General features: G+C 39.3%; 10 protein-coding genes and 1 long non-coding RNA gene across 21 annotated transcripts; 5 read left to right on the forward strand and 6 right to left on the reverse strand.

Annotated features, from left to right (window-relative positions):
* Positions 1-4,661: 4,661 nt before the first annotated feature.
* LOC132126301 (myomesin-2-like) lies at positions 4,662-25,257 on the forward strand. 3 transcript variants are annotated; one of them, XM_059537480.1, is made up of 37 exons: positions 4,662-4,725; positions 5,586-5,688; positions 7,239-7,334; positions 7,512-7,647; positions 7,863-8,008; positions 8,294-8,386; positions 9,975-10,063; positions 10,146-10,187; positions 11,286-11,447; positions 11,524-11,685; positions 11,769-11,910; positions 12,686-12,879; positions 13,340-13,396; positions 14,501-14,628; positions 14,950-15,133; positions 15,571-15,745; positions 15,870-15,991; positions 16,847-17,034; positions 17,158-17,284; positions 17,778-17,956; positions 18,051-18,165; positions 19,389-19,548; positions 19,871-19,977; positions 20,060-20,104; positions 20,202-20,338; positions 21,212-21,356; positions 21,469-21,528; positions 21,639-21,706; positions 21,783-21,896; positions 22,030-22,117; positions 22,529-22,567; positions 22,669-22,774; positions 22,958-23,121; positions 23,336-23,372; positions 23,885-23,907; positions 24,215-24,270; positions 24,401-25,257. In XM_059537480.1, exons 2-37 carry the CDS (start codon positions 5,609-5,611, stop codon positions 24,872-24,874), a joined length of 4,440 nt encoding a protein of 1,479 aa, XP_059393463.1. In that variant the 5' UTR covers positions 4,662-4,725; positions 5,586-5,608; the 3' UTR covers positions 24,875-25,257. The 3 variants fall into 3 exon arrangements, with proteins under 3 accessions (XP_059393463.1, XP_059393464.1, XP_059393465.1); XM_059537481.1 differs by having other exon boundaries at positions 7,242-7,334; XM_059537482.1 differs by lacking the exons at positions 13,340-13,396; positions 14,501-14,628; positions 14,950-15,133.
* Positions 25,258-26,166: 909 nt separating this feature from the next.
* Positions 26,167-29,496, reverse strand: lgsn (lengsin, lens protein with glutamine synthetase domain). Its single transcript, XM_059538221.1, has 4 exons — positions 29,319-29,496; positions 28,513-29,143; positions 28,258-28,424; positions 26,167-27,510 (listed from the first exon to the last, which is right to left on the reverse strand). The coding sequence occupies exons 1-4, from the start codon at positions 29,346-29,348 to the stop codon at positions 26,323-26,325; spliced, it is 2,016 nt and encodes a 671-aa protein (XP_059394204.1). The 5' UTR covers positions 29,349-29,496; the 3' UTR covers positions 26,167-26,322.
* A 3,362-nt stretch (positions 29,497-32,858) lies between these two features.
* On the forward strand, positions 32,859-34,882 carry ptp4a1 (protein tyrosine phosphatase 4A1). Of its 2 annotated transcripts, XM_059537077.1 has the most exons (6): positions 32,859-32,987; positions 33,224-33,311; positions 33,395-33,487; positions 33,569-33,699; positions 33,798-33,872; positions 33,950-34,882. In XM_059537077.1, the coding sequence occupies exons 1-6, from the start codon at positions 32,983-32,985 to the stop codon at positions 34,065-34,067; spliced, it is 510 nt and encodes a 169-aa protein (XP_059393060.1). In that variant the 5' UTR covers positions 32,859-32,982; the 3' UTR covers positions 34,068-34,882. The 2 variants fall into 2 exon arrangements, with proteins under 2 accessions (XP_059393060.1, XP_059393059.1); XM_059537076.1 differs by lacking the exon at positions 32,859-32,987 and having other exon boundaries at positions 33,171-33,311.
* A 319-nt stretch (positions 34,883-35,201) lies between these two features.
* LOC132126066 (collagen alpha-1(IX) chain-like) lies at positions 35,202-47,917 on the reverse strand. Its single transcript, XM_059537075.1, has 32 exons — positions 47,729-47,917; positions 47,182-47,256; positions 46,526-46,564; positions 46,375-46,437; positions 45,138-45,191; positions 44,614-44,649; positions 44,302-44,325; positions 44,139-44,192; positions 43,986-44,039; positions 43,855-43,887; positions 43,467-43,523; positions 43,330-43,383; positions 43,128-43,181; positions 42,976-43,029; positions 42,046-42,099; positions 41,779-41,832; positions 41,605-41,658; positions 41,464-41,517; positions 41,310-41,363; positions 41,169-41,213; positions 40,479-40,532; positions 40,343-40,396; positions 40,209-40,262; positions 38,656-38,727; positions 38,182-38,217; positions 37,926-37,970; positions 37,778-37,810; positions 37,272-37,418; positions 37,016-37,070; positions 36,717-36,905; positions 35,941-36,018; positions 35,202-35,834 (listed from the first exon to the last, which is right to left on the reverse strand). Exons 1-32 carry the CDS (start codon positions 47,789-47,791, stop codon positions 35,629-35,631), a joined length of 2,052 nt encoding a protein of 683 aa, XP_059393058.1. The 5' UTR covers positions 47,792-47,917; the 3' UTR covers positions 35,202-35,628.
* A 427-nt stretch (positions 47,918-48,344) lies between these two features.
* Positions 48,345-56,996, forward strand: hyls1 (HYLS1 centriolar and ciliogenesis associated). The gene is made up of 12 exons (XM_059537801.1): positions 48,345-48,494; positions 48,686-48,785; positions 48,910-49,026; positions 49,103-49,158; positions 49,233-49,462; positions 49,570-49,625; positions 53,085-53,245; positions 53,320-53,365; positions 53,452-53,515; positions 53,614-53,695; positions 56,594-56,620; positions 56,719-56,996. The coding sequence occupies exons 1-12, from the start codon at positions 48,393-48,395 to the stop codon at positions 56,848-56,850; spliced, it is 1,173 nt and encodes a 390-aa protein (XP_059393784.1). The 5' UTR covers positions 48,345-48,392; the 3' UTR covers positions 56,851-56,996.
* Positions 56,997-58,248: 1,252 nt separating this feature from the next.
* LOC132126132 (UPF0669 protein C6orf120 homolog) lies at positions 58,249-60,897 on the reverse strand. The gene is made up of 2 exons (XM_059537203.1): positions 60,754-60,897; positions 58,249-59,353 (listed from the first exon to the last, which is right to left on the reverse strand). The coding sequence occupies exons 1-2, from the start codon at positions 60,883-60,885 to the stop codon at positions 58,757-58,759; spliced, it is 729 nt and encodes a 242-aa protein (XP_059393186.1). The 5' UTR covers positions 60,886-60,897; the 3' UTR covers positions 58,249-58,756.
* A 1,584-nt stretch (positions 60,898-62,481) lies between these two features.
* Positions 62,482-81,983, reverse strand: LOC132126513 (keratin, type I cytoskeletal 15-like). Of its 6 annotated transcripts, none has more exons than XR_009427405.1 (8): positions 81,337-81,882; positions 81,054-81,136; positions 80,813-80,969; positions 80,568-80,729; positions 80,290-80,415; positions 79,646-79,901; positions 79,446-79,584; positions 79,105-79,313 (listed from the first exon to the last, which is right to left on the reverse strand). XR_009427405.1 is itself a non-coding variant. In XM_059537789.1 (8 exons), exons 1-6 carry the CDS (start codon positions 81,790-81,792, stop codon positions 79,689-79,691), a joined length of 1,197 nt encoding a protein of 398 aa, XP_059393772.1. In that variant the 5' UTR covers positions 81,793-81,882; the 3' UTR covers positions 79,105-79,313; positions 79,446-79,459; positions 79,687-79,688. The 6 variants fall into 6 exon arrangements, 3 of the variants coding, with proteins under 3 accessions (XP_059393770.1, XP_059393772.1, XP_059393771.1); XR_009427403.1 differs by having other exon boundaries at positions 79,105-79,332; XR_009427404.1 differs by having other exon boundaries at positions 79,105-79,397; positions 79,437-79,584.
* LOC132126511 (keratin, type I cytoskeletal 15-like) lies at positions 79,105-88,187 on the reverse strand. Of its 3 annotated transcripts, XM_059537783.1 has the most exons (8): positions 87,555-88,181; positions 87,272-87,354; positions 87,031-87,187; positions 86,779-86,940; positions 86,501-86,626; positions 85,885-86,105; positions 85,748-85,761; positions 85,407-85,634 (listed from the first exon to the last, which is right to left on the reverse strand). In XM_059537783.1, exons 1-8 carry the CDS (start codon positions 88,101-88,103, stop codon positions 85,564-85,566), a joined length of 1,383 nt encoding a protein of 460 aa, XP_059393766.1. In that variant the 5' UTR covers positions 88,104-88,181; the 3' UTR covers positions 85,407-85,563. The 3 variants fall into 3 exon arrangements, with proteins under 3 accessions (XP_059393768.1, XP_059393766.1, XP_059393767.1); XM_059537785.1 differs by lacking the exons at positions 85,407-85,634; positions 85,748-85,761 and adding an exon at positions 79,105-79,313 and having other exon boundaries at positions 85,877-86,105; positions 87,555-88,187; XM_059537784.1 differs by lacking the exon at positions 85,748-85,761 and having other exon boundaries at positions 85,407-85,615; positions 85,877-86,105; positions 87,555-88,186.
* Positions 88,188-96,926: 8,739 nt separating this feature from the next.
* LOC132126858 (keratin, type I cytoskeletal 13-like) lies at positions 96,927-103,034 on the forward strand. Its single transcript, XM_059538416.1, has 8 exons — positions 96,927-97,248; positions 97,977-98,059; positions 98,141-98,297; positions 100,793-100,954; positions 101,604-101,729; positions 102,182-102,399; positions 102,561-102,571; positions 102,667-103,034. The coding sequence occupies exons 1-8, from the start codon at positions 96,940-96,942 to the stop codon at positions 102,762-102,764; spliced, it is 1,164 nt and encodes a 387-aa protein (XP_059394399.1). The 5' UTR covers positions 96,927-96,939; the 3' UTR covers positions 102,765-103,034.
* A 29-nt stretch (positions 103,035-103,063) lies between these two features.
* On the reverse strand, positions 103,064-105,584 carry LOC132126857 (keratin, type I cytoskeletal 50 kDa). Its single transcript, XM_059538415.1, has 7 exons — positions 104,998-105,584; positions 104,670-104,752; positions 104,432-104,588; positions 104,063-104,224; positions 103,859-103,984; positions 103,360-103,580; positions 103,064-103,267 (listed from the first exon to the last, which is right to left on the reverse strand). Exons 1-7 carry the CDS (start codon positions 105,523-105,525, stop codon positions 103,144-103,146), a joined length of 1,401 nt encoding a protein of 466 aa, XP_059394398.1. The 5' UTR covers positions 105,526-105,584; the 3' UTR covers positions 103,064-103,143.
* Positions 103,134-103,728, forward strand: LOC132126859 (uncharacterized). Its single transcript, XR_009427462.1, has 2 exons — positions 103,134-103,255; positions 103,342-103,728. It is a non-coding gene; the product is annotated as an uncharacterized LOC132126859 (long non-coding RNA).
* Positions 105,585-122,579: the final 16,995 nt, after the last annotated feature.

Raw genomic sequence — 122,579 nt, forward strand, 5'->3', positions numbered from 1 at the left:
AATCGTTGTCTAACTAACCCATTAGTTCTACTTATCCCTGGGTGACAAGCCATATTAGAACAATGACCCCACTGAACAACTTCGGACCTTAACTCCTCCGGCACAAATAAATGGTTCGGTGGGCAACCGGACGGAGGCGTTACCCCTTCTAAGGCCGTCTTGACCTTCGAATCGACCTCCCATACGAGTGCTGAGACTACTAATCTCTCAGGCAAAATACACTCGGGAGTAACGGGACGGGCGGAGGGATCAAAAAGAAGTGACAAAGAATCGGGTTTGACATTTTTGGAACCCGGGCGGTACGATAGGGTAAATTCAAAACGACCGGAAAAAAAGTGCCCACCGAGCCTGCCTGGAATTGAGTCTTTTGGCAGTTCTAATGTATTCTAAGTTCTTGTGATCGGTCCAAACAATAAAGGGAACCCCTGAACCCTCCAACCAGTGACGCCATTCCTCTAATGCTAGTTTGACCGCCAACAACTCTCTATTGCCAATGTCATAATTACGTTCGGCAGGAGATAGTCGATGTGAGAAAAACGCGCAAGGATGTACCTTATCGTCCGAAGCAGCACGTTGGGACAACACTGCTCCTACCCCCACCTCTGACGCATCGACCTCCACCACGAACTGCCGTGTGGGATCAGGGGCCACAAGGATGGGAGCCGAAATGAAACGGTTCTTGAGGTTAGTGAACGCAGCCTCAGCAGCGTCCGACAACCTGAACGGAGTACTGGGAGAGGTCAAGGCTGTCAGAGGTGAGGCTAGTTGGCTGAAATTATGGATGAAACGTCGATTGAAATTGACGAACCCCAGAAACCGCTGTAGGGCCTTACGGGAATCTGGCGATGGCCAATCTATCACAGCCTTAACTTTGTCAGGGTCCATACGTATTCCCTCGGACGAAACAATATACCCTAGGAAGGGGACAGACTGTGCATGGAATACGCATTTCTCCACCTTGACAAAAAGCCCATTCTCAAGTAACCTCTGGAGCACTCGTCTGATGTGTTGAACGTGTTCCTGGAGAGATGAAGAATAAAATCAGTATGTCATCCAGGTAAACATATATAAACTAATCTACCATATCTCTCAACACGTCATTCACGAGTGCTTGGAAAACTCCGGGCAAATTGGAGAGCCCGAACAGCATCACCAAGTACTCAAAGTGCCCTCTAGGGGTATTAAAGGCGGTTTTCTATTCATCCCCCTTCCTGATGCGGACCAAATGATAAGCATTGCGTGAATCCAATATTGTGAATATGGATGCTCCCTGCAACCTCTTGAAAGCTGAAGACATGAGTGGTAAAGGATAGGTATTCTTAATAGTAATGTTGTTCAGCTCTCGGTAGTCAATGCAAGGTCGCAGAGAACCATCCTTCTTACCCACAAAAAAGAACCCCGCCCCCGCTGGAGAAGAGGAAGGACGGATGAACCCAGAGGCTAAGGAATCAGAAGTGTATTTCTCCATGGCCTCCCTCTCAGGAATAGAAAGAGAGTATAACTTGCCCTTAGGCGGAGACTTACCTGAGACTAAGTCTATAGCACAGTCATAGGGACGATGCGGAGGAAGAGAAGCAGCACGGGACTTACTGAACACTTCCTTCAGGTCCAGATACTCAACGGGCACGTTTGGCAAAACCATGTTCTCCTTCTGAAAGACAGAAACGGGGACAACAGAACAAGCAGAAACCAGACAAGACTCATGACATCTTTCACTCCACAATGTGACAGTGTTAGAACCCCATTCCACTCGTGGATTATGTTTGGACAACCAGGGGTGACCTAAAACAATGGGAGCAACAGGGGAGTCCATGAGAAAAAAGGATATGGTTTCTTGATGGTTTCCAGATGTGATCAGTGTGATGGGTTCTGTATGGTGCGTGACGTGAGGCAGTTCCTGGCCATTGAGTGCGGTGACATGGATGGGGAGAGACACAGGAAGGACAGGAATGTTCAAGTGATGTGCACGTGATGAATCAATGAAATTTCCTTCGGCTCCGGAGTCCAGAAGGGCGTGACACTCGTGATGTAGATTCTTCCACCGCAGTTTCACCGGAAGGAGGGTCGATGATGTAGGTGAGGACTTCTCAGCGGAGATCCCACCCGATAGTAGCCTCAAGTTTACTACCGGGCTGGCTCTTTTACCTTGCATTAGTAGATGTTATGAGCTGAGCCTCCATAGTATAAACACAGTCCTTGGGACCTCCGCCGTTCCCTCTCCCTCCGGGACAGCCGAGCTCTACCCACCTGCATGGGATCGTGGTCGTCGACGGGACCGACTGCGTTCTCTCGACTCGAGCGCCCCCTGGCAGGAGAGATGGTAGATCTTAAAGGACTGGGTTGGCGGCCCAAGCGATTAATCCGTGCGTCAACTCGTAAAGCCAGTTCGATGAGTCCATTGAGAGTGGGGGGCAGCTCGAGGAGGTAGATCTCCTGCTGAACACAGTCGGATAACCCATGCAGGAATCTATCCCACTGCGCCGCCTCGTTCAGCCGCCAGGGTGCGGAACTCGATGGAGTAATCGGTGACGGAGGAAGAGCCTTGCCGGAGTTCCGAGAGTCGAGCGGCTTCCCTTCCGGTCGCGGCCCGGTCGAAGACGCTCCTCATCTCCTCAGAAAGGGCGTGGAACGAGGCACAATACGGGTGTTGGTTTTCCCACACCGCCGTCCCCCATAAGGCAGCCTTGCCAGACAGCAATGTGAGCGTAAACGCTACTTTAGATTCATCCGTAGCGAAGGTGCGGGGCTGCAGGGCGAAATGCATAGAACATTTGGTTAGGAACGCTCTGCAAAACGCTGGCTCACCCGCATAGTTCTCCGGTGCCGGAAGTCGCGTTTCTGGCCGGAAGTGGTCCTGGGAAATCTCAGTTTAATGAGATGAGATTAAGATAAATACACAACCAAACAATGATGCTGAGACGACGACACTCCGTGGTGGTGGTGAGGAGGTGAGGAATCCTGATGGTGGCGGAGAGAGGGTGAGTAATCCGAATGATGACGGCGTGTAGACAGCAGGAGAGGATGGCACAGGAACTGCGGGGAATAGAGCCGAAGGTAAATGTCCGTGGCTGAGTGGACGTGCGAAGAGTGGATGAGGTTCAAAGGTAACACAGACATCCAACGCATACAACACTAAAGCATACGGACAGGGAAACCACATTAAACAAATAACAACGATCTCACAAACCCAAGACGTGAGACAAGCCAATATATGGGGATGAGTAATGAGTGACAGCTGTTGCTGATGACAATTAACGGAGACGCCCACAAGCTAATCAGTGCAGACGCGAAACACACAGATTTCACCACAAAGTGCAAACACCCCGAGATCACGGTTTACCAAACGTGACAGTTAGGCCTGTAATTTGCGTAATCTGTAGTATCCAATTTAGTATTTTTAATTAATGGTTGCACTACAGAATGCTTGAAAGATGCAGGAACAATCCCTGATACCAGGCAGCTATTTATTATTGATAAAATGCTAGGCCCAACTACATCAAATGCTTGTTTAATTAATCTGGATGGACAAACATCAAGAGGGGAATCCGATGGCTTCAACTGATCAACTATTATAGCCAATGTAGAAAATTGAAGAAGTTTGAACTGATAAAACAGTAAGGCAACAGGAAGGAGCAGAGGGATCACCAGCTACAGGAGGAATTTGGGATCTAATCTTTTCAATCTTTGACACAAAAAAAAACTCATATAAGTATATTGCATTTAGTGAATGACAACAACAAAAAAAAAGCATAGCGTAGAATTTTTTTAATTTTTTTTTATTTTTTTAATGTATTTAACAACTAGTAATTAATAATAATAATAAAAATGATCATTTGTCATTCATTCATTCATTTCATTTCATTCATTTTATGAATGTATTAAATTAGTTTATACATGAACATTATTTTCACGCTAATTTTTTCCCCCCTGATTTTTCCTGTTCTTGTTCTACATCTATAAGATCTGGTTTGACAGACAGTATTGATTAGTTAATGACTTATACAGCACTACTGTAACTGCAGGGTGTCTATTACAGTCTCTCTCTCTGTTTTATCTCCTGTTAAAAATAGATGTTGTCAACTGTAGGCAAGGGGAGGGGAAGTAGATTAAAACCCTAAAAAGGGCTCTTAAGACGCCGACTTCGGCATCCTTTTGGAAGTTGTTTCTACTTTTAGAAAAAAAGACGAAAAAGTACTTGTCTTTATATCAACCCAAGGAGAGAGAGAGATATGTATATATGTATGTATGTATGTATGTATGTATAGACATGTAAGCCGAAGCATCTTTAAAAATTGAGCCAAGGGCAAAAAGAGAACAGAGTTTAAATCCAAAGTTGCGGTCGTTGTAGAAAACGTGCTTCTATCCTTCAGAAGTTAGTGAGAACGCACACAAGGCTACAACTTCCCAATGCCGATCCTGCTGGGGTTGTGCTTCCAGGTAAAATCTTGTTTTACCCTAATTGTATGTCTCAAGAGTTCAATTAAAAAGCAATAAATGAACATTTGCCCATCTTAAACTAAATCTGTTGCCTTGCTCTCTTTCAGTCGGTAAAATGGTCTGAAAATTGAGGTAAAAGCTATATATAGTCTTAAGAGTATCCTTACATGGGGCGGCTGAGTGAAGGCATTCCCTAAGTGAGTGCATTATTTTTGTTCCTTCAGCAGGAGCTTTCCAACTGCTCTCAGGCTGCTCTTCCAACACTCAAAGCTCTTCTTTTCTCTTGGGGTAAGTGCAGCTTTATTTTGTTAATCTGTTAACAGATACCTTTTGGGAGACATACGCTTCCCAGATGATCATATTGGGTGTATTTCACACACATGATTTCAACTGAATATTGACATTATTGAATTTTGAAAGTCTCCAGTGTTTAGTTTAGAGCTTGAAGTGATTCTGGACTTGAGGTCATTACAAAATGTTTTGAGCCTTCTTTATCTTCATATTAGATGTAGTTCCAAAAATCTTGTTTTGGAATGAGTCACAGTCTACTTTTAAGTACTTTTCAGAGTTCGTTTAAAGCTGAACTGCACAAATCCTGTAGTTTGTTTTGATTCCACATGAGACCTTATGGTCATAGCAACCTGTCGCATTATGTGCAGGTCAAAGGTCAAATCTAAGGTTTTTTGCCCAGATTCTTTTGCTCCCGCTTGGATTTTTGTAGCTCTGAGATGTTTGTGTCCAGTTATTCTGAGGTCAGCTTTTCACTTTCTGCCTGTAATGCGATGCACTTGAGCTCATGGAGCTGCTGATTGGCTGGAATGTGAGGAGAGGTGGTTTTGGTGCTAGTTTACAATAACCAGTAGCTAAAGTAAAAACTGACTCTGGGAATATAGAGTATTTTATATTGCACTGATTTATTTTGGACAGGCAATATTCAGTTTTGGAGTGTATGTATGTTTATAAGGTTATTTCTTTTAGTATTTCGGAATCATTTGGATTTTCAAATCATTCTATATTTGTTTGTGTATTACATGTCTCATTGCTAACCAATATTACTATGTGCCATGATCATATTTAACATTCTTAATGGTTTATTTTGCCCAGTATGATGAATTAGACTGCACAGTGAGTCTCGGTGTGGTCTAAAGGTTTTTTTCAGAGTGTTCCCGACATGCCTGCGAAGGGCGTTACACTTTATCGGCAGGAGCAATCGCAACATCAAAGCTCAAAACATGTTGTCCAACACTCAAGGTATGGGATGCGGTTGCACTGAATTCGAATGGCCGAGCATATGGATAGCTTTGACGTGAATTTGGCTCAGCAGGCCAGAAGATCTGTCCTTAAACACACAGCAGCTTCTGCTTGTGCTAATACCGCTCTCTATGTTGCTTCATAAGAGACCCGAAGGACTAGTGACCTGATTAGACACCCGGGTGTAAAGATGTATATGCAAAGCTAGGGTGCTCTGTGAACAGACTCAACATTACGTCATACATCAGTGGTGAGAAAGGAGAATATACTGCTTGGCATACTGTAGGAAAATATGATAAAAAAAGGCATGGCGCTTAAGCTTTTTGTCTGTCAAAAAAGAAAGTGGTTTGTATTGACATTTTGGGTGAAGAGTATCGGGGGGATTCAGATTTGCTTCAGTGTGGAGGCTGTTGGATTTAGGTTAACAAGCATGAAAAACCGCTTTTACCAAACCTTGCTATACGTTAGAGCAGTGATTCCCAAGCTGGTCCTGGAGGCACACCAACACTGCATGTTTAACACCCCTGATTCAGGTCATCAACTCATTAGTAGAGACTTGAAGACATGAAATTGGGGTGTCACAGAAAGGAAACATGCAAAATGTGCAGTGGTGGGGTGCCTCCAGGACCATTGTTGGGAACCATTGCGTTGGCCCTCAAAAATCTAAGTTTGAGATTTTGCAATAGACTGTAGAATCTAGATCCAGACAGTATATTGTACTTAGCAGAATAGAAAAGGTTAATAGTCATCTAAATCACCATTTTAATTATATTAATAAACATTTTTGTGATCATAATTTGTTTTGAATTGAAGACACAATCAGAGTTGTTAGTCAGGTTTTTGTAAAACTTTGCTGGTGCTGGTGACTGAAATATGCTGTTTAGCGTTTCCTGTTAAAATCTGTTTATTTTCATTTTTGAAGTGACTTTAAAAAGAGGAGGAACAAAGAACTTATTCGTTCACTAATTCATTATGAATGTAACCATCTAAAGTGGTTTAAGTACACATTTTAAAACAATAAAAATATACTTATTTCCATTATAGGTACTTATTTCTACTAATATACACAAAGAATATACTTACTGTAAGTGCAAACTGAATTCTATGTTTCCTGACACTTAAATACTTAATAATCAGAATAAAAAATTTAAAGAAATTATAGTTTGAAAATAAAATAAAAAAAACAATTAGTTAAACTTTAGTGTTTGTTTGTTTGTTTGTTTTTTTGTATAAAGACACTTAGGTATAGGGCATAAAGGCATCTTTATATTTAATTTCATAATAACTTGTGTTTTTAAAATGTGGTTCAAGTGAATGTACCGACAAGTATTTATGGCAAACTAAAATATACATTATAATTCAATTTTAAGCAATGATAACCACTGTATAGTAGGCCCAATCCACAATATACAGTGTGCGGCAATAAACGATGCAATTGATCCTTCAGTAGATGAAACTCAGACTTTCACACAACAGCACAAAGTGTGAAATGTAACAAACTGCTGTCACACAATGCACACATGACTCAAACACTGTTCTGATGTGTACAGCAGGAAATCAAGCTCTCGGGTAGAGAAGAAGGAGCAGGTCCAGGCCTCTGAGGCTATGGCAGAACAAGCCTACACAGTGCCAACCTTCAGGGAGAGGTGAGATTTTATTGGCTCCTGCATCTATTACAGTTCAAAGGGCTATTTAAAGACAGTGTAAGAGAAACCCTGACTCCTGCTTCCATATTTACAGATGACTAAAATGATAATGTCACTGTACTCTTAAGACCTAACCTGTGCATTCTGGAATGTAAATGTTCAGTTTTGTGTCCGCAGGGCTCCTGAAGGCATGCAGGAGTATCAGAGAATGGCGGCTCACTTTGGAAGAGATTTGGCTCAGCTGCAGCAGGAGCTGCACAGGATGAAAGTGGCCACAAAGGAGCAAGTCAACAATATTGAGATTACTAGAGAGGTGAACATCATCCTAATTATCTCTCTTTCTCAAAATACCTCAATGTTCAGCCAAAAATGATCATTCTGTCATCGTTTACTCACCCTCGTGTTGTTATTCCAAACCTGATGGCTTTTTTCTTCTGTGGAGCACAAAAGAAGATATTCTTAACAGTGTTGTGTGTTTTGTCCATACAATGAAGGTCGAAAAGCAGACTTTTTCCTTTATTTTAACAGGTGAAGGGAATGTGGAAGGATTATCCTGCGGAGGTTCCCAAAGCGCCGGACTTCCAGATCAGTCTGAGAGCTCACACTGTGTGGGAAAAGACTCCCGTCAAGCTGTTCTGCACCGTGTCCGGCCAACCCAGCCCTACTGTCAAATGGTTTGGATTCAGTTCCAAAACATTCATAAAACCTACTTTAGTAATGATCTGATAGCTTAATTTAAATTTCAGCAGCATAAACGGTGATATTATTTGAATAATCTCCGTAAAAAGGTGATTCAGTCATTGAATTTTTTTTCATAAAAACATTTAGCTCTAAATTGTTAGTAAAACTTTGCTTCATTCTTGAGGTCCTTTACGTGTTTTCAGTCTCTGCTGTGGTTTAACTCTCCTACTAATCTGGTCCAAATTAAGCATAACTACAGTTTTTCTCTGTATTTGCAGGTATAGGAATAATGTTGCCATTGAGCCCTTGAGTGCTCCTGGAAAGTACAAAATTGAGAACAAGTACGGGGTTCACAGTCTGATTATTAGCAGGTAAGACCTCTCACACTCTCAGTTCACAGTTAAGCCTCTAATAGTTCCTTGTTCCCTTTTTAATTTAGAGTTGATAACAATTAAACAACACCTCAAGTTTCTCTTTATTACACATTTACTGTACCTAAATGAATTAGAAAGAGAGCATAGCTTTAATATTTATCTATCCTTGTGTCTTTCAAAACCCATTTGATTGTCTCTTTCCTGCAACACAAAGTGAGATATCGCAAACAATGTCCAAGCAGCTCTCTTCCATATGAAAATCAATGGCGACCTGTAACATTTATTTTATTAATTTTTTTACAGAAAAAACAAATGCTAGTGAAAAAAAAACTGTTAAGATGCCTTATCATATACTGTGAAATATTAATATATTGTCATTGTTTTTTTTATGTTTTATAATTTATGGTAATGTATAACAGTAAATCTACATTCCCAGAAGTCTCTATAAATGACACATCACATTTGTGTTTTATTTACTTAATTTTGTATTAGTAATGTATTGTAGTGTGTTTTGAGTTGCATTTTATGTCATTTAGTTTTTATTGTGATGGTGTTTTGTCAGTCACAGCTGACAGGTTGACTGTAGCAAATATCTGACTGTTTTTAACCATAAACTTTAACAATTATACAAGGCCACATCTTCAGAGACTAATTATTAACATTTTAATCTTGTCCTCTCACAAAGATGCAATATCATCTGATTTAATGAAGCTTACAAAGCATACAGATTACTTTTATGGTGCTTTTGGTCCATTTACTTTTACTTTTTGGAATGCGACGCTCTATTTTCCATCTGTAATGATCTGCGAAAATGAATGAAGTACTTGTGAGAGCGACACTTTCCAATTTAGTCCCAGTGAGGTTCATCTTGAAGAAGTCTCAGCTGTTGGTTCTGCTCAACTTAGCAATGTGTCATTCGATCCTGGAACGCCTGACGCCCGTGAAGACTCACAGCAGCTCTCAGAGATCCCAGGCCGTTTGGTCTGACCAGACGCTCATTCATTCTCAGAAAAGCTTGTTGTATGTTTTCCTAAAGCTCTCAGAGAGATATCAAATCATGCGGAAAAAATCAAATATAATCGGTGTATTGGTCAGGACAAACGTCTCTTATGCATTGCAAAGGAAACGGAGTGGCTCTAAAATAGTCCACAGGGACTGAAGGTCACATTTCGGTGCTCTATTCTCACTCCTTCAAGGACAGCAAGGCATGTCTGAGTCAAGCACACTGTGGTCGTGTGAGATCATGTTCCGGATGCAAAGTCTCTCCACTCGTACCAAATAGTTCTTGAAAGAAGAGCATAGAGAGCATTTCCACCCTGTTAAATAAAAATTAGACTGCTTTTACTCTCCCCTGAGGCATCCTAGGTGTATATGACTTTCTTCTCTCAGACGAATCCAGTCAGAGTTATATTAAAAGTTGTCTTTGATCTTTCAAGCTGTTTCAATGGGTGTTGCAGTCCTTCAGTCCAAAAGACCTGAAATTAAAAGCACACCTGAATTTCGAAAGGCACTTATGATAATTCTCCTTAAATTTTTGGTTAGAACACCCATTTATTTACATTGAAATTGTGTTGTTTGGTTGCAGATGTGCAGTTACTGATTCTGGAGTGTACAGTGTTGTGGCAACCAATCCGCATGGAAAGGCCACTTCCAAAGCTACTGTCTGCGTCAGGAGTGAGTGTGTCTTCTTTTCTCCTCATCTTTTCTCTTCTCTTTTGGTCTTTCAGTCATTTTCCTTGCTTGTCTTTCCATGTAGGGCCACTAGAGGGAGGAGAGCTCTCCCATCTGCCAGGGCAAGGTGAGATGGAGCTTGCATTTGGCTGAAGGACCTTACTTGAGATCATGAGCCATAAATATGTTCTGTTCTGTATGGAAAGCCTTGATAAGACATGGAGCAGTGTTACATTTTTCCCAGGGTTCATTTGTGCTTGTAAACAGAAGGCAGTGTGGTAAACTTCTCCTAGAGCTGTCAATTATACAAACAACATGTGTTCATAGTTTCTGAATCCTAAGTAATTCTCATAGATCCTCAAATGACTTGACAAACTGGGTTGCGGAAAAATAACGAACAGAACAAATTGCAATTTTTTGGTGTGTGGAAGTTAATATGAAATATAGGAAATGAGAAATATGAAGACAACAGGATTTACTGTTTCACGGGGGGGATGAAGTTTATATCTTTGAGATTTAAGCGAATGAAATATGGTTGCTAAATATATAAATAAATGTAAAAAGAAACAAACAAAATATAAATGCAATTAAATATATTACAAATAAATAGTAGTACATTGAAAATAAATTAAATACGTAGTCAAATTACAACAAAAACAAAAAACAAAGTTATCTTAAAGTTATTTAAAACAATATATCATCGTATTAAAGAAAATATGTTTTTTAAAAGTCATGGAAAATCTATTTTTTGCAGCTTTAAAATATTTAACACGGTTAGGAATTTGTCATTGTGAGTGCAATCTCTTTAATTAAAAGATCTGATAATAACTCTGCAGCTTTAAAATTTCATGTAGGTTAATCATTTGTAATTGAGCGTACAATCTCTATTATCACTTTTTGAAGTCAACTCAGACGCATTAAAATATAATTGTTCCTATCAGCTTATAATACTCTTTTTTTATTTATAATAAAAAGTCATCTATTGTAAATATTTTTGTCAGCTTTAAAATATTTTATATAAATTAGATTAGAGTGCAGTCTCTATAATCTTGAAAATCAGTCTTGCAAATTCTTTGTGTTAAATATATATATATAAATACGAGGAGTTAACTCAAACACAAAATCATTAGCTAAACAAGCTTTGCACAATCTAATGGTTTGGTTTATTGGTATGGTGGATATCTGACCCATGGGTGGTCTTGGGTTTATATTGTGTTACCTTTAGCTCCTCTCTTCGGCATTCATCCCAGCAAGCTTGAGGTGACCCTGCTGGGGTCATTTGGAGTGACGTTCGGTACCGAAGGACAGTCTGTTAGTCTGGTGGCCAACATGGTGGTGGTGCCTGATCTCCCAAACCTGCCACCCGAGGCCATGTGGTACAGAGATGGTGAGAGGCTGCATTCCAGTTTAGAAGCACTGAAAAACGGTCAACTGATACTAACACTCTGTATTTGTGTGTGTAGATACTTTGCTAGTTCCATCCAGGTGGGCTGAGATGTCAATTGGTGGTGGGGTCGCCAAGCTTACACTTCCTCACCTGAACAAGGATGATGAGGGTCTTTACACTCTTCGTATCTGGAGCAAGGATGGAACTGTTGAACACAGTGCTTACCTGTTTGTTAAAGGTACAGAATATGTGACACATAAGCTAACCATCACTAAAATAACTGTGAGCAAACATATATACTTGTCTGTATTTGATTGACAGATGCCACTCCCACAGTGGCCGGGGCCCCTGGAGCCCCCATGGATGTTAAAGTCTCTGATGTCAACCCAGATTATGTCCTGGTCTCCTGGAAACCTCCAAACACCACCCATGAGGCTCCCATCACTGGATACTTTGTGGACAGGTGAAATTGCGAGTTACAAAGTCAGGAGTGTGAGATTTAAACTTGCAGTTCTGAGAAATAAAGACATAATTGAGACATTTTGTTTATATCTCTCAATTCTGATTTAATAACTTGCGACTGTGTGTTATACAGTCAGAATTGTGAAGTATAAACTAGTGCTGTCAAATGATTAATCACAATTAACCGCATCTAAAATAAAAGTTTTTGTTTACTTAATATGTGTGTGTGTATTTTATATAAATACACACATATACAGCATATATTTTGAAAATATTTACATGTATATATTCATATTAATATAATTTGTCATGTATAAATACATTTAATATATAAACAAAACATATTTTTCTTAAATATATACATGCATGTGTGTGCATTTATAAATATATAATGAATATACACAGTACACACACATATATTATGTAAATAAAACCTTTTTCTTTTGGATGTGATTAACTGCGACAGCACTAGTATAAATTCCTAAAGTATAGACTATAAAAAGTATAAAATATTATATAATTTTTTCTTAGCAAAACTCGCAGTTTTGAGTTTGTATCTCCCAATTCTGAGGGGAAAAATAGGAGTCTATATCCCACAAATCTGACTTTATATTTAGCAATTCTTAAGTCTAAAGAGTTTCAGTATCATGCAATTATGAGACAAAAAATCTCAGGAGCTTCAGTGCAAAAATGGGCATACATGTTTATTATTTAAATATATAATTAAGAGTATTTAAAAAAAATCTTACATACTGTACATCTTTTGCGCCTTGCAGACGCAAGTCAGGAACCAAGGACTGGGTCCAGTGCAATGACTCCCCTGTGAAAGTGTGCAAGCTGCCCATCCACGGCCTGACCGAGGGGGCTTCCTATCACTTCAGAGTGAGGGCTGTGAACAAAGATGGCATCAGTCTGCCTTCCAGGATGTCTTCTGGAGTGACCGCTGCAGAAGTGGAGAGTGATGTGGAAGGTAGGACAAAAAACACAGCACAAAAACAACAGATAAAGACATCTTGCGCTAAAACATGAGCAGCATAACCCACATGATTTACATGAGCTGTTATAATTAATTCAAGCAAAATGCAAGCTTGCATCAGGAGCAAAAAACAAACACAAAAATCACTTCTTCAAGCCCCAGACACCTCTGGCTTTAGTCACGGTAAGTGTACAGGATGCAGCGTTATGCTTTTGCTCCGGATTTATAAAGAATTTTCTCACTTGTGTGATCCAAGTGCCTTTAATACTTCACATTCTTTGTTTTTTCTAATTCATTATATGCCTTTAGTGTCACTTTTGAAATACACATTTCATGAAAGTGTAAAGGCATCTGTACAGGTGATCTTAAAAGGAGTCTAGTGTTTAATATTTGTAAATGCAATCACCAAACCTGATGTAAAATTGAAGTATTATGTTTATGTATTGTGAAACAGTGATTAAAATCGAAGGGAAATATGACATTGCGATTCGACAGGAGGAACTGCAAGGAGGTACTTCAATTTCAGATTTCACTGAGCCATTAATATCATCTTTCTCCATCCTTTCAATCCAAACAAATGCATGCTGTTTCTGTCAAATTAGAATTTAACACTTAATCCATTTTTTCATTCATTCATTTAATCTAGTAAAACGTCAAGGGTGAAACAAAACCTTGATTTTTTGAAAATTTACATTCTGTTTTTTAAGGAAGACAACTCTTCCTTGTGTATTATATAAAAATATGTATGCATATGACCATTGTAACCAAGAATAACGAAAAGCCATGGAATATCCATGGTCCTTAATGATTTTATGTTAAAATTCTAATGAATGGAAGGAGCCCAGTAACTAATCACGTTTTTTTCCCTTTTTAATCATCTGTTTGGCTTCATTTTAAGTAGTCCTGACTTCAAATTTTTAAAAGTCAGGATATTACATGTCATCTCCCAATTAATATTAGGCCATTTAAACTGCAAATTAATTCAAATATATCATTAGAAAATAAATAGTGATGCAGCATGGAGCATGACTTCCAAAAGTATTTTAAGTCAGCTAATCAGACTGGATTGACAACAAGTGCAAAAATGAATAAATAGTATTTATAATAATAATAAATGTTAGATAAGGTTACATATTAAGGGTGAACTTCTAACCAATAATTCTGATTTAATATCATCTCTGCATTTAACCCAAAACATGTGTGTTCCTCAGACTCAATTTAACCAGCAAATAAATAATCTGTTAATTAAATCCACCTAAGTTAAACAAATCCAATTAAATAAATCTCAAAGTATTAAAATATTGTTGTTGTTTTTTCTGCAGTGTGGTCTAAATCCTAAAATGTTATTTACCAGGATATGACCAACTGAATTTTTGGCTGCTATTTGTTTTCTTATACAATTTGGTAAAGTAATCAATACAATATACTGTATGCGCTTCAGTTCTTTCTCTACCGTAGCTTTGTTTGTCAGTGAACAGGTCCAATGTTTTTGCCAGAAATTCATGTTGTCTCAACACATTAGTACTAAGTTACTAACACACTGCACATAAGAGTGTTTATGTAAAGTAGATATTGTCATTTTGTATAAATAAACATCTGATTTATTCCTATTTAGTGTATGTAACAATACCAGGTCCACCAACCAATGTGCATGCTACAGAAATAAACAAAACATATATTGTTCTGAGCTGGACACCACCTAGTCCTCGCGGACGGGCACCTGTCCGGTACCAGATTGAGAAGGTGTGTGTGCACTTTATGATCCGTAAAAATAAATGTTTTTCTCATATAATGTTTAAAATCTATTAAAATATGAATAATGTCAGTTTCTTAATCTTACTAGTTTTCAGAATAAACAATGTTAGATTGAAAATCAAGGAAGTCATGGAATTTGAACATCAAAATGCTATAATCTTAAATGACTAAAGTCTACAATTGTGCTTTGAATGTAGTATTTTAATGTAATACATTATCAGTGTAATAATGTAATGTAATTTTACAGTGCCAGTCGTCATATTTGGTCAAAAGGTTGGGTTTTTAAAGGGGAAACTCTCCATGACTTAGTGTGTAGGTGACAGTCACGTCTGGCAGAGAGTCAACACTGCAGTCCAGCTACGATCTCCCCGTTACCCTGTTTACGATATGGAGGACAACAAATCTTACAGTTTCCGCGTAATCACTGTCAACAAGTATGGCTCAAGTGAGCCATCAGAGCCCACAGCACCCATCGAAAAGGTGGACTCTTATGGTAAGAAGGCTCTAAACTGTCAACCTGTTGTTGTGGTTGTTTAACTGTCAGATGCCAAACTATGTGATATAAGATGTCCAGAAGATGTGCAAAAAATCCTGCAAATGCTTCTTGTATAATGACTTCCATGCTGTATTTTGCAGGGGTTTTTTTTCTAATATTGGTATGTATGTTTATGTTACTACAGCCTTCTGCTTTTTGAAAAGGAAATCTCTTAGCTTGCTAAAAGTCTGAAATATCACTATGATCTTAAATGCTTTTCCACTCCACGAGAAGTTTGACACTGTTGTTGTTTGGCTCACATTTATTGGGTTTTAGTCCCCCCTCATCCCACATCCATCCACCGTAACATGTTCACTTTCAGCACAGCTGGCTTCCACTCCCAGTTAAACCTGTGAAAATATCTCTAAAGGTTGTTGTGTTTTGGTTTTTTGCAGGTGTCCCCTCTGCCCCAGGACAGGTGATTGCTTCTAGAAACACTAAAACGTCTGCTTTTGTGCAATGGGAGGCCTCGAAACATGCTCACAACCTCATGGGTTACTATGTGGATGCCTCTCTGGTCGGCTCCAAAAAATGGTTTCCTTGTAACCACAGGCCTTACAAACACACCAGGTGAAATGCGCACAAAACATCTAGATTTAGTTTAACTTTGTCACAATAATCGCTTGAGAATTCTAAACTGGTTTCTTGAGGTTGGTTTACATTGTGCCTGACCATCTGGATTTACATTTGTCAGGTTTGTGGTCCATGGTTTGGTCCCCGGAGATACTTACGTGTTCCGTGTGCAAGCCGTGAATGCTTACGGGTTGAGCGAAGAATCACAGGAATCTGCTCCTCTCTTCATTGATGCTGCTCTTTGTACGTATGCAACTGTGCTGGCTTTTATAACAATGTTAAAAAAGGTTCTAAATGAAAGGGAAGTTAACAATTAGTTAACCAAAATTGTGATTTATAGTTGTTGGTTTTTTTTAGTGTTTTTTTTCACTGGTCTGTATAGGGCAGTGATCTTGTAGTTTATATTGACACCTACTGGCGTGGATGTATTATCCAAACATTGTCATTTGCATTTGCAAAAATATGCAAATGTACCTAGAATAGAATAGAATACAATGAGCTTTTATTGCCAGGCATGTTTACACATACGAGAATCTTCCACAGTAACAGAATGACAGTAACAGAACAACAACAACAAAAAATTCTAATAATAGACAGTATATATAGTAAAATATTTGAAGTGTAAGTAGCATATTAAAGGTGCATTACATATGAATTGTGTTTTACCGGCATGAATACAAAAGTGGTCTTGTAGTTTATAAAGTTTTTAATAAAGCTCTGTGTTGGTGCCATAAATGCTTGTGTTATCTCATACAGTTGGTGCAGTGGAGTTAGATGTTTATGTAATATATTTCCATTTATAAAGCGATTTTGCACTGATATTTCGTTACACACAAGCCTAATAAAATCAGCTCTAAAGTAAAGTCATGTCAGAGTGAGGTAGACTTATTGTAGGCACGTTTAATTCTTGCCTATTTGTGAATTTGTGTATGATACTGCATCCATAACCAATCACCGAATCTAATGTCACAGAGTCAATGATTTAATCTTGCACCTCATTTTTATTCGATCCACAATGGCTCTAGTCACTCATAATGTATGTGATTGTCAGAGCTGTTATCCATCTCGAATGCTTTCCCCCCTATCTCACTCGATCAGCTACTCCCTCCGCCCCATACGGCATCAGTCTGCTGAACTGTAATGGATCCTCCATGACCCTGGCCTGGAAACGCCCCAAAAACACGGGCGGCTCTAAGATCACATCTTACTACCTGGACAAGCGTGAAGCAGGATCAGTCGACTGGAATGAGGTTGGCCCCAATCCGGCTTTCCACAGGACCTTCACGGTACGCTGTACATCAATATATTTCTTAATATATATTCAAGAACTAATTAGAAAAGTACTCTAAATGTGTACTGTCATTGTGTGTTTTCTGTATTGGTCTGTATTTTTAAACAACTGGATCCAGGTGGAGAATCTGACCAGTGGAGTTTTCTACGAGTTCAAGGTTCAGGCTTCTAACTTGGCCGGAGTTGGCCTGCCATCTCAGCCCAGCAAAGCTTTTGCCTGTGAAGCCTGGACAATGGCTGAACCTGGTCAGTCCCCTGTTTACTGTCCATATAAAGCAAAAGTCCTAGAATCTAAAGATGAAAAATAAAACCTTTAAATCACAGCACCACAAGATCAGACTTTGAGATCAATGCAGTGAGATAAGTGCAGATTTTAAAACCATAACAAGAAACCGTTTCATAGTTATGATACTGTTTTTGAAATCAAATATTTGCATAGCTATGACTGGAAACACTGGCATCCAACCAAGTTTAATTTTAAAAAATAAAGCATATACATAAACCCAAATGGGGGGAAAAAACAGTTAAGCTTCTGTCCTATTCTGTGTCCTTAACTCCAGAAAAATTGGTGTTTCATAATTTAAAACAGTCAATGCAATGTGGGAAGGAAATCAATCAAATCTGCATGTGTGTGAAAAGTGTAATTAAATTAATGCAACTCAACACTGTTCATATATGGAGGTTGCACAGCAGAAAATACCATCTCGTCTAAGTTCATAATTCCTCTCTTTGTTATCAGGCCCAGCGTATGACATTAGTTTCTGGGAGGTGCGTGACACCTCCGTCCTGGTGCAGTGGAAGCCTCCTGTGTACAGCGGAGACTGTCCCATCACTGGCTACTTTCTGGACATGGCTAAGAAGGGCTCATCTGATTTTACCACTGTGAATGCCGAGCCGATTGGGCATTGCTACTTGAAGGTAACACACAAACCCCTCATTTTGTTACAGAACTCTGGGATTGGGACATGTCTGTGATATGTGAAATACATATTCAGATGATTCTGATCTGTAGGTGGCTGGACTAGAGACTGGAGCGTCGTATGTGTTCAGAGTGCGGGCTTTGAATGCTAAAGGTGTTGGAAAAGCTTCAGATGTGTCCGATCCTGTATGTGCAAAAGCACTGCCAGGTATCTGCAATACTGTATTATTATCAACTGGAAGCACTTTACAATTTATTTTGTAAATTTGATTAATTTAACGATTACTGATAATTTAACGATTAACAGATTAAACAGTAGGCTTTGTTCTTCTATTATTCAGCTTTTACAATTTGTGCAAATACTGAGTTAAACATTCTAATTAGTAAAATAAAATAAGGCAATCACTTCAGTTTTTGAAAATTTTAAACAATTGTATTACAATCGAAAAAATAGTTGTACAATATTTTTGACGTTCAGAATGAGATGGCAAAGACATTCTCATTCACCATTTAATAAACTTTATGAAAAAGCAACTCATCATTCTGTCTCACAAATCCCTTTGTAAATCATAATAATAGTATGTGATGATAAATTTTATTTTTGGAGAAATTATTTTATTCAAAACATTAGCTCTCTTAAAACACCTTATAGTGTCATAATAATCTAAACTTTACAGAGCTAGATTTAGCTTTAATCTATACAAACCTAACTATAACTTTATTGTAATGTATATTTATTTATTTTTGCATTCACTAATAAAAATATTTTATATATTCAGTTTGCTCCACGATGGATAGCTGCTTTTTAACATAAAATGAAGTTGTTATTCTAACTGAAAGCATTACTGACGGGTTTTTTTCATACTGTAAATCTGCTTGCTATTAATCAATATGTTTTATAAAGCACTATATAAATAAAAGTGATTTGACTTGAGTGCCGATGCACAGCTCCTACAAATGTATAGACATAACTATGACTAGATGCTTTCTTAACCGCTGTTTTCTCATCGCTGACATTTTTGTTCTCTGCTTATTTTGTTATTTAGAGGAAAACACGCAACACACGGCTGCCTTTACACACCGGCTGTCATAAGTGCCGTGTTTTCTTCTTCTTTTGAATTGCATCCGAGAAGCTGAATTACAGTTTTGCGCTACAGCTCTGCATTGGTCAGACCGCCTTATTGCAGGCCCTTACATTAGGTCAAATGAGATCAAAATGACAGTTCGATAAAAAAAAATTCTTGATAATTTTTTTTGTTTTGATAATGCTGACTAATCATTTCAGCCCTAATCCACATTCATTCTTTAACATAAAGTTTTGTTCCGAACCCATAAAGTAAAAGCAAATAAGGTCAAATTTCATTGAATGGCAAAAAGTGGATTATGATAAATAAAACTCCTTATTTTGATATTATTTTGCATTTTTTTAAGGTACAAAGGAGATTGTATGTGGTGTGGATGAAGAAACCGGAGACATTTTCTTAAAATTTGAAGCTTGTGAAGTTTCCGAGACCTCTCAGTTCACATGGTCAAAGTCCTACAAAGAAATCACTGAATCAAGCAAGGTCTCCATCACGTCCTCTGGAAGACAGTATGTCTGATCTGTGTGGATTTTGTCATTTATTCAGCACAACCTCATGAGAATTTTTAAGTATTGTGCAAGTGAACGAGTTTGCACAGTCTGACTAGTGTAAAAACGTATGATTTGTGGGTAAAATATCACCACCAAGGTCAAAAGATTGTACACAAATGTACATTTGAGATTCATATGAAATTGCAATCAGATTATCAAATTGTAAAATACTTATGAATTGTCATGAGACTGTGTTGCATATATTACATCATTGCATAATGAAGTTCTGTAGCAAAGTGCTCTAAATAAACAAAAACAAGCTGTGTTGTGTTCTGTCAAGCTCTAAGCTTACATTTGTAAATGCTGAGAAGGAGGATTTGGGCGTCTACTCTGTCTCGGTGACTGACACAGATGGAGTTTCATCCAGTTACTCCATCAATGAAGAAGGTCAGAGATTGGATTTAAATATCTCTTTCTTTATTTACTTAAGAACAAGTTTAATTAATACGATACCTGTTTTCTTTTACAGAGCTCAAAAAAATGCAGGAGCTGAGCTATAACATCAGACATCCCAGTGAGTTGCCTGTGGATTGTTCATGGATGTTTTTGGTCATCATTTCTTTAGAAGCTAAGAATGATTTGGTGTTTAAATGAAATACTTTTTTTATCAGTTGTTCCGCTGAAGACGGAGCTGAATTATGAGATTCTGGAGAAGGGTCACGTGCGGTTCTGGGTGCAGGCTCTGAAGTTGTCCTCCTCTGTCAACTACAGGTTCATCGTCAACGATAAAGCCATCACAAGTGCTGAGGTACAAGCCAGCACTTCACTGCTCCAAAATCAATTATATGATATATGACTGTGTTTCAGGATAAACTTGAAACCGTTTACTTTCTTAATTTAAAAAAATATGATTATTATTATTTACAAATAATAATAATAAATAATTTACAAATATTAACCAAAATTAGCCAGTTATTATTTTTGTTATTTATTATTTTTATTATATAATATATTAAAATCAATTATAATAAATAATAAAAACGACAAATAATTAATACACTTAAACTAGTATTATCAATGTTGTTGTTCTTCTTTACAAATGATTATATATTTACCAATAATAACCAAAATTACTTATTATTTATTAGTTTTATTTACTGTTTTTTATTATTTAAAAAATAATTATTATAACATTAGATATCTAAATTTTACACAAATAACTAATAATAATATGCAATTGTCGACATTATTATTATTATTTACAAATAATATTGAAAATCAGCCTGTTATTATTTATTTATTTGTATTATTATTATTTAAAAGTAAATTATAATTTTAAAAAATGCAAATTATTAATACAGTTAGGCTATTATTATGATTCATATTCTTGTTGTTGTTGATCTTTACAAATAATTATATATTTACAAATAATAAACTAAATTAGTTTATTAGTTTTAATTATTATTTTTATTTAATAATTTAAAAAATGTTAAACAAATAATTATAATTTGTTTTATTTGATATTTTCTATTTAATTAATTATAAATAATAATAAAAATGTATATAAGTAATAATAGCAGGCAATTGTTGACATTATAGTAGTAGTAGTAGTAGTATCATTAAAGTCACAATTAAAACCCTTGGTAAAATTATATTTAAAATCATTATACTGTGTGTTTAGGGTTACAAAATCAGCCATGATGTCTCTATTGGAGTCATCCAGATGACTATTGAGCACTTCACCAAGGCCAATGAAGGCACTTACACCATTCAGATGCAAGATGGCAAGGCCAAAAGTCAAAGCACACTGGTTCTTGTGGGAGATGGTAAGGGCTTAACAGTGTCTAAAAGTAAAAGTCAAGTCACAATGCTGCTTTGGGATAACTACACAACTATAAAAACCTGTGTGCAAACATTCTTTGTATTTCTTAATCTTAGCATTCAAAGTTGCTCTGAAGGAAGCTGATTTCCAGAGAAAAGAGCACATCAGAAAACAAGGTTTGTGAAGCAATGTAAATAAAAAACTTTTACCCCATATTGTCAGTATTGTTTGTAATATGTGATCAGTTTGCATTTATGAATCTGTTATATTATTCTGCTTCTCTCAGGCCCTCACTTCTCAGAATACCTGTCTTTCCATGTGACAGATGACTGCACAGTGATGCTTGTGTGCAAGGTAAATGCAACCCAGCATTTTAAGGACTATTTCACATTGATAGCAGAGTCTCATATCCTTATTGTTTACACTGTAGCTGGCCAACGTGAAGAAAGAGACAACATTTACCTGGTTTAAAGAGGATGAAGAAATTACTGTTGATGTTCCACCAAACCCAATGTCTGGATCTTGTTCTCTTCCAATTCCCATGGTATGATAACCGGCGCTTATCATACCATGAGAGATCAAAGTTTAGAAAGCATTAACATAAATGCAGCAGCTTATTGATAAATGCAATATTTAACTTGTTTTGTTTCGGTTGTTACTATTTTTTGTTCCACCAGTTCTCCAGAAAAGACCAGGGAATTTACAAAGCTGTACTGGGTGATGACCGTGGAAAAGACACTTCGGTCTATGATATTTCTGGCAAAGGTAACATGAGATATGTATTTCATTACTTTATGTGTGTCATATATACCCAGCTGTTTAAAGATTTATGGTCGTAAAGTTTTTGCAGCAGGGACACATTAAATTGATCAAAATTGGCATTGTTTTCACAGAAATATCATGCAGCACAGCTGTTTTCAACATAAGAAGAAATGTTTCTTGATCAGCAAATCAGTTTATTAGAATGATTTATGATCACTAAGACTGGGTTAATGGTAACTGAAAATTCAGCTTTGCAACTCAGTCATAAATTACATTTTAAAATCTATTCAAATAGAAAACAGATATTTTAAATTGTTGCAACCCATACTGGATATTTTGTCAAATAAATGCCACCATATATATTTGTAAACACTATTTGTCATGATTATAAATTTTCAATTATCTTTTTGTCAGTGTTTGAAGATATCATCAACGCCATCGCCAGTATTGCTGGTATGTTGGTTACTGTCTTCTGATTTTATGAACTGGCTGAAATCATTCAATTGACTTCCATTTTTCAGTATCAATATTGTAATTTGTGTGTTTCGTGATAGGTTCCTCTGCCTCTGACTTGGTTCTTCAGTGCACACCAGAGGGTATCAGACTGCAATGCTACATGAAGTACTACACAGAGGAGATGAAAACTATCTGGTTTCATAGGTACACTCACATAAAGAGAAACCAGACTCAGAATATGCAAATTAGATGATAATGAAATTATATGAGGCATTATATGATAATATAAACTCAAGATCAGAACAGAGTTTGACAGGAGTGTGTGTCGTGTTTGTTGTGGGAGTTGTAGCCAAAGTGACTGACTTTCTTTTGTTGTCCTGGCTTCAGAGAGAGTAAGATCTCGTCCTCAGAGAAGATGAGAATCGGAGGCACATCTGAGATGGCCTGGATGCAGATCTGTGAGCCCACAGATAGGGAAAAGGGACATTATACCATCGAAATTCATGATGGGAAAAAATCATACTCTCGCACCTTTGACCTTTCTGGACAAGGCAAGTGGAAGCTGGACTGCTGAATACTATTGGCTCAGAATTTGACCTAAAAATGGAACTTGGTTTAACATGGTTTAAAAGTTTCTCCAAAACCATTTCAAACGAACACTGGCACATGTGTTTTTATAATGGAGGGTTTTATTCATTGTGTTTGTCATGGACTCTTTTATAATGTGTTACTTACTTCTCACAATGTGTTCCTTCATTCTAACAGCATACACTGATGCCTATGCAGAGTTCCAGAGACTTAAGTAAGACAATCTCCAGTTTATTGCCTTAACTGTTTTTTTTTTTCTTAAAGGGATAGTCCAACCAAAAATGAAAATTCCACCCTCAATGACCCTTAAGACATTGTCCATCTAACACAAATTAAGAATTTTTTTATGAAATCCAAGAGTTTTCTGCATTGTTGAGTAAAGTCATTGTTTTTGTTTTCTTTGTGCACAAAAAGTATTCTTGTAGCATCATATAATTACGGTTGAACCACTGATGTCATGGACTATTTTAGGATCTTCTTGCCACCTTTCTGGGCCTTGGACATGGTACTGTAGATGCGTAGCTGTTTATGCAGGGTCAAAAAGCTCTCAGATTTAATCAAAAATACTTACATTTTTGTTTGAATATGAAAAGGTTTTACGTTTTGGAAAGACATGAGGGTGAGTAATTATTGACTGAATTGTCATTTGGACTATCCCTTTAAGCATCAGCTCAAAAATAGAGCCAAACACTCATATTTTCTCGCTTTCTCTCTTTATTTTATCAGAGCTGCTGCCTTTGCAGAGAAGAGTGAGTATTTCCGAGAACTGTTCTAATGCAACATTAATAGGGCTCTTATCCAGTTCATATTCATGCATACTTGAACTCAGGCAGTATGATAGAGTGTAAAGCTTTGTAAAATGAAAATATTGTCATTAAATCAGCTTAGGAATGTATACAGATTGCAGAATTATGACCCAAATTTACGTACAAATGGAATTTACCAATTTATTATTAAATCAGTGTAATTTTTTTACCTACAACTATTAATTCTTTGAATTTACCTAAGTTGGATATAGTTTCCAAATGTGTTATATGAACTATTTGCCCTCTGTAGACCGTGGTAGAGTGGTAGGTGGCCTGCCAGATGTTGTCACCATTATGGAGAAGAAGGTAGCATGTCTTACTTTTCCCACATTCTCTAGTATATATTTATTTTTAATGCATTTCTATAAATAAATAATGGTCATAAATGATGGATTGATTCATAGAACATCTGCACATACTTTGTGACCTTTCACAGAGCCTGAGTCTTACTTGCACAGTGTGGGGTGACCCCAACCCAGAGGTTACCTGGTTTAAGAATGAGCAGGAGATTGTTACTGATGACCGCTACAAGGTCACCTTCGAGGGCGGCAAGTTCGCCAGCCTCACTATCAATACTGTGTATGTGGAAGATTCTGGAAAATACAGCATCAATGTACGGAACAAGTACGGAGGTGAATTTGTGGAGATCACAGTCAGCGTCTACAAGCAAGGCGAAGACATCCCAGAGCCCAGATTGGGAAAGATGGCCAAGCCCGTCGCTGCCCCCAAGCCAGCTCCACAGTCCGCAAAGACCCCAACCCCTACGCCCTCCGTGAAGTCCCCAACCCCTACTCCACCTCCCTCTGTGAAATCTCCCACTCCAGCTCCTAAATCCCCCACCCCACCCAGATCCCTGAGATCCCCCACCCCACCAAGATCCGTGAGATCCCCCACCCCTACTAAGAAGTAACTAGTAAACCATGGCTTATAGATTCTGAAGATGCATCAAGTATTGATAGATTTTATGTATAGTCTGAAGATGGTGTTTTAGTTTGCTGCAGTAGTCTCCAAATCAGGATCTGTCATAGGTTAAAGATACTTACAGTAAATTATCTGAGGGAAGAGTCCTTTAGGAACAGCTTCAGACTCAGTTTTAACCTTTGAAATGGAGTAAAAAAAAAATAGGAAGATTGTGTTTTATGTATTGCTTTCACAGCCAAATGAATGCTGTTGGGCCAGTCTAAATCATCACAAAGGCCATCACTGTCTTATCTGTCTTTGTTCTGTACCCTACAAATGCTTGTTGGTGCCAATTAAAATCCGCCGTCTCCTCTCTGGAGCGGACCTTCAGTAGTCTGAGTTGAATTTGTCTCAACAGGTCATTCTAAGTTAATTTGATTGAGTGTATTTTGGTTGTTTCTCTTTAATATATCAAAAGCCATTATAATTCCTCTGTATTCAGCATTTGTGAGTAGGCCTATGTTTACATACACAGTTATAATCATGCTACAGTGGATTTTTTGCATAGTCAATTTACTGTCTTACACTTGCATAGTGTGTTTTTGAATATTTAAAGAGTTAAGTAAATGTTTGGTGTACAGGGGCAAGTCCAGTTAATGTGAAGTCATGTTGGCATGAATACCTGCTGGAAGAAACTGCAATCTAGGTCTGTTAATTCCATTTTGTACAAACTTGACAGCTGCAAATTTATTCAAACTAAACCGTCTATATGACATTTGAAAAAAAAATAGTTGTTTTGGTAATCAAACTTTCATATAAAAGTTCATATAAATTTACTTACTGGGACAGGTTTAAATAAAACCAACGCTGCTCCTGGAGAGCCACTATTCTGCAGAGTTTATCTAAACATGCATGAACCAGGTTACTCAAATTACTAGAAACTTCCAACTGTGCAATTGTGCTTTGACAAGTTGGAGCCAAACTCTGCGGGACATTGGCCTTCAGGATTGGACAGCCCTGCTAAATCAAATTCACATAATTTAGAAGCTATACACTATTTTATTACTATCTTAGGGAGCTTCTAGCATGAGCTTAGCAACTTCATGAGTCTTAAGATGTCTCATCTTGTTATTCCAGGTCCCAGCTCAACACATTCGGAAAGTGTGAACTTCAAGTACGTTATCTATTCATAAAAAACAAGTAACTTCACCGTTACTTCTGAAGTTTGCCAACTTTAAAGTTTAAACTATTTAGGCCCAATAATGTGGCTGGTAAATGAAATCAGTCAGTGTGCAGCAGATATCAGTCAGTTATGTGGTTTTATTTTGAAATCTTGTTTGCAAAGAAGGTATTATTTGTCTTTGATACAAAGTTCTTTGTTTATACCAAATCAAAGGGACATTAAATTTATTTCCTTGGATTCAAATACACAAAAAAATTATTCTGCAAATTCAGATGTTAAATAAAATACTCAAGCCCCTTGTTCTTGTCGGCATCCTGCTCTTGCGTCTCAATCTCTACACGCTTCATGGCAATAAAATACTGCACAAAGGGCTCTCCCAGCGCACTACGAATCACACTGTCCTCTGCCAGAGCCACTAAAGCATCGTCCAATTTAACAGGGATTGGGAACTGTTTCTGCTGACCTGGAGCTTTGCTTAGAAGCTGTTCGGCATTCAGGCTCCGTCTAATACCATCCAGTCCTGCTGCTATTGTAGCCGCCAACACAATGTAAGGATTGGCCATCGCTGACCCCAGCTTGTTATCGATGTGAGTCTCGCGTCCACCGTGAATTTTTACGTTGAAGGCGCAGCTGTTGTCATTGCAACCACATGTGGCGTAAATATGGTTCTTGGGATTTTTCTTGCCTTTGGAAAGCTGGTTTCGACAGCCGATCCCTGGAGCCAAGAGGCAGCTCAGAGCGGCTGAGTGCTGGAGAAGACCTGAGAGCCACTTCCTTCCGATCTCCGAAAGTTCCCCGTTGCCCGAGTGGAAAAGGCTTCTTCTGCCGCTGTTATCCCAAAGGCTGTGGGAGAGTAAGCCAGAATTGTGGATGTTGCCATCTGTGAAAAAGGTGGCGATGTAGTCGAACTTCCTGGCCATCTCTTTGATTCCTGTGCGGAAAGTGAAGGCACTGTCGGCAGCATCAATTCCAAACCTTGGTTTGAAGCAAATCTCCATCTGTCCTGGTCCGTTCGCAGATGAGAAGCTCTCGACGTCAACTCCCATGTAGTACATCCCTCCAACTAGCTGCTGGAGGAAGGGTAGATCATAGTTGCTCAACAGTGTGGTTGCAGGGAAGAACACTGCTTTAGGTCCCACTCGTTCAGGGGCCCCGAAGATGCAGCATTCATATGTGAAGGACGAGTGGATAGAGAATCCCATGCTCTGGAGTTGGCCGAGCATCTGCTTGGCAATGAGGCGGGGTGATGTTCGCAGTGGCACACCGGTGATCGTGCAGGGGTCACAGATAAGACGAGCGGTCTTGTCCGCCCAGGGAAGGATTTGGAATGTGGAGAGATCTGCGACCAGGAGGACATCACTGCTGAAGTTGGCTGCACTCGGATGATCAACTTCGTTGACTTTAGGGCTAAGGGTTAACTCCAGGTAGCTTCTCGGCATGGGGATGCCATATACTGCTTTTTCCTGTGATGTCAATAAGAAGTAATGTTACTGAGTACTGTTTACCATGATTTTCAAAAAAAAAACTAGACTTTACAATACACAGTCAAATGTATTACTAACATTACAGCTGCCGTAAGCAATGTTAGTTGGCTTGCTAACTTAATCTAACCATCAACCACACACCCCTACACACCTTTTCCTCCAAAGACGTCTTGGTATAAAGCTGAAACACAATTATAACGTCATCGCAGATGCGTTTAATTATTCTCCACCACAAACAAACTCTATAATATATAAATAATTTCTTCAACATGTATAACCGCGCAAGCATACCTATATGCATATAAAATGCTGCATTTGGACAGGATTTTTTTTTTATAATTATTCAACTCCATGGTGGATTCAAAGTGATCAAGGGCTTAGGACGTTCCAATTCAGCCCACTGCAAAGGTTCTGCCAGTAGTGGGCACTCGTGCAACATAATCAATTACGTATATCCAAGTAAACGAGATTGAGGGAAGTTAGTAAGTGGAGGGCATTTACGTTAAAAAAATGAACAGGAACACAGAATATTGTCATAGTGCACTGGCATGTTTTTATCTTTAGTATAAACTAAAACCAATACAATCTCATGGAAATTCTTATGTAAATAAATAATCATTTTTAAGTTATGTTGGATTCCAAAACGTTGCATACAGCAGCTTAAAATTGAACCATTACAATGTATTGAATACATAGAATCAATAAGAGGCATTTAAAAACATTTACGTGAAAGAATCGAGCTGGAACTGTCTTGGATCGGGACACGCCATGAAGATCAGTGGCCTCAAAGCGAACAAAGCTGATGTTTTCCCGGGTGATTTGTTGTTTTATGTGCTCTACATCAGAAATGAAGCTTTGCGATGCAAAAGAGAGTGCTTGTGACCTCTCATTGTCTGTTGGGAATATGATATAATGGACAAATAGATGAGCAAGTTTAAGTCAATGTGTTAGATTGAAACAACCGTAAATAATCTTTCTAACCTGAGTGTGATGTGCCAGCTTCTTCCCAGTGGGACGTCTCAGCAGTGGGTGAACTCATACCAGAAGACCTGCCTGGAGGTCCATCGGTCATCGAAGACCCACCAGAATCCCATCTAGAACTTCCCTCTCTGAGTCTGGATGCTCTCCTGGCTTCTGAATGGGGCTTGAAGGTGCTGAAACTCTTAGATGGCATCTGGTCTGGCTTACAGTCCACTCTTTGACCTGGAGGGTAGCTCCTTCCTCCATCTTGCCCTTTTGCACTGAGTAGGGAGCTCTCACGCAACACGCTTTTCAGTTCATCCAAGGTTTGTTTGGGGACGCCACCCTCACCAGTTGATGGGTAATGTTGCATGTTCTCCCTTCTCCATCCATGCCTGTTTGCGTAGTCTTCTTCTCTCGAGAGATCCTGGTACTGGGACTCACTGGAAACAGAGGGACAACGATGTGGAGGGCCGATGGAAATAACGATGGGGTCGTTTGTGGGGCCAGGAATTGGTACATTTGTTGGCACTAAGGGTACAGATGTCCCTTTTCTGTCCCAGTCAGAGGAGGAAAGACGCTTCTCTCTGGAATCTGCACTCTTCTTTCCTGCACTCATATTTCCTCCATCCACCTGGTCTGGAATTTTTTCCTGTAGAAGTTGAAATTGATGCCTTTCAGATTGAAAATAGCTCACAATACAATAACAAAAAAAATGCCAAATTCATCCAAATGACAATATACAAATAACGTTTGTAAAAATTGCATTTGATTATCTTTCAGAAATGTTTTAATAAATAAATAATCATAATAAATAACTCATTTACCATATCTCTGGATTCCTCTGATTCCTGCATAATGCTCAGGTTTGTTTGTTTTGCTTTTTATGTGAATGTTTGGAAGCTCATAACCATCTGCCCCAATCAAAGTGGCTCACACAACTGACTAACAGAGACTGAAACAAACCAGTCTGCTCCCTTTCAGCCCAACCAAATGCATGAAGCATCCAGTCTGTTCAGTCCCACTCATCTATTGTGAGCTTCTGCACATCAGCTGTTTTTAACAGCCCACAACACATTATTCATCAAATCTCTAGAAAGATGCAGTTGTTTGACTAAAAGGTTATTTAACAGAATACCAAAGCCATTGCTTTGAAGCGAAACATAAATGAACACATAATGACGTGCACTGTTGTTGGCAAGCATATTAAAGAAATAAAAGGCATACAAAGATGATAAAAAAAAAAATTCTAACACACACAAGATTTTTAAACGTATGTTATACAACAAATATGACCTTATTGTCAATATGAAGACGGAACTATTTAGCTCTTAATGTTGTATTTTGTGAGCACTAGCTGTAAAAATCCTATCGCGTAAAAATCTTTGTGTTTATGTTAATTTAGTTGTAGATTGGTCTACTCAAAATTGAGATATTGTTAATATTACTAGCATTAAACAGAACACTTACACAATTATTATTATTAGTAGCAGTAGTAGTAGTAGTAGAATTAATAATATTTAAAATAGCAGAATGTGAATATGAAATATGAATAATTAAATAGTTTAATTTGAGTAAAAGCATTATTGTTATGTTAATACAACAACAATAATTTTATCAAATGTATAGGAAGTTTCAAATAGGAATATAATTAAACATGATAAACTTTATGTTGTAATGTTTTATTAATTTTACTTTTTAATAAAAGATTATTATTATTATTATTGTATTTAAATTGTGGGATGTTTAGAGTATGAATATTTCAAATTAACTATATTTTTTTTATTTTGTAATGTTTTATTAAATACTTGTTTAAGTATTATTGTTATAAAATGTATAGGATGTGTTTAGAACATGAATATAATAAAATGCCTATCATAAACTTTATTTTGTAATGTTTTAATATAATTTGAAATAAAAAATATTATTGTTAATAATAATAATAATTTTCATAAAAAGTATATATGTTTAGAATATGTATATAATAAAATACACGATAAACTGTATTTTGTAATTATTTTATTTAATAAACATTTTATTAACAATACTATTTATTGTTTTTTTTTTTTGTTAAAACTTTAGGATGTGTTTAGAATAGAATTTAACATTTTAACATTTTATTTAATTAAAAAGTTAATAAAATATTTTAATAATAATAATAATAATAATATAACCATAATAATAATAATAATAATAATAATAATTATTATTATTATTATTATTATTATTATTATTAATGATAATAAAAATAATAATTATTAATAAAATAAAAATAATTAGTATTAATATGATAATCAAATAAAAATAATTGTTATTAACGACAATCATCACAATAATGCTGTTATTAATCACATGTCAATGTAGTTTTGGTTTGATGTTAAGTGAGTAAGGCTGTACAGTGTGTGCTGTAGGGTGCGGTTTCTTCAGTCCAGCTGTAACCGGTTACCGGAGACTCCGTCACATACACAGCAGCGCTGTATGGTCAAACACCAAAACACTTATTCTCCGGAGCGGCTTTATGATTAAGCTACAATCTTCAATGAGTAAGCATATTCCAGTAAGTGAAACCTTTCAACGTAAAATTATGTATGTTTTGAAGCTATGTCAGGGTTTATTTTTCTGATATTTAGTCTCAATCTGCGAGCTAAGTTAATTAGCACCGGAGCAAAACAGGGTTTCTTGTCGACCACAGTTTATGTATACATTAATATTTATGTTTTATTTAGGTTTAACCATCTACAAAACTGTAAAAGTGTGTGTGTGTGTGTGTGGCTTTATAAATATTGGATTTTATAGCTATAATGTGGTTGAAATATGACGGTGTTAGCCTCGCAGCTAACATTACATCAGTAAGAACCGGGCACGATATTTCGCTCTTTTACTTCACTTTAATTAATTAGATTAAAAAGTGAAACAAATTAAGTATCGAATGTAATCTGTGAGATTTTTGGCCCATTCCTAGTAATACTAGACAAGCGGAAATCTTTGTGTCAGTCCTTATTAATTAGCATAACCTGATGTTTTGGATATTAAAATCTCTGTTTTTGTTCAGTGTAAAACTTTACAACGGTTGTAGAATTCAAATATTTCACCACCTTTAAAACTGTGACCAAATGCAACTTTTACCCGAGAAACAGTTCATTTTATTGGCTTCATTTGGGGCCTTTGCGGTTGATTTCCATAAAGTCACGCTGAGAAGTAGCTCAACCAACCATCTGTTCCTTTCATTTTATTTACATGTAGATCAAACGATACTACTAACGTTACATGAGGTTTGTTGCGTCTTTTTAAAGTGATTTACTAAAGAGGTTTAGCATGTGGTAATCACGCGTGTGTCCTCACGGGACTGACATGAAGACTTCAGCCTCAGAAATCAAGTGTTTCTTCTTGTTGGCTTTTGCAACTTGTAATTATTGCATATCGCCACCTACTGTACAGGAGTGTAGATGGACTTTACATAAAGGTGCTGCATGTAAGATTTTGATTCTTCTAAAGTATAAAAACCACCATAATGTATTTGCAGATATTTAAGAAACATGTTAAGTTAACATAGTTGCTTATCTGAGAAACAATGGTACAGTCAGATATTCTTCTTTGAAAATGTGCAGAATATTGGTCTTTGTTTTTTGCCCACTGACATTTTTCCTGATTGTATTTTGGCATACTGGGTTGCCAGTTGGCGGAAAACACTGGGTATTAGTGCTTTCGTTCCTGTTTGTGTTGTCAATCTGGCAACCTGCGCGTGCGTCAAGTCTGAGAAGGAGAGGCCGGGTGGAAAAAAAACAAAACTCCAATGTTTTTAATTTGGACTGCAATGTCTAGTTTAATATCTAGCTCCTTTAACTTTAGGGAAAAAAAACTTGTAAAGTTTCAAATTATTCTTATTAATCCTGTATTTCTAAGAAAAACTAAAAAGCTTTTTTTTATGTTTTGCCATGAATACGTTTCTTTGCCATGTTTAATGTTTGAAAAATAAAATTGTTAGAAGTATATTAAATCGTAAACCTAAAAATTTGGAATTTGCAGAAACTATTTTTTTTTCTTCACGTAATGAAAAATTCTTGTGTGTGAAAACGTAGACTGCTTATATAATACATTTAAAATATAATAAGAAATAAAAATGTAAATAGAAAAAGCCCTTTTTATATGATATTAATATAGGCCAGGATAGATAGAAATGAACTACTGGCACAGGTGGACAAGCATAAAAGTGGCTGTTTTAAATTAGGACGAGAGATAAATGAAGTCCTGTGCCCTGACTGCGTGTGCTTCTGTTCTTGTGTCCTCGCAGCAGTTCTGTGGTGTTTTGGGTCACACATTTATGGAGTTTCTGAAGGGCAGTGGCGACTACTGCCAGGCTCAGCACGGCGTTTATGCAGAAAAGTGAACGGCCGGCATCACTACCTCATCAGAAGAGAGACTTGTGTTCAGTTTTATTGTTGACGGGATCAGGCTTGGAGAGCAGACGTCCACAGCGGTCGGCGGTTCTGGATGGGGTAAAAAAATCTCTTGAAGTTCACTGCCCTACGTCTTCACTTCCACCAGAGGACCAGCCTCGTTTTATAGTGTTTTTCTTTTTTCTTTCATTTTTTTGCTATTAATCCCGCCCACCTGTGGGTCACACCTCTTTTTCTCCTAATCGTATCCTCAAGATTTTCTTTTGTTATTCCATTTTTTCATTGAGATTTTCAAGCTGTTAAAAAAAAAAGTAAAAAATGGCTCGTATGAATAGACCTGCCCCGGTGGAGATCACTTACAAAAACATGAGATTCCTCATTACCCACAACCCCACTAATGCCACGCTACACAAATTCATTGAGGTGAGTGTTGGTTTGGATAGATGATTATAAAACCCTCATGATTACAGTGACTGCCAAACATCACTTCTGTGATATTCCATTAGGAACTGAAGAAATATGGGGTGACGACGGTAGTTCGAGTGTGTGAGGCCACATATGATGCAAACCTGGTTGTTAAAGAAGGTATTCAGGTTCTGGTAAGTCCTCATGAACCAGTTCACCTACATGACAAATGAACGGAAATGTCTATTCTTATCTCAGGCTTTCTTTTAATGCAGGATTGGCCCTTTGACGATGGAGCTCCTCCCTCTAACCAGATCGTTAATGATTGGCTGAATCTTCTTCGGGTGAAGTTTAGGGAGGAGCCAGGCTGCTGTATCGCTGTACATTGTGTTGCAGGCCTTGGAAGGTAATTTATGGGAGTCAAGATCATTGGATGCATCATAAGGTGTAAACGTGGAATTTGCATGGAAATCTTAGTCATCTGTTTTTTTTTTTTTTTCATAGAGCCCCAGTGCTGGTTGCTCTGGCCCTGATTGAGTGTGGCATGAAATATGAGGATGCTGTTCAGTTCATTCGACAGTAAGTTTAACTTCATATTTCTGAAAATAATACAATCTTCATTCTTAAAGACAAAGGTTTATTTAATTTCTTCCCAGAAAGCGCCGAGGAGCATTCAACAGCAAGCAGCTCTTCTATCTGGAAAAATATCGTCCCAAAATGCGTCTTCGATTCAAGGATTCCAACGGCCACCGCAACAACTGCTGCATTCAGTAAAAGCTTGAGTATCAGCCTTTCTCAAATGTGTAATGGGAATTTGTGTCTAGCATAGGTAGTTTGTTCTCTTAATTGGTAACTGTGAAAATGGCATTACAAAAATGAAGCTTATTTCATTACAAGTGTCCCCGCCCTTCTCTTTGTTTTTATGTGTTTCCTGTGGAGAGCCTCTGTCAGCAAGGTAAAGTGCCTGTTTCAACATGAGCTTAGTGTTTTGCAATGAAGTTTGCATTGGTGAAACATGGTTATATCCCAACTCTGCCAAACACGTAGTATGCTTTATTGCCTAAATGGTTCCATAAAAAAATAATTTTAATGCATTTTTTTATTATTATTGTTGTTGTTGTTGATGATTTCAGTCTATCTTTAATTAATGAAAAGATCTAAAATAAATGCATTTTTACAGCAGAAAGACACCATCTGGTGGAGTACTTGTGGCATTCGGAGAGGATTCTCAATGTCTTTTGCAGAAAAAAATCAGGAAGAGAGATAAAAAAAAATATTAGGAAAGTAAAATCTGTTTATATAAATATATTGAAGGGTGGGGTACTACTTTTTTTTTTTAAATCCAAACTTTAACTATTACTGCCATGTCAATAGTGTGATGTTTGTGTTTTAGCTTAAAACTGGACCTCAATGTCTGCAGTATTTTTATGCCTTTTTATTTGATGTGTGTAACTTAATATTTCAATACGTACGATATTTGATTATGTGTACTGTTAAATCACCTATTTATATCATTGGATATGTGTTTTAGTCTAGCAAGAAACAAGTTTGCCAATTTGAGAGTACAATAAAGAGACACTGAAGGAGCATTTTTCCTAGTCTGTGCTTGATTTTAACTTTTAAATTAAAAACATGTAGCACTTTATCAAAATTCTTTTATTTCCTCCCCTTTCACAACGGTTGGTGTCACATCAATCTTTTCTACAATAAATAAAGAATATAGAAACTTCCTAGCTCTTTTTTTAAACATCAAGACCTCTCCCTCACTGCAAAGAACCACAAAAAATGTTCACGAAATTAAAGAATGTTTCTAAGGTTAAAATAACCCAAAAACCATTTAATAAAATGCTTGCAAATCATTTTTTAGCAATGCAATATTGACAAATTTACAATGTTTAGGACCCCCTCTGATTTAAGTCCTTTTAATGTGTAAAGTGACCAGGTCGTGGTGACATGATTTTGTATGCATCCAGGAACTAAAAAATACAAACTATATACAAATGAGATTGAACTACAGTATATATTTTTTGCAAGCTATAATTTCATTATTTAGGGGGTAATTTAGGTTAATTTTAATCTTAATAGAATTATTGGAACTATACAAAAGTATGTCCCAAAACAAAAAAATAATACTCTAAGTAAAAGGGGACTGAATGAAACTGGGAACCCTAATATGAATTGATCCAACTTCACACAGGTGTTTGATAAGTACAGTCACACCTGAATATACCACTGACACACAAATCTCCTCGTCGAGGGAGTCACTCTTAGTCTCTCAAGTTCCCCTGTCCAGAGACGCTGGGCTCTGATGTGTGGCTCACTGATAGCTGTTAGCTCATAGACCTTCTGGTCCCTTCATGCTGTATTCTTTGAGACTTCCTGGATCCTCGACTACTTGAAGCACGCACTGAGATGACTCGCAGTATCCGTTAGAGCCGGCGGGACCTGGTGGCCCGGGCACACCTGGCATTCCAGGAACACCTGCTGGTCCTCTCAGACCGTCACGCCCGTTATTGCCATATGCTGGTTTCCCAGGCTCACCTGAGAGCCGGTGGACAAACAGACGGAGAAACAGGCCAGCAGTCAGGAACATGATCATTTAACACACAGTGATGGATATTAGAGAAGAGGTAGGCCTTGCTCTTACCTGGGAGCCCTGGTGGTCCAGGTATTCCTTTATCCCCCACCGCTGTGGGCCCTCTATCTCCCCTGTCACCGTGGTCACCTAAATGAAGGAGAACACAAAGGTTTTATAGTGTTGTGAAATGATGTTCTGGGAATGGGGAATAAAATAATAGGATATAAAACGATGCCAAATGCCAAAAATATATTGCAGTTAACCATGTAATCAGTTGCAAAAAAAATATTTTTGTTATGAGTATTAACATCTCAACATTCTTGAATCAAGATACATTTACTTGAAATGCAGAATGACAAGATTTTTTTCAGTCAAAATGAACCGTTTTTTTTTTCCTTTGAATCAAGTTTGTTTTTCTTATCCCATTGGCACTTCAATACAATTTTACAACGATACAATACAATATTTAGTCCAGTGTTTGTTCTATGTTTTATGCTAGTAAATCACATTGTTAGCATTTTTTCCCATTTAGCCTGTGTCATGGTCAAATTGCAGATTGTTGAGCCTGTACATTTTATAGGAATAATCCATTTCATGTTTAATTTTAAAATCGGCATGCAATGGAAAGCAAAAGAAAAATTGTATATATGAAATCATTATTAGCCTTAAGGTGGGGTCATATTAGCAAAATTTTGGTCCATTTTCCATCATCAAGTGTAGCGCCACGTGAAACATAGCTAATTTTCAAACCAGTCACTTTTCTGTTGGTAAACACAGCAGATCCACTTGACCAACTTAAAACCATTGCAAGATCTGTATGGGGCAAAAAATATGTGGCTTCGTACCTTTGGGCCCTTTCCTCCCTATGAGCCCCGGTGGCCCTTTGAGACCCGGCAGTCCTCTGCTTCCAGGATGCCCAGGGAAGCCATTGTCTCCAGCAGGCCCTGGAGGGCCAGAGGGACCAGGAGGACCTGGCAACCCAGAGATGCCCGACTCGGGCCTTGTCAGACTGGCTGCCAACTGGGCGAGCTGTCCTGTGAGGAAACCGTAAAGGGCAAATCCATTAAAAAAACTAAAATCATTCGAATTCAACAAGAGTCGAGCCTACATTTTTAAATATCTGTGGGGATAACAAAATACTGACCATGCAAAACCCTCATGCAGACCTGCTTGATGTGTTCATCTGCGGGTGCTCGGCCCTGGAGGAAAATCATGTGGATACGATTAATATTTCCTCATTTAATGCAGGTAGAAAAGACTGTGGTGGAACAAATCACACTGAGATATAATTCCTTATTTAGTGCAGGTTTAGAACAGAGAAATCCAGTTCCACAGAAATCAAAGGCTCTATGATAAAAGTTTCACATATTTAAGTAATGAGATGATTAAAGCAGGCGTACTGGTCGTCCCTGTGCCCCAGGCAGTCCGGGTACCCCTCTGTCTCCTTGCATGCCTCTTGGGCCGGGCTCTCCAGCTAGGCCCTCGGGTCCAGGTTGGCCACGCCCACCCTCTGGCCCTTTATTTCCTGTGTCTCCTGGTTTTCCTGTCTGAACACAACAAATGCTAAACATTGCTACATTTCTAAGGAGGCCAACATTGAATTTTGTGCACTTATTGACATTTTATGGATTAATATACTGTTTAAGGATTAAATGCTATTGTTCTAATAAATCTGGCCACCACTGTATATCAGTGACATGCTATTAGATTTTATTAATATTTTGAATTAGTTTTTATTTTATATTTTCCTTTTCATTTCAGTATTTTTGTTGTTGTTTTTTGTCACTTTATTAGTTTATATATATATATATATATATATATATATATATATATATATATAATTTTTTTTTTATTAATTTAACATTAATTTCAGTAACAATAGCATCACTTCTCAAAGCAAACTCACCGATCCTTTCTCGCCTGGCTCTCCCTCATCACCCTGGGAAAATAAATAGACATGGAAGTTCAGGACCAGCAAGAGGGTCCTGGCTGAATACATAACTAATACATCCAAAGACATTCAAATATCTGTGCTGTTATATATCTGTACTTACAACATCTCCTTTGTCTCCAGGTGTTCCCTCTTCACCAGATGGTCCCTAAACAAACATGCATTAGATGCATTATAATATAGATTTAACTCATGTTATATAATGGAAAACTAAAATGACACACACACACACACAAACACACACACATATATATATATATATATATATATATATATATATATACACACACACACACACATATATATATATATATATATATATATATATATACCCACTGTATATGTATGTATTGGCTTACTTGCTCTCCTTTTGGACCGGTTAAACCAACAGCACCCTGGAGAATGGTAAAATAAGATTGTGCTTTTAATCTTAAGTATAACCAGCAGATAACTGTCTTTAAAATGGCTATGCAAAATATAATACATTTTTAATTAATAATAATTAATAATAATAATATTTTGGCAACTTGTTTCTGAAAAAAAAAGTCATTTTGATTGTAGGCCAAGTGCAACACACAACACACAGTTTCCTGTTTGATAAATGAGTATCTTTAGTTCTCTTTTTCTTAAGGCTTTTTGGCATTTAAATGTATTTCTATGAGGGCATATATTTTCACACTCTGCACAGTATGCAGAATAGTATGCATAAACAGTATGCAAATAGAGTGTTATGGTAGCAATGATATTTTGAACTTAAAAATTTTTTATTAAATTATTTGATCAGCTCTGTTTTATTTCAAATCGATAGGCAGTTTCTGCTCTTGAAATCCTACCCTGTCTCCTTTCTGCCCGATGAAGCCAGCAGGCCCTGGAAGACCAGGGAGGCCCGGATCTCCTTTACCTCCCTGTAAAATACATAAATGCACAGACACACAGAAATAAATACAAATTTATGAACACTACATGGCCTGTGCCCATAGCTGCTGCACAAACCACATCTCTAAAAAAAACACTGTCGTGTCTCAGTGAGCAGGGTGCTGGCGGGACTGTGTGGATGGATGTGGACTATGATCAAGCCTGATGCCCTTCGCTGGCTGCTTGAAGGAATTCCTGCAAGACAGAGGGCTCATTCAGCCCCCCGTCCTGCTCTGAATATCCCCTTACCAAAGAAAATACCCCCAGCTACTCGGCCTCAATAACAACAGGCTATTCATGCCCCTACCAGCCGATTACTGTACTAAAGCTCACTAGAGCTTTCTAAGGAGATTGCATTAGAGTTTGGTGCACTATTAAGCTCTTCAGCATTGGACAAGAATATGAGAGCTAAGAGCAAGTCAAACATGTTTCTGATTGTGTTCAGTTTGTAGTAGCACAAGTTTACAGGTACAAATGAGTCACTGGGTCCCAATATTGATCCATCTTTGTTATTTCTAATGCAAGACTACAAGCAAAAATGTTTTTCTATGCACTAGTCAAATTTGATATTTTGGCCTGCTTTTCATACTGTGTTGTAAATACACTTGAAAGTGTTTTTATTACTGCACTTTATCTATTGCTTTGTGTCTATTTATTTATGTAAACACACACACACACTTGTCCTAAATTTGTTAATGTATGTAGATATAGAGGTTATGTTCATGTACCAACTAAATATTTACCATGTAGGATATTTATTAATGTTTCATAGCATTGACATGATGTTTTGGGCTGTCCCAAATGGTTACCTTAGCCCAAACTGTCCTGCTTCTACACTTTGTTTAATAGTGGACACCCTAGTGTTTTAGACTTCAGAGATTTGTGCGTAAGAATGCAACAAGACTTCTGCATAATGTCTACAAGGTCTACAGGACATTTGACATTTTAAAGGATGTTTGATTTCTTTGGAATCTATTCTCATGTGTCTTATTTGTCATCTTCCAAAGATTTCTCTTCTTCTTTCATTTGTCCTTCATCTCTTTCCACATTTTTGCCTGTTTTCACCAAAGAGTAGGGATGTAACAATGCACACCGAGCCAGTTTAAAATCGATGAAAATATGTGACGATTCAAGTTGGTTGAGATGTTAAACGAATCAAGACACAATTGGGACTGGGGGTTTATATGAATGTATCTCTGAGGGGAAAAAAATTAGTTGGTATTATGTTAAAGTAGTGTTTATAAGCACAGCACTGCTTTGTTTAAAGTGGTTTAAAAGGGAATGCTGTATCGCTGCTGTTCCATAAGTGCCACCTGCTGTCAGAGAGTGAATTTGCATTCTCATTCATCAGGTCTCCTGTTTTTGTGTTTTATATAATTCAGTTTTCATCATTTAGTTTTTGCTTCAAATTTCAAGATTGTACAGTCTAATTTAAATTAAAAACCTGACTCACAAATGACAAATGACTCACCCTCGCACCTGGTGACCCTGCAGCCCCATCAGGACCTCTCACTCCTCTCTCACCCTGGAGAAAAAGAAAGAACATTATAGAAGCGACACATTTCTTCAGATGACACTATATGATGGGAATGGAAATATACTCACTGGCCCACCTCTTGGTCCAACTGGTCCCACCTCTCCCTGCTCGCCACGTTCACCCTGAAATCAAAACATCAGAAGACTTTCATCCATCCACATAGGCCTGCAAGCTGTGCTGAACAAATGGAAAAACGTGACTCACTGTTTTTCCATTATTTCCAATCAGACCTGCCACACCTGGATCACCAGTATTTCCCTGGAGCAAAGACAAAACAGGTTATCCTTCCTGTTAATGGACACTACAGATGCACTGGTTGACCAGCCATCATGTTTTTCTTTAAATCTTGAATTTATATAATCCAACTGAAATACAAAATATAACTGCTGGATTATGATTACAATGCGGTGGTTAGCTCTCATTGCAAATGATAATAGAGCAAATAATAGGTACTGGAATCTGCCCATTTGCTGGTCAAACATGGCCATGAAAAAATGTTGGCATCATTACTAAGATTCTTCAGAAATCATGATGACTGGTACTCAAGATTATTAATGTTAAAAGCTGCTTAATATTGTGCGGCATTTTATTTTTGTACAAAACATGGTTAATTTTCTTCAGGATTTTTGATGCAAAAATCTTTACTGTCACTTTTGATTCATTTAATGCATCCTTGCTAAAGAAAAAGGTATTTTCGGTAAACACATATATATTTATATATATATACTGTATATATATATATATATATATATAAAATCTTACTGAAAATCTTAATGACCCCAGACTTTTTAAATATTTAAAGCAGGAATCTATCTTGGATATACCAAGATAACAAAACAAAAAAGCACACTTTTATGAGGATACACTCTAATGATTATCACTTAAATTACCTACATTTACACCCATGTGACCTTTTGCTCCTGGAATGCCTGGCAAACCCTGAAGGAGAAGAAAGTATCAAAAATCCAAGCCATTCCCAGTAGATATCATGGTATATTAATTGCATATTGATCCGGCGTCAAAGGTCATACGCACTGGAAATCCCTGAAGTCCAGCCTCACCAGGCGAGCCAACTTTTCCAGGAAGACCCTAAAACAATATTCAGATTTTAAAAAATCGCTTCACCATAGAAAGAGACAAACAGTGATGTAAATGATTTTTCTCTGCAGGCATGAATTCAAGTCATTACCTTCACTGCGGGCAGCCCTGGAATACCGTCACGAGCATCCACCCCAGGTAGACCCTACATCACAAAGAGACAATATAGTATTCTATATTCTATAATACAATATAGAATAGTATTCATAAAACTGCAACACAGGTAACTTACAGTCTCTCCTTTCGGTCCAGGTAAACCCATAAGTCCCTGCAACCCCAGAGGACCCTAGAAAGAAGAAGCCACATTAGAAATCAAAATATTGCAAGCTTGTTGAGTCTGCTTGAGCTGTTATATGGCATGATAAATATAATGCATGTGTTGTTTTGTTGTTGTATGATAACTCACCTGAGATCCTTTTGGTCCAGTCTCACCTACTTTTCCTCTTTGACCCCGATCACCCTTTAAAAATTGAAAAACAATATAAATCTATATGTTTTATTTCACGCATTCAACAAAAACAAATCAGCCAACAGCTTGTAAAATGTTAAAAGGGACCTGCATGTTGTAATTATAGGTACAAGTACAGCTGCATATTCAAAAAATGTGGTTAAAAGCCAAAACTTTGCTGTGACTTGTAGGGTAAAAATCTGTCATTTTGATTTTGCCACTTACAGGAGCGCCCTGAATACCCTGAGGGCCCAGGTCGCCAACATTTCCACGGGATCCCTAATGGAGAAGAGAATACATTTGGTCACTTCAAAATATATTGTTATTGACTTAGATATGAAGATCTAGGGCTGGGTTTTGATGATTTTTGATGAGTTTCACAATTCGATTAGATTTAGATTCACAAGCTTGCTCGATACCGGTTATTTTGGATACATCAAGTACAGTACAGGAAACTAAATCTCTCAATTAATGCTGTAAAATATACCTGAGAGTTCCATACGACTATAATACTGAAGGTTAAAATGAACTGATTTGTATACAAACATAAATTACACAAGTTGTCATAATAATAAAGCAATAAGACTAACTTTACAATTACATAATTATATTTCTACTCCAAATTATTTTTTTTAAATATAAACATTTAAATCATGGCTATCATAAAAATTTGACAGATTTATTCAAACAAAAATGTATTACTGAGTAACAGTGAAAATTATAAATGATGTTATATGGCGCATATATCTAGCAAAATGTCTTCATTTCACCTAATTTCTGACAATATTATCGACTTGATTGCACAGAAACTATTTGAACTGAACTGAGCTGGACGATGACATCACTTGATCAATGATGAATCAATGAGTGTTTACTTTTGTCCTCTTGCATTATCGACACGCTACTTTCCTGTTTAATTCTGTAAATCTGCTTTGACACATTGTAAATCAAAAGCTATATTAATAAATGTGACTTCAGCAAATGGATCTGACTGTCACTCCACATTGAACACAGCACCAAAACGGGATTTATTGTTTGAAAATTGTAATAAAATGGACAGAATTTGAAATCTGAGGCTACAATGTTGCGTTCATTAACCGGAAAAGGCTAGATTCGATTCTTAGGATTTAAGAAAGTCCAACTTTAGACCCTCACCCTGTCTCCTTTAGGGCCCATCATCCCTGTGATTCCTCGGAGACCCTGTGGACCCTATAATAACAAAACAAGCACACAAAGAGATGTTGAGTGACAGCACTCTCACACCAGACACAAACAAATGACAGTAGAGAAGTAATGTCTTTTCTTACAGGAAGGCCTTGTGCTCCTGGATCTCCAGGTGCTCCCTGGTCTCCTTCTTCACCCTGTAAGATGTAAGAGAAACACAACAAAATAACACACTCCGACTGGATCTTTGTATTTTAGCTAGCTTAATTATTCTTACAATGATGTGCTGTGGACCTCAATTTGATACAATTGAGGTCCACCAAAGTTGACCTATGCTACTGTCACCTTATGTCCTTGCCTTCCTGGTTCACCTGATTCACCTTTTACACCTTTGTGGCCCTAAAGATGAACAAAGCACCAAAATGAGCAAAACTTATTTAAGGAATCAAGAAAGTGTGAACTAAACATCATTTCAATCTTACCTTCATGCCTGGAAGACCCGTGTAACCATTCAGGCCAGAAGTACAGGCATTTGGACACTGAGGAACATAACAAAGACAGATAAATTTATAAACTTATGACATACTGAAAATAGTTCATACTATGTTTATTCTCATTTAAAACATTTACATGCCAACCGGTCATCAAGTGTGATGTTGTGGTGTTTGTTCACTTTTAGTTTTTAAAAACATTAACAGCAGTTTAGCTAAGGGTCAAATAACTTTGAATTTATACCAAAAAAATGCTTCGTTTCTGAATGAAAATCTCAGATATTAACTAGCAATTCCATAGTAATCAACTATAATAGGAATGTTATTGAAAACATCACTCAATTGTTGTCTACCAGATATAAGACTTGAGGATACGTACCAGCTCCTTACCATCCCAGACTCCAGGAGGGCCCTGCGAATAGAAGTAATATAGTTTAACAGTACTGTTTTCAAGCCATTTATGAATCCAGCATATCAGTGAATGATCATTATGATCTGAACATTACTTACTCTGGGTCCTGCCAGACCTGGATCACCAGGAGAACCTCTCGGTCCACGACTTCCCTTTATAGCAGAACCAGAGACAGATACTCCAATTTATTATTCATCTTTTTGATTTTAATTTATTTTTGGATCGGTGCATAATGGAATGATGTTACATACAGGAGGTCCAACTTTGCCCAGCTCTCCAGGTAAGCCATCTTCCCCATCAGCACCCTTCAGTAGAAAGGAAAACTATTAAACAGTCTCCTCTAGAAAAACAAAAGATCTATGTACTTATAATGTCCCCTATTAAAAAGACTAATCCATAATCAAATGTACTCACAGCTTCACCATCCTCTCCCACACCCTGTAAACAAAGTAACAGATGTGCAATGACTCCAAATTAGCAAGGGAAAAAAATGTAACAAAGTGTACAGCCTTGCAACATTACATTACAAAACACACTAGAAGGTCATAGGCCTGAACTTTATTGAACGACCTTATGCTTACAGCAGCTCAAAGTGTGTACAACCATCTGGTCACTGTTTAAACAGATATATTTTTGCATAATAACAAACATACTGGACAGAAAACATCCCTATTAAGATTATTTTTATTGCACATTTGTTGAAGAGAATATGAAGCATTTACTTACAATGGCTCCCCTTTGTCCAGGCTCACCAGGTTCACCCTATAAATGAATAAATGTCAAACTACAGGATCTTTTAAGTGCACTTTAATGATTTAGAGGTAATTTTTTAGCTTTTTAAAATGAAGCATCACTAATACTACAATATCCATTCACAATAAAGACCTAATATATTAAACATATTATTAACTGAAATGTGAAATAATAAGTGGAACTTAATATTAAAGCTGTGTCCCAAATGACACACTATGCACTCATACACTATGTACATATGCACTATGTTCTCAACCATGTAGTGTATGAATTATATAACATTATTTTGTCATTCATAATCGGAATCTGATAGCCCCTCCCCCTTCATTACATAATTAAAGCTGCGACAATTGAGTGCATGAAGTGTCCAACATTCCACACATCATATTTTCGGTTATTTAAGTGCTTCATCCGGGTGTTAAAAGTGCAGTGAATTGTCAGTGTTAACACACTACTTACACTATTTATACTAGAACAGTGCATAAGTCTGAACTTACTTTTTGTCCAGGAGGGCCAACAGGGCCAGGGGCACCACGGGGCCCAGTCAAACCCTTAGAAAGACAAAACCATCTGTCAGCACGGGCTTCACTTTAACTGAATCCAGATCAAATGTCTGTTATTCTATTCACTGAACTGATCGCTGAACTAATGTTATTGTGATACAGCTGCAGAATTTCAGCTCATTATTTCATTTTGGTAATATTGTTTGAAACATATTGTATGAAATTAATTAACTGCCTCAGACACAGACACACTGATCAATCATAAATGACATTTATCAATCCCGACTTTGTCAAGTAGCAAACCCCGCCCACATGTTCTCTAATGTATGTACAGCAGACCACTGTAGATACCTGTATTCAACACTTGAAGGAAAACAGGAAGCATATCTAAGTGGATAGGAAGCATATCTATATCTATAAGTGACATTTTTATATAACATTATGCATATAGAATGCTTTAAAATTATTTTTTTTACCTAACTAATTTGCATCAGTAATAATACAAATCAACCATTCATACAAAAAAAAAAGTTTTTTTTTTTTTTTTTTTTTACAAATAATGCCAACATGATAGGCTCATAATGCTCATAATTAGATAGAGATTCTCCTTTTTTTACAGTAATGTTTAAATAATAGGCTACCCTGCAAAAATAAAAAAATATAAAAATCTAGGAAACATATTTAGATGTCCTTTCAGGAAAATAAAGAAGATAATTTACTTTAGAAGCAAAAAAAAAATTAAATAAAAATGAAGCTTGTATTCATTCATGCTTTAAAATGAAAATATATTTGCCATAGGTGTAAGAATTAATTCATGATATAATCTCTGAAAAGGAGTCTCTTAATATCTTAGATACCAGTTATCGAGTAAATATATATGAACACAACACAAAACACACTGATAAATTATTTATGCTTTGATTAACTATAGCACTAGCTCAATTATAACGCTCAGGGGAGCCACAAAGCAGTCGGTGTGCTCAGCTCCCACAGCTCCATACTTGTACAAAAAGGCCTCTGTCTTCATCAGGAAGCCAATATTAGGCTCACTCTGCTTTCTCTTTCCTCTCCTCTCTGGTTCTTTTTTCCATCCAGGAGCTTTTTTTTTCACTCATACGCCTCCAATGTAAACTACACTCACAGGATCTGATGCTGCAAGTGTTACTTAGAAAAGAAAAGCTGATTTTATCTTGGTTTCTAGACCTTTACAAAAATAAAGAACAAGACTCACATCTGCTCCTGGTTTTCCTGGAAGCCCATTTAATCCATCCTTCCCATTGTCCCCATCAAGGCCCTAAAGAAATCATCAGATTAATGGACTGTTGCACATCATTTCAGCTATGCAGAGCTCATTTATGTCATGAAAAAAGATAAATACTAACTGGGGGGCCATCTGGGCCAGGACCAGGTCCCCTCTCACCCTAAAATCATACAAAATACTAATTAAATAACTCAAATACAAGTTGTTATTCAAGGCTACAAGAATATGCCATACTGTAAACTTAGAAATCAGAAAATCTCTGATAGATAGATAGATAGATAGATAGATAGATAGATAGATAGATAGATAGATAGATAGATAGATAGATAGATAGATAGATAGATAGATAGATAGATAGATAGATAGATAGATAGATAGATAGATAGATAGATAGATAGATAGATAGATAGATAGATAGATAGATAGATAGATAGATAGATAGATAGATAGATAGATAGATAGATAGATAGATAGATAGATAGATAGATAGATAGATAGATAGATAGATAGATAGATAGATAGATAGATAGATAGATAGATAGATAGATAGATAGATAGATAGATAGATAGATAGATAGATAGATAGATAGATAGATAGATAGATAGATAGATAGATAGATAGATAGATAGATAGATAGATAGATAGATAGATAGATAGATAGATAGATAGATAGATAGATAGATAGATAGATAGATAGATAGATAGATAGATAGATAGATAGATAGATAGATAGATAGATAGATAGATAGATAGATAGATAGATAGATGTGACTCACATCAATGCCATCAACACCAGAAAACCCAGGAAGCCCTGGAGGTCCAGGTAGTCCTTTGGGACCAACTGGCCCCCTCTAAAAAATACAATAATAATAATAATAACAGAAATGCATTTACAGAAACAAACCTCCGCTTGCTCAATCCCAATAGTTTAGCCTTCATAACAATGCAGTCTTTGTAGGTGTGACTGATGCTGTGGTTAGAGGCTTATCCTGGGAAAGTGATAACAGCTGTGCACACCTGGACCATTTTACAGAAAATACCTTCCATATGTCAAGAAATGCTCCACTTCTCAGATGCATGCAGACTCAGATACACTTAATGAAGAAACTTGGCATTAAGAAATAGTGCATATGTGACAAAACAAAAACAAATCTTTAGTGCTTTAGTAGCTTATATGTTATTTAATAATGTCTCATCAAAACACATTCATTTTTTGTCTATATATTTTTAATGGTTTTGTCTCTATTTTTTGTTATCAAGATATTTTAAAAACCATTGAGTTACACGATCCATCTCTAGTGCAGAAAAGTCATTGTTTCCTACCTGTGCTGAGATGATCAGGACTAACTGCAGTAAAATCAGCAGCAGAGCCCCGGCGTGCGCCATAGTCACCCTGATGGCTTGAAGGAGGCAAAATAGTCCTTTTTAGGAGATTTGTTGGGGTCCACGGGTTTTCGTTCAATATTCCCCAACTAAACCTCCACACCATCTACCAGTCTCTCGATGTTGTAATAAAAAGTTATTTTTATTCATGAGCTGCGCTGGGAACTGGGAGGTGATTGGATAAGAGTATAATGTTTGCGTAAAATGGGCGTGGCTCAGGCTCGGGATACCTGCTGTGGGTACCGCACGTAAACAATACACCCTATCAATGCAGGGTCATATTTAAAGCTGATTCAGTGTTAGTAAATAAATTTTTTTATACATTTTATTTATTTATTTTTAAATATGGTAAACACAGCTAAATTCCCTTGTAACTATAATGGAAATTAAAATGACGTGAAGATGAAAGCTACTTAAACCGTTTAAACGAGATCTCATGTGTTATAACAGAATTTATGTTTATTTGCCAGGGACCAGTAATCGCCTAAAATAATTTGTATGTATGTATTATTGATTATTATTCAATCAATAAATAATCGGTAGACGGCACAAAAAAGAATAAGAAAAAAATCTCCCATACGCCAGAGGGCGCTTTAAGCGGTTGATGACGCGGTTTCTTACTCTTGTGTCTTTGTATTTTGAAAATAGAAACCGACGCTGTTGTCCTGGTACTGAAGACAACAGTTACCAAACTGACCCTTTAAAGGTGAGGAAAAAAACTTCCTTAATGTTTTCGTTTTATATGTGTCCACAACAGCATTCTACACTCTGAACGTTGCTTTCAGTGAGAAAGAAATATTTTGTCGAGATTTGTTTACACTTAACAGATAGACGTTTTCTCTTGAGGAATACGACGGAACGTTATTTTACTGATACCGTTTATTTTGTCAATAAAAGATGGAGAGTCTAGACTTTTCTGAGGAGGAGATCCAGCAGCAGTTGGCTGCTCTTGGATACAGAAATATTCCCAGACAAAGACTGCGGGAATTCAAGAGAGGTGGGATAATATTTTGAACCGTTTCAGCTTCATCGGTGCATTCATGTAGCATTTTATTTTCATGTGAGGTCACATAGGTTGCCTTAAAGTAGTGCTGTCCTGTCCTGTTATAAACCTCCATCAGATCTAGATCAGCTGATTCTTCATGAAAAGTCAAAGAGCCACAGCTCCACTGACTGGACTTCTCCAACATCTCACAGCAGCTCCAGCAGAAGTCCACCTGCTCTTATTAAAGAAAAGGGTGAGTATCACCCCTGCTTCATGCATTTATGAACATGCTTAACCGACCTACTGCTAAATATGTGTTTCTTCCTCAGTTCAGTTGAACCACATCAGCCTCTTCAACGCCAGCTCAGCAGGGAAACACAGAGAGGTATGAGTTTTATGCACCTTAAACACATAATCATTTATAACAATGTGCACAAAATGTATGTTTTCCATACCTAGATTTTCTCCTCCACGTTTAATGAGGACGATCATGGAGACTACTATGATTCATATTCAAGGCACACAGTTGCTCAAATACCAGCTCGGCCCTCCACGGCACCCAACAGGCTGGAGACAGAGACAGGGCCTCCTGAAATATTTCACTCAGTTTTGGATGGTAGTGAGACAACGAGTCCCGACAGAGAACATCAGGTTCATTTAAAGCCTGTGATTAAAAGGAAAGTGTTAAGGTAAGGACACAAATACATTTCTTCATTTGATAGTTAAGAAGTACAAAATCATCATCCATGCAATAAACATGCAAACAGACATCATTATCTGAAATCTCATTGTATAGGAAGCATCAAGGTCGGTCTCAAGTCTGTGATGAGTCCACGCACAGTGAAGATTCTGGTAAGTCCTGTGGTTATGTTTTATGATATTGTTGATAACGGAATAGTAATAAACATCTTATCTAAATGCTGCAATGTTTATACTGGATAACCATTAAAAAATAGAATGTGAAATAAAATGCATCTTGCAAAAGTAGCATTTTGCATAATTTTTATATAATGTCATCATAATGCAGCTACAGAACCAAGTTTCTAGGACATTCTATGTTTACAGAAAAAACTGCTTGCTGTGTATAATATACAATACTTTTCAAAGACTTCATTAGGCTGTATTTTACCTCTTTTTTTTTTTTTTTGATAAAATTCTATAAAAACAGTAATATTGGGAAATATTTTTTGTTTAAAATGACAGAGTTACTAATTTAATGTAAAAAAAAATTCCTGTAATGGCAAAGCTAATTTTTTAGCATCATTGCACTAGTCTTCAGTGTCACATGATCCTTCAGAAATCATTCTGTTATGCTAATTTGGTGGTGAACAATGTTGAAAACAGTTGTACAGCTTCATACTTTTATGGAAACACTTTAGATTCTCTGAATAAAATATAAAGGATTGATTTTATTTAAAAATAAATAAATAAAAAATTACTGACTCAAAATTTGAACAGTAGCATTCATATTATATTCTGAAATGAGGTATGGTAGTGTTCTTTTCCGAACATAGCCATGCATTGTATTTACATGCAGTGAAACCTCCTATACACCATTTGGCGCAATAAGCTGCATGATCAAAGTACAGTTCTTACCAGTAATCTTCTTAGTTACAGTCCCCCTCCCTCTCAGCCATCTGCATCGGCTCAGAAGTTCATTTTCTAACTGAGGGCTAAAGAAGAGATCTGTCCATCTACCTCAGGATGTATAAAGCTTTTGACAGCCGTTGGGAAAATGAAAGCAAGGACGATGAAGGATCTCTGTCCTCTTCCTCCTTCTGGACAGATCAGGAAAGTGAAGGGGAAGACAGGGACTGTGTTAAGAAAGAAAACAGAACGAATGAGAGAGAGCCTGAAGAAGACAATAAGAATGTCAAAGAAAGCTTTTTAATGGGAGGTGATAGAAAGAAGAGGGTGAATGAGAATGAGCCGGGGAAGGAGAAATATCCTGAGGAAGATGAGAGAGAAGTAGAGAGAGAATGTTTCATAGATGATGAAAATAAAAACAGCATAGAGATAACAAGAACACGGCAAGAAGAGAAGGAAGAAAGTGAAGAGGAGGAGGAAGAAAGTGAAGAGGAGGAGGAAGAAAGTGAAGAGGAGGAGGAAGAAAGTGAAGAGGAGGAGGAAGAAAGTGAAGAGGAGGAGGAAGAAAGTGAAGAGGAGGAGGAAGAAAGTGAAGAGGAGGAGGAAGAATGTGAAAAGGAGGATAATGAAAGTGGAGAGGAGGAAGCAGGAAGTCGAGATGAGAAAGAAGAGCTGTGTGAACAACAGACAGGAAATGAAAAAGAGGAAGAGGAGGACGCAGAAGAAAGTGAAGAGGAGGTAAAAGGAAAAGAGCTTGAAGAGGAAGAAGAATTTGAGCTGTGTGAACAGGGGGAAGGGAATAAAAAGGAAGAGGAAGAGTCTGAAGAAGGTGAGGAGGAAGAGGATAGGAGTGAGGAGGAGAAAGAAAACGCTGAGGAAATTAAAGAGACAAAAGCCCAAAGTGATGATTCAGAGGGCGAAGAAGATCAGGAGAGTTTGAAGGAGAGTCAAGAAGAGCAATCTTTTTCAAAAGAAGACTCAAAAAGTGAAGAAAAGTGTCCAGGTGAATTATCAGAGTGTGAGGAAAAGAAAGAGAGCTTCACCAAGCAAGAGAACACAAGTGGAGGTGGAGAGGAAAATAGACATTGTTCAGGGGAACAGGAGGAAGATGGTGAAGGCACTGAGGAAAAAATAGATGGCTATAAATCTTTGGTGAAAGAAGAGAGCGAGGGATTAGAGAATAGCAAACAGAGAGCACCTAACAATGAGGAAGAAGAGCAAAAAGACAGTACAGAGGAAAAAAGCGATGAGAGGAATTGTGGAAATGAATATGACGAAGAGATTGAGATTGGAAAGAGCACGCCTGGAGCAGATGAATGTGATAATTGGATGGAAGAAGTGAAACTCTGTGAAGAGGATGATGAAGTATCAAAAGGGGGCAGTGAGCAAGAAGATGAGAGTGAGTGGTTTTTCAATAAACCTGTTGAGGAGAAGAAGGCTTGTGACCAGGACAGGAAGTCATGGGCAAGTGATGACGACTATGTAACAATAGCCAGTGGCCATTCACAGAAAGAAGAGGAAGAGAATGATAACATGATGCCTGCTTGGGAGCAAGAGTGCAGTGATGAACAGCAGACGAAGGAAACTAGAGACATTTATGTTGAGGATTTTCATGAAAGTCTGGGCAGCCCTGCGGCAAGCGTGTTAACTTCTGGTTACGGCACATACAGACCAGACTCGCCTAAAGAAGGAGACCCAGAGGAAGTGGATTATAGAGACGACTGCACACTGGGTGGATTAGAAGAAGAGAGCCAATCGGTCTTAGATGCTCGTGATTACGAGGCTGACAGCAGTCCGGCATGGTTCAGAGATAGTCAAGCATTAGAAACATCTGATGGACGAGCTCCTGCTGAATCACCGGATGGTAGTCGCGATGTAACCGTCTGCACTGATGAAGATGATGGCCGTCGGTCTCCTGATCAAACCGAGCAGCACCAGAGTCCCACAGAGAACGACTCTGGAACTCGAGATGGAGGTTCTGAGAATGTGTTGTATATCAGTGAAGGCTGGGACATGCTTGACCACCCCTTTAATTTGAGGCACAGGAGAGGCATAGTTCAAAAGAGCCCCGAGGAGAAACAGTACAATGATGATTGTGATGACAGCAAGAAGAGAAGAAAGGAGAAAAGAGTCCGAGCTCATACTGGCTGCCTCGGTGTGTTACACTGCTTAAAGGGAATTAATTATTTTGTAGTTTTTAGGTATGGCTGTGGAGGAAACAGAAGAAACACCTGTATTTATCTTTTATCCATGCATAAGAAATATATATATATAAAAAATTTGACTATTAAAGTGTGGGGTTGGTAAAATTCTAGTTTTAAAGTAGTCTTGTTTTGTTTTTGGAAGAAGTCTCTTATATTAGCCAAGGCTGCATTTACTTGGCCAATAATACATGTGAAATATTATTACAATTAAAATAAAAAAAATTCATATATTTGAAAATCTTCTGAATTTTCAGCATCATTACTCCAGTCTTTAGCATCATATGGTCATTCAGAAATCAGAATATACAGATTTTTTAAAACCTTTTTTATTATTATTATCGGTTGTAAACAGTTTTGCTGCTTGTTTATTTATTTTGTGGAAACCATGATACTTTTTTCATAATGTTTACATGGAAAAAAAGTTTAAAGGAACAGCATTCATTTGAAATAGAAATCATTATAGACATTGTTATTGATTTGGTATGTTTAAGATGTGTGTAATCATATACTTGTTTTATAGGTACAGTTAGTGAGCTGGAGGAGCGTTTGGACCGAATGCGGATTGGTGCATCTCGTGTGCACTACGACTCGGAGAGTGAAGCAGGCGCCAGCTATACGGACAGATCCAGCTCCGTGACGGAGGAACCACCGAGTGCTTTCCAAGAATACATCAAAGGCATGGTCAGTACAGACACTTTCACACAGACCAGTCTTAAACCGTTTTGAGTTTAAACATGCATTTATCCATTCCACAGACACGTTCACACAGTGAAAGCGATATCCGACCACGTCCAAAGTCATGTAAGTCACATTTTCAAGTCTAGTTTCAGTTGATGCCTGTTTCTTTGATCTTGGGATGTCAGTTAACATGCTTCTTCTCTTCACAGTTATACGGCCAGTGTTTGATCATCCTCACACAAGGAACTTGAAGAAAACCGATCCAGTGGCAAAGTATGGCATACTTCTGTAACCTTCATGAATGAAATAAATGATTCAGGACTCTGATCTTTTTGTTGTTCTGAATGCATTTGGATGTTTACCTTCATCAGGTATTTCCAGTATAAGCAGGACTGGGAGATGTTTAAACCTCCAGGAGAGAAGAGCAGGAAGGACCTGCACTGGGCCATCAGGGTATCATATATCATGTTGCTAACCCAACAGCCGGTGCTCCACACGGAAATCTGATCTGATCATCATACAGTCTGTCTGGAATGACATGAAGAAACTGAGAACGACTCAATCCAGAAGAACTTTGGAAATGTCTCTTTCCAAAGCCTTTCTGCGAAGCTTCCTGAAAACTATGCACAAGTCTTCTCTAGGGAAAAAAGCAGTTTTAAACGCAAAGGATGGCCACACCAAATGTTGATTTGATTTAGTTAACAGAAGTTAATTGATAAATAGTCTATTTATGACATTATTTCTGAAAGCGTCTTTACTGTAGCTTAGTAGGTAGGTTTCTTAAAGCATCTTGAAGACGTTGTCACAGTTCTTCTAGATTTGAGTCTGTCTCAGTTTGTTCTGTTTCTTCATATTATTTCAGACAGACTAATGATGATCAGGGGAGCGTTTCCCAAAACCATAGTTGCTAACTTAAGTTAGCAACTTTGTTGGTTGCAATACAATTTCCTATTGCCAACCAACTAAGTTGCTAACAGGTTAGCAACTATGCTTTTGGGAAACGCACCCCAGATCAGATCTCTGTGTGGGGCACTGACTCCTTGTGCAAACAAAAATCTTACTGGATTATTACATTTAATGGCTAAATTAATGTTTTGAAATGTAAACTGATATTTCCTATTGACACACTACAGCTAAAGATAAAAATAACCATTTTTTGGTTGGTGATAAACATAAATGGTTTACTTTTGCAGAGCAGCATATATATATACAGTGCCTTGCGAAAGTATTTGGCCCCCTTGAACTTTGCGACCTTTTGCCACATTTCAGGCTTCAAACATACAGATATAAAACTGTAATTTTTTGTGAAGAATCAACAACAAGTGGGACACAATCATGAAGTGGAACGAAATTTATTGGATATTTAAAACTTTTTTTAACAAATAAAAAAACTGGAAAATTGGGCCCTTAAAGCTGCAGTCCGTAACTTTTGACGCTCTAGCGGTTAATAAACAGAACTGCTTGCGTCTTGCGGAAGAACATTGTAGCCGGAGCTACTTCTCTCTGTTTATGTCTATGAAGAATCACAAAGGTACCGGGTTACTCCACCGCGGTACCCCCGAAGCAATGTAAAATAGTCTGAATATAAACACTTAAGTTATTATAGATGTACCCTAGTGATTCAGGACAGGCTAAAAACACGGTTTGGAAAATGGATTCATGGTGTACTCGCTTATTATATACATTTTGTAAATCTTGAACACAAAAAAAGTTACGGACCGCAGCTCTGATTGGTTGTTTCTTACCGGGAGCGGTCGAATTTCTGCAAATGGCAATAGGACCACTGGGAGGAGCCAGAGGAGCTTGATTTTTTCACAGATTATCTGTCTCATATTCTACTGTCAGGACATAATGACAGGTTTCACAAATACATTTTTACAAAAGTTACCTACTTCAGCTTTAAGTTAATACTTTGTAGCGCCACCTTTTGCTGCGATTACAGCTGTAAGTTGCTTGGGGTATGTCTCTATCAGTTTTGCACATCGAGAGACTGAAATTTTTGCCCATTCCTCCTTGCAAAACAGCTCGAGCTCAGTGAGGTTGGATGGAGAGCATTTGTGAACAGCAGTTTTCAGTTCTTTCCACAGATTCTCGATTGGATTCAGGTCTGGACTTTGACTTGGCCATTCTAACACCTGGATATGTTTATTTGTGAACCATTCCATTGTAGATTTTGCTTTATGTTTTGGATCATTGTCTTGTTGGAAGACAAATCTCCGTCCCAGTCTCAGGTCTTTTGCAGACCCCATCAGGTTTTCTTCCAGAATGGTCCTGTATTTGGCTCCGTCCATCTTCCCATCAATTTTAACCATCTTCCCTGTCCCTGCTGAAGAAAAGCAGGCCAAAACCATGATGCTGCCACCACCATGTTTGACAGTGGGGATGGTGTGTTCGGGGTGATGAGCTGTGTTGCTTTTACACCAAACATAACGTTTTGCATTGTTGCCAAAAAGTTCGATTTTGGTTTTCATCTGACCAGAGTACCTTCTTCCACATGTTTGGTGTGTCTCCCAGGTGGCTTGTGGCAAACTTTAAATGACACTTTTTATGGATATCTTTAAGAAATGGCTTTCTTCTTGCCACTCTTCCATAAAGGCCAGAATTGTGCAGTATACGACTGATTGTTGTCCTATGGACAGAGTCTCCCACCTCAGCTGTAGATCTCTGCAGTTCATCCAGAGTGATCTTGGCCCTCTTGGCTGCATCTCTGATCAGTCTTCTCCTTGTATGAGCTGAAAGTTTAGAGGGACGGCCAGGTCTTGGTAGATTTGCAGTGGTCTGATACTCCTTCCATTTCAATATTATCGCTTGCACAGTGCTCCTTGGAATGTTTAAAGCTTGGGAAATCTTTTTGTATCCAAATCCGGCTTTAAACTTCTCCACAACAGTATCTCAGACCTGCCTGGTGTGTTCCTTGTTTTTCATGATGCTCCCTGTGCTTTAAATGGACCTCTGTCACAGTGCAGGTGGATTCTACTTATCATCATTAGTCATTTAGGTCAACATTGGATCATTCAGAGATCCTCACTGAACTTCTAGAGAGTTTGCTGCACTGAAAGTAAAGGGGCTAAATAATTTTGCACGCCCAATTTTTCAGTTTTTTATTTGTTAAAAAAGTTTTAAATATCCAGTAAATTTCGTTCCACTTCATGATTGTGTCCCACTTATTGTTGATTCTTCACAAAAAATTACAGTTTCATATCTTTATGTTTGAAGCCTGAAATGTGGCAAAAGGTCGCTAAGTTCAAGGGGGCCAAATACTTTCGCAAGGCACTGTAAATATATAATGTTATATAAATTAAAGTTTGATTACTTTTAATTAAAAAAATATAATTTTGTTTTTATCTTCAGGAACAACTTATGTATCAGCCTCCACCAGTAAGTTTCATTATATATATATATATATATATATATAAATATATATCTAATTATTTCCTAGATTCTCTTATTCTGAGTGCTTTTTCTTGTCTCTATAGATGAGACCTCAGAAGACGTATATCCCCAACAATTATGTGGTTCCAACAGAGAAGAAGCGATCTGCACTAAGATGGGAGATCCGACATGATTTAGCACATGGCATTATCCCACCAAAAATCTCCTATCCCTAATACAGAGAATCTTCCACCTATGCCTTATTTTTTTATATGCTTAATGCTTTTATTTATTCATGATGTTGATTTTTTTTACACTATTGTACATGTGAAATGAGACCTCAAGATCATTGTTTTTATGAAATAAACATTTTAATAGGTTGGAGTGCGTGCTGTGTTCATGGCAGGTCACTGTAGGGGAGTTTGAAGGGATACAGGGGACTGTAACGCACATTGTGCCACAGAAGAAATTTTACAGCTTCTAGAGTGAGAACCAGACTCATGTTTCAATAGCTGTGGACGTTTAGACCTGGAAAAGCAAAATGAGATAATATGCATCTATATTAAGATCATAAAAGAGCTTTAATGCAAACGTTTCATTCCCTTATGTTTGGTTAAGGATGCTTTCACATTACAGCTTTTAGTGTGGTCTGATTGTTTACCTATAGCTGGAATGATATTCACTGTTTTCATATCTTCAGCCGCCTTAAGAATGTTCTGAGGGAATTAAAACCTAAAAAATGAAATTACTTAAAGAAACTAGCATGTATATCAGGTTGGTAATGGCATATACATTAGCTCTTAAATTTTAATGCTTTTTAATGATGCTTCTAATGCTCATCAAGGCTCATCAATTATTTGATCAAAAATACAGAAAAAATATATATAATTTTGTGAAATAATATTGCAATTTAAAATAACGGTTTCTATTTTTAAATATAAGCAAAGCTGAATTTTCAGCATCATTACTGGAGTCTAATGGTTAATTAGAGAAAATAAAGAAAATATAAGTTATTTAACATATGCAAAAAAATAAGTAAACCTTTCTGGGAAAACAAGGCCAAAATAAGTGACGCCTGCACATATAAAAGCAGCATTTAGTTGGAAAAGCTCGTAGTTTGCATGAAAACAGGCACAAGGGTGCTTATAAAGTCAGGCTTGGCGACTCAATGTAGTACGACACAGAGTCAAAGTTAAACCTATAAAGTTAATTTACATTGAATGAAAATAAAGCATAAAAAGAGCCCATTCCAAAATTAAAAAAAAATAGGGGGAAAAAAAGACATTACAGAATGAAATGGGTGGAAAATACTATTATTATTTTATTAATTTTTTAACTTACAGTTTTGTGAATGAAGTGTTACAGGTATTACACAATAAAATGTAATAAAATTACTAATAATACATTGTAAAAATTTAACTTGTTAATCATTTACAATAATGCTTGCTTCATTATTTTTTACATTTATTTTTATAATTTTAATTTGAAACAGACTATAATATATAGAGCAAGAGGTATGTACTCACATTCTAAAATGATTTAAAAATGACATTAAAAAAATGGAAATCCCACCTTGTTATTTGCTAAATAAAATGAACTGAACACAATTATAAGTAATGCTGGACACAGCGCACTTTTTCAAAAATAAGTGATTATTTTATTTGTATCTTACAACTACAGATGCAGAAGATTCTTTGCTGCTTATTAGTCAACAGACTCTTCTTCACAACAGGCACAGCCATACGACCTTTGTGTGATTGCATAGTGCAGTTTAAAACCTAGAATTCACATCCTCAAGTCAGTAAAAGACAGACAAATGCACCACGCAACCTTTTTTTTTAACTCCACCAATAAAATGTCAAAAGAGAACTTGTGTTCGACAAATCAAGTACAATCAATTGAGTTGATATGCCATCTTATTTGACAAACAAATTTATAATTTGCATATTAAAATTTGGGATGAATTCGACATACTCCCTACAGAGTGGAAATGGTGCAACTCAGAAGATTACAACAAAACTCAAGGCAAAGCACTTCTAGTTCTTTGTCAAAACGATGAGAAAAAAACTGCTAATTTGATCTAAATGAGAAAGAATGTTTAATTGTGGCAAAGGTGTTATTTTGGCAGCTGGAACATCAAAATCAAAACAAAATTTCAAGTATGATTTTAAGAATCCCAATTAGAATAGTCCACAGGATTGACTCTTCTTCCATCACGTCTGTAGGGCCCTGAGAGTGTTGAGACTGAGCAGGAGTCTCACCCGAGGAGTAAGAGTTTTTCTCCATTTCCTCTTCTGTAAGTACCGTCTGGTCATAAAACACCTTCATCTCAAACTCACTCTCCATGTAGGAGGGATGTCCGTAGATCCCGATTCCAACAGGCCTAACAAAATCCCCCGGGACGACCACCACGTCCTGGCCACAGGTGGTCGACTGAAGCTTGTAGGTATCAAAGTTTGGCCGCGGCGTCTTGTCAGAGATGTAGAGGTCCGCATCTCCCTTAAGGCTTTGCATGTACAGGATAATGCATCCTTCGTGGTTGAGACGCAGGTAGCTGTAGTTTCCCGCACTGATGTGGCCCTGCACGACGTGGAGCAGGACCCATTCATCCGGCACAGAGGGCTTCTCTGAAGGCTGCAGAGAGCCCAGGGCCCGGGACAAGGCCGCCAGCACCAACAAACCACCGCACCACAGCACCATGGTCACATCTGCCAGACCCCAGCTACATCTGTAACCTCCCTCCAATCACAAATATAGATTATTTCAGTATCATCTGGATTTAGATATTCAAAAAAATAAATAAATTGGGCATTCGGATTGCATCAAATTTTGACCGGGTTCTTTAAATGATAAAAAGGTTCTGAAAACGGAGTAACTAAGTGTTGCTTAAAACATTTTAGTAGTATTGGGATGCATTAGATAAAAAAATAAAAAATAAAACTTGCATCACCCTGATTGGATCAGAAGGGTAGAATAATATGTAACAAAACTTTAAAACTGGTTCACTTACATTAGTATTATGTATAATATACATACACATGTTTATATTTTGCACTAAACACTTATTTTAAAACCTACTGATTTTACTCACACAAGGTATTACAACTTCCCAAAAATATTACTATTTTTGTTAAAAAAAAAAAAAACATTTAATAAATCCCCAAGTTTTTACCCTTGTGGTTTTCCCAGCCAAAAATGACTGGCCTGGAGAAAAAAAAATTGACTGTAAATCTTTCATTATGTTTTTATACTTTGAATTTCCAAAACCAGATCATTCTTACTGAGATTTTTCAACAGTGGTGCTCTGGACCTGATATTACACTACACAGATACAAACCAAAACAAAACAAAGATTAAAGGAGTACATTTAACTAGAAAATACTGTAGCGTTTCCTATTGAAAAGAAATATTTTTTCATGCTTTTTCTTTTGTTTTCTTTTTAAATAATAAATAATTTTAAATAATATTTTAAATTTGTTTTTCGTTTTTTTTTTAGTTTACTGTGACATATGGCCAGGAGAATCTTCCTCTAGATGAATTCTGAATCTAAACCTTGCATAGCTGTGAAACGACTTCATTGGACACACTTCATACATCTGGAGCGACAGCAGGCTGTTAAAAATATCTCTGTCGCTATTTCCAATCAGCCACAAACATGGTCATGTAAGTTACAGTCCAACCAGGAAAAAAATACTCGAATATAACTCTACATACTTTCACCAAGCGATGCATCGGGGCATATGGACAGTCCTAAATTAGTCAAATAATTTTGGTGCATAAACAAACAACTGAAAGTGCAAGAATTACTTAAAATATGTCATTCAAAAGTATGTCTGAACGTAAAGCGCTTAAAAATAAACAGACACCCATCAAGTTAGCTTCAAAAGACTCATTTTTGAAATATATGATAGACTATAAAAATATTTAACGTTACTCAGTGTGACACACTATAACACACTTCGTTTCTAAACTAAATTGACTTCTAATTCCTGAAGGCTGCACTAAAGAATAAGTGAGCTATTTAGCTCACGTTAGCTGGCTAACAGACCAGTAGTTTTACTGAGACTGGAACAAAAGAACAATTCGTAATTAACACAGGTGCTTTGATATGTTGACAGATATTAATTATTTTGTGTTACCGGTGCATTGTCAAAAATCCTCCATGGTAAAGGACAATCGGCGTCGTTATATTTTGAATTCGCTCTTACAGGTGTTGAGGTGACTACTGGACGCTCTTGCTCTCTGGGACTCGATGGCGTTATAAAGCGCATGCGCGCCCTCTGTTGGTCAGGAGGACAGCAGAACATCTGAGCATGCGATGGAAACATTGGATTGAAATGATGTTTCTAAAAAAAGCTACAAAAATATCTGAATTGTTCTGCTAATCTTATTTTTCCCCTTTTGATTTATTATTATTTTTATATCTTGTTTTAATAAAAATGTTCAAATATATGATTTCCCCTTCTTTTTCTTGTTTTTTTTTTTTTTTTATCACAAAGAAAAATTATTCTCTTGTGATATTTGCAAACAGCCCAACATTATTAATGAACAATTTAAATTAGGGCTAATAGTGTTATACAGCCTACAGTTAACATTTAAATGAAATAGTCTAAGTAATTATGTGCAAAGTGTTTTATTCTTTAAAAAGACCTAAAAGAAGCACTTTATAAGCATGATTGGTTTTCATGCGAAATTACCAAAGCATCAATACATCCAATTAAAAATAAATAGATAAATAAAATACAACAACAAAAGAGGTTTTTGTTATTATTTTGTATCGTTATTTTTATATTTTCTGCTTTATATTTTAAATCTAGTTTAAGTAACTTTGTTGTGTTTTTTAAATTAGTTTTAAAAAATATCTATAGTTTTTATTAATTTGTATTCCAGCTTGAATTTTATTATATCAAGTTAAACAATTAAAATTTTTTGTCTTGGAAACTTGCTGAAATAAAATACGTTTTTATAATTTATATATATATATATATATATATATATATATATGTGTGTGTGTGTGTGTTTTGTCAATTTTTTTGCAAATTTTTGATTTTAACATGGCAATTTGTAGCATATAACAGCATCACATTGCCAATAGGCGGAGCACTAGTCAAGCAGTCCAAGAGTGAAATTGTTCATGTAGAAAAAAAAAGTTTAATTTATTTAAATTGTTTACTTATTTGCTTGTATTGTTTGCTGTAAAATAAATGCAAATCTGAAAATAAATACTGGTCCTCATAAAACTAATTTCTGAGTGTGGTCTATACTCTGTGTTTTTGTGTTTTGCACCATTTTCAATTTAACAGCATAGTATTATGCAATATAAAAAAACACATAACAAATATTTCTTGACAGCCGTTTTATTTTCAGAGACAGGTTTTTCTCACATACAACAACATAACAGTGAGTGTCTTTCGATGTTTTATAAGTAACACATTTGCTTGTTTCTTGTCACAAACTGTGTATCAGCACTCATTTAAAATTAATTGTCTGCATGAGTTTGACTACTGTCTCAGAAAGAGGCATGCTGTGACTTTAGTAAATCTGGTGTGAAGTGCTGGTGGTTTGCTTGATTTGGACTGTTGGTCCACCAGTTGTGATGGTGTGAGAACCACCAGAGCATTGAGATCCACCTGAGATCACGATAGTTGATCCTGAAGGACAAGAGGGAAAGAGTTATTCATGTGTAATGTACAACATACACTGGCTGTCCTACCTTAAAATACAAAGAGAGATTTCAATTACCTGGAATTTGAGTCCTGGAAGAGTAAGAGGAAGAAAAAATGTATTAGTGAAGCATGGACAAGATAATATAACACAATACTCTGCTGATTTTAACTCAGATTAACCTTAAAAGAAAAAACAACAACTTACTTGATGTCCTGATTTTCCAGGAGGTTCCTGTAGGTGCAGATCTCCTGCTCCAGACGTGTCTTGATGTCCAGCAGCAAGGCGTAATCACGTCCCTGTTGCTCAATGCTAGCCCGCATATGACAAAGCTCGGCCTCCAGCATGTTGATTTGGTTCTGGTAGCCTGCTAGCATAGCGCTGTACCTAGCCTCTGTTTCTGCCAGTGAGTTCTCCAGTGCCGCTTTCTGTTTGAGAACATGCACAAAAACATGATAAAGCACCGTTGCCCTGCTTGGTTTGAGTCTAGTCTTATATTTTCCTGCCTCTGGTTCAGATAATCGATTTAATCTTGCCCTACATTCCACTTGTGTCTCACCATGCTGAGCTGAGACTGCATCTCGATCTCCAGACTCTGTAAGGTGTTTCGCAGCTCTGTGACCTGCGATCTGGTCGTTTGTATGGTCTCTGTGCTGATGGCCACCTCTTTGTTCAACCCTGCGGTCTAAACAAAAGACAAAAACACTATATCACTACCCAGGCACTACTACAAGTGACATTCAGAAATATGTGGTTTATTATTAGGTGAAATCTTGATAGCAAAGTAGAATTCAGATTTAGAATGAAGGAGAAAGAAGATGTCTTACCTTGTCTTTGAACCATTCTTCCTGTTCCCTGCGGTGTTTCTGTATGATGTTCTCATAATGTGCACGAATCTCATCCAGAACTCTGTTCAGGTCTTGCTGAGGAGCAGCATCAACCTCTACGTTCACTGTGCCTGTCAGCTGTGACCTCAGTGCAGCCAGCTCCTATAATGCCACAGTGTAATATAATATAATATAATATAATATAATATAATATAATATAATATAATATAATATAATATAATATAATATAATATAATATAATATAATATAATATAATATAATATAATATAATATAATATAATATAATATAATATAATATAATATAATATAATATAATATAATATAATATAATATAATATAATACTCCAAAATTTAGGATTAGTTCTACATAGATGATCTATCAGAAAACCACTACACACCTCCTGGTGGTTCTTCTTCATACATGCCAGCTCTTCCTCCAGACAGTTGATCTGCATCTCCAGGTCGGCCCTTGCCATGTTTGTCTGGTTCAGTAAGTGGCGCAGGTTAGCAACATCGGCCTCCACAGACTGACGCATCACCACCTCATGCTCATATCTGATTGACATAGAGAATCATTATTTAAACACAACCAACCAATCTCATAAATACACACATGCACTACTGTTCAAACGATTGTAACCAGTACAATTTTTTTTACATTTTGCAACACATTTCTTATGCTTACCTTACCTAAAACTGTCATATTGCAATATGTTTTAAAATGCCTATTTCTGCAATGTCAGCGCTGATTTATTTTAGCAACCATTTATTCAGACTTCAGTGTCACATGATCCTTCAGAAATCATTCTTATATGCTTATTTGCTGCTCAATGCTGAAATCAGTTGTGCTGAATATTATATACAGCAATCTGGTTGTATCGAAGTTCACAATATTGCGGTCAACACTATGTAGCTTACTTGATCCTGAAGTCATCGGCAGCCAGTTTAGCATTGTCAATCTGCAGAAGGACGTTGGCATTGTGGATGGTAGCGTTTTTAATCTGAAATGTAAAAAATTGAATACATGAGAACACATAGACTTTTTTAAGCTGCTGTATCCAAAATATAATTTGCACTAGAACGTGCTAGTAATGTTTCATATTTGTTCAGGCATCACTGTACCTTGTCTTTCAGGTCCTTGATGGTGTTCCAGTAGGGGCTGTAGTCTTTTTGGCAGACCGGCCCTTTCTTCTCATAGCACTCACGGATCTGCCTCTCCAGGATGGCATTGGCAGCCTCCAGCGAGCGCACCTTCTCCAGGTAGGACGCCAGACGGTCGTTCAGGTTCTGCATGGTGGCCTTCTCATTCAGCTGGAAGTCATTTACAACACAGCCTCCAGGCATTATGCCAGCTGCATATCCTCCGTAATAACCTCCACCGTATCCTCCACCAAAACCATATCCTCCACCATATCCTCCGGGTCTGTATTGCAGCGAGGAGGAAGAGATGCGGGTGTTTCCACCTAAACCACTTCCATACACGCTGTAGGCTTTCTGTGGAAAGACCATGGAACCACCACAACTCTTGGTGATGATGGACTTTGAGGTCACGGACCTGGGTCCTTTGAAGGACGTAACGCGAACAGAGGACGACATGGTGGATGGATACGGAGATGAGATGAACCAAGAGAGGAAATCGTTGAGAGAGTTGTCCAGACGAGGATGGCACCTTTGAGCCCAGCTCTGACCTCTTATAGAGATGCAGATCCAGGGCGGCTCCAGGACTTTGTGGGTGGGCGAGGGAGGGTAGGGTGTGTGTGGGAGAGTGTATGTGTGTCAGTCCCACCAGTCACCACCAGCGCAGATGAAGCTTAAAGACCAGTGTTCGGGTTCCACCCTGGTGAGGAAGCTGCTAATGAATTTATGTGTTAACCGAATGAACTCATGAGAAGTCCTCACCCTCAAGACTACAATGAAGGGAGTGCAGTAAAATAATTAGGCTTGTGACACACATTGTGTCTATGCAAGTTGTGTGTGTGTGTGTGTGTGTGTTTACGTGCATGTACCAGTGTTATGTGCCAATGAAGGAGATCTCTTCAACAGTACGGTGACGAAAAAGTTGCCTGAGCTGGTCAAACAAGGATGTAGATTTGATAAATTCTCCATTTTCATCATAATAAAGAAGGATTTGGTAGACATGTAACTCCCCGAGGAGATGTGAGATCATCTCCGGCAGTTTCACCTACCTTATACAGGTCACACGGATCAGCTTGCGTAATTGCATGCACAGTTTGGTTATTTTATTTTATTTTATTTATTGTGAATGGTGCATGTGTGCAATATTTTAATATTTATTTAGTATGTAGACCAGTGCTTCCCAAACCTGTCCTAGAGGCCCCCCTGCCCTGCAACTTCTCCCTTATCTAACACACCTGATTCCACTCATCAGCTCGTTAGAGACTGCAGGAACTAAATCTGGTGTGTCTGATTAGGGAGACATACAAAATGTGCAGGGCAGGGGGGCCTCCAGGACAGGTCTGGGAAGCAATGATGTAGACAAAAACATACAAAAGTACAAAAGATTCCACTTTTGTGTGCAAGTTTGTCACAAAGCGTGCATTAAATGTCTAAATTAAATGATTATTTTAAATGATTTAGATGAGTAAAATGTCTATTTTCTTAGTGTACTATCTAATAAAGCTTCTTTATTCTATGTCTGAATTCAGAGTCAGAGAGAGTTGTTTATGTGCACTAGAGGGCACTGTGAGCAGCAGGTTGAGAGCAGTGCGGCGACTGTAATCCTGTTACGTACGGGAACACGGGAGACGGAAGATCCAAGTACAGTGTAGGTTTAATAGGGTTATCCAAAATCAGAGTCAAAACAAGCCGGGGTCGTAATCAAACATTCAATTCAATTCAAGTTTATTTGTATAGCGCTTTTTACTATACAAATCGTTACAAAGCAACTTTACAGAAAATTATGTTTCTACAATATTTAGTAATAGCTTATAAGTGGTGACTGTCAGTTTGTGCATGTATGACAGGATTTGTAGAAAACTTTATACAAGTCGTAGTCAGCCAGATGATGAACATTATTAATATTATTAATAATTAATAATTATTATATAATGCAGTCACACTTGTGGCAATATTTGTTAGTTCTGTTTGTTGATTCAGGGTTAGCATCATCTGAGGTCCTCTGAGGGTCAGCATCATCTCAGGTGTTCTGGATCCAGACTGGAGCTTGTGTAAGGCAAAACATAGAAACAAATAGAGACATCATTAGCATAGCTGCTGTTCCAACAAAGTAAAATTAATTAGTTTAACCCAAGCTAAAAAATAAGAATGCACATTTGATCAGATACAACTATACTCACAATTTAAGATACATTATTCAAATGCTTGGCGAAAGAGATGCGTTTTTAATCTAGATTTAAACAGAGAGAGTGTGTCTGAACCCCAAACATTATCAGGAAGGCTATTCCAGAGTTTGGGAGCCAAATATGAAAAAGCTCTACCTCCTTTAGTGGACTTTGCTATCCTAGGAACTACCAAAAGTCCAGCGTTTTGTGACCTTAGGGAGCGTGATGGGTTGTAGCGTGGTAGAAGGCTAGTTAGGTACACAGGAGCTAAACCATTTAGAGCCTTTTAGGTAAGTAATGATAATTTGTAACTGATACAGAACTTAATAGGTAGCCAGTGAAGAGACTGTAGAATTGGGGTAATATGATCATATTTTCTTGACCTGGTTAGGACTCTAGCTGCTGCATTTTGGACTACCTGTAGCTTGTTTATTGAAGAAGCAGGACAACCACCTAGAAGTGCATTACAATAGTCCAGTCTAGAGGTCATGAATGCATGAACTAGCTTTTCTGCATCAGAAACAGACAACATGTTTCGTAGCTTGGCAATGTTTCTAAGATGGAAGAATGCAGTTTTTGTAACATGGGAAATATGATTTTCAAAAGACAAGTTGCTGTCTAATATAACACCCAGATTTTTGACTGTAGAAGAAGTAACAGTACATCCGTCTAGTTGCAGATTGTAATCTACAAGATTCTGTGTAGTGTTTTTTGGTCCAATAATTAATATCTTTGTCTTATCCGAATTTAATTGGAGAAAATTATTGGTCATCCAATTTTTATCATCAGCATAACAGTGGAAGCTAATGCCGTATTTTCTAATAATATTACCAAGGGGCAACATGTATATTGAAAATAGAAGGGGACCTAGGACAGATCCTTGTGGCACTCCATATTTTACTGATGATAAATGAGATGACTCCCCATTTAAGTAAACAAAATGGTAGCGATCGGACAGGTAGGATCTAAACCATCTTAGAGCCTGCCCTTGAATACCTGTATAGTTTTGTAATCGATCTATGAGTATGTCATGATCTATGGTGTTGAATGCAGCACTAAGATTAAGTAAAACTAGAAATGAGATGCAGCCTTGATCTGACGCAAGAAGCAGGTCATTTGTAATTTTAACAAGTGCAGTTTCTGTGCTATGGTGGGGCCTGAAACCTGACTGAAATTCTTCATACAGATCATTTTTGTGCAGGAAGGTGCTCAATTGAGCAGACACAACTTTTCTAAAATTTTAGACATAAATGGAACATTTGAAATAGGCCTATAACTTGCCAGTTCACTAGGATCTAGTTTTGGTTTCTTAATAAGAGGCTTAACCGCCAGCTTGAATGGTTTTGGGACGTGACCTAAGGATAACGACGAGTTAATAATATTGAGAAGCGGTTCTTCGGCTACAGGTAACAACTCTTTCAGTAATTTAGTGTGTACAGGATCTATTAAACATGCTGTTGGTTTGAATACAGTGATAAGTTTGTTTAGCTCTTCCTGTCCTATATTTGTAAAGCACTGCAGTTTATCTTTGGGTGCGATGGATGAAACTGAAGTGTTAGACGCTGTTGAATCTACATTCGCTATTGTATTTCTAATGTTATCTATTTTATCAGTGAAGAAATTCATAAAGTCATTACTATTTAACGTTGGTGGAATATTTAAATCAGGTGAAGTCTGGTAATTTGTTAATTTAGCCACTGTGCTAAATAAAAACCTTGGATTGTTTTGGTTATTTTCTATGAGTTTGTGGATATGCTCTGCCCTAGCAGTTTTTAGACCCTGTCTATAGCTGGACATACTGTATTTCCATGCAATTCTAAAAACTTCCAAGTTAGTTTTTCTCCATTTGCGTTCAAGACTACGAGTTACTTTCTTGAGAGAGTGAGTATTACTGTTATACCATGGCACAGTACGTTTTTCTCTAACCTTTTTCAATTTGATGGGGGCAACAGCTTCTAATGTATTAGAGAAAATAGTGCCCATGTTGTCAGTCATTTCGTCTAATTCATGTGTATTTTTGGGTACAAATAGCAGTTGAGATAGATCATGCAGGTTATTTGCGAATCTGTCTTTGGTGACTGGAACAATAGTTCTGCCCTGACGGTAACGCTGAGACATATAGTTAATATCAGTGATATGCAGCATGCACGATACAAGGAAATGGTCTGTAATATCATCACATTGAGGTACGATATATATAGCAGTAAGATCGATTCCATGCGATATAATTAAATCTAGTGTATGATTAAAACATCAAATCTAGTGTATGATTAAAACATCAGTCCAAAACAGAAACAAACAAACAAGAACAGGAACAGGAACTCGAAGAATAGGAAGGCGAGGACACTAGGTGACGGAAAGTAAGGACTCCATGCAGACAAACAGAAAAGGACTGGTTAATATAGGGAGGATAATGACTAACAAGTGAAGAAACCTGAGTGCAATTAACAGGAGTGCAATTACTGTGATGAAGGGACAAGGCTAGTGGGAATTGTAGTGCCTACGGTGAGGTGCCTATGGGGAAGTGAGACCACTAGTGGACACCCAGGGAAACAGAGACCAGACCGCGTGACATTACCCCCTCCTCCACGGAGCAGCTACCAGATGCTCCACCCGAACCCAAGAAGAGACCAAGGAATACAGAGACCAGGAGGGAGGTGGAGCTGCGAAGGACCAGGGGGAGGGATGGAGGGCCAGGTAATAGAAGGTAACAGAGACAGGAAGTGCCAAAAAACCAAAAAAAAAACCAAAACAACAACAACAACAAAACACAAGTCCAGGGGAGAACAGAAAGTTCCGTGGCCCAGGGCCGAACAGACAGGGCAGGAATCCAGGGTAGAGCAAGGTGGAATTGGAGCCATGCGATTGAGTCAGAAACCCACCAGAGCGGCGCTGAAGACCACCACATCCGTGCGGTCGAAACCGAAGCCCACCAGGGCGGCGCAGAAGACCACCACAATTGTGCGGTCGAGACAGAAGCCCAACAGGGCGACGCAGAAGACCACCACATGCGTGCAGTCGAGACAGAAGCCCACCAGGGCGGCGCAGAAGACCACCACCACCGTGCAGTCGAGACAGAAGCCCACCAGGGAGGCGCAGAAGACCACCGCAACCGTGCGGTCGAGACAGAAGCCCACCAGGGCGGCGCAGAGGACCACCACATCCGTGCGGTCGAGACAGAAGCCCACCAGGGCGGCGCAGAGGACCACCACATCCGTGCGGTCGAGACAGAAGCCCACCAGGGCGGCGCAGAAGACCCCCAACTGCCGTGCAGTCTAGACAGGAGCTCACCAGGGCGGCACCGAGGACCACCACAGTGGGATCGATGATACATGAGAGCAAGTCTGGATAGGCAAGTCTGAAACAGAGAACATGAACAAGTTAAGGGTGGCCTCCGTGGCCACGACAGGATCAGTCGAGCGCTCAGAGAGTTCGGCTGAGACGTGGAGAGGCTCTGGTAGTTCAGCAGAGACGTGGAGAGGCTTTGGTAGTTCCTCAGAGACGTGGAGAAGCTCTGGTAGTTCCGCAGAGTTTAGACTGGATTCAGGAAAATCAATGGTGACTTGACTTTGCTCATGAAGATCATTGGTGACTTGACTCTGCTCATGAGGATCATTGGTGACCTGACTCTGCTCATGAAGATCATTGGTGACCTGACTCTGCTCATGAAGATCAATGGTGACTTGCATTTGCTCATGAAGATCAATGATGACTTGACTCTGTCCTTGAAGATCACCAGTGACTTGACTTGACTCCTGAGGTCTAACTGTGGTAGTGCTTAACTCATGAGTGTCAACGGTGACTTGACCTGACTCTGGAGTGTCAACGGTGACTCAACCTGACTCTGGAGTGTCAACGGTGACTTGACCTGACTCTGGAGTGTCAACAGGAACCTGACTCAACTCTGGAGGGTCAACGGGAACCTGACTCGACTCTGGAGGGTCAACGGGAACCTGACTCGACACTGGAGGGTCAACGGGAACCTGACTCAACTCTGGAGGGTCAACAGGAACCTGACTCGACTCTGGAGGGTCAACGGGAACCTGACTCGACACTGGAGGGTCAACGGGAACCTGACTCAACTCTGGAGGGTCAACGGGAACCTGACTCGACTCTGGAGGGTCAACGGGAACCTGACTCGACTCTGGAGGGTCAACGGGAACCTGACTCGACTCTGGAGGGTCAACGGGAACCTGACTCGACTCTGGAGGGTCAACGGGAACCTGACTCGACTCTGGAGGGTCAACGGGAACCTGACTCGACTCTGGAGGGTCAACGAGAACCTGACTCGACTCTGAAGGGTCAACGTGAACCTGACTCGACTCTGGAGGGTCAACGGGAACCTGACTCGACTCTGGAGGGTCAACTGTGGCTGTCATCCCGTGTAGAGGGGCTGGACAAGCGGCCATCTTGGGCAGTGGCACTGGCCAGGCGGCCACCTTGGACAGTGGCGCTGGGCCGGTGGCCACCTTGTGCTGTTGCGCTGGGCTGGCGGCCATCTTGCGCGGTGGCACTGGGCTGGCGGTCCTACTGTCTGTAGACCCCCGGTCTAGAGTCGGCCATCCCACCGAGAGAGACAGGTATGGCTGAGTCATCCCACCGAGATCGATGCTGTAGGTAACTGGTGAACCCCCAAAAGTCCAGTATCTCCAGCCCCTTCATCTCCCACCCAGGCAAAGGGTCATCCAGGCTGTCATTGAATAGGTCCTTCAGGGCCTCATCATTATACCCCATTGCCACTGCCATTGTCCAGAACATTTGCGCCAAGCACCACACCTCACTCCCCTTTTGACGGAGAGTGGTTAGGTTGGAAAGTCTCCCCATCCGCTCCTCTATGGTGGCTGGGGAACATATACGAAATCCCACACCGCTGGATCTTGGCATGATCACATACGGGAACACAGGAGACGGAAGATCCAAGTGCAGTGTAGGTTTAATTGGGTTATCCAAAATCAGAGTCAAAGACTAGGAACGCGAGGACACTAGGTGACGGAAAGTAAGGACTCCATGCAGACAAACAGAAAAGGACTGGTTAATATAGGGAGGATAATGACTAACAAGTGAAGACACCTGAGTGCAATTAACAGGAGTGCAATTACTGTGATGAAGGGACAAGGCTATTGGGAATTGTAGTGCCTACGGTGAGGTGCCTATGGGGAAGTGAGACAACTAGGTCTAGAGACCAGACCGCGTGACAAATCCAAGCTACTAGGAGGCTGAGGCTGGTGGATCGCTTGAGCTCAGGGCTTATGGGCTGCAGTGTACTGTGTAGAGAAGTTGAAAGCCCCGTGTCGATCAGTAGCGGGATTGCACCTGTGAATAGACACTGCAGCGCAAACTGAGCGAGACCCAGACTTTTTATAATTTCATAAAAAAAAAATGACAAAAACGTTAGTGACAAAAATGTTAATAAAAATTATCCCATTTAATAAATCACCAATCACCGGGGGCAGCTGTGGCCTAATGGTAAGAGAGTTGGACTTGTAACCCAAAGGTTGCAGGTTTGAGTCTCGGTGTTGGCAGGAGTTGTTGGTGGAGGGCGTGAATGAAATGTGCTCTCCCCCAGCCTCAATACCCATGGCTGAAGTGCCCTTAAGCAAGGCACTGAACGCCAAGTGGCTCCCTGGGTTCTGGATATATAGCTGCCCACTGCTCCGTGTGTGTGTTCACGGTGTGTTCACTTCTCACTGCTGTGTGTGTGTATGCACTTGGATGGGTTAAATGCAGAGCACCACTTCCAATTATGGGTTACCATAATTGGCAAATGTCACGTCTTCCACTTTCTTTAATCTCCATACAGCTGCTTTTGGTTTTGACTAATTTTTGAAGTTTGAATAATTGAAGGATAAAAGAAACTCAGATACTTTGATCTCCTGAGAAACAAACAATACAAACCTGCACAGGCATCTTCGAGACACCCCACAGAGTGGAGGTGCAGAAAACGCCTCTCTCACATAATGTTATCAGTTCCTTTTCATCCCCTTCCTCACACACACTCCCTCCACTTGGTTAACTCAGAATGGTCAATAGTATAATGTTCTACATGAATGCAAGTAATATTTTCAGTCATGTTTGATATCATTTGAATTGTCTCAGGGCGAGTGGAACAATGGTCACAATCTTACAAAAGTAGACCCAGGGACCTCCATGTAAATTACCTTCTGTTCCCTTTGAGCTGTAAACCACCTAAGTTAGGGACCCGAATTAATGCAAATTCCAATTGTTAGTTCCTGTCTCCATCTCAGGGGATGTTTGTTTTGGTTTTCCCGTGGAACTGTGCTACTTCTGTTACTGTGGGTTGAAGCAACCCCACTAATGTAATATAAATATGATTTTTACCAGGGAACCCCTCTCAAAACGTAATTGGGCTAGTTTTGAGTAGAAATTGGGTGGGTTTTGTTGTGAAAACCCAGCAATACTGCATCACACACACACACACACAAGTCTGGTGAGTGAGAACAAGATCAATAGTCATAGTACTCAACTGTCAAGGTTATTTTATTCACAAAAAATTGTATGAAGTAATTATTTCTCTTTAATACAGATCATACAGCGTATTTTTTGATGAGTCTGCTATGTTAGCAATAATAACGTTTCCACGACCACAACAGCTTGAAGTTGTCTAATTAGGCACGGTCTTCCTGCTGCACTTATAGTAGTAGGCTGTATATACTTGTCTTTACAAGTACAATTTTAGCTGTATTATTTGTGTCCCCTTCAAAAATTGCTCTTGAGAAATTTTATGTTTATTGCCAACAACCTCAAATGTACACCCCTGCCTAAGCCATATCCAGTTTGAGTTTCTCCTCTTCTTTTTTTCACAATTTAAAAAATCTAACTTAAACTTTTAAACTTTGTTAAAGTTTAACAGTGCATAGTGCTTAAAGCCACATTAAAATGAAAGCATGCCCAAGATGAACTGCCTTTAACTGAAAAATTAATGTTCCCTGTCAAGGGAACTTCGAACTGCGTCCTCCTTAGGGGACTATGGGGGGAACACCTCGTCGTGACCCGTGTCTGAAGCATACTTTGAAACACGCCAACATGTTGGCCGGCGACAGCCTCTGACGTCACTACCGGCGCGACTATAAATACGCACCCGTAGGACCCATCACTTATCTTGTTCGTCTTCATTGACTGTTCTGTTTGAAGCGTGCATCTGAGAGACGACCACGGTAAGAGTGATCTTTCTTTGTTTATCATGGCATCCACTAGCAAGGCGTTTAAACAGTGCATGCATCCGTGTCGGCGTTATTTGACACCTGATGATGACACACACAGTCTTTGCGTCTCTTGTTTGAGCGAAGAGCACGCGCGCGATGTCCTTGAGGGGGCGATTTGCGTGCATTGTGAGCGTTTTTCTATGAAAAAGCTCCGCTCTCATTTGTCTCTCTTTTCGAGGAAAGAGGGACAGCCATCTGTCTCCCGCGGCTCAGGACCCGCCGCTGTTGAGGCACGGAGGAGAATGAGCTTGTGGGGATCACAGGTGGATCTCGTTGAGGAGTTTAGAGAGGGACTTTCCCTTTCACGCTCTTCGGCGGCAGACGAGAGTGAACTTCAGGAGGAAGATGTGTTGTCATTAACCCTTTCTAATACTTAAGGTAGTGCCCTGCTGGGTTCTACCCAGGAAGAGCAGGAGATGTCTGAGGATGGCGATGAAGCTGAGGCTGAGGCTGAGTCTTCTCAATCCTCCTGCCCTGCGTATGGGGAGCTGTTAGAGGTTATGGATCGTGCCACAGCAAAGTTTGACTTGCCATGGAAACGTACCAGCAAAATAACGCCGAGAGGTCGCCTTGATGAGCGTTATTTATCTGACCATAGCCCTCCAGCCCAGGTGAGCCTTCCATTCTTGCCTGATTTACATGCAGAAGTCGAAAAAGAATGGAAGAGGCCATTTTCTTCTCGCATCCATCGGTTTCAGCATACGAGTTATGCTAACATCGAGGGCATGCGCGAAAATGGCTATGAGAAGATGCCCCCTGTAGAAGAGACGCTGGCTAGCTATCTCTCTGTGGGGGAAACATCCTCTCTTAAATCCCCCTCTTTGCCATCTAAACCCCTCCAGGATACATCCCGCTTTAATGGCAGAGCATACGCAGCAGCATGTCAGGCGGTGGCTTCATTGCACACGATGGCAGTGCTTCAGGCCTATCAGGCTGACCTGTTGAAGGACCTGGATAAAGGCGAGGGCCTTTCAGGTGACCAGGTGGCCGAGCTGCACCGCACCACAGACCTCTCTCTCCATGCTACCAAACAGGCCGCCTCCGCCATGGGTAGGTCTATGGCTGCCATGGTAGTAACAAAGAGACATCTGTGGGTAAACCTGGCAGACATCGGGAAGAAAGAAAGGGGCTTTCTTCTCGATGCTCCGATCTCGCCTTCTGAGCTTTTCGGTACCTCCGTCGAGACGGTGTTCGAGAAGTTCAGGGAGGCAAGGGCGTGCTCAGCTGCCTTTAAATCCTTCATTCCACGAAGATCCAGGTCTGAGCCCGAACAACATAGGGGTCCTGGCCCGTCTCGTTCTGAGGATCAAAGACGGGCACAGAAGGCTAGTGTTGCGGCTCGCGCTCCTCCCCCACCTGTGGGCAGGGGCAAGAGGAATCGTGGGTCATGAGGAGGTAAGCAGGACCTGAGTAATGTGATTCAGACGAGGCAGCGATACCTAGGTAGCTACTCATTCCCTTTGTATGTTTTTAACTTCTGCTCTTATCCTCCCTTGCCTAATTCCCCTGTAACCACCAGCTCTCCACCTGATCGAGGTTAGGTGGAAAAAATTTCTATCATAACAGTCTCATATGCTGGACTTATGATGTTTTTGGTTGGTTCTATATTCATAATAACCACCTTACTGATGGTCCGGACTATAAGGAGGCACCCCGTGAGCGGGGTTCCAGTACAGGAGGGTGGGTGAGTATGTAACCCTTTTTCTGTATATACTTATGGGTTAAATTGCTGGTGGTTATGTGTCTACTAACATTCTATGAGTCTTTTTTACAGTGCTCAGTCATGGCACCTACTAAACACCCGTCAGCACCGACCTTCCGGCCTCGTGCTCTGGTATTAGGTGGCCGAGATCACGGGCTTCTGCGGGAGCCACGGTAATCGTCAGAACTGGCACAGCACTGCAGGAGATTTCATAAATGTCTGGCCAGGTCACCCTGAGGGGCCTCCTGGCCGCTTATATGCGCTGTCACATCCAGCGGGCAGGTGGAGGTGGTAGTTACAGAATTCTTCCTGTATATACTGCCTCAGGTGATGCTCCCCTCGCCAGAGGTTTGTAAAATTAGAGCTTGCTTCTCCCATGCGGTTCAGCGCCTCTGTAATGCTTAGGAACCTCTAAGTACACACGCTACGCTCTGTGTACTTCTTAAAGTGGTAAGTGTGCACACAAGTCTCTGTACACTTTTCTGAAATCCTGTATGGTAAGGGTTACGCACTCAGCTTCATTCCCTTTTCGAGATGGTTAGTCCTTGGTCCCTTTGGCTCCATTCAGCCGGAGTGCATTTGTTTATACACTTCAAGCATTGCTTCCCTCAACGTGAAGGGATATTGGGGCGGTTCTCACGGTAGTTTAACAGCGGTCCCCTTTCCAGAAAGGGTCACGTGTGAGTACGCTACTCTGAATTCAGAGTTTTCCTCTCATATGAGACTGCGTTCTCTGTTTTTCACCAAACCTCCACCATTAGTTCCACAGATCGAGTTGATATTCTCAAAACATATTTTTGAGATACATCATTCCATCTGTGAGCTGCTCATTCAGAGTGCCACGAGAACCCCTCCCTAGAACAGTATTTAAAAAATCCATGCTATGGTAAGTGTGCACGTGAATTCTTTGCGCACTTTCTGAAATCCACACTGTGGTAAGTTCGCACGCTAATGCTCTGCTTTCTTTCTAAAAATCCTTTATGGTAAGGGCTTCGCTCGGTTGCTTCGTGCCCTTTCTTGAGTTGGTGAAAAGCCCCGTTCATCTTGGGCGCCACTCCATTTATGTGTCTTTGAATACCTATCTTAACAGGGTATGGCTACCAGGGATCTGTTGAGACAGCTCCTTCAGCAAACTTGTGCGAGAGCAAGCGGTAGCCCCTGTGTGACAGGCAAGACCTTGTATAAATACTGGTTTCTTAGCCATATCCCTTTAAAGGAATCCTTCCTGATTCCAAGCCTTTAAGCTCTACCCCGGGCCGAGGCCCTAACAAATAACTGGCTATGCAGCTTAGGCCTTTGGCCGTAAGGGATAATGTCACAAACAGCCGTCTAAACGTCCCAGGGGCAACTCCCATGGAAATGGTAGAGTTGGTACTTAGTGTTTGCCATGTTCTGGCTTGCACTTCCCTCAGCATGGCGGCGTGGGTATACTGTTCCCCATAGTGTCCCCTAAAGAGGACGCAGTTCGAAGTTCCCTTGACAGGGAACGTCTCAGGTTACGAATGTAACCATGGTTCCCTGAGAGGGAACGAGACACTGCGTCCTCTAGCTCCCTGCCATGCTTCGGACGCAAGCTTCACGAAGAAGATAAGTGACGGGTCCTACGGGCGCGTATTTATAGTCGCGCCGGTAGTGACGTCAGAGGCTGTCGCCGGCCAACATGTTGGCGTGTTTCAAAGTATGCTTCAGACACGGGTCACGACGAGGTGTTCCCCCCATAGTGTCCCCTAAAGAGGACGCAGTGTCTCGTTCCCTCTCAGGGAACCATGGTTACATTCGTAACCTGAGACGTTTACTATTGTCCTTTTGCATTATTGACACACTATTTTCCTATTTAATACTGTAAAGCTGCTTTGACACAATCTAGTTTCAGCCTCAGACGCCTTCCCACAGACCGTTGGCTGAACGTCTGATGCTTATGGCACACAAAATTGGAAACACTTCAGGAGTGTCGAAGTCATCATCGGATTGGTTGAATTGTGCAGGATTTCCACGAGACATGTGTGTCACGTTCTTTAATGTTCTTCCTGGAAACAAAGATACCATGGCGCCAAACCCCCTTTTTTCAAAAGTATGTAAAATATTTAAAGTTTGCAGCACAGAATCTTTAAAATATGTCAAAGAGTTTTACTCACTGCTCTGCTATTGTGGAAACATTTCCACACCTCGAAAGGCGACGATGAACGAAACGAACTGTGATTGGTTGTTTGACATATCGGTCAAACGATCTCATGGGCGGGCCTTGGCCAATGAAAGATGCCATAGATTACAGACCTTCAGACTAGAAAACATGAAGGATTTTCTAGAAGCAAGGATAAAATAACATTTTGTGTGCCCATCCTAACAAAACAATACAGTACTTTATTCACTAAAATAAGTTTAATCTAACCATTTCCAAAAACTCGCTCACTCTGCCATTATTTAATAGATTAAATGCACTAGAATTATATTTAATAGTACATGGAGACACGTTTTTAATTAAAATATTAATTAATTCACTTTAAATGCACATTATATACTTAAGTGGACAGCAATCTACAATATCCATGATTAAGCAGGTCTCTTTTCTCGCTGCATGAGAATCAACATTCAACATTAAAGTGAGATACATTGTTTCCTGTGATTGTGATCCCTGTATAAATGCATTATGCCATACAAGTTAGTGTGGCAGAAATAATTTCCATTGAGATACATGTAACAGATAGCCTAGCTCTCTCCAGGCATTATAAACTGAAACAGAATCACTGAAAACTATTTCTGGACAGGTCTTTTTAGGTTTTCAGAAGATTTCATTATATTAGAAACAATTTAACAATATCACAGAACACACTGAGCAATACAACACTGCACTACTGCCAGTTTTTGGTAAAAATGCCGTTCCACACCCAATCAACAACCTCTGATTGCAGCAACTTGTTCTGAAACTGTACCACAATTTTATTTGTGATTCATAGCATTCCCTGAAGTCAACAGGACTGGAACCATTCTAAAAACAAATGGCAAAATCTTAGCTCATCTCATCAGTCAGCATCTGAACAAAAATAATGCCACGATTGTCTGCCAATGAGTCTGCTTTCATGTAGAGACACAGTTGAGAGTTCATTTTGTGCTATTTTCTCTCTACATTTAACTAAGTATTTTGTTCTTGTCTCTTTATGAAGATTACTGATCATTACATGACCTGTTACATCATGCAAATCACGTAAGCGTAGAACAAATGTGTCCTTAATCTTCACAAATTAAGGCAAGATACATGGAATTACAAGCCAATAGCACTTTCATTCATCCAAAAAAAGTGTTTGTACTGTACATATATTTCTCCGTTTATCTTCTGCACACATTCCCTCTATATATAGACTAAATTTTCTTTTTACACAATTGCAATTGTTTGTGAAGGTCAAAGGTGTTTACTGATAAAGGGGAAGTCAATAGCTAGCCAGCTGCTGACCTTCCCTTCACCGCTTTTGTGATGGATCTGTTGCCAAGCAACATATACACTATTGTTGTGAGGCTGTTACGGAAGGAACCCAGGAATAATACTGGGAAGACTGAAACTCAGTTTATTTCCCTCATAGCCTGTTTTCTAGTGATTACTGTAAATTAGTGTTTTCAAGTAATGGCACCACATTACAATCTAAATATTATATCAGGATGTAATATGAACTTCGAACTTCATATTGTTTTGCATTTTGACATAGACACCAGTCCATTTTATACTATAGTGTTCAGATGAAGAAAAACAATGTAAAAGTAATTCACAAAAGCAGCTTTATTGTCAGAGACAGGTTTTATCACACACAAATAAGAGTGTCATTTGTTTATCTTTTAGTTACACTTGTTCTCAGTATGCATTCAAAACCACATGTATGTGTGTTGTCTCATAAAGCAGTGTGATGTGCATTTAGCATTTAGAAGGTATGCTGTGTCTTGTGGATTGTTGTTGTTGTTGGTCCACCTTGGCTGATGGTGACAGTTCCACCTGAAGCAGACAGAGAGAGAGAGAATCAGTAATGCAAAAACACTTTACAGCATTCACTGAAATACCTGCAACAGACAAATCCACTGCAGTATGCAAAGAAAGACTTTAATTACCTGGTATTTGAGTCCTGAATAAAGGAAAAGAAAAGATGCATTAGTAAAATCATTCCAGAATAATGTCACATGAACATTGCACCACTGCTTTTGACAAACAATAACTCTGATAAATGCAGGGTTGCCAACTCTCACGCATCTGGCGTGACACTCACGCTTTCAGCATCAATCTCACGCTAAAGTCCTAGCGTGAGTGTCACAAGAGAGTTGGCAACCCTGTAAATGAAAGAAACCGACTTACTCCTAATTTTCCAGGAGGCTCCTGTAGGTGGCGATCTCCTGCTCCAGGCGGCTCTTGATGTCCAACAATAAGGCATAATCACGTCCCTGTTGCTCAATGCTAGCCCGCATATGACTAAGCTCGGCCTCCAGCGTGTCGATTTGGTTCTGGTAGCCTGCTAGCATAGCGCTGTACCTAGCCTCTGTGTCTGCCAGTGAGTTCTCCAGTGCCGCTTTCTGTGTGAGTAATGAGAACATGCAGAAATAGGTCACTATGTATGAAACATATTTCTTTTTGTGAAAATCAAATGGATTGGATGAATGATGAGTGAACTGTCATTCTTTACACAGAGTGAAAGTCCACAAACAGAGCCTTCAGATCTCAAGACAGTTATAATAGTTTTTTTTTTTAAATGTACCTGACCTACTTCCTGGGATTTGGAGGGCTTTATTAAATAATGCATTCTGGGCATATCTCACACTCGCCCTCTTTTCTATCTGTTTCTTGTACATCTTTCAGTATACTTCCCTGACCTCTTAAGTAATGTTTTTTCTGAACTTTGGTTCAGATAATGTAATCTCCCGCTCTACCCCTTAAACTTCCTGCTTTCCTCTTGTGTCTCACCATGCTGAGTTGAGACTGTAGCTCGATCTCCAGACTCTGTAAGGTGTGTCGTAGATCTGTGATCTGTGTCTTGGTTGTTTGTATGGTCTCTGTGCTGATGGACACTTCTTTGTTCAACACTGTCGTCTAAAAGAAACAGAAACGCACACAATATGAACTCAAGTACTGTATATCATAAGCTAAACTGTATTTTTATTTGACTTCAGAGTCACTAGTACTGGAATAGGTTGTTTATTATTCAGTGAAATCAGGGCTTTTGATAGCAGATCAAGTCTTACCTTGTCTTTAAACCAAACTTCCTGTTCCCTGCTGTGTTTCTGTATGATGTTCTCGTAATGAGCACGAATCTCCTCCAGAACTCTGTTCAGGTCTTGCTGAGGAGCAGCATCAACCTCTACGTTCACTTTACCTGTCAGCTGTGACCTCAGTGCAGCCAAGTCCTGTAAAGCCACAAGGCTTCAGCATCAGGTCTATGATTAGCATCACAAGTTCAAAAAAACACTACATGCAAGTTACTACAAACTTCCTGGTGGTTCTTCTTCATAAACGCCAGCTCATCCTGCAGATTCTCAATCTGCATCTCCAGGTCGGTCTTTGTCAGGGTTGTCTTGTCCACCAAGTAGCGCAGGTTAGCAACGTCGTCCTCCACAGTCTGACGCATCACCAATTCGTGCTCGTATCTGATGGATGGAGAAGCAGGATGAGGAATAAACCCACCAATCATGTATTAAACGTGTTATTTTAAGATGCCAAAGAGAATTTACTTTATCCTGAAGTCATCGGCAGCCAGTTTAGAGTTGTCGAACTGCAGGAGGATGCTGGCATTGTTGATGGTAGCATTTTTAATCTGTAAAGAAAATATGCAGTTTTTAAAGCATAAATTCATTATAGAGTTGCAGTGTGGGATGCCAAATGTTTTGGACATTTGAATCGTTTATATGATAATGCAGAATGCATTGGGTTGCAAGCATTCTCTATTACCTGAACTGTATTATTACACTAACAATTTGTTAATCATGTGGCATATTCATTCAGGCATCACTGTACCTTGTCCTTCAGGTCATTGATGGTGTTCCAGTAGGGGCTGTAGTCTCTCTGTGCGATCGGCCCCTTCTTCTCATAGTACTCACGGATCTGCCTCTCCAAAGTGGCATTGGCAGCCTCCAGCGAGCGCACCTTCTCCAGGTAGGATGCCAGACGGTCATTCAGGTTCTGCATGGTGGCCTTCTCATTCAGCCTGACCAAGTCACTGTCGCCTCCAACAAAGTTTCCAGCGCCGTATCCTCCTCTGTGTCCTCCACCAAAACCGTATCCTCCACCATATCCTCCACCACCACCAACTCTGTAGGAAGAGATGCGGGTGGTTCCTCCCAGACTACCTCCATAGACGCTGTAGGCTTTCTGCGGAGAGGCCATCGAACTACCCCGAGTCTTGGTGATAATGGACTTTGAGGTCACAGTCCTGGGAACTGAACTGGTTGATGAGTGAACATAGACCGACATGATGGATGGATGCAGAGATGTGAAGAATGCAGAGAGGGCAATACAGGAAACTGCTAGAGTTTTCCTGAAGAGGAGTGGTGTCTTCAAGCTCATCTCGGTCCTCTTATAGAGATGAAGCTAGAGGGCGGGACCTGAATTTTGTGGACGGGAGGGGCGAAGGAGTGGGCCAGACCCTTCTGCAACCACCAGCTGAGACTCAAGGACCAGAGTAGAGCCCTGCGCAGGACTGTTTTCTTAAACCTGCACCCGTCCGCTCCCGCTGAATGTATGACCAGGTCCGCCCAATCCCCCAACCTATGTGTTCCACTCCCGCCCGCACCCGCAATGTTTGTGTTCCACTCCCGCAGACTTTATCTCAGAGCTTGTGAAAAATGTACACAAATAGGTACTCAGACTAAATATTTGTTCAAGTTAACATCTAGAATAACAGATTTTAAACATGATTTAATATAAATAATATGAAGAAACCGTTGCTAAACCAAAGCACCACACATGACAAAAACATTGGGTATTTTTTTTATTAATGTTATAAAACGTTAACCGTTCGCGGCTCCTCAGTTTTTAAACTCAGGCTAGGCATACTGCATACATGCACCAAATGATTTAGTAGGAAATAACCTTACATTAAATAAATAAACACAGAGAACTTTGAAAATACGCTAGATATAATTTTAACAAAATAAATAAAACAAAATAGAATGCTTTTTAAAAAATCTCACTGATTTCACATTCACAATAGCTTGCTTAACAGGCAATTGCAAAAAAGAAAATTAATAATACTAATATATATATGTGAGTGTGTGTGTGTGTTTGTGTGTGTGTATATATATATATATATATATATTTGTGTGTGTGTGTGTGTATATATGTATATGTGTGTATATATATATCTAAATCCCCGGACAGGGGCCAGTGATTTGGAGTCTGTATTCTCTTGGCTAGGGGTGGGCGATATGATAAAAATATAACAATTCTTTTTTTTTCTTTTTTTTTCTTTTTTTGAAATGACATGATTTTATCACGATTCTTTGTCATGTTGATTTTTCGATTTTGCAAGCTGTTTGAGCATCACGGCCAAACTAATTTCCCTATTATAAAGCCTTTTAAAGTAACAAAATCTGAAAAAGTATTGCGGATATTTAGGTCAAAGTGCATAGGTTAAAATAAAAATAAAAATGTTTTTATTTCATCTTTGTTATTAAAAAATTAGAACAAAGATACACATTACAAATACAGATATTATAAAAATAAAATAAAGTGTTTTATTTTCATGTAAAAAAGGTTTGTTTAGCAGGAGCATTAAAAACATTTTATAAACAAATATAAAAATAAAACACTATATAGCTACATGGATTCCTATTAAAGGAACTGTATTTAAGTTTTTCAGTCAAGAGTATTGAGTGATTTTATTCTGTGTGTTTGGAGTTTTATTAACATTAAAGGAGTAATTCACCCCAAAATTAAAATAGTGTTTTATTTTTTATACCTTCATGTACTCACTCAAAAGTTGTTTAACACCTGAATGAGTTGCCTTCTTCTGCTAAACATAAACTATTTTGAAGAATGTGTAAGTGAAGTGAAGAAGTGAAGTGACATTCGGCCAAGTATGGTGACCCATACTCAGAATTTGTGCTCTGCATTTAACCCATCCGAAGTGCACACACACAGAGCAGTGAACACACACACACACTGTGAACACACACCCGGAGCAGTGGGCAGCCATTTATGCTGCGGCGCCCGGGGAGCAGTTGGGGGTTCGATGCCTTGCTCAAGGGCACCTCAGTCGTGGTATTGAGGGCGGTGAGAGAACTGTACATGCACTCCCCCCACCCACAATTCCTGCCGGCCCGGGACTCAAACCCACAACCCTTCGATTGGGAGTCCGATTCTCTAACCACCAGGCCACGACTTCCCCTGTAAAATCAAACAGTTGTTGGTCCACAGTGACATCCATAGTATTTTTTGTTTCCTACTATCAAAGTCAATGTGGACCAGCAACTGTTCGGTTACACAGATTCTTTAAAATAAACAATGACAGAAATTTAAAATTAGGGTGAACTATCCCTTAAATTAACACAGCAGCATGTAGCCTGTCCCTTTAAGATGCATCTGATATACAGATTTACTTTTTACTTTTTTAGACATATCCAACTGAGTCTATACATAAACCGTGTGTGTTTTGACAGTAGTAGCACAAAAAATAACTTGGTTCAGTAATCAGGTACAGTTTTCGTGCCGCGCTTTGATTGTGCTCAGAAAAACCGCACGCCAGAAAAGCACACAAATTAAACGTTTAAATAACCAGTAAGGCTTTAAAGCAGATGCAAAAAAAAAATAATTATTTTGTGAATAATTGCAGTGTTCCGTGTGAATAACTCTACTGCTGGAATAACACTGATGTTAATGTATTTCACAGTATATTGTTTTGGTGGCGCCAAAACCACAGCTGATAGAATGTGCGCTGCAGCACAATACAATGATATTTCTTCAAAAGCAGATCGTGGAAACATTTTCATTGTTCACAATCAAAAATCTTCATATCCTTCCCTCTGCAGAAATTGCGGACCGAGGGCAGACCCGACTGCAAGGGCACTTTAGTGTCGGACCTCAAAGGGGCAGGGGCTCGAGATCCAACCCAATATATATATACATATAACGTAGAGACTAGTCATAGACTACTTAACAAACAAATGAATTTGATCACAGGGCCTTATTGCTTTGCTTACTCCATATTACTATGAAGGAAAAGTATATTGCTGTCTATAACTGCGGTCCCAAACTTGTGCGTCTTTCTTTCAAGATCCACCCATACACACTGAATGCCCTCTCTGATGGCGCACTAGATGCGGGAATGCTCAAAAAAATTAAATGTGTGAATTTTGAGAGGACAGGAAATCCTGCAGGAGCCCAAACTCAATGCAGCCCTCTTGACCAGAGTTCAGTTTCCACCCTGAAACGGCAAAAGAATGTCTCTGTGTCTTTATAAACGATTGCAATGTCCTCACCCTTGAGAATTCAATGAAGGGAGTGCAACAAGATTGCGGACACTTTGAGACAAACACACACTCACACACACATACATGTGTTTATATGTGTGGCAGTTTTCCCTTTCTTTGTCAGTCTCTTTGAAATTGAAAGAAGACACTACACAAGTAATGTGAGGATACGGAATAGTTTTAAATAAGTGAACATAAACCTTGTTCACAACCAAACATCAGAGTTACACAGAGTTCAAATGTTTTTTCTCAGTGTGCAGATGTTAGAAAGAAAGTCTTCATTTAAAACCATGAGAACACTTGCACCGTGTTTCTGTTTGCACATAAAGTGCTTCACTAACCAGTAAGAGTGTCCATTGTATAGAAAAAATCTTTAAGAAATCTATTTTAAAACATGTCCCAAGTTAATTGCACTTTTTTAAATTAAATAATAATAATAATAATAATAATCAAAGAATATTGTTTTCTAGTGATTACTGTAAATTAGTGTTTTCAAAAAGTCTTAATATTATATCAGGATGTAATATGAACTCCAAATTTCATATTGTTTTGCATTTTGACATAGACACCAGTCCATTTTATACTATAGTGTTCAGATGAAGAAAAACAATGTAAAAGTAATTCACAAAAGTAGCTTTATTGTCAGAGACAGGTTTTATCACACACAAATAAGAGTATCATCTGTTTATCTTTCAGTTACACTTGTTCTCAGTATGCATTCAAAACCACATGTATGTGTGCTGTTTCATAAAGCAGTGTGATGTGCATTTAGCATTTAGAAGGTATGCTGTGTCTTGTGGATTGTTGTTGTTGTTGTTCCACCTTGGCTGATGGTGACAGTTCCACCTGAAGCAGACAGAGAGAGAGAGAATCAGTAATGCAAAAACACTTTACAGCATTCACTGCAATACCTGCAACAGACAAATCCACTGCAGTATGCAAAGAAAGACTTTAATTACCTGGTATTTGAGTCCTGAATAAAGGAAAAGAAAAGATGCATTAGTAAAATCATTCCAGAATAATGTAATATGAACCATGCACCACTGCTTTTGACAAACAATAAAATAACTCTGATAAATGAGAGAAACTGACTTACTTGATGTCCTGATTTTCCAGGAGGCTCCTGTAGGTGGCGATCTCCTGCTCCAGGCGGCTCTTGATGTCCAACAATAAGGCATAATCACGTCCCTGTTGCTCAATGCTAGCCCGCATATGACTAAGCTCGGCCTCCAGCGTGTCGATTTGGTTCTGGTAGCCTGCTAGCATAGCGCTGTACCTAGCCTCTGTGTCTGCCAGTGAGTTCTCCAGTGCCGCTTTCTGTGTGAGTAATGAGAACATGCAGAAATAGGTCACTATGTATGAAACATATATTTTTGTAAAAATCAAATGGATTGGATGAATGATGAGTGAACTGTCATTCTTTACACGGAGTGAAAAAGTCCACAAACGGAGCCTTTAGATCTCAAGACATCCCAAGTTATAAATGGCTTTTTTCATTCCTTTCACTGTACCTCACCTATGGGATGTGGAGGGCTTTATTAAATAATGCATTCTGGGCATATCTCACACTCGCCCTCTTTTCTATCTGTTTCTTGTACATCTTTCAGTATACTTCCCTGACCTCTTAAGTAATGTTTTTTCTGAACTTTGGTTCAGATAATGTAATCTCCCGCTCTACCCCTTAAACTTCCTGCTTTCCACTTGTATCTCACCATGCTGAGTTGAGACTGTAGCTCGATCTCCAGACTCTGTAAGGTGCGTCGTAGATCTGTGATCTGTGTCTTGGTTGTTTGTATGGTCTCTGTGCTGATGGACACTTCTTTGTTCAACACTGTCGTCTAAAAGAAACAGAAACGCACACAATATGAACTCAAGTACTGTATATCATAAGCTAAACTGTATTTTTATTTGACTTCCGAGTCACTAGTACTGGAATAGGTTGTTTATTATTCAGTGAAATCAGGGCTTTTGATAGCAGATCAAGTCTTACCTTGTCTTTAAACCAGTCTTCCTGTTCCCTGCGGTGTTTCTGTATGATGTTCTCGTAATGAGCACGAATCTCCTCCAGAACTCTGTTCAGGTCTTGCTGAGGAGCAGCATCAACCTCTACGTTCACTGTGCCTGTCAGCTGTGACCTCAGTGCAGCCAAGTCCTGTAAACCCACAAGGCTTCAGCATCAGGTCTCTGATTAGATTCACAAGTAAAAAAAAAAAAAAAACACTACATGCAAGTTACTACAAACCTCCTGGTGGTTCTTCTTCATAAACGCCAGCTCATCCTGCAGATTCTCGATCTGCATCTCCAGGTCAGCCTTTGTTAGGGTTGTCTGGTCCAACAAGCGGCGCAGGTTAGCAATGTCGGCCTCCACAGTCTGACGCATTACCAATTCGTGCTCGTATCTGATTGATGGAGAAGCAGGATGAGGAATAAACCCACCAATCATGTATGAAATGTGTTATTTTAAGATGCCAAAGAGAACTTACTTTATCCTGAAGTCATCAGCAGCCAATTTAGAGTTGTCGATCTGCAGGAGGATGCTGGCATTGTTGATGGTAGCATTTTTAATCTGTAAAGAAAATATGCAGTTTTTAAAGCATGAATTCATTACAGAACTGCAGTGTTGCATGCCAAATGTTTCGGACATTGGAATCTTTTATATGATAATGCAGAATGCATTGGGTTGCAAGCATTCTCTATTACCTGAACTGTATTATTACACTAACAATTTGTTAATCATGTGGCATATTCATTCAGGCATCACTGTACCTTATCCTTCAGGTCATTGATGGTGTTCCAGTAGGGGCTGTAGTCTCTCTGTGCGATCGGCCCCTTCTTCTCATAGTACTCACGGATCTGCCTCTCCAAAGTGGCATTGGCAGCCTCCAGCGAGCGCACCTTCTCCAGGTAGGATGCCAGACGGTCGTTCAGGTTCTGCATGGTGGCCTTCTCATTCAGCCTGACCAAGTCACTGTCGCCTCCAACAAAGTTTCCAGCGCCGTATCCTCCTCTGTGTCCTCCACCAAAACCGTATCCTCCACCATATCCTCCACCACCACCAACTCTGTAGGAAGAGATGCGGGTGGTTCCTCCCAGACTACCTCCATAGACGCTGTAGGCTTTCTGCGGAGAGGCCATCGAACTACCCCGAGTCTTGGTGATAATGGACTTTGAGGTCACAGTCCTGGGAACTGAACTGGTTGACGAATGAACATAGACCGACATGATGGATGGATGCAGAGATGAGAAGAATGCAGAGAGGGCAATACAGGAAACTGCTAGAGTTGTCCTGAAGAGGAGTGGTGCCTTCAAGCTCATCTCGGTCCTCTTATAGAGATGAAGCTAGAGGGCGGGACCTGAATTTTGTGGACGGGAGGGGCGAAGGAGTGTTTGTGTGGGCCAGACCCTTCTGCAACCTCCAGCTGAGACTCAAGGACCAGAGTTCAGTTTCCACCCTAAAACTGCAAAGGAATGTCTCTGCGTCTTTATAAACGATTGCAATGTCCTCACCCTTGAGAATTCAATGAAGGGAGTGCAACAAAATTGCGGACACTTTGAGACAAACACACACTCACACACACATACATGTGTTTATATGTGTGGCAGTTTTCCCTTTCTTTGTCAGTCTCTTTGAAATTAAACAAAGACACTAAACAAGTAATGTGAGGATACGGAATAGTTTTAAATAAGTGAACATAAACCTTGTTCACAACCAAACATCAGAGTTACAGAGAGTTCAAATGTTTTTTCTCAGTGTGCAGATGTTAGAAAGAAAGTCTTCATTTAAAACCATGAGAACACTTGCACCGTGTTTCTGTTTGCACATAAAGTGCTTCACTAACCAGTAAGAGTGTCCATTGTATAGAAAAAAATCTTTAAGAAATCTATTTTAAAACATGTCCCAAGTTAATTGCACTTGTTTGTTTTAATAAAAAATAAAATACAATTCATTTGGTTGCTCTTGACTTTGATTTTGTTGACAAATATATAATAATTCAAATTACGATGAAAATAATCCATTTTTATTTGACACGTCCCAGAAAAATCATTTTATTATATTCAAACAGGCCCATCTTAGAATATATTTATATATTTTTTTTACTATATGCATACATTTTAAATGTAATGCATTTTTTAATATTAATAAATCCAGAAATTGATCCTCATACCATAATATCCCTATGAGGTTCTGACAAATCTTTGCTTATCATTCAATGTTGTGTCTTTTAATAGTAAAATAAACCTTTCTTTGTGTAAAGATCAGGCTGAGCCTAATTGTTATGAGTGCACAACTTTCTTTCACATTACTACTGTATGTTGTGGTTACCAGGTTGTTGCTATGCAATTCCTAAGGTTTTCCAGTTGTTTGTGAGAGCAAGAACCAGTGATAAATGGAGTGGTTTCATTGGTATGAGCAATAATGGGTGAGGAGGAACATGAAAGATTGGTTTCCAAAATTACCTCTTGTAGTTTATGTTAAGATACGCTGTTCAGTCCCTTTCAAGGTGGTATGGGTGGTGACACATGTAAGGTTTTAAGTGTGTAAGCATGTGTTTTGTGTCTGTTGATGCCTGCAGAGGATTTGCTATGATTGTGGGCTCCCTGGGGGGGATGTGACATCATCTGACTATTGCACCACCACCCAGTTAACAGGTCACATCTGGAACTTTGCTTGCTTACTTCACTGATCAACAATGGAGAGAGAGGAGGGGTGGGTGGGTGGGGGTTATAATTTATTTTCTTAAGAACAGATATTATGAAACTTTGTTCCTGCAAATTGCATGTTTGTGAGTTATTATCATAAATTAAACCCTAAGTTGGTTACCAGAACCCAGGGAAACTTTAATTAAATGAAAAATCGATTGGCACTGAAATAATTGTATTATTTCAACATGGCTACAGAGTGATAAAAGAGACAACCCAGCAGTATGAAATCAGTTTTCTGGGGCAATTTTTCAATTTGGAGGGCATTATATGAAAATATTTGACCATTAAGAATCAAGTACTGCAGAAATCTGTGTAAAATAGTTTTTAGAGATTTTAGCACTAGCATGCATCAGCATGACTTCAGATCTGCTTGATTGGCTCTTTTTCGTGTTCAAGTCTGCCTCTATTGAAGTCTTTAGTCTAGGTGACTCTCACTCTCACTCACTGTATAAACAGAGCTCCACCTCACCTCTCTCTCTCTCTAAGCTGTCTTCAAAGAGCTCATGGGAGAGTTGGTAACTATTATTACTCATGAAAATGAATGAAATTGGCTGTTCTGTCCAGGCGAGCACCAGGTAATAGCCTGCTGTCACTGCATGGGTAGAGGCAATTATTATCACATATTTAATCTATTCTAATTCTAATTTTGGTTAAGATATTATTGTTTCATTTACCTGTAATAGTTTACAACATATCAAAAGTCTAGATAAGTGCTAATTAGAGTCAATTAGAGTGCTAATTCTGGTCAAAAAATTTAAATGCACTGTGATGTCCACCCACTTCAGACCAAAGAATTACATATCTATGGAATTTTAAATTATATATTAATATTTTAATTTTAAAAATATAAAGAAAAAGAAAGTAGATACAAAGGTCACTGTAACACATGTTTACTAACCAAACAAACTATATATATATATACAGTATATATATATACTGTATATATATTTTTTAAAAAATAGCTTTTCTGCATAGTGGATCACTAATGTTAATTCAGGCATTAAAATGGCTTTTTCTCACTGACACTATATTCTACAGTAGACTCTTTTATTCTAGCTAATCTAGTTCAATATAGGTTGAGCTATGATTGATAGTTTACATCATAGTGATATAATCTAGATTAGTGCCAAATAGACTAGGTCATGAGGAGCAGGCAGATGTCAGGTGGAGTATTGTCTCACTGACTAATCTGTGTGTGACGTCTGTATGTGTGTGTGCACAGAAGACATGATTCAATTTAAAGCTATCTGAAACCATGTGTATGCAAAAATATGCCACTGTCCTTAGAAATAGAAGTCTCTATAATTAAAATAGCACCTCTGATTAGCTGTTGTGTTTAAAAAAACAACAACCACATTGCTTAAAAACACGTGCATTAGAAATCTCTAAAGCTCTGTACACATTGGGTCATTTTCCAAACTTATCTCTAGTGATCTCAATATGATAGTATTACAACTTGTAGTATGAACTTGCTTTAGTCAGAGGGTACTTAGCCTCCTGTAGCACCCAGTAGAAAAAAATAGCTTTTTATGACATCATGCATATGCAACGACACACACACACACACACACACACACACACACACACAAATGGATTGCTCACACAATGTCTTATCTCCCAAAACCGAACACACCTGATTCAACTAATCACCATTAATATAGTTCTCCATGACCTGAAACGTGTCAAATAAATGACACATAAAATACGCTTTGCTGGCATTTAGGACCAAGAAACAGCACAGTCTCACACTAACAAAAAACAACCTGTAGTTTAATATATTTTTAGATGTTTTAATAAATAGTATGTTAATATAAACATTTTTAAGTGGAATAAAATTGCAATAAAATGATGTGATTGAAAGTGGCGATGTTTAAGTTGTTTGTTTAATTACTTCTTTATTATTTGTCCATTGTAAACTGCTGACAGAAAATTGAACACTCTTAACATGACTTAATTTGATCAAATTTCTATAGATTTTTTTTTTAACTGCTGAGTCAACTTCTTTTTGAGAAGGCACTCCCTCGCCTCTTTGGAAAAAATGCCCCAGTTTAATTGGTAGGTAAGTTTTAGACAGGCAAGCCTTAAATACATTATATAATAATAGTTTTATATCCACAGCAGATTACAGCATATATAGTTTGTGTATTATTTTATTCTGGTAGCCCATGAGAACATCCTTATTGTTATGTTTGATCAAACTCTGATTCATTTCTGTGTTATGCTTGAAGCTGGACATTTTTTGGTCCCCTTCATTTTAAAAGCTTAGTTCATCCTGCTATTTGAAATGCATTTCCCCTGAATTGGTGCTTTAATCTATTTATTCTTATTTTGTGTATTTCCTATTTCAGTGTAAGTGATGGAGAAAAAACATGAGAAATTCAAACACAGTCAAGTACTTGCCTCTGCTGATATAATTCTTTTAGTAAAGAACAAAGATACAAAAGATTTTCCTTGAAAGAAAAAGTGGATTTCTGAAGATTTGTTTTTCACAAATATTTTTGCTGATATATTTCATGTTGCTGATTTTACAGAATGAAAATAGTTTGAATGGCAGAGAATTCAAATAACGTAGAAGTAAGTTGATCCACTCTTGCTAATACATAAATTAGTGTGCATTTATTTTGGATGCAGATATACTTGAAATGACATGACATACAACTGACACAATAATTTTTGCCTTTACAGAACACTGTCTTGGACATGCAAAAAGTCACATAAAACTACTTTTACTTCCAATCTCATAAGCAAGGTGATATCTGTACTGCTCTTGAAATAGTTGATGTGACTCAACTCACCCACTGGCTTTTCAACAGTGTAAAATGTTCTCCCTCGATAAACACGATCTCACTGTGTAACAACCCACAGTGCCTGTGTTAGCATCACCTGAATGAATAAGAGTCATGTAGTGAATGTTAACACCCATGAGACTACGGCTTGAACTTGTCCATGAAATCATCTCCCATTCATGCACTAAAGCCATGACAACAAGGTCAACATTTGCTAGTGGATGTTTTGCTAAGTGTGTAACTGCTGATTTCCTCTTTGATTCTGTCCTTGTATGCAACAGTAACCCTATTATTGTTATGTTCAAGACATATAAGATTCCTAGCTTTGCCGGTTTCTATCATAAGTCATATTGCATCAGAGATACCTGGCATGCAGACAGATACTATGTACTGTTCTCACCATGTCAGACGTCTGATGACTCCTGTGACCATGTTATCACCTGTTGTGAAAGGTGTGACTGCTGATGGGAGTGTGATTTGAAGAGACAAAAGAAAGTCTGTTTTCTCTGGCTGGCATCTCTCGCTGTAATGTATTCAGCTGTAGCGAGCACGTGCTGTGTGTACACCTGCAGGGTTTTCTTCAGAGATTTTGGCTGACAAACTAGGATGACCCTTGGGGGAACAGACGGTTGTATTATAGAGTCTCTCTAATTTGTCTGCCTTTACTGTGGTTGAGTTGTGGCTTTTCTGTAGCAGAATTTAGAAATTAACTCCCTGCTAAACAGAATTGACTGTTATGTCACAAAGAAGACTTAAGGAACTCAAGGCATGGAGATGTATATATGTTATATAATTTATATATTTATGATGTAGTAAACACACATTTATTTTCCTCTACCAACATGAATTATCTCCAAAAGAAGTCAAAACGTGCTTCTACTTTTGACTACTGTTCAAAAGTTTTGGGTTTTTTATGTTTTAGACAAAATAAATAAATAAATATACTATAAAATAAATACAATAAAATATACATATATAATATGTACATATAATAATATAAAATGCACAAATATTAGAATTAAAATGTAAATTATTCGTGCAAAGCTGTAATTTCAGCATCATTACTCCAGTCTTCAGTGTAACATAATCTCTCAGAAATCATACTGATGTGCTGCCCAAAAAAATAGCTTCTATTATCAGTGTTGAAATCATTTGTACTGCATAATTCCTTATAAATAAAAAAACACAATAACATTTTAACTGACTTTACTGTCTGTAGAATGTGTGTTGGGGGAACATCAAAGTAAGCAGACAGTCTACTAATACTCTAATGACTGCTAGCTGACTTGTAGTTATTAATTTATTAGAATGTCTAAAGTGAACTATCAACATAAAGTGTTACCATAATGGCAGGAATATATGATTTTTGCCTTGATTTACAGTCTGGATAAGTTAAAGAAAGATGCCAAAAGTCAGAGCCAGTCTGCAGATTTTAATTGACAGATTTCAGAGAAAATTGCTGATTTTTTCTTTTTTAGCTTCAGATTTTGATTACATTCAGCTAGAGGATATTAAACATGTTTGATATGTTGAGCATATTTTAGAACACGTATTGTTTTAATTTGTCAAAAACGGTAAGTGTATTGTAATCTGTTTGTGTATTATATTCCAGCCTTAACTTGTTTGATAACTCACAATATTCAAACAACCAACTTGACCACCTGAAGGTAAAACATTTTGATTGTTTGTTAATGTTAATATTAAAGTAATATACCAATTTGAACGGACCCATGTTGCTTCACATGTTCCAGTTCGCTACAGCTAGTAAAGGCATAACTGCAATAAATACCATCTGAACCACAAAAGTCTCTCTCTTCATTGCTGGCCATGTATTTTCCAGCATTGACATGCTCCATCAGGTCAGTGCTTTGATTTAACTTACTTAAAAGCACACAAAATGAATGATTGTCACATAGCATCACCTGGTGGCTAAACACCTCTACTGTGGCATCGGGCACACCTATGTACTGGACACAGCTACTGCCATGAACTCATTCTTATACGCTTATTTTACACCATATTCTGTGTCAAGCACCTCCTTCTGTCCTCAGCTTTTCAGGCCCTTTCATTTATTTGTTTCTTATCATGCATGTCTGAGCAGTTGTTTGATTGAAGTGTACTGAGGAAGCGTTTTTGTTAATATAAGGTTTTTTTTTTTTTTTCTTCTTTTTTTTACCAGACACACCATCCACCTAAATCTAATAATGAATCACTGAGACACCTGTTCACACTGGTCTGTGATCAATGAGCGGCATCTGTTCACATGAAACTATGTGTCAGGATTACTTCTGCTGAAACCTATTTAAAGGAATAGTTCAGTTAAAAATTGTCATCATTTACACAAACCCATATGAATTAATAATGCATCACATACACCAAACACTAGAAGTTGTACAGTGCATATTCATATAATACAAGCTCTTACCAGATATAAAATGAAAGTATTAAAAATGAAGATTTATATATAAAGAATTCACAACAGTAGATATATTTTAGATACATTTTTGTTGTTCTTATCTTTTTATGCTGTCATAGGAATGTACCTGAGCCCTCATAAAGATACGTCAAGATGAGAAGATGATATGCTTAAGAATGCTGCTTTACCAGATGTAGAACCCTACATATGTAATTAAAATTTTAGAGAATGAAAAAAGGTCTGAATGGTACTAGGTGATACTGATTTAACATTTCAAGATTTTTATTTTTATTTAATGATGTGATACTAAGTGATCTGAAGGATAAAATAAATGGTCTGACAGATGCACTTATTCATTCAAAAACACGCTTGTTTACCTTTTGAACCTACTAGTGATGGTGCACACAATCAGGTGTTCAGGTATTTCACATTTGTAATTGAGAAATGGTTTTTACCCGGGGTTACGAAACACTGCTCCAGAGCAGGGTTATCAGTGCTTTGGCTTAATACTGTAACTCTGTATTGCAGTGTCAGACTAGTGCAGTGTGAAACGATGTGGTGATAAAATGTTGGGACTAGATGCTTAGTAACTGATAACCGGTCGGTGTGGCTCATATTCTCTTGCTTTGGACAGTCACGAGACACCGCCTCAGCAGTCAAGTGGAAATTGTCAAATATTGATGGAAAACATGTGAATTGGAGTATAGAAGGGGTTAATTTCATCTTACCTTTTTTCCACCTTTATCTTCAGCATGGAAGTAAGCCTATGGGAAAGACTTCCGGTTCATTAAATTTTTTTAAATTTATGCATTTAGCAGACGCTTTTATCCAAAGCGACAGTGCATTCAGGCGATCAATTTTTACCTATCATGTGTTCCCGGGGAATCGAACCCCCAACCTTGCGCTTAATAACGCAATGCTCTACCCATTGAGCTACAGGAACACATTAGCCACTATACAAAAATAACGAGGAGGATAAAATTGTGCAATAAAAAGTAAAACTATTTGCACTACAACCAGTGTGTTCATAATTAAGATTATACATTAAATAATATGGTAAGGGAAACTAGTTTTCAATATCAAGCAGCAAAACAAGCTGTTTGTACAGCTAAAAATAACTGGACAAGGATGAGACGAAAACTAGACCCATAGAAATCACAAATGCTGCTCTTACAGAAAGAAAAAGGGTGGATATTTCACCGAAAAGTCCATTCAGCATGTGCTAGTGCCGTTATAAACATGTTACATACTTAATTCGTCCAATGACACTAACACAGCTAATATGCAAATAAGAATGTTAACCAGGGTTTAGCAGTGTACAGTGTGAAACCTCAGTGTATGAATATCCAGAATTAACTGTTAACCCTATATGAGCAGTGAGAAACACAAATAAGATAACCCAGGCAGGGTGGCCAGACTAGCATTTCCCCTCCGTTGAAATCGCGTTCCTTTGTGAGTGGGAGATTGCTTTAACCTGTGGACTAGAATGACCCAGGTTTAACCAAGTGTAGTAAGTCAAAGACATGCCACCATAAACAAAACAAACAAAATTAAATTAAATAAAAAATTACCCAATACTTTTTGGTAAAGTTGTAATAATAGCCTGTGAGGATGTTTTATGATCAAATAAATTTAGGCTTAAATGGCCTGCATTTTATTGGTAAAAGGAATAGTGTTTACTCATCTCAGTCAATGAGCACAATTATTAAATAATATACAGTATTTTTTTTATTCTTTTAATTTCTGCATTTTTTTTTTTGTGCTGATTTAAATACTTTATTACAGTATGGCTAAAATTTGTCTCTCAAAAAATTTCTGTTGCCCTTCCAGTTCTTCAATCTTCAGTTTTTTAGCAATCATTCACTGATACTGTAGGCCATGATAGAGATCTATTGTGATGACATTCAACAAGACCTTTGACCATGTGTAACACCTGGGTGTGTTCATTTAAAAAAAAAAACATTTACTTCTCAGATTAATGGAAATGTTGTGATAAAAATTCTTGATAATTCAGTCCAAGACAAGAAATGTCACATTCTGACTTTGAACGGCATAAAAAATGTTGACCTTTAGGTGCTAGAGAACAAGGGTTCATACCCACCTGTTCACAGGAAAACAAAACATCCCCTCCCACATCCTAGACAGCTATTTAAAAGATGTTTTGAAACTGACAGTCACAGCCAAGCATTTGCTTCTGTGTCTTGTTTCCCACTTCCACGCTTGAGACTTTAACCAGGACGGCACTATGTCTTACCCATATTCCAGAACCCTAAGTGTTTATGGAGGAGCCGGTGGTCGAGGAACCCGGATCTCTGCATCACCCTCTTCACCAAGGGGCTTCAACCTAGCTGATGGTTTAGACCCGTCCACTGACGAGAAGGCCACCATGCAGAATCTGAATAACCGCCTAGCGTCCTACCTAGAGAAAGTGCGTTCACTGGAGAAGGCCAACGCTGAGCTGGAGCAGAAGATCAGAGAGCGGTATGAAAATCGCCCTGATGTCACATTCGACAACACCATCTTCCTGGACCCCATCAAGGACCTGAAGAACAAAGTAAGTTCAGAATCGAGTAAGGAGTTCTGAGTTTTCGGACCAAGAGTATGACCTGACATGCTATTTGAGGCATGACATTAGTAAACTGTGAAACTAAAAACATAGTTTGATTTATTGTCAATAATTCAAATAAACCTAAATTATAAATTAAATTCTAACTTAAAAAAAAAAACATTAGTGTCACTTTGCCTCGTCAACAAATTAAAATATACGTTTAAACACTAACACTAAAACTAAATGGAAATTTAATAAACGAATAAAACAATCACAGAAGCACATAACATCATTAAACTGAAAATCTAACAAATCCAAATATTAATACTATGATATTTTATATCTAACACTGACAACAGAACACTAATTGGCTCGTGGCATTTGTATTTGTTTTAGCTCTGTATATATATTTATATATATTCACTGACTGATTAGTCTGCGATGGCTCTTGACAAATATATGTTAAGAAACAGACTGAACAGGTTTGTTGTCAGACTTGGCTTTTGTTCCACATTCTGTGGCTGTACTAAATTCCACACCAACAGCCACCTCTAAAAATAAAATGACTCCAGGTGCCAGAATGTTTATTGTGCAATAGACTAATCCACTTTTTTTCTTCTCATATGGAATTCAGTGTTCTGAGGGCGTATATTTCTAAAAAAATCATCATTGACAGCCGCTGTTTGTGTATAACCATCTTTATAATACACCTAACTTCTCTTTTGTATTGGCAGATTCAATTAGCTTCCCATGAAAATGCCACATTAATCCTGGCTGCGGATAATGCCAAACTGGCTGCTGATGACTTTAAGCTAAAGTGAGAAACTGAATATTTATTTCTTACAATTGTTTTAATTGGTAATTAAAGGTAAATTAATTCTGTGAACCATCACCGCAGGTATGAGAATGAGCTGGCCATGCGTAGGTCCATTGAAGCCGACACCGCCAATCTGAGGAAACTTCTGGATGAGTTTATCTTGAGACGGTCGGATCTGGAGATAGAGACTGAGGCTCTGAACGAGGAGCTCATCATACTGAAGAGAAACCACGAGGAGGTACGATATATGACACATATTTCCCATCTTTGTCTTGCTGAACAGTCTTCGGTGTGGTTATATGCCCATTCTGTCTCATTAAAAAATAAGTGAATCAAAAATAAACAGAAATATCAGCTCATTGTTGTTTAGTGCCACAGTGTATTATTATCTATTCTTAAAGAGCCAATTCTAGCATGTAAACACCAGTAATATTGCCATGACAGGACTTCTATTTAGGGCATTGCCCATGCGACTGGTCATTCAGATATTCCACCCACAGACTGATTCCTGTTTTACACAAAGCTGTTATATAAGCACAAATTACCTGGAAACATTTACACCCTACTGTATACAGTAAATATCGCCATGGTGATGTGGTATGGTGATGCAATTCCTGCGAAGACTCAGAGCTGTTCAAACAAACCATTTATAACTAACACTTTAGATTAGGAACACCATTCACTTTTAACTAGTTGGTTATGCATATTACTAGCAGTATATTGGTGGTTTTTAGTACTTACAAAGCACATATTAACGGCTTATTCTACCTAAACAGTACCTAAATAAAACCACCACAACAACTGCTGTAGCTCAGTTACTATCAAAAGCAGCAAACAATGAGTTGATTGAGGGAAACTCTAAGTAAACAGCAAGTGAATATGTGTTCCCTAATCTAAAGTGTTATTTAGACACGTTTGGCTCGATATTCGCCTCATTTGCGTCATCCGTGCAAATTGAAAAATTGAAATTTTTCTCGAGCAGAAAATTTTCATGACGCGTTGTTGCGCAAGCCAATCAGCAAAGAGCTTGATGGCTCGTCTTTGTATCAGAAAACTGATGTTATTTTATTTTTATTTTTTTATTCACGTGAGTGACACCAAAAAAAACCATCCCGCGGGTAGGCCTAATCTAGAGCGATGCAAATATTTGCTTCGCTTTTGGTGTGCACACACCATTAGATTAGGCTACATATTTTTAAGTCAGCTTGCAAACTAAATGGTTAGACTATACCTTTGCGTACTGCTAGGTGATTAGACTGCTAGCTTAGCATATATACAAGTTACAGTACTTCACCACCATTAATTACTGCGACTGATAAAACTGGACTGATTTGCATTGCAATTTGCGATACATATGATATAATATCTAGAAGTTATTGCAAATGCATTTTTGGCCTGCTACCTCTTTGCGATCCAAGGAGGATTCTGCAAGGGGATACAATATTGCTCTTTATCAACTATTATTGAAAATGTATGCTGTTTCTTTGACACTGCAAATCGCTGTAAGTGTAAACATTCAGTTTCTGGGAGTCTGTCCCTAGAAGTCCATTGTGCGGTTCCGTGCCGACATTGTGAAGACAAATAAGGATTCTGTTTGTTTATGCTTTCTAAAAGGCCTATTTAATTCAAAATTAGACGTGGATCTTTTCTCAGTGTGAGAATCCACCACTCCTCACATTCCAGCCTTTCCACAAACAGACGGGCACACACCCTGGTGCAAACTGAACACAGCACAGCTCTCAAAAACCTGTAACTCATATCCAGATATAAAACTACCTTATATTACACAGTGATACACAAACTTGTAGATTCAGTTGCATACCATGAGTATATTAAAACATTTATATAAAATTTCGTGTTCACCAGTGCTGCTTTTTGTCCAAAATACAGTAGAAACAGAAATATTGTATTAGTGTTTTGCGTTTTAATATATTTAAAACAATTTCCATGTGATTGCAAACCTGATTTTTCAGACATAGGCCTAATTTATTGCATTTGAAAATGGTTGCACTGCTTAGAATCTAAATGTTTTTTTTTCAGGACTCTTTGATGAACAGCTTTTGAGTTTGAAAACAACATTTATTTAAAATATAATTTTGTCTTTACTGCATTATTAGTAAATGTAATGCATGCTTGATGAAAAAAGTATCACAAAATCATAGTGAAAATAAATCATAGTGATCCCAAACAGTATGTTTTCTAAACTGAATGAAAGGAAAATTAAAGTCTTTTATTTAAATGTGGAAAATGTTTCTGGTTCTGGATAGTTCTGGAGCTGCCCATAATCAACTTTTTCAGAGATAACCGTTTCCACACCAGAAAAATAGGGTCATTCAGAGCGTTACTTCCTTCCTTCAATTTTTCCTTTTTTCCTCTTGTTCTTCAGCTGCCTGCTCTGCTGGGGTTTTCCATTCCATTACATCATTTTAAACTAAACAGTAATATCTCTAGGCCTCTTGGGTCTCTGTTCATGTGTTAATGCACTCAGGCACAAGCTAAAGAAAAAGTTTTGCTAATTTACAGCTGATAAAATGTTGCATAATAAACAAAAGAAGCTCATTTTCTCCTCATATCATACAGATATGTTTGGGATTAAAAGACTTGGCTCATACCACCATTCCCACTTCTTTTTTATTCCTCTTAAATCTAATGCCACGTCAGCATTCATAATACAACCTGTCTCTGTCTCTGTGTTCTAATGTTCTATGTTCTGATATGTGTTTTTTTTTTCAGGAGATGTCTCTGGCTAGTGCTGAGGCTGGAGGTCAGGTGAACGTTAGTGTGGATGCAGCACCCTCTATGGATCTGAACCAGGCCATGACGGAGATCAGACAACACTATGAGGCTGTGACTGAGAAAAACCGTGAAGAGTTGGAGTCCTGGTATGAGACAAAGGTGAAGTTAAAACCACAAATGCATCTGTACTTAAGTGACTTTATTACATTTTAGTATTATTTTTGGTATCTTCAGTACATTGAAACTGAATCCCTGCACTTTTAACCAGTTCTTGATTTCTATTTTTAAATGCAAAGTACATATATGGCAGGTTATCATGGCTTTAAATGAGTTCTTATCAAAAAAAAAAGTCAATAATTTAAATATTTATTTAAGAACAATTATTCCTAAAAATAACTGTAATGTGGAAACATTTACTCAGGTTTTCTAGATAATTTGTCTTTTCAGTAAGTACAATTTTGACACAATAACCAGTTTAGCTTAAGTACAAACTGATTGAAATTCATTGCATTTACTCACTTTTTTAAGGTAAGTGGTTGCAATCAATTTATTTTTGCTACGTTTAAATAAACAAATTTACTTGACTATTTTTTTTTTTAAATGTAGCTAAAATAAATGACCTTAAAACCACTTGCCTTAAAAAAAAATGTTGCAGTTTTTCAGTGTATAAGGTCTTACACTTCTGAAAATAACTGATTTGGTGCATTTGAGTTTTCAGTTTTAATCACATCGACTTAGTCTGTAATTAACAGGAAAAATTTGTTTTATAGCATGCATGTGATGTTATAGTTGTTTTTGTTGGCTGCAGATGGCCACAGTGCAACAGGAGGTGGTCACACAAAATGAAGATCTTCAGAACAGCAGAATAGAGCTGAAGGAATTCACAAACACTTTACAAAGACTACAGATTGAACTGCAGACCCATCAGAGCATGGTAAACCTGCACACACCTACAATAACACATTTATTTGCAAGGCAAAACTTGCTTTTCTATACTCTCAGCACCTCATAGACTTGTAGGTTAAAGGGAAGAAGCAATGCATTATAATTTCCAAGTCTGTGGCAACATATCTTGGCAGAAAGTGTTGTGCCAGGCTGTTTTTGCTCCAGCCTCACCCCTTCTAGTTCACCAACCAGCACTCTGCCAGCTTTAAAATTTTAAGGGGGAATGTGCTGTAATTTCCTGTGGTTTATATGTTTAGAAGAACAAGAGATAGTGTTTCAAAAGATTATTAGCACTTGTTTCCATGTAATTATTCCCTGCTGCAAATAACAAATAACAATCATTATAACAACTATTATTATTATATATGTATATAAATGCAGTCTACATATGCATATATAGATATGTTTATATATATATATATATGTAATGCCTATACACAGAGGTCAGCTCTTGACGGTGAACTGGAGGAAACACAGGCCGGTTATGGGGACCAGTTGGCTAGGCTTCAGGTTACTGTTAGCAGCCTGGAGCAACAGCTTAGTCAATTTCATGCTAACATTGGCAACAACAAGCGAGAGTATGAAACGCTGCTGGACGTCAAGACCAGACTGGAGCTTGAGATTGCAGAGTACAGGAGATTGCTGGATGGAGATGAGAGGTAATGCTCAAGAAAATTATTTCTTGAATATCTTGTTGAATCTTGTTGAAATTTAATATCTTGTGATTTAGTGCATGCTGAATTTGAAGTTAAAAAGTGTACTTCTTTCGCTTCTTAAATGCTTTACTGACACCAACTCTCTTTCTCTATCTGTTTTACAGGAAGTCCCACAGTAAGTGACTATTTTAAAATAAAAGATATATATTCCACAACTATGAAGCATTGTTATGCATTGCTAATTAACCATCTTCCTTTGTCTGTTTTTAGAAATTGTCACCAAAACAATCACAGTGGTGGAAACCGTCGTGGATGGGAAGATCATGGAGAGCAGCGAGAGTGTAGATGTTAATGAGCGAGATGACTAATCTCCTCAAAAACACGCTTCATCTGTGGACACCACATGTTTTACTCATGCCTTCTGTATTGCACACTTACACAGTTAATGAAGTAATTGGGAGTTTACATTTAGTAGATATGAACATGATTATCTGAATGTGAATTAGTTTTAGTTTTTTTTTTCTGTCTGATTTTCAGCTCTCTTTTTAAATGACAATCTCACGCCTGTTGTACTGCAAGCACAAATCTCAAAATGTATCACCAACCTTTCAGAAACAATGCTTTGATATTGACTTAAAACAGTAAACAGATTTAACATGACACAAACCACGGCTTCACTGATTTTATTCTCAAAAAATGGATCACAGTGGAAGGCCTGAAAACTGGTGTGACAGTCATGTTTGGTGTTTATTTTGTAGTACTTGACACCACTTTCCCATCAACAATGTCTTCCTCAATGGTCTTCACCGTGATGGTTTTAGTAGAGCTCACTACTCCTCCTCCTCCTCCTCCCCCACCAGTAGTGCTGAAACTGACAAAAAAGAGAAAGTCTTCAGAAATGGCAAAAACCCAATGAGAACGCTCATTTTGCAGGATCACTATCAGTTTTCCAGCATCTCCTACCTGGTTGCTCCTCCATCCAGCAGTCTCCTGTACTCCGCGATCTCCATCTCCAGCCGGGTCTTGATGTCCAACAGCATTTGATACTCCTGAGATTGTCTGTCCATGTCACCTCTGAGGTGAACGATCTGCTCCTCCAGACTTGTTACACGAGCCTGCAGCTGAGTCAGCTGTATGGAGTAACGCGATTCTGTATCTGCAAGAGTTCCCTCAAGAGACCTTTTCTGTAGAATAGAGAGAAGGTGGTATTTATTAGCACAGACTGGAATAATAAGTATATGTTGGGTAAAAAAACAGCCTGCCAAACTTAACCCAGCCTAAGATGATTTTCTTATCAGGTTCCAAGCATTGTCAGGATTGTCTAGGTTGCTGGTTTCAGAGGGGTTTGGCAATTTATACAAATATCTACAAGCAAATTACCAGCTTGGAGACCAATTACACCAGCTAAAACCAGCTTAGAATGGCTTAAAATGTTGGGATAGATGGATCTTAAAACACTTACTTTACTGAGTTCAGATTGTAACTCGATCTCCAGCCCTTGAAGGGTGCGTCTAAGCTCAGTGACTTCAGTCTTGGACACTTGGAGGGTCTCTGTATTGGCAGTCACCTCCTTAGTTAGTGTCTCTGACTGCAGATAAATAACAATCAGAGTTTAGTTACGCCTCACCAAAGACCAAAACTTGGCTAATCTTGTGCTCTCTTTTACCTTGGTTTGGAACCAGGAATCTAACTCCCGCTGGTTTTTGGCACTGACTCCCTCGTACTGCTCTCGGATCTCAGCCATCACACGGCTCAGATCCTGCTGAGGAGCTGCATCCACCTCCACATTCACTGTGCCAGTCATCTGACTACGCATAGATGCCAGTTCCTACAAAGAGAAGAACTTGAGATGATGTGTGACCCCTGAGGCACATTCCCTGAAATTTATAGCGCTTATCAGCATCACATTTGACTGCTTTGTTAGTTCATTTTATGGCAAGGTCAGAGGAACATATGTTTTTTTACATGATCAAAAGATCTTGCTTGTCATGTTGATAACAATCAAACAGCATGATTGAATTTGACAGGTTTTTACCTCCTCGTGGTTCTTCTTGAGGTAGATAAGCTCCTCCTTTAAGCCTTCAATCTGCATCTCCAGGTCAGATCTTGCCAGTGTCAGCTCATCAAGGAGTCTCTTCAGCCCAGCGATATCTGCTTCCACAGATTGACGCATGGCCAACTCATTCTCATACCTGAATGAATCACACAGAGTGGCTTATTAGTAACTTTTCCCCTAAGCATAAGGGTTGCATACACTGTAGGTTTGCATTTACTTGGTCTTGAAGTCGTCAGTGGCCAATTTTGCATTATCGATGGCCAGGTAGACTCCCCCATTGATGCGAGTGGCATCTTGGATCTGTCAGAGACAAATAATTATGATTTTGCAAATGCATAGCTTTCAAATATGCATTAATAAGATCTACATGCAAAGATATGTCTGTTGAACCCATTTTGGGAGGTAACCCATAATGGTACATGGCAGAAATGTATGGCTTTGTTTCAATTTGATGTGCAAAAAACTCAATGAGTATTTGACCACACCCTTAATCCTGCAGCTATGAAAACAGTATCTTGTGCACGAGACGTTTACAATAGCAGTACCTTATCTTGCAGGTCGCTGATTGTAGCGTGGTAGGCAGAGTAATCTCTCGCATCAGGTGAGGTTTTGTTCTCCAAAAACTGTCTGATCTTTAGCTCGAGATCTCCATTGGCCTTCTCCAGTGAATGCACCTTCTCCAGGTAGGTTGCCAGACGGTCGTTTAGGTTCTGCATGGTTGCTTTCTCACTGACAGTCACGTTGGGGTCCATATCACCTCCTCCAAAGCCTCCTCCGGCGCCACTACCATAGCCAAACCCTGCTCCACCACCAGCGCCACTACCAAAGCCATAGCTGGCTCCACCGCCGCCACCACCACCAGCTGCAAAGGTTCTTGCCCCGGTGGAGATACGCACCCCGTGACCTCCTGCACCCCCATACACACTGCCAGAACGCATGGCGCTTATATGGCCACCACCTCCACCACCAATCACAGATGACCGAGACATGCTTCCCACAGAAGGACCACGCAGGGAGCTTCCACTTAAACCCCCTCCAGAAGACATGAAACTTTGGCGGCTAAAGGACGTCATTGCTGGGGTGCAGAGGAGATAGTCTTTTGCTGGAAGGAGAGGGAATGTGGCGCACAGACGAGGCTGATTGATTTTTATATGTTTGTGGGATGAGGTAAGGGGTGGGTGGAGGTAGAGACGGAGGAGGGGGTGAGGGGAGAGTATGAACTCAAAACTTCACTCTCCGCCCAACATGCCTAGAGGCAGAGGATCTGGCAGGTGAAATAATATGAATTGTTGGAATGAGCTCTGAATGAGAGCTCGTAGCCCAGGGGTATGTGCAAAGACAAGAAACACCAAGTCACATCTTATCTTAAAACATGAATGCATATATAAACTGCAACATTTATCACAGGATGTGATTGTTTTGATGTGTAGACCTTGATTTTCCCATGCATGTTTGCACAGGGTCTCATGTTACTGCCATAAGGTTTGTGTTACAGGCTTCATAACATGCACACTGACAGGATGACCTGCGCCTGCCAGCGGGGTTTCCTAAGCAACAGAGTGCTGGAAGTGATAAACACTTATAAACAGTGAGCTAAAACCACACAGTGAAATGGGCTCTTGCTCTTGGAATGCTGACAGCTTCCCCAGAACAGACCTCCCTTTGTCTTTTCAAATATGAACAGAACAAAAAAAACATAGAGGAAGAGATACATGTTCCAAAGTGAACTTTTAAATTGCACAAGAGCCATCTGGAGACATACTTGCATGGTGCTAACCGTCTTGCGTAACAGTCTTTTTCTGAGAGCTTAAGCCATTACTCAGATACACCACTCCAGAAGTCTTTACTTTTATCTCCCAAAATTCTCGTATGTGTATGAAAGTTTAAAATGAGAGCTAAAGCATTGCTTTGGAAAGCATTACCATGCAATTCAACCAGTTAATTTCTATCAGCAGCTATTTAAGCATCAATGAAAAGGCTGCTGCATTAAGATACATCAGTAGCGTAATTGCTAGTTTGAACACATTTACAAACTTACTATGTACACTTGTATAGCTATCATTACACAATCAAATGAAAACTATGTGCTTAGTGAATTTAGTGAAGGCTATCTATCAAGTGATTAATCGCGTTTAACTGAGTGAATGTGCCTGCAGTTATAAGGTGTAGAATGATGTGAATTTCATGAGATACTGAATCACAAGATTTATTTGATCCATATGCGTTGCTTCCGAACAAGTTCTTTCTTGCTCTATTTTTAATCACAAATTTAGAGAACGTTTTCCTGTATTAAAAGATCACCTTGTTAATGCAAGACCGTGAGCATATCGATTTAAAGGACATGTTTATGTGCACACTTTTGTAAGCATGTCATGCAGGAGTTAATCTATTAATGAATTTTAAGTCAGCCTTTTACTGTGAGAATTTTCTACTGATGAAAGAGGAGAATAGAAAATCTGCAATGCACTAAGAGAGATATGGGAGGAAATCATTTATTTAAATTCATTTGCTTTTACTCATGAAACGTCCCTGATGAAAAAAATTATAGATCCATCACAGAAATTCTAATGGTTTCTACTACAAATACCATTGCAAACACTACAAACCATCACTTTTTAACCATTAAAACCATTAAAAAATATATGTAGTGTGTTATTATGTAGACACATAGGCAAACAATTACCAGTAACAAACTCACAGGGTCCATTAGAGTTTCCTTTAAAACCATTATAACCAGTAAAACCATTACAAATTATGTGATGGTTTCTATAGCTTTTTTTTCAGGAGGTGATAGCATTCCCCTATGATACCTTCCATTCACACTCAAAATATTTGCGTTAGCTAGTAAAAGTAGTGACATGCTGAGAAACGTACTCGGTTACTAGCGTAACCTCAGTTCCCTGAGATGAGGGAACGAGTACTGCGTAAGCTAGCTTACGCTATGGAAAAGGTCCCCTTTTCTCGAGAATATGAAGCCAAAAATTATCCTTAATTTTTAAATAATGTAAAACGCAGTGCTGCAGCACAGCAGACCCAAGCGAAGCGGCTCGCGCGCTTATTGGCTGTGCTGCGGCAACTGCAGCAACCTAAGGTGAGGCGGCGGAGAGGAACGAACCAATGGGGGCGCTTCGCGCCCATTGGACATCAGAGCGCGCCAAAATAGGCGTGGCTGGAACTATATAAGCCACCGCTTCACCATAGGGATCAGGTTTTAAATCGACTGAAGCGATCACCCGGTCCGAGCACATAGCACGGCAGGTTACGCAGTACTCGTTCCCTCATCTCAGGGAACCGAGGTTACGCTAGTAACCGAGTACGTTCCCTTTCGAGAGTACTCTCGTCCTGCGTAAGCTAGCTTACGCTATGGGAACACAATGTAAAACGCCGTGCGTGCTCGGGAACTTCGACCTGTCACAGCCCAAGGCGAGAGCCCGGGGCTTTATAGCAGGAGAAATCCCAGTCCCAACAGCCAACCTTAGTGAGCTTTATATAGGGAACGAAAAAAGGGGGACGTGATAAGGCTTAGCACGTCTATATAGAAAGTACCCTGGCCTGCAGGGCAGGGACTTGCAGATTATAGAATCTAATAAATGTGGACGGAGAGGCCCAGCCTGCCGCCGCACAGATATCATCCAGTGGTATCCCGCAGGACCACGCCCATGACGAGGCCATACCTCGGGTGGAATGGGCTCTGATGCCGAACGGGCAGTGAAGGCCTTTAGATTTGTAAGCCAGCGAGATAGTGTCTACTATCCATCGCGATAGGCTTTGCTTCGTGGTGGCGAGACCTCGGGTGCGCCCACCAAAGCATATGAAGAGCTGGTCCGACCTCCTGAATAAGGCGGAGCGCGCAATATAGGTTTTGAGAGCCCTGACGGGGCAGATGAAGCTCGCGTTGCTTTCGTCGCTTTGCGAGGAAAGGGCTGACAGCGAGATGACCTGCGCTCTGAACGGTGTTGAGAGCACCTTGGGGACATAGCCGTGTCTTGGTCTGAGAATGACTCTGGAGTCATTAGGCCCAAACTCGAGACAGTCAGCGCTTACAGATAGCGCATGTAAATCCCCCACTCGCTTGACTGAGGCCAGAGCCAGTAGAAAAGCGGTTTTGAACGAAAGAAGCTTCATATCGACAGACTGAAGCGGTTCAAAAGGGGGGCCCTTTAAGGCCTCTAGGACCGTAGACAGGTCCCAGGAAGGGATTGAAGGGGGTCGGGGAGGGTTCATCCGACGAGCTCCCTTAAGGAAACGAATGACCAGTTCGTTTTTTCCCAGTGATAGGCCGGCCACTGGAGCATGAGAAGCTGCAATGGCTGCCACATACACTTTGAGCGTAGACAGGGATCTGCCCGCATCTAAACGCTCCTGTAGGAAGGAGAGTATCTCCGTCACGTCACATAAGTGAGGGTCTAGGTTCCGTGTCCCGCACCAGGTGGAGAACACTGACCATTTCTGCGCGTACAGGCGCCTGGTTGAGGGCGCTCTGGCTTCCGTAATGGTCTTTAACACTCCCTCAGGGAGGTTCCCGGGTACCCGTTGAGGGGCCATACATGAAGGGCCCAAAGTTCGGGGTGGGGATGCCAGAGCGCACCCTTCAGCTGCGTGAGGAGATCTTTCCGCAGCGGTATTGGCCATGGGGCTGTACTGGACAGCTGCATCAGCTCGGAGAACCAAGGTTGGGTCGTCCAGAGTGGGGCTACTAGCAGCATAGCACATCTGCTCTTCCTGACCCGATCGATGACCTGCGGTAGCATCGCGACCGGTGGGAAGGCATAAAGCGGGCGTCTGGGCCAATCAAGGGCCAGCGCGTCCCTGCTCTTTGAAAAATATATTGGGCAATGAGCGTTGTCTTCTGAGGCGAAGAGGTCGACCTCTGCCCTGCCGTAGATGCTCCACATCAACTGAACCGTTTGTGGGTGAAGAGACCACTCCCCAGGGGGAACATTCGCCCTGGAAAGCATGTCCGGGCCCCGGTTCAGGATGCCAGGTACATGCGCTGCCTTTAGCGAGCGCAGATTGTAATGTGCCCATGTCAGAAGACGTTCGGTCAGGGTGTGCAAGGTTTCTGACCTGACACCACCCTGGCGATTTATGTAGGCCACCACTGACATGCTGTCTGATCTGACCAGAACGTGGTGGCCCTTTAAAAATGGGAGGAAAGCTTTCAGGGATAGTTCGACCGCTATCATCTCCAGACAGTTTATGTGTAACAGTCGCTCCGGGCTCGACCAGAGGCCGGAGGCAGACCTGCCCTTGTACAGGGCGCCCCAACCGAGGTTGGATGCATCTGTCGAGACTACTTTCCATTTCGAGACAGCGCCCGTGCTTACGCCTAACTGATACCAGTTGGCTATTTTCCAAGGGGCCAGAGCTGTGATGCAGCCGTGGGTCACCCTGATGCGCGCGCGGCCGGAAATCCAGGCGCGCGCTGGAACACGGTCTCTCAGCCAGCGCTGTAGTGGGCGCATGCGCAGCAGGCCCAGTTTGAGAACCGCAGCGGCTGATGCCATCAGACCTAGCATTTCCTGAAATCGTTTGAGCGGGTAAAGAGACCCGGCTTTGAACGACACGGCTAGATGCTGAATAGTGAGAGCGCGCTGTGACGTCAGATGCGCTGTACATGTCACAGAGTTTATGTCTATCCCCAAAAAGGAAATCCTCTGGCTGGGAGACAGAGCGCTCTTGACAGTGTTGATCGTGAGACCCAGGCATTCTAAATGGCTGAGGATCCAGGATCTGTGTGTCGTCAGTAGTTCCTCGGAATGGGCTAAAACTAGCCAGTCGTCGAGGTAGTTCAATACTCGCACTCCCCGCATTCTCAGGGGTGCGAGAGCGGCATCCATGCACCGTGTAAACGTACGGGGCGCTACGGAGAGGCCGAATGGAAGAACCATGTACTGATAAGTCTGCCCCTCGAAGGCGAATCTCAAGAATGGCCTGTGATGGGGTGCTATTTGCATGTGAAAGTAAGCGTCTTTCAGATCCACTGAGAAAAACCAATCCCTCGGGCGAATTTGCGCGAGTATTTGTTTGGTAGTTAACATTTTGAACGATCGCGTCATAAGCGCTTTGTTCAAACATCTGAGATCTAGGATGGGTCTGAGACCGCCATCCTTTTTTGGTACGAGGAAGTAGCGGCTGTAAAAGCCTGACTCGCACTGCGCAGGGGGGACAGTTTCTATCGCCCCTTTTGCAAGAAGGTTTATCAGTTCGGCGCGAAGGACGTGTGTCATTTCCCTTTTCACTTTCGTTTCGACCACGGCGCGAAAGCGCGGCGGTCTGCGAGCGAACTGGAGCGAGTAACCTCGTTTTATTATATTCAAAACCCAATTTGATATGCCGGGGATGGCCTGCCATGCAGCGGCTCGTGCGGCTATGGGTTGAATGTGCTTCGGGCACTGGCCGCCTGTTATGAGGGAACCAGTAGCTCGAGTATGCTGTGCTTGTGACACTGTGGTGACAGCGCTTATTTGTAGGGTTGCGCACTGAGAAGTGGGCACGCGCGCTACATTTAGAGCACCTCCGGCGCGAGCGGGAAGGTGGGCATGAAAGGAGACCCGAGTGTGTCTTTGTGACACTTGGGGGAGTGTGTATACATGTAGGGGTGCGTACTGTGTAGTGGGCACACTGCCTACATAGAAAAAGCTCTTTTTGTGCTTTATTGAGGTCGCCGTGAAAACGGCGTTTGTGTGCAGGCGTGCGTGCATTGTAACAGGCTCGTTTACTGCAGTATAGACATCTCCAACCGCCTTTAGTGAGGGGATTGGAGGAAGCATGTGAGGTTTCTTGTGTGGTGGTCCGGCCGCAGCGGGACTTAACCACGGTCTTTTCAGCCCGAAGGTCAGGAGGGCTTCGGAGGCTCGGGGTTCAGCACAATCCTGGGCCGAGGTCCCCGTCTCTCTGGCGGTTTGCGGCTCGTAGAGCGAGAGCGGTGCTGGGTTTTGGTCGCTGGGCGAGACTGTAAGTCTGGCTGTGATGGCTTCGAGGTCTGAGGGGGCGGCGCATTTCTACGGCGTCCCGCAGCAGAGCTAGAGCGTTTCGGCAGGAAGTGTCTCATTGCCTGTGACGTTTTCTGAGCCTCAGTGAAGCGTTCAGCGAAACCCTTAACCGACTGGCCAAAGAGGCCGGAAGGCGAGATAGGTGAGTCAAGAAAGGCGGATTTGTCGGCGTCTTTCATCTCCGTGAGCGTGAGCCAGAGGTGTCGCTCTAAAACAGCGAGGCTTGCCATGCTTCGGCCGATCGCTTGTGCTGTGGTCTTTGTCGCACGCAGGGCTAGATCAGTAGCGCTGCGGAGATCTTTAAAGTCATAGGTATCTGGGGCAGACTCGTCCAGGTTACGGAGAAGTCTGGCCTGAAAAACCTGCAGCACAACCATGGTGTGTAGAGCCGAAGCAGCTTGACCAGCGGAGGTGTAAGCTCGGCCAGCGAGAGCTGAGGTGGTGCGGCACGGCTTGGATGGATGCACAGGCTTCGACCGCCATCCTGCGGCTGAGGGCGGGCAGAGGTGTGCAGCAATAGCCTCCTCGAGAGGGGGGAGGCTCTCGTAACCGTGGTCTCGGGCGCCGTCGACAGAGGAGAGCGCTGACGAGACAGAAGTCTTCAAGCGTGCGGAGAATGGGGCTTTCCACGACTTCGTGAGTTCATCGTGAACTTCCGGGAAGAAGGGGGCGTTTCTTTGCGGAGGGGCCGAAGGGCGCCCCTGCAAGAACCATTCGTCCAGCCTGCTTTTAGCGGGCTCGTCTGGAGGAGACAAGTCGAGCTGAAGGTCGCTGACAGCCCTTGTAAGCACGCGAGTAAGCTCCGCGTCGATATCAGCGCGTTGTCCGGTGCAGCTGGGTGCTGTAGAGGGGGGGGGGGTCCGCAATGGAGCCCGACCATTCCTCACTACTGGACGCGGCGAGAGAAAGGCTGTCGTGTCTGTCCTCTTCCGCCTCAGGCGCTCCAAAGGAGAAGGGGGCGCTGGTGAGCAGGGACTGGCGCTGCTCGTCCACGAAGAGGACAGGCGAAGGAGAGAGAGCGGGCGAGGCACGCGGGGAGTGTTCCGGCGTGAGCTCGCGTGTAGCAGTGTGCTCAGGCATTCTCTGATCGCGGCGTTTCTTACGCGGCACTTGAGAGAGAAGAGGCGGAGCGGGTGGAGCATCGTGGCTGGTTTGAGCTAATCGAGCCCGCAGGGTCGATATAGCCATGTTGTCGCACTCAGGGCAGCCGCCCTTGGAGAGTGCGCTCTCAGCATGCTCGCGGCCCAGGCAGGAGACACAGATGATGTGGCGGTCCTCGCTGGGCAGAGGGCCTCGGCAGGAAGCGCAGGCCCGAGGCATTTGAAACAACGCCTCGAATTCTGGAGAAAAAAGTGTGATGCAGCGGCAAACACACTAGCTTTGTAAAGGATATAGTCACGCCGGATGGCGCAGCAGGAAGCGAGTGCTGAAGGCGGCGTCGAGATGAAGCACGAGCCGGCGTCCTCAGATCTGCGTTGCAGTGCTATCCCGCTGAGAGGCTTTTCGACGGCGTGTAGAGGCTTCTCCGGAGAAGACAGCGAAGTGCAGGTGAGATCGCTGAAGGAGATGAAATCTGATCCCTATGGTGAAGCGGTGGCTTATATAGTTCCAGCCACGCCTATTTTGGCGCGCTCTGACGTCCAATGGGCGCGAAGCGCCCCCATTGGTTCGTTCCTCTCTGCTGCCTCACCATAGGTTGCTGCAGTTGCCGCAGCACAGCCAATAAGCGCACGAGCCGCTTCGCTTGGGTCTGCTGTGCTGCAGCACTGCGTTTTACATTATTTAAAAATTAAGGATAATTTTTGGCTTCATATTCTTGAGAAAAGGGGACCTTTTCCATAGCGTAAGCTAGCTTACGCAGTACGAGAGTACTCTCGAAAGGGAACTTTAAGGCTGCTTCAAAAACATTGTAATATAGACTTCCCTCCAACCTATTTTTTTATATGTAACAAATAAAGCAGCATTTATAAAATAATATGAAATGGGAGGAAAATAATCCATAAAATAGTTTGCAAGTGAACACATGCAACATGTTTGAGAGAAAACAAAAACATTGAAATATTTTTTTCCTCCTATCTCATAATCAATCTATCAACATGTCCCTTTAGGGGTTTCATATCATTTTCCATCATCATTTTGCGAAATCTCTCCAAAGAATACAAAACTGCAGTTTATCAGGGTAACAAAAACTTTTGCGGATGAATGCAAAAACATATAATTTAAATATAAAAATATAATAAATCAATTATAAAAAAAATAAAATAAATCTATACTTTTCAAATTTCTTACTATCACCTTCTCCCTTATTGTCATTACAGTTAGGTTTCTCAAGGAATGAGGAACTTTTTCAAATTAAAAAATGATATATGTACAAAGATGTATACTGCTGAATGAACCAAAGACTTTAATCAAAAACTGTGAATAAAGCAGCCTACATCTTCTTTTTCTTTTCCTATTCGATCATTTTTGCCTTTGACTTTATAACATGGTTCTTCTAGTCTCGCTGCTTATGTGTTGCAGACGTTTTGTGTTTCTTTGCACAGGGTGTGGCACAGTCATAAATCTGCTCCATATTTTAGATAGCAGTATTAATAATAATCAGCAAATTGCAAAATGACCTGATCTGGTAAAATAATACTTAAAATCTCCATTGTATTGTATTGATATCTTAATTAAGGAAAGCAGTTACATTACTGGTCATATGTGGGATGCTAAAACTTTCATAAACAGTCATTATTTCACAGACAATGAAAACACTGTCCGGCACATACAGGGATTCATCCGAAACTCAAACTTTAAAGACTGAACTGGTTTTTCTTGTCTTGTAATAGCATAGCAGTAAAAAGATACGTGCAGAGTATCTATAATAGAACAATGCATTGTTTTAGAGTTCATCCGGAAAGTATTCACAGCGCTTCACTTTTTCCACATTTTGTTATGGTATATAATTATAGCATAATTTTTCTCCAGATTCTAAAAAATTAATAAGTTTGAAATCTTAGCAAATGTATATGTGTGTGTGTGTGTGTGTGTGTGTGTGTGTGTGTGTGTGTGTGTGTGTGTGTGTTTGAACATATTCAAAACTTTTTCCATTACACTCAAAATTTAGCTCAGGTGCATCCTGAATCCTGTATAATCCTTGAGACATTTCAAAAATTTTGGGATTGGATTGGAGTCCACTTGTGGTAAATTCAGTTGACTGGAGATGATTTAGAAAGGCACACACCTGTATATATAAGCAGGGGTGCACATCATTTTTTCAGCCTGGTTCTCATAAGAGAACCTGGAGATTTGGTTGGTCCTCACACTAAAAATAAAATGCTAATATTTACTACTAATTTCTTTGTTTGCCTCTTTAAGAAGAATCACTTTATGTAATCCCCAATTTTAAGTCGCTTTGGATAAAAGAGTCTGAAAATAAATACATTAAAAGCATTTTCATCATCATATTCAAACTTAAAATCAGCAGGCTTTTATTTTGGCGGGTAGCCGGCAAGTAAGTATACGCGCTTCCGGATTTAGCGCTGCTGCTGATTAAAAGAGCGTCAGTGGATGAATGTCATAGTTTTGCATTGTGCTTCTAAAACGGCATAATATAGCCTAGATTTATGCTTTCAGGTTGAAAATAAAACATATATAGTACAGTCTGTGATCTAAAATGGTAATTGTGTATTACAGTTTTTTTTTCGATTGCTAAACGACAGTGGGCACAACTGGAGTCACGTGCAAAACTCTTAACTACAGTCTGCACAGCAGCAGTTCATGTGGACCAAACTCTAGTTCGTTTTTCATTGCTTGAACACAGTTTTCAAAACTCTACACACTTATCCCATGACTTTAACCACAACCTGCACAACACTTTGTTCAAATGCTAACACACTGCTGTCAGAACAGTGAACCACACATTCAAAACAGAATAGATTTCAGCCTTGTGCCTTTCAAACACTGCTGATTGCAATTTCAGGATTAGCCCCTCAATTATTTGTTTGAATTACAGTATGTTCTTTTAGTTTCTAACTTTTTTTTCCTCATTACTGTAATTCCGTAAATTACTACAGACTATTGAAGCAAACTGCTAATTTTCATTTACCTTAGAGTTATGTTCTAAAAATGTAAATAAATCATGTGAAAGAATGTCACTCCTTTCTTTGAAGAAAATATTATTTTGTATAAAGTCACTGAAATTGTTCAAACTGTAAAGATGAAAGCTTGTATTTTCTGTATTGGTGTTTGATGCGTGTGTTATCTCAGCGAGGGTCGTGTGTGGTGTTTCTCCTCTCGGTGTGTTCCGAGTGACAGCGTGTGTTATCTCAGCGAGGGTTGTGTGTGGTGTTTCTCCTCTCGGTGTGTTCCGAGTGACGGCGTGTGTTATCTCAGCGAGGATCGTGTGTGGTGTTTCTCCTCTCGGTGTGTTCCGAGTGACGGCGTGTGTTATCTCAGCGAGGGTCGTGTGTGGTGTTTTTTCCTCTCGGTGTGTTCCGAGTGACGGCGTGTGTTATCTCAGCGAGGGTCGTGTGTGGTGTTTCTCCTCTCGGTGTGTTCCGAGTGGCGGCGTGTGTTATCTCAGCGAGGGTCGTGTGTGGTGTTTCTCCTCTCGGTGTGTTCCGAGTGACGGCGTGTGTTATCTCAGCGAGGGTCGTGTGTGGTGTTTTTCCTCTCGGTGTGTTCCGAGTGACGGCGTGTGTTATCTCAGCGAGGGTCGTGTGTGGTGTTTCTCCTCTCGGTGTGTTCCGAGTGGCGGCGTGTGTTATCTCAGCGAGGGTCGTGTGTGGTGTTTCTCCTCTCGGTGTGTTCCGAGTGATGGCGTGTGTTATCTCAGTGAGGGTCGTGTGTGGTGTTTCTCCTCTCGGTGTGTTCCGAGTGACGGCGTGTGTTATCTCACTGAGGGTTGTGTGTGGAGTTTCTCCTCTCGGTGTGTTCCGAGTGACGGCGTGTGTTATCTCAGCGAGGATCGTGTGTGGTGTTTCTCCTCTCGGTGTGTTCCGAGTGGCGGCGTGTGTTATCTCAGCGAGGGTCGTGTGTGGTGTTTCTCCTCTCGGTGTGTTCCGAGTGATGGCGTGTGTTATCTCAGCGAGGGTCGTGTGTGGTGTTTCTCCTCTCGGTGTGTTCCGAGTGGCGGCGTGTGTTATCTCAGCGAGGGTCGTGTGTGGTGTTTCTCCTCTCGGTGTGTTCCGAGTGACGGCGTGTGTTATCTCAGCGAGGATCGTGTGTGGTGTTTCTCCTCTCGGTGTGTTCCGAGTGACGGCGTGTGTTATCTCAGCGAGGGTCGTGTGTGGTGTTTCTCCTCTCGGTGTGTTCCGAGTGGCGGCGTGTGTTATCTCAGCGAGGGTCGTGTGTGGTGTTTCTCCTCTCGGTGTGTTCCGAGTGATGGCGTGTGTTATCTCAGCGAGGGTCGTGTGTGGAGTTTCTCCTCTCGGTGTGTTCCGAGTGACGGCGTGTGTTATCTCAGCGAAGGGTCGTGTGTGGTGTTACTCCTCTCGGTGTGTTCCGAGTGACGGCGTGTGTTATCTCAGCGAAGGGTTGTGTGTGGTGTTTCTCCTCTCAGTGTTTTCTGAGTGACGGCGTGTGTTATCTCAGTGAGGGTTGTGTGTAGTGTTTGGCTGCACTGAGCCTGTTTTGAGCCATGTGTTAAGAGTTGTGTTGCTTGGAATGAGTTTTGCAGGTGATGTGAACTGTTTAGCTCAGGTGACTGTTGGTAGTGCAGACTGTAGTTAGAGTTTTGCACATGTAGCTCCAGTTGTGCTCATGGTCGTTTAGCAATCGAAAAAAACTGTAACAGCTGTCAACCATGTCGGTACGCAAATGCACTGTCAGAACATATTTATATAACGCATTTTTTATTTTGGTCGCGCATGCGGACCACTTATGTGCACCCCTGTATATAAGGTCCCAAGGTAAACAGTGTATGTCAGAACACAAACTAAGCCATGAAATCCAAGGAATTGTCTGAAGGAATCCGAGACAGGATTGTATCGAGGTACAGATCTGGGGAAGGGTACAGAAACATTTCTGCAGCATGAGCAAAGTGGCCTCCATCATCATGAGAAACAAAATTCTCTCGTCTTATGAAACAAAGATTGAACTCTTTGGCCTGAATGCCTAGCGTCATGCCCGGAGGAAACCAGGCACAACTTATTCCCTGGCCAACCATCCTGATAGTGAAGCATGGTGGTGGCAGCATCATGCTCTGGGGATGTTTTTCAGTGGCAAGAACTGGGAGACTAGTCAGGTTCGAATAAATGCAGCGTTGTACAAAGATAGTCCTCAGACTGGGGTGATGGTTCGTCTTCCAACAGGGCAACAACCATAAGCACACAGCCAAGATAACAAAGGAGTGGATATGGGTCAACTCTGTGAATGTCCTTGAGTGCCCCAGCCAGGGCCCCGACTTGAACATCTGAAAATGGCTGTGCACTGACGCTCATCGGTCACCGTGGTTTTGCCAAGTGCAACATGTTCCTGGATCAACATCTTTTGTTGATCCTGGATCAAAATTATTGTCCAAAAATATAAACTTAACCCTATCTCTACCCCTTAACCTAACCCTTCCCATAATTTATCCCTAAAATCAGAGTGATATGATGGTTGAATAACAAGGGTGTAGAAGCAACCCAACTCTTGTTGTAAGGCCAAAATGGAAAATTCCTAAAAACGTATCCCTCAATTCTAATTGGATTGGTTCACTGGAATGTTATTCCAGGATCAACATGTTGCATTTGGTGAATTTGCATTCACCCATCCCATTTAACCTGATGGAGCTTGAGAGGTACTGCAAAGAAGAATGTGAGAAACTGCCCAAAAATAGGTGTGCCAAGCTTGTAGCATCATATTCAGAGACTTGAGGCTGTAAAGATGCTTCAACAAAGTATTGAGCAAAGATTTCAAACAAACTTCTTTCACGTTGTCATTATGGGGTATTGTCTGTAGAATTTGGAGGAAACAATTAATTGAATCCATTTTGGAATAATGCTGTAACATAACAAAATGCTGTGAATTCTTTCCAGATCTGCTTTTTGCATAGCCTCCCCTATGACCTGTGTTGTTTGCAAAGTCTTTCAAAGTCTATTCTGCTGTTGCTTAAAAGTAGCCAAAACTTACATGCACATTGTATTTAAATGATAAACACATGTGGTTACCATGTAAGATAAATATAATACTGTAAAAATAATTCACATTTGTTTTCCTGTTTCACACATGGGATTTAAATCTTTATACACTTACTTGTGAGAACAGCACCAAAAACTTTAAAATTCTTACAGTTAGCAGCTGATTTATTGTAATAAGAGCAGATATATGAAAATGAATGAAAACAGGAAAAAATAAAAAGGTTTTATTTAAATCGCTTTGTTAAAATCTGTATATAAAGGTTATGTGTAGATTAAAAACATATTAGGTGTAGTAAGAAATCTGTTATAAAGCCTGTTGGAAATTTGCTTGTAAACAGAAAAACAACATTTTGATCATAATCATGAGTTTCTGAAAATGTGCATCTTTAACAGTGATACAATCATTCATGTTACTGTAGGTCAGAAACAGGTTTGAAGATCTTCGAACAGTTCAAATATCTCTTCTAAGAGTGTAGCAAGAAATATGAGTCTCTTTCTGCCCTGCCCTGAATGAAGCACAAGTGGCTAGAATTACATCTATCTAGGATTCAGAGGTTTGAATGACTTTTGTCTTTTGTTGAGGTATCCACCCTGTTATCGCCTGCAGGATCCTGGTTCATGACTCACTGCGGTCTCAGGCTTCCTGTTTTCTTCACCCAACAAACTTCATGCCAATACTCGCTGTTCTCAGCAGCACTGGTGAACATCTGCACAAATTCATTTCAAATAATATCTGTGCATCACAGACTTAGAGATACTGAGGGTTGAATCACACATGGTGATTATTGGGTATGGCATGAAAAGAATAATTATCTTGCACCATAAAAATAACAAGAGTACTTTCTTGTCCCGCTTTCACGTTGGGATCCTAGCACATTATTACAGTTGATCTGTAAATACAGTATAAGACATTACTAATGCAGCACGGTATAAAATATTAGATGGAAGGAAAACGTAGATTTCAAAATGTTTGCATTAAATGGAGAAACGTTTTCAGTCTCTCACAAAATTGTGAAGTGACAATTGGTGCATTCACCCATTTGCGTTCTCTTAAAAAAGCATTGCATTCCCCCAAGAAAGTTTCAATTTGCTTGCGAAACATTTGCGCTCTCTTGCAAAAGTATTGGGTTCCCCAGAAAAACTTTGCGTTCACTCGTTAAAAATAAAAAATAAAAACATCTCATGAAAGTGTTACATTCTGCTTGCAAAAAACTTCTCTTAAATTATGCATTACCTCGAGCATTCTATATCGCAAACGCACTGGAATATTTTTCACCCCACCTCGATTTATTTCTATCACAAAAGTTTTTTGACCGAACACATAAGTTTTGCAAGAGAATGCAAAACCTTTGAAATATATATTTTTTTACCACCGTCATATCTCTTTAAAAACTCCAATGTAGAGTTTCAATGTAAATGTCCTAGAATCTGCATCAAAGATCTACTTATAGATACACTATATGGCCAAATGTAAGCAGATAACGTTCACAACACCCTTATATCTGCTATTTTTCAATCCTGTTGAATTTAATTTAATTGAATATTTGAGCATTTGACTTCAAAACAGCTTTCTTTCTTCTGGAAAGTCTTTTACGCTGATGGAACATGGATGCAAAGATTTGCACTAGGAAAGTTCAATTTAAAAAAGTTACTAGTAAAATAATAATAATAAAAATAACTTACTAATAACATTTCAAATAAGTAATAGTGTACAGTGGCTGAGAGACCTAAACATTCTACAACTTAAGAAAATGCATGCAAATACAAAAAAATTAAGAAAACATCTTCATCAGTTTGACAGCACACGTGCTACAAATACTCACAACACAAAAATGCACTGAAAAAACATAAACGTGCTGCAAATACTTCCAACACAACCAAATTAAAAAATGCACTGAAAAAACAGAAACGTGCTGCAAATACTCCCAACACAACCAAATTCAAAAACAAGCTGCAAAGTAGCACAGACCATTTACGAAAATGGACGGTTTGCAGTGCATTTCTGTATTTACAGCACGTGTGTTATTAAACTGATAAAGATGTTTTCTTAATATGCTTGTGTGATTTCTAATGTGTACTAGTATCTATTTAATAAGTACACACTTATTAGCCATATTTGCTCCTATTTGGCCAAGCACTGGTTTTTGTGAGTGTTTTAGTTGACAGTGCCTGGCTCACAGTCAGTGTTCAGTTTCATCACAAAGGTGATCAATGGAGTGCAGGTGTAGGCTTTGTGCAGGCGGACAAGCTCTTCTTGACTTGACTGACTATTTACAGGCATTGAGATTTCTTTCAATGGAATTGAAAGCATAACCAGTTGCGTTAATAGAAGGGGGTGTACATATAATCTTGGTAGGTTAAATGCATGCATAAAGGCATGGTATTACACACCTTCTGTGATAATTGGTCTCAGAATTTACATTTTTCATGATCTGATCATGTTTGTCACAGAATTGAACCTGTCATGCAGAAGCACAGCTCATGCTAGAATCATGGGTGGATTCTTCAATCTGTTGTTGAGAGGATTAACGTTTCAGAAGCGTGATTAAAGAGCAGATGATTTATAACAAGTTTACTCAAGATTTTCCAGTTTTCTGGGCCCCCCAAAACGGCTATGATAAATAAATAAATGGAAAAATATTAAATAAATAATAAATTAAATATTCAGTATGATTTAAGAAATTAAATGAAAGAAAAAGATTAATTAATAAATATTTTTTAATAGTTTTACTATTTATATTTTTTCTATTCTATTCTATTAAATAAATGCAACATTGGTGAGCATAAGAGACTTCTCTCAACAACATTAAAAATGTTAAATGTTCCTGAAAGTCTGTTAAGATCATAAAGGCTGCATTTATTTGAAAGCAATATTGTGAAATATTACTGTTATATTGTAAGTTATTATAAAACCAATTTTGCTGCTTCATATTTTTAGTGGATATTGTTTTACACTGCATTTCAAAAGTGGGGCAAGATTAAAAAAAAAACATATTCTTAAAAAAACTTTTAAATACTTACTCAGCAAGGATGCATTAAGTTTACATAAGATGACAGTAAAGTAAAATATATTTATATATATATTTATAATATAAAAATATGCTATTATTTTGATCTTTCTATTCATTAAAGAATCCTATAAATATATAGCATTGTTTCTACAAAAATATTAATCAGCAAAAACTGCTTAATAAGAAATGTTTCTTGAACATTAAAACTTATATTTAAAGGATTGTGTGACACTGAAGACTGGAGTCATGATGCTCAAAATTTATATATTTTCATAGAAAACAGTTTTCTTAAATAATAATAATATTTCACCATACTGTTTTTGTTCAAATAAATGCAGCCTTGGTCAACGCAATTATTCAACTTCTGATCTGAATAGTGCATATGCATCACAAAGTACTATTTCATTTTGATAAAATTTGAGGTTTCCTCAGAAAATGTCTGAAATTTAACCCGAGCAGTGTAATGAAGAATAAGAGAAAAAGACAAAAAAAAGTGATCAGAGATAGGACAATCTATGTAAACTGTTGGAATGATCCCCAGTCCTGCATTCCCAGTATTCTGTAAATACAGTTTATTCTTTTGTCTGCCCTATACAAACAAGGATTTACAGAACCAAACTGACAGATTTCCTTTCTGAACGGAGTGATATTTGAGGACTATGAGGAAATACTGTGGCTGCATAAATCATGTTGGTTTGTCTGTGAGGCAGAGCAGCTGTGTTTATGCTGGATCTGTCATAGGTGTGGATTCTGAGAGTGTGAATGAGCTTGACTAAACTAGTTTTCACTGCTGACTCATTTATTCAACTGATGCCATCTCAGAGCTTTTTAGTCAGGGGCCTGAAAACAGTGAATTTGTACTCCCAATTATGTCTATTAAGTAATGTAAATGAATAACTTTTCATAAAGATGAAGTATTTCAAGACTTCAGCTCAATGTTAACCAAAGAAAAAAGATCATTGTAACACATTCAATTCCTCCAATCAGAAACAAGCTAGAGTGATGACATATAATC

The sequence above is a fragment of the Carassius carassius genome, chromosome 44, assembly GCF_963082965.1.
Source record: "Carassius carassius chromosome 44, fCarCar2.1, whole genome shotgun sequence".
Lineage (NCBI taxonomy): Eukaryota > Metazoa > Chordata > Actinopteri > Cypriniformes > Cyprinidae > Carassius > Carassius carassius.

Excerpts from the sequence above, each read along its gene's own strand:
- lgsn (XM_059538221.1), bottom strand. The coding sequence starts at position 29,348 with ATGCAGGAATCAGAGGAATCCAGAGATATG. Across the intron at positions 29,144-29,318 it reads CAGAGGAATCCAGAGATATG|GAAAAAATTCCAGACCAGGT; the intron begins GTAAATGAGTTA and ends CAACTTCTACAG. Across the intron at positions 27,511-28,257 it reads TTCCAGCTCGATTCTTTCAC|GAAAAAGCAGTATATGGCAT; the intron begins GTAAATGTTTTT and ends TTGACATCACAG.
- LOC132126301 (XM_059537480.1), top strand. The coding sequence starts at position 5,609 with ATGCCTGCGAAGGGCGTTACACTTTATCGGCAGGAGCAATCGCAACAT. Across the intron at positions 7,335-7,511 it reads GTGCCAACCTTCAGGGAGAG|GGCTCCTGAAGGCATGCAGG; the intron begins GTGAGATTTTAT and ends TTGTGTCCGCAG. Across the intron at positions 22,118-22,528 it reads CTATGATATTTCTGGCAAAG|TGTTTGAAGATATCATCAAC; the intron begins GTAACATGAGAT and ends TCTTTTTGTCAG.
- LOC132126857 (XM_059538415.1), bottom strand. The coding sequence starts at position 105,525 with ATGACGTCCTTTAGCCGCCAAAGTTTCATGTCTTCTGGAGGGGGTTTA. Across the intron at positions 103,985-104,062 it reads ATTCCTGGTTCCAAACCAAG|TCAGAGACACTAACTAAGGA; the intron begins GTAAAAGAGAGC and ends ATTTATCTGCAG. Across the intron at positions 103,268-103,359 it reads CTGGATGGAGGAGCAACCAG|TTTCAGCACTACTGGTGGGG; the intron begins GTAGGAGATGCT and ends CTTTTTTGTCAG.
- LOC132126513 (XM_059537787.1), bottom strand. The coding sequence starts at position 81,885 with ATGAGCTTGAAGACACCACTCCTCTTCAGGAAAACTCTAGCAGTTTCC. Across the intron at positions 64,128-64,248 it reads TCAAGGACCTGAAAGACAAG|ATTAAAAACGCTACCATCCA; the intron begins GTACAGTGATGC and ends TTTACATTTCAG. Across the intron at positions 62,707-62,837 it reads TGCAGTCTCAGCTCAGCATG|AAAGCGGCACTGGAGAACTC; the intron begins GTGAGACACAAG and ends GTTCTCAAACAG.
- LOC132126511 (XM_059537783.1), bottom strand. The coding sequence starts at position 88,103 with ATGAGCTTGAAGGCACCACTCCTCTTCAGGACAACTCTAGCAGTTTCC. Across the intron at positions 87,355-87,554 it reads TCAATGACCTGAAGGATAAG|ATTAAAAATGCTACCATCAA; the intron begins GTACAGTGATGC and ends TTTTCTTTACAG. Across the intron at positions 86,941-87,030 it reads TGAAGAAGAACCACCAGGAG|GACTTGGCTGCACTGAGGTC; the intron begins GTTTGTAGTAAC and ends GTGGGTTTACAG.
- LOC132126858 (XM_059538416.1), top strand. The coding sequence starts at position 96,940 with ATGTCTTACCCATATTCCAGAACCCTAAGTGTTTATGGAGGAGCCGGT. Across the intron at positions 98,298-100,792 it reads TGAAGAGAAACCACGAGGAG|GAGATGTCTCTGGCTAGTGC; the intron begins GTACGATATATG and ends TTTTTTTTTCAG. Across the intron at positions 100,955-101,603 it reads AGTCCTGGTATGAGACAAAG|ATGGCCACAGTGCAACAGGA; the intron begins GTGAAGTTAAAA and ends TGTTGGCTGCAG.
- ptp4a1 (XM_059537076.1), top strand. The coding sequence starts at position 33,207 with ATGGCTCGTATGAATAGACCTGCCCCGGTGGAGATCACTTACAAAAAC. Across the intron at positions 33,488-33,568 it reads AAGAAGGTATTCAGGTTCTG|GATTGGCCCTTTGACGATGG; the intron begins GTAAGTCCTCAT and ends CTTTTAATGCAG. Across the intron at positions 33,873-33,949 it reads GCTGTTCAGTTCATTCGACA|AAAGCGCCGAGGAGCATTCA; the intron begins GTAAGTTTAACT and ends ATTTCTTCCCAG.
- LOC132126132 (XM_059537203.1), bottom strand. The coding sequence starts at position 60,885 with ATGCGCTTTATAACGCCATCGAGTCCCAGAGAGCAAGAGCGTCCAGTA. Across the intron at positions 59,354-60,753 it reads GGATTTTTGACAATGCACCG|GGAGGTTACAGATGTAGCTG; the intron begins GTAACACAAAAT and ends TTGTGATTGGAG.
- LOC132126066 (XM_059537075.1), bottom strand. The coding sequence starts at position 47,791 with ATGGCGCACGCCGGGGCTCTGCTGCTGATTTTACTGCAGTTAGTCCTG. Across the intron at positions 47,257-47,728 it reads TCCTGATCATCTCAGCACAG|AGGGGGCCAGTTGGTCCCAA; the intron begins GTAGGAAACAAT and ends TGTATTTTTTAG. Across the intron at positions 41,833-42,045 it reads AGGGTATTCAGGGCGCTCCT|GGTGATCGGGGTCAAAGAGG; the intron begins GTAAGTGGCAAA and ends CAATTTTTAAAG.
- hyls1 (XM_059537801.1), top strand. The coding sequence starts at position 48,393 with ATGACGCGGTTTCTTACTCTTGTGTCTTTGTATTTTGAAAATAGAAAC. Across the intron at positions 53,366-53,451 it reads CCGACCACGTCCAAAGTCAT|TTATACGGCCAGTGTTTGAT; the intron begins GTAAGTCACATT and ends TTCTCTTCACAG. Across the intron at positions 56,621-56,718 it reads TTATGTATCAGCCTCCACCA|ATGAGACCTCAGAAGACGTA; the intron begins GTAAGTTTCATT and ends TTGTCTCTATAG.